This window comes from Amaranthus tricolor, chromosome 11 (assembly GCF_026212465.1).
Source record: "Amaranthus tricolor cultivar Red isolate AtriRed21 chromosome 11, ASM2621246v1, whole genome shotgun sequence".
In the NCBI taxonomy this organism is placed as follows: Eukaryota; Viridiplantae; Streptophyta; class Magnoliopsida; order Caryophyllales; family Amaranthaceae; genus Amaranthus; species Amaranthus tricolor.
This window is the reverse complement of record NC_080057.1, coordinates 22,721,997-22,863,902: the sequence shown is the minus strand read 5'-3', so window position 1 is coordinate 22,863,902 and position 141,906 is coordinate 22,721,997. Positions and strand designations below refer to the sequence as shown.

General features: G+C 32.8%; 20 protein-coding genes across 22 annotated transcripts in view; 11 read left to right on the top strand and 9 right to left on the bottom strand.

The window, feature by feature from the left end:
• The window catches only part of LOC130827434 (GDSL esterase/lipase At4g28780-like), a 5,678-nt gene extending 1,750 nt beyond the window's left edge, over positions 1-3,928 (bottom strand). Inside the window, exons 1-3 of the mRNA XM_057693154.1 lie at positions 3,352-3,928; positions 2,839-2,966; positions 814-1,059 (exon numbers count right to left, since the gene is read on the bottom strand). Coding sequence (XP_057549137.1) covers positions 814-1,059; positions 2,839-2,966; positions 3,352-3,583 — 606 coding nt within the window. The 5' untranslated portion in view covers positions 3,584-3,928. The remainder of the gene's footprint in view (positions 1-813; positions 1,060-2,838; positions 2,967-3,351) is intronic.
• A 1,187-nt stretch (positions 3,929-5,115) lies between these two features.
• On the top strand, positions 5,116-12,289 carry LOC130827431 (tetraspanin-18-like). Its single transcript, XM_057693152.1, has 6 exons — positions 5,116-5,627; positions 7,242-7,341; positions 7,607-7,687; positions 7,788-7,892; positions 9,056-9,262; positions 10,848-12,289. Exons 1-6 carry the CDS (start codon positions 5,314-5,316, stop codon positions 10,917-10,919), a joined length of 879 nt encoding a protein of 292 aa, XP_057549135.1. The 5' UTR covers positions 5,116-5,313; the 3' UTR covers positions 10,920-12,289.
• A 152-nt stretch (positions 12,290-12,441) lies between these two features.
• On the bottom strand, positions 12,442-19,120 carry LOC130827429 (uncharacterized). Its single transcript, XM_057693150.1, has 6 exons — positions 18,807-19,120; positions 17,307-17,456; positions 16,210-16,286; positions 14,234-16,087; positions 13,860-13,986; positions 12,442-13,510 (listed from the first exon to the last, which is right to left on the bottom strand). The coding sequence occupies exons 2-6, from the start codon at positions 17,446-17,448 to the stop codon at positions 12,774-12,776; spliced, it is 2,937 nt and encodes a 978-aa protein (XP_057549133.1). The 5' UTR covers positions 17,449-17,456; positions 18,807-19,120; the 3' UTR covers positions 12,442-12,773.
• Positions 19,121-22,707: 3,587 nt separating this feature from the next.
• Positions 22,708-24,683, top strand: LOC130827433 (photosystem I reaction center subunit IV, chloroplastic-like). Its single transcript, XM_057693153.1, has 3 exons — positions 22,708-22,929; positions 23,978-24,043; positions 24,435-24,683. The coding sequence occupies exons 1-3, from the start codon at positions 22,708-22,710 to the stop codon at positions 24,537-24,539; spliced, it is 393 nt and encodes a 130-aa protein (XP_057549136.1). The 3' UTR covers positions 24,540-24,683.
• Positions 24,684-25,429: 746 nt separating this feature from the next.
• On the bottom strand, positions 25,430-37,335 carry LOC130827430 (histone-lysine N-methyltransferase ATXR2). Its single transcript, XM_057693151.1, has 16 exons — positions 37,199-37,335; positions 37,026-37,101; positions 34,068-34,153; positions 33,652-33,977; positions 32,461-32,573; positions 32,352-32,383; positions 30,429-30,571; positions 29,661-29,748; positions 28,636-28,684; positions 28,502-28,556; positions 28,282-28,351; positions 28,130-28,199; positions 27,328-27,404; positions 26,238-26,294; positions 25,980-26,100; positions 25,430-25,843 (listed from the first exon to the last, which is right to left on the bottom strand). Exons 1-15 carry the CDS (start codon positions 37,280-37,282, stop codon positions 25,987-25,989), a joined length of 1,440 nt encoding a protein of 479 aa, XP_057549134.1. The 5' UTR covers positions 37,283-37,335; the 3' UTR covers positions 25,430-25,843; positions 25,980-25,986.
• A 1,134-nt stretch (positions 37,336-38,469) lies between these two features.
• On the top strand, positions 38,470-39,362 carry LOC130826670 (uncharacterized). Its single transcript, XM_057692239.1, has 2 exons — positions 38,470-38,547; positions 38,712-39,362. The coding sequence occupies exons 1-2, from the start codon at positions 38,470-38,472 to the stop codon at positions 39,360-39,362; spliced, it is 729 nt and encodes a 242-aa protein (XP_057548222.1).
• Positions 39,363-42,715: 3,353 nt separating this feature from the next.
• LOC130827428 (ferredoxin-thioredoxin reductase, variable chain, chloroplastic-like) lies at positions 42,716-43,719 on the top strand. Its single transcript, XM_057693149.1, has one exon. The coding sequence runs from the start codon at positions 42,976-42,978 to the stop codon at positions 43,456-43,458; it is 483 nt and encodes a 160-aa protein (XP_057549132.1). The 5' UTR covers positions 42,716-42,975; the 3' UTR covers positions 43,459-43,719.
• Positions 43,720-46,869: 3,150 nt separating this feature from the next.
• LOC130827426 (uncharacterized) lies at positions 46,870-49,079 on the bottom strand. The gene has a single exon (XM_057693147.1). The coding sequence runs from the start codon at positions 48,872-48,874 to the stop codon at positions 47,054-47,056; it is 1,821 nt and encodes a 606-aa protein (XP_057549130.1). The 5' UTR covers positions 48,875-49,079; the 3' UTR covers positions 46,870-47,053.
• Positions 49,080-50,867: 1,788 nt separating this feature from the next.
• On the bottom strand, positions 50,868-55,893 carry LOC130827427 (oleoyl-acyl carrier protein thioesterase 1, chloroplastic-like). The gene is made up of 7 exons (XM_057693148.1): positions 55,350-55,893; positions 53,713-53,846; positions 53,521-53,634; positions 52,995-53,090; positions 52,074-52,161; positions 51,900-51,968; positions 50,868-51,365 (listed from the first exon to the last, which is right to left on the bottom strand). Exons 1-7 carry the CDS (start codon positions 55,692-55,694, stop codon positions 51,084-51,086), a joined length of 1,128 nt encoding a protein of 375 aa, XP_057549131.1. The 5' UTR covers positions 55,695-55,893; the 3' UTR covers positions 50,868-51,083.
• Positions 55,894-56,985: 1,092 nt separating this feature from the next.
• On the top strand, positions 56,986-59,922 carry LOC130827425 (uncharacterized). The gene is made up of 2 exons (XM_057693146.1): positions 56,986-59,054; positions 59,133-59,922. Exon 1 carries the CDS (start codon positions 58,040-58,042, stop codon positions 58,964-58,966), a length of 927 nt encoding a protein of 308 aa, XP_057549129.1. The 5' UTR covers positions 56,986-58,039; the 3' UTR covers positions 58,967-59,054; positions 59,133-59,922.
• Positions 59,923-66,285: 6,363 nt separating this feature from the next.
• Positions 66,286-71,078, bottom strand: LOC130827424 (uncharacterized). The gene is made up of 2 exons (XM_057693144.1): positions 70,465-71,078; positions 66,286-67,917 (listed from the first exon to the last, which is right to left on the bottom strand). The coding sequence occupies exons 1-2, from the start codon at positions 70,755-70,757 to the stop codon at positions 66,465-66,467; spliced, it is 1,746 nt and encodes a 581-aa protein (XP_057549127.1). The 5' UTR covers positions 70,758-71,078; the 3' UTR covers positions 66,286-66,464.
• A 3,368-nt stretch (positions 71,079-74,446) lies between these two features.
• Positions 74,447-77,989, top strand: LOC130827423 (DNA-directed RNA polymerases I, II, and III subunit RPABC5). 2 transcript variants are annotated; one of them, XM_057693142.1, is made up of 5 exons: positions 74,447-74,600; positions 75,066-75,193; positions 75,332-75,390; positions 76,136-76,230; positions 77,707-77,989. In XM_057693142.1, the coding sequence occupies exons 2-5, from the start codon at positions 75,158-75,160 to the stop codon at positions 77,730-77,732; spliced, it is 216 nt and encodes a 71-aa protein (XP_057549125.1). In that variant the 5' UTR covers positions 74,447-74,600; positions 75,066-75,157; the 3' UTR covers positions 77,733-77,989. The 2 variants fall into 2 exon arrangements, with proteins under 2 accessions (XP_057549125.1, XP_057549126.1); XM_057693143.1 differs by lacking the exon at positions 74,447-74,600 and adding an exon at positions 74,617-74,717.
• A 3,110-nt stretch (positions 77,990-81,099) lies between these two features.
• LOC130827422 (wound-induced basic protein) lies at positions 81,100-83,925 on the top strand. The gene is made up of 2 exons (XM_057693141.1): positions 81,100-81,295; positions 83,583-83,925. Exons 1-2 carry the CDS (start codon positions 81,225-81,227, stop codon positions 83,653-83,655), a joined length of 144 nt encoding a protein of 47 aa, XP_057549124.1. The 5' UTR covers positions 81,100-81,224; the 3' UTR covers positions 83,656-83,925.
• A 1,836-nt stretch (positions 83,926-85,761) lies between these two features.
• On the top strand, positions 85,762-90,745 carry LOC130827421 (cytochrome P450 704C1-like). Its single transcript, XM_057693140.1, has 6 exons — positions 85,762-86,147; positions 87,459-87,674; positions 87,752-88,042; positions 88,450-88,770; positions 89,342-89,545; positions 90,291-90,745. The coding sequence occupies exons 1-6, from the start codon at positions 85,842-85,844 to the stop codon at positions 90,471-90,473; spliced, it is 1,521 nt and encodes a 506-aa protein (XP_057549123.1). The 5' UTR covers positions 85,762-85,841; the 3' UTR covers positions 90,474-90,745.
• Positions 90,746-93,513: 2,768 nt separating this feature from the next.
• Positions 93,514-97,959, top strand: LOC130827420 (cytochrome P450 76AD1-like). The gene is made up of 2 exons (XM_057693139.1): positions 93,514-94,395; positions 96,039-97,959. The coding sequence occupies exons 1-2, from the start codon at positions 93,532-93,534 to the stop codon at positions 96,645-96,647; spliced, it is 1,473 nt and encodes a 490-aa protein (XP_057549122.1). The 5' UTR covers positions 93,514-93,531; the 3' UTR covers positions 96,648-97,959.
• Positions 97,960-102,807: 4,848 nt separating this feature from the next.
• LOC130827419 (cytochrome P450 76AD1-like) lies at positions 102,808-109,116 on the top strand. The gene is made up of 2 exons (XM_057693138.1): positions 102,808-105,191; positions 108,051-109,116. The coding sequence occupies exons 1-2, from the start codon at positions 104,319-104,321 to the stop codon at positions 108,645-108,647; spliced, it is 1,470 nt and encodes a 489-aa protein (XP_057549121.1). The 5' UTR covers positions 102,808-104,318; the 3' UTR covers positions 108,648-109,116.
• A 3,952-nt stretch (positions 109,117-113,068) lies between these two features.
• On the bottom strand, positions 113,069-114,872 carry LOC130827417 (cytochrome P450 76AD1-like). Its single transcript, XM_057693135.1, has 2 exons — positions 113,891-114,872; positions 113,069-113,813 (listed from the first exon to the last, which is right to left on the bottom strand). The coding sequence occupies exons 1-2, from the start codon at positions 114,758-114,760 to the stop codon at positions 113,208-113,210; spliced, it is 1,476 nt and encodes a 491-aa protein (XP_057549118.1). The 5' UTR covers positions 114,761-114,872; the 3' UTR covers positions 113,069-113,207.
• A 4,772-nt stretch (positions 114,873-119,644) lies between these two features.
• On the bottom strand, positions 119,645-126,101 carry LOC130827418 (uncharacterized). The gene is made up of 6 exons (XM_057693136.1): positions 125,724-126,101; positions 123,325-123,524; positions 122,588-122,728; positions 121,804-121,884; positions 120,803-120,930; positions 119,645-119,890 (listed from the first exon to the last, which is right to left on the bottom strand). Exons 1-6 carry the CDS (start codon positions 125,953-125,955, stop codon positions 119,842-119,844), a joined length of 831 nt encoding a protein of 276 aa, XP_057549119.1. The 5' UTR covers positions 125,956-126,101; the 3' UTR covers positions 119,645-119,841.
• A 5,415-nt stretch (positions 126,102-131,516) lies between these two features.
• LOC130827414 (uncharacterized) lies at positions 131,517-135,781 on the bottom strand. Of its 2 annotated transcripts, XM_057693133.1 has the most exons (6): positions 135,535-135,781; positions 133,931-134,130; positions 133,554-133,694; positions 132,734-132,814; positions 131,993-132,120; positions 131,517-131,801 (listed from the first exon to the last, which is right to left on the bottom strand). In XM_057693133.1, exons 1-6 carry the CDS (start codon positions 135,764-135,766, stop codon positions 131,756-131,758), a joined length of 828 nt encoding a protein of 275 aa, XP_057549116.1. In that variant the 5' UTR covers positions 135,767-135,781; the 3' UTR covers positions 131,517-131,755. The 2 variants fall into 2 exon arrangements, with proteins under 2 accessions (XP_057549116.1, XP_057549115.1); XM_057693132.1 differs by having other exon boundaries at positions 131,517-132,120.
• A 254-nt stretch (positions 135,782-136,035) lies between these two features.
• LOC130827416 (uncharacterized) lies at positions 136,036-137,084 on the top strand. The gene has a single exon (XM_057693134.1). The coding sequence runs from the start codon at positions 136,036-136,038 to the stop codon at positions 136,909-136,911; it is 876 nt and encodes a 291-aa protein (XP_057549117.1). The 3' UTR covers positions 136,912-137,084.
• Positions 137,085-141,906: the final 4,822 nt, after the last annotated feature.

The following is a 141,906-nucleotide window of genomic DNA, read 5'->3' as shown; positions in this document are numbered from 1 at the left end:
ATAACCACAGGAGTTTATTAGGCCTCATGATATATTGATTCATAGAGCAACTCTTGTATGTAACCGTCTCACAATGAGACATATTTAATTTATATAAGGAGCACAAATTCAAAAAAATGAATGTTTTAATATTTAAAATGTGACATTTAACATAAAAATAAGGCGTTGGATACTAAATAATTAGAAGTAGGTATTTTTAATGTTTTTGCCGTTTGAAATTTTTTTTATTTTAGTACCAAAAATTATAATTTTGTGACATTACCACATTTACACTTCAATTAATATGTAGATTACCATTATATTTAATGCCCATTTTAATTTTACTTTTATTTAATGTAACTACATTTTCATATACTTAATGTAAGTAAACAACATTATTACATTTACACTTTATCTATAAATATTTTACATTATTTTATTCATCTTTAGTGGTATTTAATATCTTCATCATCATTGTACTTAGTGTATCCCGCTCAAAGAAATTATGCTTAGGCTTTGGAGAGGCATGAAAGACGACAACTCATACTCATAAGGAGGATGTGGCCAAAGAGTTCCTCAGCTCGAGATAAACACCGAGATAACGAATATCTAATATATGATTTTATTATTTGTCTTAGCATCATGTATCACGAGGGTCATATACTCGTATTTCAACTCAGAGAAATTTTTTGCTAGTATATCGACAAGTTGCCCCCCCTAACTCAAAATTCTGATTTCACCCCAAAATATCATATTGTGAAATTTTTGATTTGTGAAATTTTTAATTGAGTTGATATTATTACGATATATATAATTAAGTTTGATAAAACTTACATAAAGAACTTTTTGGTATTCGCGGATGACAAAGTTAACGTAGTCGGAAAGATTGGGATATTGAAGACGTCTAGCCGTAACTGGTAGGAGGAAATAGTTGTTAACAAAGTCATTGCCACCAAGTGTAATTAACACCAATGCTCCCTTTACTCTCTTTATTGCTTGTTCTTCTCCAATTAATTCTGCTAATCTTTGTTGATACTGCTCAAAATACTGGAACTGCTCAGCTATTCTTATTATGTTCATCTATAAAAAAAAATAACAAACAATTAATTATTTAATAATATATGTCAAGGATAATATCAATTAACTGCACGTCTTGTATGAAACCGCCTCATTATGAAAGTATGAGAGGGAGCCATTTATACAATCAGTTTATTTCTGGTGATCACTTAAAGATTGTAAGTGACCACTTTAAGATTATGATTTTGGTATTTTTACGTTATATTCTCCCTTATTCTCTTTACATGTTTTATTTCTTTATTTGGCAAATTCTCTTTATTTGTTCCATTTTTATTTAATGTAAAGGTTTTTTTTTTACCATTTTGTAATACCCCTATTAACTTTACAAATATTGTGGTCCCATCCCATATGAGTTCTATTTTACTCTTATAAAAATTAAGGGCGGAGCAAAGATTTAGAGGTCCTATTTATTTTCACGATAAATGGAGCCTTCATTATATCAAAAGATAACATTTTTTCCACTTAAAGAAAGATAATCCAAAATAAAATATATTGTATAACATTATATTCTAAAATTACTTCATGTATAAAAAATTTACAAACAAATCACTTAAAGGTATTGCTCAAAACCTGACCTGGGTTTAGAACCGGCCTTGATAAAAATACCTTTTAACTTTACAATTTTTTTATAAAACACTTCAACTATCACATGTTGTGGTCGCCTTTCTTTTCTTAATATGCATGCCCAACTCTAATGGGATATTTAAAGGGAATAAGAGGGAGTATATCTTAGTTTCTTATTAAGTTACAGAATTGACATCCAACTATTTACACAATTGTCATTAAATTATTATTTTTTTCCTTACTCACTTTTCCGATATCGTCTCATATTGTTTCTTTTCCTTTTCTTTTAACTTGGTGTTAGATTATAATGAGATATTTGATTATAGAAGATAATATATATATATATATAAATATATATATATATATATATATATATATATTTATATATATTAAATGTTAATATATTGAATATTTTATAATGAGCTTGGTAGTTATATTAGTACTCCATCTTTTTGTTGGGTACATTAATTGCCATAACTAACCTATTAAATGGTTTAGGCAATGAATAAGAAGAAAAGAAAGTACAGTAATGCATGAAAGTTACATATAACGATCTTATACGTACCCCTCACATGCATTTCATTTCTACACCCCTTCAAAAGTTTGTGATCTTTTAATTAAAGCAAGGCATGTAATTAGTGGAACACTTTAAAGAAATATACTAGTACTATATTGTTGGGCTACTATATCATCAAATGGAGCAAATTTTTTCAGGGTCTTTGGCAAAACAGCTAATAGTTAATAGTCAGTAGCAAATTGATCAGTCAATAATTGTTATCAACTAATTTGATTAGCAAATATTAACACGTTATGAATAATTTGATCAAAAATAATTGACTTGTAACAACAAGTTGTTTCAATTAGTTAATATATAAACACTATTATTAGATGATTTGACCTATAACCATCTATCTATGCAAATAATGTATTTTTATTAGCAAGCAGCACCGCAAAGGTGAAAACCACTTATCAGACATTAGGTGAATAGAATATTGTATTTCGATTAACAATTTGATATTAAGTTCACGTTTAGGCCACCATATTTTTAGAATTAAGCCTTCAGAAAGTCGTGTACATTCAACCAGTAATTGAAACTCTATTAAAGTGAGAAATTATGTGGGAGCCACTTATACATGAAAGTAACTAAATAAAATCAAATTGTAGATATAAAAAATAATAACAATTATGATAAAGGAAAATACACAAAATAGTACTTACAAACTGAACGCCGGTGTCGTTAAGAACACCAATACCGGCTGAAGCAAAATTAGCACCAACAAGAAGTCTTTCTCCTTGGAGCTCTGGGCTTAAGCTGGGCAATAAAGGCTCTATTCCAAGTTGCTCACCTAATGTATATACATATATATTTTGATTGAGTTAAGTTTTTGTTCAATGAGAAAGAATACTATTATAAGTTGGTTCGTTACATTTATTTTTTTGGCCCCAGAGCGAAATATAATAAGGATTAAAGACTCCTAAAAATTTAACGCATATTGAATAATATAATACTCTTTGTTTTCTATTGTTGATATTTGAACTATCTTATTTAAAAAAACAATAAAAACTCATATTACTTAGTAAAAATATGTAAACCATATTTAAATTTAACAGAAGATAATATCGAGCTTATACATGAAAATGAAATTTTATGTTGGACCCTAAAAAATATGGATCGAGCGTGCTTTGCTAAGTACTTTGTAAATACTAATATGTGATTTGAAAGTGACTTACAAATTATATCGGGGATGTTGAGGCCATTGGAGAAACGACCAGTTGGGCCATTAGGTGAGTCAATCCCATACGGAGGCCTATCAGCCCTCGCGCTAGTGGATAAGTAGTTGTTGTTCCCATTATCGACTAGCGAGTCTCCAAACACAAAGAAGGCTCTTTGAGCAACAACCCTAGGAGAAATCAAGCCTAATAACAATGTTGCAATGTACAAAATAATATTCAAGGAAGTCATCTTAGGGAATAATGTAGCACAATGCTACTATAATCTATGGAGATAATGCAAAAATGTAGTATCTCTCTTTAGTTTTTCTTTCCTCTCCCACTTGAAATACTTTGATGTTACATATGAATAGGGATGAATTGTACTTTGAGCAAGGTGAGATTTATAGATGGCAAAATGACATAAAGAAAATTGTAAATTACCAAAGGATGGAGGCCTAATAAATGGCCTTCTTGACTTCCACCAATATGCATGTTGTTGTGGAGTAATACTCCAACAACGAAGTAACCAAAGGGGGGAAGGGAAAGAGTTTATATTAATGGTAAAGGAGGCCAACTAGGTTGCTATAAAATTGTGGACACTTTTTTGTAACAAGTATAAAAGTGATCCTATCCTATTAACTTGAACCAACACTTTTGTTGTTACTCATTATTCCAACATATAATTCTATTTATTTTTGGCACAAAAAATAAGAATTATATATAATGGGTTAAAATAGTTGAGAGAATATAGTTTTATATTATAAAAATAATAAGTTATATTTAAAAATGACAATGAACAACTGCATTAAGTTTGACAGAGGAGTAATCTTTTATGGCTTTCATTTAAGCGATTAGTCTATGCATTACTTCCTTAATCACCTATGAAAGTACACATATTGCTATTTAGGTTTGTCCTATTCCGCCAGTTTCATTAAATTTGCTCCATAGAAATCTAGTATGAAAATTAAGAAAAATAGGTAAATACATACTTTCTCCATTCTATTTTTAGTCACTATATAAATGTTTTGCACAAAAACTTAAAAATTTGTATCTTTATATCAAAAAGGCCATTATAACCTCTAAAGAGATATGTAGATGTAAAAGTTAATGAGGTGTTGGGTAAGAAGAAATTAAGAATAGGATAGACATTTATATAGTTATTTTTTTCCAAAATTAGTAATGTTGTAAGTATTCGATAAAAAAGTGAGAGAAATGTGTATGAATGAAATAGAAATATCAGTTAAATGTGTAGATGAAAATAAAAAATGATTATGAGTCATAGCAAAAAAAAAAATAAGGCAAATTTGATAGGACATACTAAGATGAAAAATGAGACAATTTTGTGGGACAGAGGTCAAAGGGAGTATTATTTGTTTGACAATGATTTACTCTTTTTATTTGAATTTCGTCTATAAACTTATTTAATCCCTTCATCTCAACTACAATCATTTCTTCGACTCATCGTATTTTTTATTAATTATTTGGATATTTTATATGCACTTATCATCATTGATGAATTTTTGCATAAAGTTTCATCCTTTCTTCATCAACTTTCCGATTTAATAGTTTTACCAATTTTGCTTTAGATAAATTTTACTTAATACACTCACATTCACATATCAGCACATAAGGCCATAAGGGCACGTCGGTTCGCCCATGTCACTCCCTCCCTCGTCCTCCCCTATAATATTTTTTAAAAAATAAAATAAAAAAAAGGCTTTTTAATGTATACAAAACCGAATATTTGAAAAACAGTTGCTAAATATTCATCTCAAGGGATAACTAACAAAAACGACAAAAAACAGAGAAAGGTAGAAAGGAATGATTCCACTACATACTCTACTTTTTCTCACTTTTTGTCGCGCCCTTTTTTCTCTTCTCTTTCACTAATCTTCCCGATCTCTAAAAGTTTAATCTCTAGGGTTAGGGTTACTAAATCAATTTCAATCAATAGTCTATAGAAATTCTACTTTTATAACAATGAGACCAAATTGTTGCCACAATTTCTTGGCATTTAATCTCAAGTTTCTTAATTTTTTGCAATTTTTTCTCGGAATTTCAACTATAATATACTCCGCTTTCCTGCTAAATCAGTGGCAAAATCAATCCCCAGTTGCTCCTTCACCTCCACCTTCAGCTCCTTCTCCAAATTATCTTCCGTCTCTTTACTCTGTTGGAGAATCGCTTGAATTTGATGATGCTATTGAGTCGCTTGATGTACCTGTAAAATTGGTTTCGGGCTCCGAAATTGATTCCTTCTCTCATTTGCATTACATTCATCTGCCTAATCCGTGGTAATGTCTAATTCTCCATTCAATACCTCGGCATTTTGGGTTTTGATTTCTTTCATTTTGACTAATTTACATAGCTTTTATTCAATATTTTTGTTTTTGCTAGTTATCATTTTAATTAAAAGTTGATTTTCATCATTTGCAGCCATTCTAATGATTTTTTAAAATTTTTGTATGAAATTGAATATCTATTTAGTTAATTTTTTGGAGCTTTTTCGTTTTTCCTTCTAATTGTATGTGTAACATACATTATAAGTAGAAGTATGGAATGCCTAAATTTTCTTTTTGGTTTTTGAGTTACTTGTCAGCTATTTGTGCAACAATAACAATTTTCCATTTAAACCGGTGTCATTAAGTGACTTTCACCTAGGCGATAAAAAGATGGTTTCTTATTGGCCTTGGTAGCGAACATCACATGCAATTTCACATAAAGAATGTTTTATATGTAGTAGGAATTAAACTATCTAAGATAATGTCTAATCTCCAACACCCAAAACAAAAACATACGAAGAGGGAAGGAGTTAAAAGAGCCATTTATGGAAGGTTAAATAGTTAGAACTTTGACAAATAAGAGTTGTTAGTCCAGGAGATCCTTAGATGTATGTTGCATTAGTTGTTATGTTGCTCCGAAGCTCTATAATCTACCTAGATTTATTCTTCGATTTCCATTGATTAATTGAATATTACCGTTGGTGGGCAGATACTAGAAATCAATCATAGATATATCATATATCAACTCATTTATGATTTTATTTGAAGACTTTTGAGAACATAGATCAGTGAATTGTATTGTTGCTTTTGCACGGATTATTGGAAATAGGCTGTCCACTAATATTGTGTATGTCTATCAGCCTACCTAGTTTGGTCGATATGATATACTGAGAAATATCAACTTCATTTTGAATGCGTCTAGCTTGTAGACTTAAGGCTAATTTAGGATGGATGGCTGATAAGAAATTATGCGAATGCAAAATGGCATTTATTGAACATTTCTGGACTGGATTCGGAAAACAAGACCATTTGCATTAATAATATCATTCAGCAATATAGTCAAAGCATCTTATGTTGGCCATAGGAATTCTCTTTTTTCCCCCAAATGAATATCGAAAAATGAGAAAAATCCTGCCAATAAAAATCTTCATCCGAGAAAGGGTTCCACCACAAAGGTGTAAGGTAGTAGGCAAACCTTATCCGTTGCTTTCAGGATTCGAGCCCACTATAATGACTAATTACTAAGAAACAAAAATTGATGATGGAAGATTATAATTGATGAATTTAAAATTGCCAAATTTCAACCAACAAAAGAAACAACATAAATCCATATCGAAAACAAGGCCACTTGAATGGAGGTGGTATGGTTTAGAAATGCAGGATAAAGTTTGCCTACATTACACCTCCGTGGTGGAATCCTCGCTGTGCGGGGACACTTTTTGAACCAGTCCGCCTTTTCAGTCATTATAATGTTTTATGTCTTCTTTAGAGGGAACGCTGCAAATTTTTTCCGTCATGCATGGGGTCAACAACTTGACGCTCGTGTTAGCTGAATTTGATTCTCTGTTGTCTTAGGTAAGTGCACTTATATTAAATCCATTTGAATTTTTTCCCTTTTTGTGTCAGGTTCATATACTCGTTAATGGTTGTTGGTGTTTTGCTCTGTTGTATGTCTTGCATTGGTCACATTGCAGCTGAGGCATTAAATGGTTGCTGTCTCTGCTTTGTATCCTTGGATGAGTTTAACAACCTTATTTCTACTTTTACGAAATAGGTGATTGCATTCTAGCAGGTATTGTTTCAGAGTTTTGAAATTTCATTTCTGTTCAATGCTTTGATTTACAGTTGTCCATGCTTTTAGCTATTGCCTCAAACTCAAAGGCACAAAAGTTAATTAGATGATTCAGATGAATTGTTCTAGATGAATACTTTATATTTTAGTAGTTGATTAGCAATTATATGAATTTTTCTATAACTTGTAAAACCGTCAGTACATTCTCCTTTCAATTGTGCTCATGTTACTCGAAGTCGCTTCAGTGGGATTTATAGAAATCGATCAACATTGGGACAAGGTTAGTAAACGTAGACTGCATATATACTTTTATATAAAGCTTTATCTGTTGATTTTTGTAGCTCTACTTTTGTTTACGTGGTTTTTTTTATATTGTCCAGGATCTTCCTTATGATCCTACTGGGGAGCTTGAGAAGTTGAAATTGTTTGTTGAAGAGAATGCTGATATATGCATGTGGCTAGGCATTGCTTTACTTACAGTCCAGGTATATCATCCTCTATTGACAATCATATCTTAGATACATTACACTTCTACTAATATCAGAGTTCTACTAATACTAGAATCCTTTATGCACACAATTTGAAATGGATAAGGTAAAAGGGACATTTAATTGTTGTGGATTGCTTACCCATAAAAGTGGCACCCCTTATAATGGTTAGGGTGCTAAAAAGTTAACAACCAATAAAAAATAGTCACATAGATTGTATTAGAATTAGTGTTAGTAAAGATGGTGAACCACATTGTTGCAAGATAGTGACACAAATATGGTAATGACTAATGAAAAAGTTAGTGGACAATGATGTACCAAAAGGAAGGAAGGAAAGAAAAATATATAGAGCAAATGGTCTTATACACCATTGCTAATGCTCTTAGACTTGCTCAAAGGTGCAATCATCATAGATGTTGTCAATCTTCTTTATTTATCCTGCTGCATCATGCATTTTTAATGTTCTATAATCTGCGTATCTTCTCATTTGGGTCCTGTACATTTTAATATATTTTCTGGTGATTTTGATGATTTTCGTACATGCACTAATCTTTCTGTTGATTTTTGTCATAATAATTTTGATAATTTGTATATTGATAATCATGACTGATAGTAATTGATGGTGCAAGTTGTCAGCTGTCTGTAATGTAAGCGAATTCCTGTTCCGACTTTTGAGTCACTTCTTTCAATAATAAACTTGTGCTGCCAAGCAATATAACACATTAAGTCATTACTAATACTCGCAGTCACGTTCCATGTGAAATTTCATGATTGACTTTTGCAAAGATTTAAAGAGCTAAAAAATCTCAAAAGAAAAACTAAATGTTGTAGACAAAGTGTTCCGAGTTATGAGTCTTACGGATGATTATATGAAGTGATTAAGGAGAATTTAATTCAAAAACCATTAAATTTTACTTGAAAAGGCTTGATCAAGATTTTTTTGTTCTGGTTGGAGCATTAGCAAACAGTTAGTCAAATAACAACTTTTTATATGCAATGATGGCTGGTTATATGAGAATCATGGTGCCTTCTAGTTCTAGGACTTAAGTGCATGTGTATTTTTATCATTCTAGTTTTTGCGTCTACTTCTATTTTTTTATTTCTAGCTGTTATTATTATTTATTTCTTTAACTGTTGGTCAACTTACTGTGCTTGCTTAGGCATTGTTGCTCATGCTATCTTTGGTTTTACGAGCTATGGTTTCCACACAAAGAGAAGACTCTGATGTTGAGAATGGTGATGCTGATGCCAGAGATAGAGCAACGGAGCCACTGCTTAACTCTCAATCAAATCAAACATTAATGACAATGAAGGGAGAAGGAAGGGGGACTTTCTCGGACATTCTGACAGCACGGATAAGACAGAAGGTATTTTCTCTGAAGGAAGCTTCTAATTCACTGCATTAATTTTTCCCTCTCTTGTAAGTCTTTGTTAGTTTGCATGGCTATTCTATGCGCATAACCTACAAGATTTTACGATAACTGGTATCAGGCTATCAGAGTTTTACCTTTTAATTTTTTTTTGCTGATTCTCTAGCAAAATCATTCAGAGAGGAGAGCACTAACAAGATGAGTACTCAATTAGTGGTTTCTTGGTTCTTGATCAGTTATATCTCATATGCTTGATATGAATAATGAGTTACCTGAAAATCATATTGAAACAATGTGCTTTTACAGAGCTATGGGGTTCATATCTGGCTCATGGTAACAATGTGTTTTTCTCCTTAATTGCACTTATTTTACCCCATCGTCTTGAAATAGAAAACAACTGTGTATATATCATTAAATTGTGACTTGGATCAATATCAATCCTAAGGATCATTAATCACTAGAATGCCTTGGTGATTCTTGCCAACTCCTAGCCCCCATCCCACCCTACACATCTCTTTTTCAGTCCCTCAGCATGAAGCTGTAGTGTCTCATTACCTTAATGCCATTAAGTGGCTCCCACTTAGGCTCTCACATAGGCCGGATTTGGTGCTAGGGGTCGGATGTGTGCAATCCTGTTCTTGTAATTGCTTGTTTTCAATTGACCTGACCCTTGATAGCAAACATCATTTGCAACTTCATATAAATAAGAAGTGAACATGATTTGACGAACCATTTTACTATATAGTGCATAATATGAAAAAACCAAAGAACTATAAATCTTAGGCGCCGTCGAGAACAGAGAAAAAGACTAAAACACTTAAATTACAAAAGTGGAGCACATACAACAAATTCGTGAGTGAAACCCTGCATGGAACACTGTAAATTGCTGCTGAGCAAGAAGTTGCTGCTGCTGAAAAAGCTGCATTATTTTTCTCTGTTGTTGTAGCTGATGTTGCTATGGGAGTGTCTGCTTTAGGGGAGAAGGTGCGTTCATGTTAGTTCCAGATCTAATAGAGTTTGCATATTACATCGGTATTGCTATATCATCATTTTTAACACCTTTACAATGCAGCTAGTAATAGTCGGAAAATTTAACAGGATTTACAACTTTTCGGATACATTACGATGCACCTTTGTTTTTGCACTATGCTTCCGTCTTTACTTTCCTCTCTTCATTGTTCCCCTTTTCATTATGGAACGTTCAATACAGAAAACTGTAATATTATTATAAACCCAGGGGGATATATAGTCTGCAAATGCTTTCCGCTCTGAATTTTCTGAATCTCCTAAACCATGCTATGATTCTGACTTTAAATTTTTTACAATTGAATCCTTTCCTTGCTCCTCTATAACTAGAATCTACTGTGGTTAGTGTTGCAATTGATTATATACAGAATCATATTTCCTGTTATTGCTTGTTTATTCGTTCCTATGCCGTTGTATCTGAATCTGGGGGCATACCCTAAACTTCAAAAGTGTTCTTCAACGTTCCTGTGCACTTCCCCGTAGCTGCATGCTGTCACCAAAGGGTGTATCTGGCTGTCGGGAGTATACTCTAATTATATTTTATTTTGTGCTGCAGTATGGACTGAACAATGACTCATCCAAGAATAATTCTAATACACCATCAAGTACGAGTACAAGTTCTCAATAAGGAAAGTATCGTCCCAAAGAAAACAGAGAATTTGCAAATATCATTTTTGGATCGTATTGAATTTATCAATGTACGTATTCACCCTATTCTTCATTCGTTTTGGTACGTTGAAATAATCTTCTGTTTGATCTGATCACGTTGTGTTCTACCCTCCAGTTTTTAAGTTAATCGATCTAATCTATTAGCGATGTCATCATTGTTTAGATTCTGCAAAAACATCAAAGCAGAAAAGGATGATCATAAATCCATCAAGCTTTTTATTTTTTGCCTTGTTTAGGCCTTATGTTTGAGCTTTTATTAACATTTTTCTTGCTATATGAACTGCAAAGCATTGTTCTTTAACTACTGTCTAGAAATGTCATTGGATGTACTGCACTGCATGATAAGCAGAACTCCTCCTTCACGTGAGTTTGCTACAATTTATGATTTTTCTCATCTCGGTTAGTTTGCTACAATTCTTTTTATAGAAATTGCCCTGTAACAATATAAGAAATCACAAGGACTTACTTGTGAGAGACAGTTTTTCGGTGAGACGGCCTCAAAACAAGGAATTCTATACTAATAATTGTATCAGTTGGGATATTTAGCCCATGTAGTGAGACCGTACATAAGAATTTGTGTTACTTAATAGTAAGAATTATGACATGAGAAATAAAAAGCAGGTTATCATATATCTCTTTCAAACACCTGGATTTAGCTCATTATCTGAAATTTGAACTTCACAAGAATGTTGCTCCCTGGCCCACATTAATTACTCTTTTGTAATCCTTGGAACTTCAATTTGTACCTGCATTTTTTGTCTACTACATTGGTTAGAATAGGGAGTTGTAGGTGAACCATCCCTCTCATGAAATTATGGAACTCAATCTTTTGAATTTTATATTTCGTTAAAGGTATGTTCTTTGGATGTGAGTGGCAAAAATGAAGAGTGACAAGTGAGATAACATGTGATTGAGGTGTGCCCGTTAGGTTTAAAGTAAGTTTTATTATAGTCCTAAAATCACGCTAATATGTGGATTTGGGCTTTTGGGAATGATCATTGTAAGAAAATAGAGTTGTTAAATATGGATGCTTAAATGGATGAGAGGACAAATTTTAAAGTAGAAAATTCAAAACGAAAACATGGATTGTACATGCTCGGGTTTTACTTAAGATCAATTGTAGTTCATTTAAGAGTTTCAAATGTCAACTCAAACTTAGATTTTAAGACAATTCAATTCGAGGGAACTTCATATATAATTTTTTTTGTGTTATTATAATTCAAGTCCATATCAATTTTAACTATCCAAACATCAATAATACTTGGCATCTAATATTTCACCAATGTGGATCACAATTCTATTTGGTTAAACATCATGTTGGTTTCAAATAACTCATCGTCCATTTTGAGGTGCAAATTATGAAATCAGTTTATTTCCATAAATGAATATACCGTGGAGACTAGCTAATGCAAAAGTCTTATATAGATTTGGCCTACTTTTTTAATATGTACAATAAAAAATAACAAAATATTTTCCAATGATTGTACTTATTAAGTGGAAAAACTTACAATTTTTGTTCCATTTATACACCCTAAAATAGTGTAAATCAAGTCTATACACTCTCTGTAGTTTAGACATGACCTTAAAATGAGGGAAGAATACAACATATTTGCAAAACAGATCAGTAAAATGAGGGAAGAATTAGTAAATGTAGGGTGGAGTTAGTTAACATTCATACACAAAAATAATACACTTAAATCATAAAAATGATTAATTAAGGAGTAATAATGATCAAAATAATAAAAAAATTAAGGGAAAAAAGTAGGCATATTTTTCAATTATACACTCAACTCAATAATCACATCTCTAGTCTCTACCAGGTACATTCAATCAGAGACTCCTCAACAAGTTCTTCCAGAAGCTTCTCTTCAATTTCCTTGGCTAAACTATCAACATGTAAATTTATTTTTTCTTTCCATACTTTGCCTATAACTTCCATCCTCACCAGCCTTTCCACCAAGCTATTGTGGGTGTCCCCACAATCAACTGAAAAGTAGTTGACTTTACTAGGCAACAATTCCTTCATCCAGGCCCACACTTTATCGGCCAATGCCATACCGGACCCGCTTTTCGAGTATCGATTTGTATGGCCTGTCCCCGTACCGACTCCAACCCAACTGCCGGCGGTGGCTCCGAAGCCTGTTATGTCGACCAGTGCCGCGTTTACACAGTCAAAAACTAGTTTTCGGATCGATCTTAGTTGCCTCCTTTTGGCTTCATGCAATGGTTCTTTGGTGCTTAGGTCTGTGAATTTATCCCTTAAGACAGGATCTAATGGGCTATCTGGGGCGTGCCATTTGGAAAGATTTGGACCAAGTTGTCCCTCTTCATCGAGGCCTGCCATCGTTAGTAGGGATTGAACTAAGTATTGATATTCAACCTCATCGTCCTCCTTACCAGGGGACACAAATGGGGAATTCATAGGATAGTTGGTGGCGGTTTCTGCAAAGGATTCATCCCATGATGTGGATAAGGTCCTTGCAATTGACCCAATGGGCGGTGACTTATCGATCAGGTTAGACTTGCCAAGACACGGAGGCATATGATCTCCTGTTTTATGACAGAATGACGTTAGGCCGTTAATGGAGGAGTAAAGACGGACAGCTTAAGATTTAAAAACAATGTTTCATCACGCCGTATACATTGAACGGCTCTCACCCAAACGGAATTTAGGGGGTCGGATGTATGCAGCCATGCCCTTGTAATAACAGAGAGGCCGTTTCTAATTGATCCTTGATACCAAAAATCGTCTACAACTTCATACGCGCACATTATTTAACGTGTCGTTAATTATAGTCTATTGTAATCCGAAAACAAGATCTATGAATCTTTGGGCCCATCATGAGGGAACGACTTAATATTAGGCATGACGTTAAAATAAACAAAAAATAGTAATTACCATGTGCATCCGGCTCAATTCTACGTGAGCACCCGAGCAAGGCACCATCCTCTTCAAATGGAGGTACCAGAACTGATATCGGGCTGGGCTGTTCCTGATTCTCCCCTTGCAATACAGATGCTCCTTGCTGGGATATAGAAAATTGCCAGATCAGGAAATGCAATTCAAGAATAGTAAACCTTTTATCACACATCTAGATCACCAAACATGACAAAAAACGCTTTTCTTGTTCTAAGAACGGAAAGAACAAATCCAACAGTATGCAGTGTAATAGGTGATCAAAGAATTTTAACAGGACATAAAAATCTAGCGGCAAAAGCATGATGCAACAGCAGAAAGATAGGAGCATAAAACAAGTCATGAATCAAAACTACCTGCTGATAGCATAAGCCTTTCCCGAGTCTCGAATCACTCAGATCTGTCATAATAGGTCCTGTATGAGACCATGATGGAGGGGAAAGAACCAACTCTGGATGGTCATTGCTGGTCCTTGCAGGAGGTGCCAACAATCCTGGTGTTTCAGCTGTTGCCAATTGAGATTCTTCATCAGAAAGCACGGTACTAGACTGCTCGTTCCTAGATTTTTTATTCCTTGAGAAAAACAAACTTGTGACCTTCCCGGTAAAAGATGTCTTCGACTCTTTTGGCTTAACTATATCCTTCGGAACCTCCTTGCAAAGTGCTCGACTCGTGACTTCAACATTTAGCCTATCCCCATAAGCTGTAGATGAAACAGGAACAGATTTTGATCTCAATAGATTCCTGGGTGAATCAAATCCACTTTCTCTGGCACCCATATGGCTGCTTAGGACAGAAGTTGAACCCCTTGGAACTTGATCTTTGTAGTCATCCTCTTCTTCACATATTTCAGATTTCTTTACCTCAGAAAGTGCAAGCATTTCGCCTAGAGTACTTGAACTTCTTCGAACAGGCCATTGGTCAAGATTATTATTCCCATTTGATACCATCATGGCCCATCTCTCAGAAAGTCTCTTCTTAGCTTCTCTACAGACCGATGACTCGGGGGAATAGGATGCACGACTAAAAGATGAAGAAAATGGGCTACCAAATCTATTAACATAGTCCCAAGAATGCCTTGATGTTGGGGACATTACTTCAGAATCAGTAAGATTTTCTGCGGGAAATTCATTATCAGATTTTTCAGAAGAGCTTTCATCTCCAGTATAGCCATTAGAGAATACTGAAGAAAGTAAGGTTTCATCTCGTCGATGACCTGCCAGATTTTCACGCATCTGCTGTGTGATTTCCTTTGCTACTTCCCTTGCTTCTCGGGCCTCTTCATCTTCTGGTTCCTCAAAAAAATTCTCACTTGGTAGAACCCGTGGTGAGGATGGGGTTGAAGAGATAACTGCCTTGGGTTCATTAGCCTTAGCAGGGCTAGGTTTCAAAACAACTATCCGAGTAGGCCGAATAAAACTATCATTAACTTTCCAAGATGATATAGTAGGTGGAAATCCAGGATGCTGGCTATCCCATATGTTAACTTGATTTCGGGAAACTTGCTTCTTTACTTGCTTTTCATTCCGCTTAATGGGTGATGCAGAAAATTTATCATCACTTACCATTTTAGAAGGTTTAAGGACAGTAATCCGCTTGGTCTGTGGAGACGGAGAAGCTGACTGCCCGACAGAAAGATGTTGAGAAAACAAAGAATTGGGCGCTTGCAGAACTTTGAGAAATAAGTCACCATTGGAGCTCAACACGTCTAAAGCCTCCTGGAACTCCTGAGTTTGCCGTGACTTCTCATTAGCGGCAAGGCGTTTTGCTTCCAAAAACTTCTGACGAATAAGTGCCAGCCTTTTCTCATTTACATTTTCGGTGAACCTTCCCTGTTGAGGCGATTTATCTCTTCTACAGTTTGTTCTTTGAGACTGCCATACCTCATATATGTCCTTATAGTCATCCTGATCTCGGTGAGAATGAACATCACAATCAATTTGCTTGCTGAAAAAACCATGTTCATCCTGCCAATATCCTGTAGGTATCTCCGAATGACTATTTCGGGGATACAATCTTGATTGAATCCTCTGGGCAGGAAGATCAGACTGCGGCTGAGGAATTACGTCAAGTCCCATCAACTTTGCCACCACATTTGGTGACCTTTGTTTCGATTCCAAGTCCTGTGACATTTCTTGAGCTATCAACATTTTTACAGGAGTTGCATTAGGCTTTCTGTTCGATGAAGACTGTCTTAAATCAGACATCATCTGTAACCAAAGAAACAATATAACTTCGTTCAAGTTATTGAGCCGGCTAGACAAAGTAATTATGCGTGAATTAGTGGTATAATAGGAAACTATCAAATGTCAGAAAGATACACTATAATTACCATATTATCTTCCATCTCATCAATAGCAACACTTGACATCCTAGAGACATCTGACCGACTTCTCGACAAAGGAGAACCTGGACATTGATTAGCCTTTTGTCAGTTGAAGTGGGCGATTCTCTACTCGATAACAGAAATTCACAAGCACTTAAACAAGCACAACGATACTAGTTTAAATGCAGCTTCGCAAAAGCACTTACTGAGTACAATATATCCAAATTAAAAGAAGACAACAAAACCAGGTCAGGAAAACACGACAAAGGTATTCAAACAAGATGACAATTGATAAGATCAATCTCAACACAAACATTTGAGAAACAAAAATAGTAAAAGAAAAGTTTTCTTATCTAATTTTTAATTGCGTAAACTAAGGCAAATACATAGTAGAAGAATCATTGGTTGGCCTACTAGTTCAAGGCTTTCCCTTTTCACCCTTATGACTGGGGTTCAATTCTCACCACCTACAAGAAGGCTGACTTTCCCCCTTGTGTGGAGAATGGAATCTCCGGCCTTACCTCAAAAAAAAAAAAAGGCAAACACTTAGTAGACTCATGATAACCCAATAGACCTTAGCATGCTACAAACAGCCTCCAATCAATGCAAGAACCCCATTATGGAAATTCTGAAGAAACATTCCGTAAACCCTAACGGCCCGTTTGGTTAGTGGTATTAAATGGTGATAATAAGAATGATTTATAGTGTAAAATTTCATCAAAAGTTCCATCTCATTACCATGGTGATGAAACTTTAATCACAAAAAAAAAATTTGCTTATAAATTTCCATTACCACCTAATACCACCTCTTCTAATGGTAATGCATTGAAATGAGTTTTATGAAGAAAATGCGATGACTGAGGTTGGACAAGCATGACCATCAAAATAGCCAAGAGATTTTTCAATTGAAATTACACTAGTTTTCATTTCCATTACCACCGTTTATTACCACCTACCAAACGGGCCATAAATGTAATTAAGACTAAATATACCAAGACTTCTTCGACCGTTGCACGTGCATACTAATGTCAACAAGTCTCAATTTATGTATAAGTGGATTCTCCTAGAAACAATAAATGGCAATAACAATATAAGAAAATTACCATCATTATAAGGCTTGTCTGTGAGAAGCCGATTTCCAGATATGTTGGATGTTAAATCAAAGAGATTGACCATTCTTCCCAAACATCCTGGCACAGGCTTCCCAGAACCAGGAGCATTACTATTCAATTGAGTTCCATTCATTTCAGAGCCTGCCAAAGGTTTCACGTGTTAATGCCGCTACATTGAAGTAGTATTCCCAAAGCACAAATGAAATCAAATTACAGGAAACAGCAACGACATAGACATCAAAATTCAAAACCATTATCATAGCAATTTACAAAAACATTATTCCTCAAAACTAAAAGGAACAGAAACCAAAATCAGACTCCGGAACTAAATATCATACAAACTCCAATAGATACTTCTTAGTATAAGAGCTGAAAACATCTTCTATTTACAGCACAATATAGAAGTACAGGTCTCATTTATCAACTCACATTCTCAGAAAATTAATAGTATGACTACTCCAAAAAGGAGGGATGGGTGGCTAATAGAGGTGTAAATTTGGGTGTATGGGGGTTTCAGGTATGATGTCAAATCGGGTCAATGTCAGGTTCTTATGTGTACGTAAACATGTTGACAATCTGATTTGATTTTTACATTCAGGTGACTTGGGGTCGAGTATATTCATACTCAATTTCGGTTGATTGGATCAAACTTGGACGGCTCTAGCGGCTAGTGTAGGCCATGTCCCCTCTTCGACCTGAAATTTCCTTCTTGAATATGAATTTTTAGCCCTTTCAACAAAAATGATCCTTTTAATCAGCCCTCGCATCTAAGACACATCTATGATTTAAGTTTTTGGCCCCTCTCAGGCTATCACACGAGCATCGCCAATGATAATTCACATCAAAAATAAGCCTAAAACTCAACAAATCCACTCAATCAATAAAGCAATCCCCATCATAGAAAAGAGATTAATTAAAAAATTAAAATAAATAAATAATCACCATGATTGTTCAACTCACATCCCAAGCCAACAATCATAATAAGCAAAACAGAAAGGAATTATCATACCAATAATTATCAAATCATTTACTTAAATACAGCTATTTAGTACTTTTTATATCGATCAACATGTAAAAATTAAATTATAAAAAAATGACCAAAGAATAAGGGTACAATAGGGACCATATCAGTGATATTAACAGCAAATTAGCACATACCCAGATGAAATTTCACATCAAGCTTCATAGAACTCCCAGTAAAATGGGTAAATCTCAACAAAATCAACCCCAAAATAAACCCATTTACTAATCACCTCCACACCCAATCCACATTAGAAAATTAGCTAGATTTTAGGCATATTTAATGTATAATAGTAACAATAAGATCAAAACAACAAATTGCATGATTGTTATGGTACAATTGTAAAACAAAAGGTAAAAAAAAAAAAGGAAAAGCTAAAAGCTGAATTTATAGAAAAAGCAAGATAAAGAGTATACTCTACATATTACTTCTAATAAACAAAAAAGGGAAGAATCTGCAACTGCAAGTACCTTAAAAAAGAGAAGAGTGAGATCGGAAGAGTAGTGCCCAAAAAGGTGTATCAAAAAAGAAACTCAAAAAACCCACATAAAAATGGAGGTTTAGAGAGAGAAAATGGAATGGACATTATGAAAGAGAGTAGGCTAGGAGAGAGAAAGAAGGAAAATGAAGCTATGGAAATGGAGAAAGGAAATGGTGGTGATAAGAAAAATACTCAGAAACTGAAAATGAAAATTATGAATTTATTTTATGTTTTTGGTTAATTGTTAATTTATGGGAGGTGGGGGGTATTTTGGTTTTCTTGCTCTTCTTTCTTTCACTTTGTCACTCCGCCTACACCTATATTAAAACGGTCAATCGAACGAATTTAAGTCAACTCATTTTCAAATTCGGTTGGTTACTAGTGATGGATTTGAGTCGATGTAATGGATTAAAGACTTTTATATAATGGTGTTTGGTAAATGGCTGATAGTTGATAGCTGATTATAGTGGTTGATTTGATCAGTTTATTTTAAACCCACTGTTATAAGCAGCTTATTCAAAAATAGCTTATTCGTATCAATAAGTTGTTTCAATCAGTTCATTCACTAGCATTAGCTAGTTTGACCACCTATCCTTTATTTATATCAAAATAAGCTAAAATTGCTCAATAAACTAATTTGTCAAACACCCCCTAATATTTTACATATTATTAGATTTTTTAAGAAAATATATATGAAATTTTATTTTTGAATTTAATAAATATTTTTATATTTAAAAGGATCAATGTGTCGATTAAGGACTACATTACAGAGCTGTTGAATTAAAATTTTAAAAAAATTGACTAATGGGTTAAAACTAAAAACAAAGATATAGACTGAAAATACTAACGTGGAACTGAAAACACTATGGTCAGGTTTGACCAATTTTTTGAGTCGGATTGTTTTCGTGTCACGAATCAAGATTCATGGATTATGACCCATTAATTTTCAATTGGGTTTCGAGTTAATTTTAGGTCAGATTAAAATTTGACAAGTCTCTCTCCTATTCTAATCAAATGTATCGTTTCCCCTTTGGGCTCATGAAAATCAAATATCGGAGTATTTCTTAATTAAAAGGTCGTAGGAGCGACCAACTCATATTTAGACAAATAGCCCAATCGACTCATTTATAGTTTTTTTCCAATATGCAATTAGTAATTAATTAATTAAGATCATAATTGAAATATTTAAGGTTAAATTAATTTCTTTTATAAGTATTGAATTTTTATTTTAAATTTTTTAGGTTTTGGGCAATTTTTATTTTTTAATTTTTGGCTTTTGCGCCTGCCTAATCATACCGTCTCATATTAAGGCGGTCTTACTCAAGTTTTTGCATTTCTTAATTTGGTAATTTTTTTTTCCTTGTTTATGTCCTTATAGAGTCCAACTTTTTACTTGATTGTCATTAATTTATTTATTTTTCCTTACTTATTCCTCTATGTGGTGTCTCCTCTTATTCTTAAAAGTAATTCCAAATCAAATGAAATAAATGATTAAAATTTGAGCGAGTATATTTAAAATTTTGTGGGAGAAATAAAAGAGAAGTGCAAATTTTCTGTGTTAGAAAATAATGAAATGAATAAATTGAGGGGGTGATGATTGATGATATTTGTCTTACTCACTTGGTCACTTTGAGACACACCTCGTTCGATCTTAACAACTATGTCATGTTCAAATTTCTAGTGAAGCATGTCCTGTTCGATTTGCATATCATTGTGGAGTAGGATAGCTTATGTGAATCTAGAGATAATCATTTGGGTTTTTGGTTGATTTTGGATTAGGTGTTTTAGTTCGTTTTAAAATCGGATTTTGTGCCTATATTGCTTTTAATATAATTGTTAATAATTTTTAAAGTCGGGTTAAATCAATTTTGGTTATAAGGTCTGGTAAATTTCGAATTATCGAGTCTATTTAGAACACCTCTATGTCCATCTAAAGTCATGTACATTTAAAATTTAACAAAAACAAAAACAAAAAAAAATAAAAAGAAAAGAAAAAAAAGAAGAATTAAACTTTCACATATTGTTGTATGAGATGTTGAGAGACATGTCTTGTACGTGCATGAGTACAATAGTTAATCTAATATATATCATGAGAATATAGGTCCTTATTTGAGATCATCACTGAAAAACGGTCTCTCACAAGAGTAACTCTTTTTACTTTTACTTCTTTAATTACATGAACATAAAAAGCTTTAACGGAAGAAAAACACTAAAAAAAGTTAAGAAAAGAAAATGATCTTTTGCCCTTGTTTATTGTGGTTGCAAATAAAATGTGATTTGGTGGGTTTGTTGTGTGTTTTATATAGAGGTATTGTTACTTGGTATTGATTTTAGTTTCATGCTTCACTAGTTTGATGAAACACTATATAAGTGATCTTTATTTTTCCACCCTAGCAAAAGTCACAAATAACTTTAAAAATAGTATATAGTTCGATGATTATTGTTTGCTTGTGAACTTTATAGAGCTTATTCAATATCGAATTCGAGTCGTCTACTTGAGTCAAGTCTTGAGCATTCATTTGTTCTCATTACATGGGAGCTATGCTTATTCATTGACCAAAGTTAGGGTTATATCAAATGATCTGTTTACACTATTCTAATGACTAAATTTTTTTGGGGAACTTTGATTGATTAATTGATCACCACAATAAACTAATATTTCGAAGTTCAATCTATTGAACTATCGCAAAGTAAGGAGTGAGGATTAAGGAGCAACACGTTAAGATGCAAGAGGGATATTGATTTACATCAAGCAAGCAAAGGTTAGATAAGATCCTTTGTCGACACGGTGCGCAACGATGTAGGATTAACGTCCAATGGATAGGGCTATGAGCTCGACAGGAGAATGTGGTGGTTCAAGCCTCAAGGTACAATGTTGTCGATTAACAAGGTGGATTAGGTTATTGTATCATCTTCGTCTCGACCTAAGAAAAGTAGTGACATGAATTATGATTAGGTGTAAATATTTTAGAATACGTATTTGTTTTATAGTCGATGAAAATACTATTATGCATATAAATATTATTTTATATATATTGTATTATTTGAGAAATTTTGTATATGTGTGTGAATTTGTATATTCGAACATCTTCACTTGTTAAGTATTAAGGAATTGTAATTGAAAATTGTGCGCAAATTAGTAGTAAAACAATTTCTTTTAAAAACAATTAAGATATATAGAATTGTTGACATTGTCAACGATGCCTTTTAAATTTTAAAAAAGTATGATAATTTGAAAATTCCTTTAAAAACAGTTGTTAAGGAGATTTTTGGTAAAAAATATATTTGTTGTTCGTTGGGTATTTATAAGAGAAAATGTCAAAAAACTTAAAATACAATGAAAAATACTTTGTTTAACTGTTTGACCGACTAAAAAGCTAAAATCATTTATCAAACACGACCTAAGAAATAGGTGCATCATCATCATCACCATAATATCCAATTCATCCCGCTCATAAGAAAACATGTATATGGAGTTCATTCAGGTCATCAGGTCAATTTCAAATCAAGTGTTTCGGGTCGGTTCAAAATCGGATTTTATATCCACATTGATTTTATGTCCATATTGATTTTTACATTATTTTAAATTCATTTTGAAGTCGGATTCATTTTGAACACCTCTAGTCATCCTAAAAGCAACGAAAAAGATAATAGCAATAAGATAAACCACAAAAAGAAGATATAGGAAGCGCAGTTGGCAAACTTCTAGTGGTGCCAATCATATTTCCTTCCTCATCTTTGGAACCAAATCCAGAACACAAAATCAGGAACAATTCTTATACTTTTTTGGACCTTATTTCAATATTTCTTCATTCGCACATACAAATTAATAATTAAAAGGAATAATTACTTGTAAGAGTAAGAGAAAATAAATAAAGAAAAACAAATTAATGGCAAGTTTGGCAACACCAGTAGCTACCAGGATTGGGTTTGCACCAGTCATTCCCAACAAAAACTGGTCTTCTGCACCCAGAAGCAATAGATTGGTTGTTGTCCGAGCATCCGATGAGAATGCTACCACACCGCCACCTGCACCGGCTGCTGAAACCCCTGCTGCAGCTGCTGCTGCGCCTGCTAAGCCCCCTCCAATTGGACCCAAGAGAGGTTCTAAGGTTAGATTATGTATTTATTATGAATCTATATTTAGGGGATGTTCTCTACATTTTAGTTTATCTGTTACACTTTGACGAAACTTTTTGGTCAAAATGTGAAGAAAAGGGTTTACATAACAAGTTTTTTGAACACTATCTTTAATGAAATATACTATTATAGTTGTATATCTAATACTTGCTTATATGATTGCTAATATCCCTTATTAAGTTACTTTTACTATCTTGTTAGTAACTAATGAATTGGAATTTTGTTGTAGTTTGTTTAGTGTTGTTAATAGAGAATTCTAGGTTAAGAATCAATCTTGAATTGACCAAGGTCAATAGTAAAAGCTTTTGATTGGGGTTAAAACACAAAAATAGAAATTAGGGTTATGTCCTTCGTATGCCTAGTTGTGTTTATTAATTGATGAAAAAAAGATACTTTTAAAGAACGCAATTGAGGTCTACAATGGAGGTTCTTCGAGAGTTTGGAGATCATCTTTAAGAGTTTAGGGCTAGGGATTACAATTGAAGATAAAATGCTTAGAATAGAAATAGTGAGGGTCTTAGAGTAATGGGGAGTATTTATAGATTATACCCCCAATTACACGTACATAAGACTTAGATTTAAAATAGAGCAACACGCAAAAACAACCCAACAACCTAAACTCAAGTCGGCTTTCAGGTGGCCAATCCTAAAACCGACCTGATTTAACGAAACTGCTTCAAATTATAATTCCTAGAACACTAAAGTCGAATTGACTTTAGCTCCCTTTGAAGTTAAGCAAACTTGGCTTTTGCCTTTTGTTTTAGACATCACCTTCATGTCTCTTCTCCATAGTTGTTCCATTTTAACTTCCCAAACCAAATCTCATACATAGTTAATGATTATCAGATGCTAAAACTCCATGCCCGCACATAAATCGGCCGCCAACTCAAAGCCTATATAACATTTAGACATGATTGAGCCTTTCTTTTGATTATATGAGGATAATTTTCAACTATATGGTCTTATATTCCATGCACCCACATTATTCAACCACCAACTCAATGTTTTGGTGCCCTGCAGGTAAGGATCCTGAGGAAGGAATCATATTGGTACAAGGGTGTTGGCTCGGTTGTTGCCGTTGATCAGGTCTGGTCTTTAATCTCTACCCTTTGCGTGTGTTTGGTAAATAACTTTTTTTTTAGTAGTTAACTTCTTAATTGGTAAAACTGCCAAAAAAGTTATTAGTAAACAGCGTTTAAACCATCAGAAAAACTAGCTTTTAAGCTAGAACTAAAAGGATACTATGTGTAGTGTTTCCATTGCTTTTGGATTAGTGACCCTAACCCATCTTAACAGCCAATACGTAATTTTGAATGAACATCTCCATAACAACTGGCTTAAACAATTAACAAATCAGCAAGTAAATCCATCAATATTTCAATCTGGTCAAACCAATCAACACAGCTCCGATTTTTGTTTACTTTTTTAGCATCGTTTGGGGAACTAATGTATTTGTACTAAACTTATGAATGTGCAGGACCCAAAAACAAGATACCCAGTAGTCGTAAGATTCAACAAGGTGAATTACGCCAACGTATCGACTAACAACTACGCATTGGATGAGATTCAAGAAGTTGAATGAGCAAACTCAATAGGTCTATGTGCCTTTGCTATAAGTTTGTTGTGATAGATTAATTAGGAGTTTTCTTCTATATATGTCGTCTTTTCGATGTACATCAACTTCTTTTCACTATCAAGTTTCTTCCATGAATACTTCTCATCACCATCCTAAATACTTCTTTTGGGATATGTCCCTATTCCAAGGACCAATTGGCTTGTAATGTAAAGCCAAATTTAATTCTCTCAATCATGCATATTGCATATTTGCTAGAGACCCGATCAAATTTATAAACACCGAGTCTTGTGAAAATCTCTGAAATGTTTTGAATTCTCGTTTGAATCGAGTAACTAAGTCTGGTGTGCAAAACAATAAGACGTGGATAATCGTGTCATTTGAAAAAGCCCCTTCGACAGTTAAGTTGATGTCAAGAGAAAAAGAAAGTGAAGTGAATACTCTAAGAGAGTACTAGCTATGACCATAGATGAGTCGATCGTCAACTACTTACCCTCTGACAAATTTATCGTGTGTTCAACATCGTCTGTCACCCTTACCAACATGTCCAGTCCCTTACGCATTCCACTCTCGTCAAGACTTTGATCATTACTCCAGCTTCAACCACAATGCCCTCACCATCGCTCCCATGGCACCGATATTCTATTGCTTGGTAAGTCGTCTCACTCGTCTGGTCAGCCTCCCAACCACCACCACAATGCATCGGTTATGCATCATAGTGCTTAACTGTAAAAAATGTGTGTTTGTTATGTCTTGTTTTTTGCTTATCAGGGATAGTTTTGCAATTCAAACTTCATATGATTCGTTTCGATAGAAACTACAAAAATTAAGGACAAACAAATTTCTTTCAACAATGAGAATGATATCGTTCAAGAAAGATATATGAACGTTTTCCTCTACAGCAAAAATTGTGTTAAGACAAGTATCCATAGTTATCCCAAAGAGATCAAAAATTTTAGTTTGTGTTACATTTCGGTTAATTCAATAATTTGTTTTTAGGCCCTAAATTTCGAAAATATATAAAACAAACAGGACCTCAAAAATAATGAGTATTTTAGCTCCACCGCTATGAGAAAGGGTCGATAAATAGATATAAATGAACTTAACAAAATAATCTCAATTTAAATGATAGTCTAATACCTTATACTTCTATCAAGAGTAACTTCCAAACCTTGGATTGGGTATAGTCGATCTCAAACCGATTTAATTTATCGAATCTGCTACCCTCTAATCTTGTCTTTCTAAATGATTTATACCGTTTATCTTTGATTGGTATGAGCAAAAGCCAACATCGCTATCTGATCTCCACAATGCTGCAAACGAAAAGAATAAATGTTAGGTTCGTAAATCGTTTATATACGATGTGTATTTTTAGAAGCATAACAAAACTAGAAGAGTACAAGTACTAAGAATAATAGTTAGTTCTGGTTTAAAAATAAAATTGCTGACCCGAGTTTTAGTTGTTCGCCTCTTCTATGCACTTAGCACATTTGCATCTAAAGCCATAATCAGCAAGTAGTTTCTGCCTCTCCTCATACGGCAAATCCTCATCAATATATGAAATGGTTACCTGAAACGGGGAAAAAGAAGAAAAGGAAGCATCATTTCCGACTTCAATACAGTCATGAGCACATCAACATATCGAGAATTATATTCTCCGGCCAGTTTCAAAGCATGGATGATTGGATTCTAAGAGCTAGAACATACCTCGTCTCCTACTTGAATGGGACATAGCGCAACTACTGTCGCCCGACCGTCCTTATCCTAATTTACCACAAGAACTATAAATCAGTTACAAACAAACATAGCATGGTCATTCACAAGCATTCCAATTTAGAAAAGCTTAAGAGACGATATTGCAGACATGCATTCATGTTTTGTATAGCCAAGATAACACTATAATTTGCAACTTTTCAACTTCAAAAAGAGTCGAGGGAATTGGGAATGAGTTTTGGTTAATGATATTATTGGGTGGTAATATGAGTTTTGGTCTTAGTTTTGATGATATTTGCTCCGACATTCCCATGGTCATGAAGCTCATATCCTCAAACATGTTTTTTCTTTACAATTTTTCATTACCACTTAATACTACTTTTCCAAGTGGTGATGATCCGGGAAAAAAATTTGTGAAGAACAAAATGTTTAGACTAGGACAAACCTTGTCAAGTAATTTTCCTAGCTAAATTACATTTTATTTTCATTGCTACTCCCACCATTTAACAACGAAATGAGCCATAATAGTTACGGTATGCTCAATGCGTGACGCGAACTAAGTTCCTATGTATTTATATTTACTCCACCAAAAACCAAACAGAAATGATATTTTTCCTCACAGGCTGGAAGTAAACAAATAGATCAGGATAATATCATGATTAATGTTACATGATTCGCTGATCTCCTCACGAATTGTTAATCGAAAAAAGCAAATTGTGGTCGGTTTTGGGTTATTCTTGGGCAAATTTGAGCGAATTGCGGATTTAAATAGCGAATCAACTAGCGAATTATGTTACACTGATCATGATCCAATACACAAGCACATACACTAAGCAAAAACTACAACGAAATGAACAAAGGACCAAAGAGCAAAGAAGCATGATAATAAAGCTCGTACTAAAGCACGTTATAAGTCAACAAGTCCAGATAACAGAAATATGACTGCATAGATAATCTCTGCGAGCTATAAAATTCATATTTCATGAACATGTGGCGACCGGAAAAGAAATTTGAGCAAGCTATTTCTGAAGGAACAGGACAGAAACTCAAACTAACAGCAGCAAGGAAAAATTTGTATACATACCTCCTCTCTCTTGAATGCTTTTGCATTTGGACAACAAGAATGGTTCATACAACTTTGAATAGGGTAAAATGCAGTTCCTACATAGAAGAATTACGATATTTAGTAATTTAGTCCACCTTCAAACACAAAAATTGTTAAAAAGAAAGACAGAAAAGGAGGTTTATCAAAATCTCTATTACTATCGGTCTATCCCCTTGAATTTGCATCAATTGCAAATGGGGCGTTTTTTTAGGAATGGTGGAAATTTGATAATAAATAAAGCGAGAGATTGAATTATGTGGTGGGTCGACATTAAAATAAAAATGAGACTAAATGACTGCGACATTTCAAAATAGAAAATGAGACAAATTGAGAGAGACGGAGGAAGTATGCACTTCATATGATGCTATAGATCAACACTAAGTTGGTTAGAAACACAATCATTCTTGTTAACTTAAGACTTTTTGACAAAAATTATTAACAGATCAATTGTAAATCTGGGCCAGAGAACAATAAAAATTTCCCATCAATCCTTGGTACTTTATGTTGGAAATCCTTCACATGTGAGGAAGATCCCACATCGCTAAAATATTGGATTGTAGACTTGCATATAATGCTTGATGAGCAATCCTCCTAATACCATATGGTTTTGGGAAAAAGAGAGACTCATCAAGTGTTGTATGCAAGTCAACGCTCATTACTCGTGGGTTTGTGAGCTCGAGCCTACGGGTGCCCTGTGGGTGTGTCCACAAGTGGGCCCATGGGGTCATCATGTGACGAATTGTTATCACCAAGAGCATCCAATATTGAGAACATAACCTACCTTGACAACAAATTGAATAGCCATCACCAAGAGCATCCAATATTGGTCGAGTTAAAGCTTCCGCTTCTTTCTGTACAAAAGATCAGGACGACATGGAGTAATTGTGACGTGTAAAAGCAAGTTAGCTTCTAAATCCATAAGAGGCATCTAACCTTTTGAGATTCAGGAAGATCATCTACGTAAATAAAATAATCTTCGATTGGAGAGGCCACGACTAAGTCACTGTGAAGTGAAGTACAAAATTTAATTGTTATCCAAATATATGGGGCCAACATTATCATTCCAAAAGGTAATGTACAGTAACACTACATCGGAAAGAAGGTGGGCCATATAAACAGTTGAACATACAGAACACCTTAAAAGGGTACTTACAGATTATTCAACTCAAACATGCCAATGATATGTCCATATATATCCAGGGAGAACACTTCAATTTGTCAAAGATAAAAACAATAATACGATTTTACGACGAACAATGTATTAAGTGAAAAATAGAGCAAGGATACAAGGTGCACACTCTTCATCATATATGGCTACTTTCAAGAGCTGCAAAGACTGGAGAGCACAGAAAATAGGATTTGTCAACAATAACTCTAAAGAAAAAAGTATGACCACAACAACAAAATGCATTATGTGTGATAACTTGCATGAATCATAAATCAACAAAGAAAGATTATGGGGATTCAGGTTAAATTTCGGTATTCAGATATGTTGTCCGGACATGGAACATTAGCGGCCGTACCCGTTCAACATGACACATACACAGACACAAGATACGTGTCGAACCCGGTCTCGTGCAGTTGGACAAGGCTAACAAGTTATCTTTATCTTTGACCTAATAACATCTTTAGCAATATTCTCGGAGGTCTTATATTGTAGGATGTTTGAACGTAGAATAGGTCTAATATAGTCAAGAATTTTACTCATTATATAACATGGCAAATCCCCACAATAGAAAATGTGCTTTGGGTAAAACTTAAAAAACATTATGGTTCTAAAAGGACGTCTACAGTACTAGTTCTTGTGACACTAACCAGTTTAGAAATTTTGACTTCTAGTAGTAAATGTTATGTTACTTGGACTCGGGTACTATGTTGGATACTGGTAAGAGTCAAAGTGTCGGATACGTCTAAATATTCAATTTTACGCCTAAAATGAAGTGTCTAAGTGCCACACCAATGTCCGAGAATCAAGGATCAGATACGGATACGTGAAACAAAATGAAGAGTCTGAGCAACATATAGTAAATGTTAGCAACTCCAATTAAGAAGAGAGAAATTGGATCTAAAATCTTGTTAAAATAGTATACTTGAAAATGCCAACAATGTTAAAGTCTTAATCTAAACATAGAGGTTGGCTACATGAACCAAAATAAATTAATATGGAAAGCGTTGTTAATAAAGATAAAAGTATTCAGCAATACCAATAAGATTTGTCAAAAATTACAGAAACTAGCAGTGACTAAAGTTGCACAAAAGCTTCTATAACCTAAATAGAAGACTTGGCTGAGAAAATATAAATGAAAAGTCACCTCAAATGCCAGTTGTTTAATCTCCAATCTAAATGCAACTTCATCAATTTCGTCAACATCTTCAGGTAATGCAATGCAATCCCACCACCTAAATATACGGACAGAAAATAGTTAGACTTTAAATCATTCCAAGACAAACATTACATAACTGCCTTGAGTATTCTTATGTTAAATCTTTCAAATATTCTACAGTGAAATTTTAGCTACAAATGACCTTTAAAGATATTTGTAACCCTTTTTGTGAAAACACGCAAGGAAAAAGGAGAAACGTAAAAGGGCACGTACATATTTATAGATACTTCCAACTGACTTTGTGAAGTACTAATGTAGCAATAGATATATAGGATATAACAACATAAATGGGACAAAAGGAAAACATGAAGATAAGAGCTTTAGTTCTCACAGGAAAACGTTGACAAAAAATCATATTATTGAGCAAGATAATCAAATGTTGGATTTGGCGCACTTTAATTAAAGTAGGAAACATATGAAGACCAAAACCACGAATTACTAAGTTTGATGGACCACAGCTCACCCAATCACAGGCAACAATTTTTAGACCTGATAGATACCATATCTTAACAAGTAACTTAATCATAAGAAATCTACAAACAACTATTATTCTAAATCATAGGATCTTAAACGTTGTCGTTGCTTTTGTTAATTTGAATTGAAGGTGATAGAAAATTGGCCCATTTCTGGAAGCGTTCAATTATTCTGCATAAATAAAGTTCTCATATCTATAAAAAATGCAACTATTTTAAGTACCTTTTCTTGTATCCCATAGACACTGGTTTCCATGATTCCAGAAGCAATGATAAATCAACGGTAGCATTATTGGATTCTAAGCCTACTTCTTTAAGATGAGCTTCCTTCAAATTCTTATATCTCAGGACAGTCATAGCAATGACCTATATTCATTATCAAAAACCAGAAAGACATAAGTATCAAATCAACACTGCTTGCAATAAAAAGCTTCCAAAGTAATGACAAATCAAATGAAGAGTCCTAAGTTAATATCTGGGCTATCATGAACTCCCACAAGCAAATATTATATTTTGTTGAACTATATCGGCTATTTAAAACCATTTATCCTGGAACTATGAAGGGGTTAACTTTTGAGTTAGAGCTTTTATTAAATTATGCACTTGAAAATATTAGGTCTTTGCAAATTGTGAACAACTCATTCTCAACATGAGCACTGTCAAAATGTGGCTAGCATTGTTAGATGACCACTGAAATATAAAACAACACCCATGGGATCATCAATCCGAAGTTAGGCCTATAAAACTAGCCACAATTAAAACCTCATATAGATGATGAATATGAACCAGCCCAGTGGCAGTGGATCTAGGACTCAAACTCATTGGTAGCACCGACATATAAAGAAAATATTAAGGAAACGTTGCAAAAAAATTCCAAACTCAAAAAATTTCATTACTCCAAACTGAAATGTATATGTTACTGCTATTTAGTTATAAATTAAATGACATAAAAAAATGAGTACACTGTGCTATCGAGTTAGAAATTGAACACATGGTACTCAACCATGGGCGAAGCTACACCGAGGGTCGTTGTCCGACCCCCTAGTCTAAACCATTGTCCTGTAACATTTTTAACTTGACCCCTTACTAATTATAATATATTGTAAGAGTTGATTAAATATCACAATATTAAGTAAATTTATATGTTTAAAGTTATAGAAATAAATAAGGTTAAGGTTTCTACTTCAATTCAAACTAAGTAGGGTCACAAAGGATAAAATAACTTTCGTCAAAGACAAAAGTCAGAAAAGATTCTCGACCCCTCACTACGAAACTAAAGACTTATAGATGTGGAAATTGGATCTCATGATTCTCATATGAATAGTCAGAAGCTCTCATAGTATAAAAATATAGTTTAACATCTAAATCACTCAATGATCATATTTCCATAAGTATTTCATACTTACAACACACGTACACATAAAATTACAGGAAGAATGCAATCAATAAGAGAAAATGCTATAAATCGTTGTGTAAATGATGAATGATGGTGCAATGACCTGATATTTGCATTTACGAAAGGGTAAAATAGTAATTGTCATACTAGAGAAGACTTGGGGAATAAGTTAGAATTAAGAAGTAGCTTATTATATAATAAGGGGAATTAGAGAGTTATGATATCATGAAAACTTTATACATTTAGTGGGTGAGTTTTATACTCAATTGGAGACCTCAAGCTTCTCAAAGTGCTTGATCTATCTTTTGTTATTTTGTAAACTTCCTTTTATCATCCAATTAATAGTATAATTTCTCTCTTGTCATTTTATCATTTCAATTTCTATTTTACTGTTTTAGTCCAAGTAATCAGTTCATAGCATATGGCTAGCTTGACTGCAAGCTTGTCAAAACTACAGGTTCAGTTATTCAATAAATGATCCAAGCTTAACAAAGATTTGCATGCTAAATGAGTTTGAGCACAAACAATGAAAACAACAATATATGCATACTTAAAATAGTCAGAGAGAAAACAGCTCTTACATTTATTTTATTTTTTGAAAATAAACAGCTCTTAATACAAAGAATTGAGGAGCGAGTAAGATGATAAATTTCCTTAGGAATAGCAATGATGAGATGAATGTTAACACCAAATCCAATTAAAAAAAATGTACAGGTACAAGGAAAAAAAAAATTAAAAAAAGACTATTACCTTAGCAGCAAGAATAAAGATGTCATTTGTGTCTGCAGTGCAAAATGAACGCGGAAATAAGTTGCAAGACAAAATTTGCATCCCAACATCAATCTATTACAAGTCTTACCATTTGCATGCTCTACAAACTTGGACAGTGCCTTCCTACGTGATAATTTTGACTTCTCCCCCATACATAGTAAAGAATGACTGGTTTCCCAGTCAATTTTGGCACAATGTTGGCTGTAGATTGAAAATAATAGTTATCACAATGTATGGACAAAAGCTAAGAGAAGTAAAATCAACAGATCTGTTGGATTTAATCAGAATAGTATATACAAGTATATTGATTATCGAACTATTGAATTCTCCCACAGTGTTATTAAATCATTGGTGACATGGTACAATGTCAAAATAAATGTGACTATATCCTTAAAAAACTTGACAATCAAACTTTGTTTAAGCAAATGTCATTCGCATTTAATCCATCACATTTTCTAGCAAGTGCCCCCGTCTGTAAACCAGATTGACCGGAAAACATCTAACAAAATATATAACACCCATAAAAGGATGACATAATGATATTTTTGTACAAAGAGCTTGTTTTTTGATAGCAAATTGCAAACGCCAAGCAATGATAACAGAGATGTGACACAAACAAGCACAAGAGGAAACATGTTTTTGTACTTTATTAATAGCGTCAACATACTACAGCTTAACTACGACCAATATTTGATACATCCCTAATTCTAAAACAGACCAGCCGTTTATAGGACTCTTCTCAATCCAAAGCAACTTCCTCTGGAAGCTTGAAGTCCACCAATTACCTTTTACCTGTTCACTTCAACAATAATAATGCTAAAGCCTCATTTCTAAGACACATGAACCCTAAACAATCAAGTATTCTTCACCCCCTTCTGAACATATCCATCAACACAAACTACAAACCTCACATACATATATATATATATATAGGTTATTTATATTTATCCTTACTTAGGCAATATCTTAAACATAGCGGACTATAGTCCAATTAATCTTACACCCCCAACAATAATATGCTAATTATAGTCAGTTTTCAAGGAGCTTCTAAAGCACTTAAACTACTTAAGAGTGGCAAGCTACATACACTTTTGTCACCTTGCCATCCCAACCTCAACTAAGGAGATAACCTACAAGAAATTGATGTTTGAATCTACCCAATGCAACATTTTACAATTGTCAAACGGGCTGGATTTATATATGATAATTATGAATAAACTTCATCAAAAAAAATAAAAGCTATAAACAACTTTCAGTTTTCAATGAATCACAATGTTACCTGCAGTAATACTCTTCTCCACACCAGCCACAACATGGAGTTGGCACAGGTAAAGGAAATTTTTCAGAGTAAGGTAATGAGAATTGACCATCCACTAGTGACTCGATAAATTCTTGAGAAAGTGGAATTTTGTTCTGAGAACCAGAGGTAGAACATTCTCCATGATTATTTTCTACTACGCAAGAATCATCTTCCCCATTAGATGAGTCACTATGACAATGATTGCCGGAGGGAACACCAAGTCTATCGAAATAGAGTTTTCTACCGATTTGAAGTTCAATAGATCCTATAAAACGAAAACACGAGGCACATACATAACAGTCCATCTGCAAAAGAGAAAATAATGTGTTTATTATATCTTGATCATGAAATTAAGAAGTCACGTGATGAAATTTTATTAGTCATGTAAATCCAACCTTGTTTTCAGTGTGTTGAGAACCCACAAGCATTTGGTCTTTCAACACAAGTTCTCCAGCTTTAAACTCAGCATCAGCATATACTCCTGTAGTAAAGTATAAAGAAAAAAATCATCAACGAGAAACCTATAACTTGATACAATTAGAATGGATACTTACCACAAGCATAAGTTAACTATAGATTTTCATTTCACTCTATTAATCTATTAAAGAAATAAACACACAAAGATCATATAATGAACCATAACTGTGTGCTTGATTTTCCAACAAGCCACATGTTCAAGAGGAAACAATGAACCATATGCTTAATCTTCCTTTATGTAATCCTGAAATATAAGGTTATGAGGACTAAAATCTAATCGAAATAAATGGATGTTTAGAGATCACAATGACAATGATAGCTAGCATTACAATTCATTATTTATTAGCTAGCATTGCATTTAATCAAGACAAATAAATGAATTTATATATTTCTTATTGAAGTTTGCTATAGAAGCAAGTCAAAATGTTGCAAAAACCTGCATTTTATGAACATACCATTACCCCATGCTAAGTGGCTCCCAAGTCCCTCCTAGGAGGGTTTGGCGTACATGATATTCTGGATTTTCTCCGAATTTCTCTTCTTTCCTAATTGATCTTTGATTGCAAATATTATCGACAACTTCACGTAAACAAGACGTACAAGTGATTTGATAACACATTTCACTATAGTCCATCATAATCCATCTTAGTCACGATGCCATGATAAAAATGCATTTTAAAGGTTAATAAGATTACAATTGCATTCATATTAGACCGCAACAGCCCCAAATGTCCACAAACATAAGCCTATCACGACAATAACTACATTTGTATTACCTAACTAAAAGAGTTCAGCACATAAATAAGGTCATACAAATTTTATCCACGAGTTATCTGGTGTTAGTCAAAGAGAGGAAAGCTCAAAGAAAATGGGTTTGTTGATTATTTTGAAACCCATGAAGTCTTGAAATGAACATTTAATAAAATATAACTTCAGCCTTTTTTCATAAAAGTTGTACTACTACTCCCTCTGTCCCATTAGAAATTGCTACTGGTACAAATTTAAAGGTTTTTAAGGAGTGGGAAAAAAGGTGTACTTGACGGGAACCGAGAAAATTATGTGGATTGGATGGAAATAAGTTAAACGTGAGGGGAATTTGAGAAAAGAATGTGAATCAAGGCCAAAAATAGAATTGTGGCAATTTCTATGAGGGAAATTTTAAAGAAAATTGTAGCAATTCTAATGGGACTGATTGAGTATGTATGGATGAAAAGATAGGTTTGTTCGACTAATGATCTTTCAAACCCCATCATGATGAATTTGAGTCATTAACAGGTTGACTACACAATCAACAGGCAAGGCAAGCCCAGTTCAAAGAAGAAAACGTATGAGATCTTGTCTATGGGCTAAAACTTTGTCTAACTTAATTAGTTAGAAAGATATATTTTCTTTTTATTCAGACTTAGTTACTAGTTAGTGAGTTATTATTTAAATGTGATTTCAATTCAATTAGAATTTCAAATTCAGTTAGAAAATTGATCTTGATATGCTATGAATAATCAGCCCAATGGAATAAGAATGGATAGTGGATTTTGACTGAACTTTGAGCTTTTTTAGTTCTTTGCATGTTACTCTTTTAGGATTGGGAGTAAGAAACTCATCCATGCTTATCAAGCCTTCAGCAAGTCTGATTCGCGTTGTTGGAAAAATCAGTCCTAGTATCATGGTTAAGATTGAGTTTGTTGTAGAATCCATTCCCCTTAAAAAAAATTTAAATGTCATCTTTTCCATAACTCCCTTTCATACGCTAACATTCTTAAACCAAAGTCCTGATCTCTCTAAACTTTTATCTCTCTACATTTTTGTGTCACACTATCCTTAACCCCACAACCCCAAATTCTTCTAAAACTCTTGTCATACATCTCCCAACCTTAAAACCCTTCAAAGGTTCAATCTTTGAACAATCCCACATCAAACACAACCAAAAACAAAACTAAGCCAAGAAAGTCGGACATCAAACCTATTTGTCTAAAAGGTCCTACCTTTCTTCTCTTATCTTTTCCAATCCCTTCATAAACCTTCTAAATGTTTGCCCCTTACCCTAAAATCACAAAAAGATCCCTCATTTCCCTAAAAAAATCCTTAAAATCTAATTCCTCCAACCTCTCTTCCTAAACATCCAAAAATAAGTCCAACTCAAATTCAATTTCACCAAGAGTTTTATATAGAAACCCGTTTATACATGTGGTTCTATACCAACTTCAGCCTTTGCTTCTTATTACATTGTGTTGTTTCCTTTTGCACTACCATGTCGACCTTTAATTCTCCAAGAATGCCCTTTGTTGCACGAGCAATACAATTCTTCATCTTCGTCCTCCATGAACGCCCTTAGTTGCACAAGCAATACAATTCTTCATCTTTGTCCAAGTTAGATTTCATCCTCCTTGATTTCACCCTTTGATTTTCAATTGTCCTTGATGATCATTCTTAAGCGAATCCGATTACGTATAAAACATCAAAGACTATGACTTTGTACTAGGTGACTATACTACAACAAATAGAAATACAAGTAGGTGTTCAACATCTCCCTAACCCAATTGAGAAAAATCAACTCAAGACCCCAAACTTGAACTTGGTACACATACGCTCGCAAAGTGAGGTGAATAAGTCCCCATATTAGGTTTAATTCCTCATTTTAAGTTGCACTATAAAGCAATCAAATCAAAAGATAATGAGGGCAAATTATCTTTGCAAATCACCTTAACTTTGAACTCAACACACTTCATATCAACAATTAGACGAATACCATCAAGGCATTTTCAAGTACCATGTACAGCAAAAATACAGAACCCATAGTCAATTGCTAATAAACCCATTGATAATCAGAAACCAAACAAGCAAAGAAAAGAAGAGGAATGAAGAGAGGAGAAAAGTACCCTTTCCAATATGACCGTCAACTTTAACTCTAATTCCATGGCAATTCCTTGTGGCAAGCAAATTATCAAAATATTCCTGCAATACAGCAAGTAGTATAAAAAGGTAGAAACCAACAAAGAAGAAAAAGTAGCAGCAACGAAGGAGAAAGATGTAAGTATGAGTAAAAAGGAACCTGGGCAATTTGAGAAGGAGGAGATTGGAGAAGAGCTGAAATTTGCGGCGCGAACTGTTCATCAATGGGACAAATGATTTCCATGGTGAACTGTGAAAACCTTAACGGCAGATAGCTATAGACATATACGGAGAACCTTAAAAATGATTATATATATATATATATACACGCCTTCGCGGCTCGTGCAGGGCCGGACTCTAAGATCTGGGAGGTCCGGACCAAACCATTAAATATAGGCTTCAACTTATTAAATATACAAAATTTATTATATGTTCCTACCTGTTAAATGTTAATATTTAGTTTTTCTAATTTTTAGGATGGGTCAACTCAAAAAAAAAATTGGGATGACTCGGGACATAAGCCCCTCTTACCACCTAATAGGGTCGACCCTACCTCACCCCTAAATCCTCGCTCAATTTGCCCTAAGGGCTATGTGCTTCTGACGATGCATAGTAAAAAAGACTGAGAGAAAAGGACAAAGCAAAAAAACCTACAAAGATTTTTGGTAAAAACAAATTCTTTATTAAAACCGTCTTATCGTGAGATTGCTTAATATGGGTTGGCCCAATTTTAAATTCCTTAAATTTTAATGAAAAAAACTGTTTTTATTTAGATAACTGCTATATAAGTTTAATTTTGGGCTGCTTGTGTAGGCCTGCCTCATGGTGAGACGGTCTCATACAAAACTTGCTGTTTGGTAAAATAGTTTACTGAGCAATTATAACTTCTTTTGGTACAAATAAATGGTTAGATGGTCAAACTATTTGATGCTTGTACTTGGTAAATTAACTGTTTGGACGGCTTGTTATTTATTAGTTTGAACAACTTGTTTTTAACAGCTAGTTAGAGGTGTTTTGTTAGCTTGTTTGACTAGTTTGAAGTGTTAGACATTTGTATTGGCTTTTAAGCTAATTGAATCGATCAGTTGTTTATGAACATATTTGGTAAAATTAAATATTAATTGTTGGTTATTTATTTCAAAAAAACGTGGCCCACATGTTATAAATCATTTAAGAAAGTTGATGAAAAATAGTTTTATCATTATGGGTTAAAAGCTTGTTTTTAGCTTGTCGAAGGGGATATATAAAACATGTTTTTTTGAGTTTTTGAAACCAACAAATCAAAAGACAAAAACAACCAAAAAAAAATGGAAAAATCATTTACCAAACGCACCACATTTTCGGTCTTCCTCACCCTCTTTTTAAGCCGCTAAAGTATGGCTTGTTGTGCCCCTTATAATTCACTAATATCACATCGTTGCACATCTCAAAATGATTAGCTTCACATTTTCCTCAATATTCGTGACTCTAAACTTTTTTATGTCTTTATTATCAAGTCTATCTGTTAAAGTATGTCCGATCATTCATCTAAGCATCCACATTTACACGACTCTCATCTTTTTACAATGATTCTTTTAAAAGTTGCACATTGTGATCCACATGGTAGTGTCAATTCTATTTGTTTATTTTGTGTTGATTTCTGTTAGTGATCGGATTGTAACGTTTTACCTTAGTCCGTAGTAGTTGAATATAGAATTAGGAAGCAATTATGGTCACCTGAGGTCAGGTCTAAGGAGAGGGGGTCAGGGGGACAACGTAAGCAGGATCTAGAACTAAGAGTGAGGACTTCGAACATAGGTATCCTAGAAGCCAAGTTGTTAGAGTTGGCAAATGAGCTTTCCAAATACAGGATTCATGTAGCATGTGTTCAAGAGACTAGGTGGAAAGGGCAAAAAGCAAAAGGTATAAAGGGATATAAGTTGTGGTATGCAGGTTTGGACGGCATACGTAACGAGGTTGGCATCCTAGTGTCTAATGATATCCTAAAGCAATTGGTTGAAGTAAAGAGGTGTAATGACAGGATTATGCTAGTTAGGATAGTAGTGGGGGAAGAGATCATATCCATTGTCAGTGCGTACGGGCCCCAAGTTGGGCTCGATGAGCAGGTGAAGTGCGAGTTCTGGGATAACCTAGGAGACCTCATGAGAACTATCCCGGAAGATGAGAAAGTTTTCTTAGGAGGAGACTTTAACAGACATATAGGCAGAGATGCAGGCAACTATAACTCGGTACATGGAGGGTTTGGTTTGGGGGCAAGGAATAAGAGTGAGGAGAATTTGCTAGAGTTTGCGCTAGCAAATGATTATAGCAAACTCGATCTTTAGAAAGAAAGATGAGCATTTGATCACATATAAGAGTGGCGGAAATGCAACCCAAGTTGACCATTTCTTAGTGCGCAAGGGAGATCGGGCCTAATGCTCGGATTGTAAGGAGGCGTTGGGTACAAAGATGCCCACCCAACACAGGCTTTTAGTAATGGTTTTCAGGATGAGGAAGAAAATCCTAAAGAAGAAGGTTGACTCTAGGGGAAAGATCATGTAGGGGAGACTCAAAGGGGATATGGTCACAACCCTGTTAAGCAAGATAAGTTTATTGGGCTTTCCAAGTCAGTCAGAGGATGCGAAATGAAATGTAGGTGAACATGGCAAAAACCATTAGAAAGTGGCAAAAGAGACCTTGAGGATGTCGTCGGGTAAACCAAAAGTATTCAAAGAGTCGTGGTGGTGGAACGATGAGGTGGAAAAGAAGATAAAGGAAAAAACAAGAGATTTAAGGAACATATCGCATGCGCGGAAGAGGAGGATAGGATAGAAAAGAGAGTGAGCTAAAAAGAAGCAAAGCGGGTGGCAAAGAAAGCGGTAGCGGAGGCAAAAAAACCGTGGTTATGAGGACTTGTATCGGAAGCTTGATACCAAAGAGGGTTAGAAGCAGATTTTTAAGCTGACAAGTACTAGGTCCTGGAAACGGCAAGACTTAGAGGCATTGAAATACATCAAGGAGGAGGGAGGACGAGTTCTCCTGAGACAAGAGGACATCAAAACCAGTTGGCTCCAGTATTTCTCTCAGCAACTCAATGAGTCTAGGGGGGCAAAGGAGGCGGATAATCAAATTTCTGACGTCCAAAGACCACTGGAATATGGGTCAACAGGTGATATTACCACAGAAGAAGTAGGAGAAGCTCTTAAAAAGACGGGGAGAACAAAGACAGTCGGGCCAGATAACATCCCAATTGAGGTGTGAAGGAGTTTAGGAGAAGAGGGCATTTGTTGGTTGACTAACCTCTTTAATATAATTTTGAGAACACATAAAATACCAAAAGAATGGAGGAGTAGCACACTAATACCTCTTTTTAAAAACAAAGGCGATGCGCAGGTATGCGGGAACTATAGAGGTATCAAACTTCTAAGCCACACGATGAAATTGTGGGAAAGAGTGATAGAGAGGAGAATTAGACAGGAAACGGTGATTAGAGAGAACCAATTCGGTTTTATGCCAGGAAGGTCAACCATTGAGGCAATTCATGTTTTGAGGAGACTGATGGAGAAATATAGGGAGCGAAAGAAGGATCTGCATATGGTGTTCATTGACTTGCAGAAAGCGTATGATAGCATACAACGATGTGTCATCTGGGATAGCCTCTAGGCTAGAGGTACCTCTTCAGTGTACATTAAGGCTATACGGGATATGTATGACAGAGTTTCGACTAACATTCAGACACCGATGGTGATAATAGAGCTTTTTCCGGTTAAAGTTGGACTACATCAGGGATCAACTCTAAGCCCTTTCATTTTTACTGTCATTATGGAAGAGATTTCTAAATCTATTTGGGAGACGATACCGTGGTGCATGCTATTCGCTGACAACATAGTGCTGGTAGCAGAAACTAGAGAGTAGGTTAGAAATAAATTAGATGAGTGGAGGGAAGCTTTAGAAGGTAAAGGGTTGCGCATTAGTCGTACAAAGACCAAGTATTTGTGTTGTGACTTTAGTGGGACATCACCGGTAGAACCAGAGGTGTCCATTGATGAAGCAGTTGTTAAAAGTACGACAAAGTACGAGTATTTGGGATCGATCATTCAAAGGGATGGAGAGATTGACGGAGATGTAAATCATCGTATACATGCAGGTTGGCTCAAGTGGCGAGCAGCAACTTCAGTGCTATGTGATAGGAAATTCCCAAGCAAGTTAAAAGGAAAATTTTACCGGTTGGCAATCAGATCTGCTCTGCTATATGGGACTAAATGTTAGCCTGCAAAGAAGATTTTTGAACATGAGATGGAAGTTACAAAAATGTGTATGCTGAGGTGGATGTGTGAGCATACATTGATGGATCGAATTAGGAACCAAGAGTTTAGGGACAAACTAGGGGTAGCCTCTATTTCTGGAAAAATGCACGAAAATAGATTGAGGTGGTTTGGACATATGCAGAGAAAGACTTTCGACGCCCCTATGATGAGGGTAGAAAGCATTATAGTAGAGGGTAAGAGGAGTCGAGGAAGACCCAGGAGAACTTGGGATGAGCAAATAAGAGTTGACTTGCACGAGTTAAACCTCTCAGAGGGCATGACTAGGGATAGGGGTAGTTGAAGGCGCCATATCCATGTTTTAGACTACTGATGTCCTCTTAGATTACCTTTTGGTGTTTTTGCCCTCTTGCTTATCTCGTTTCTTTTATTATTAGTTTTTGTTTTCTTTTATTTTGTAGTTGGTTCTACTTATTTATTTTATTTATAGACATTTAATTTATCTTTCCTGTGTAGGTACGTCTCTTTATCGTTCTCGAGCCGTGGGACTCCTTTGGCTGCACTCTCCTTTATGGGTATAAGTTGTCGCCGTCCTTCCCTCCCTAAACCCTATCCATAGTTTTTCTATGAGCGGGATACACTGAATAAAATGATGATGATGACTCACAAACCGAGTTTTTCTTGATTCTTTGCGTATATTCTCTATATTCTTATGTACAAGTGATTGTTTTATCTCCTTGAATATTTCGTATTCTTCATTATAAAAATTTGTCAAAATGCCCATTTATAGATCCTTCATGTCCCTAAACAAAAATTTTATTATTTTTATTCTTAATACACTTAATATACCTATGTCCTTTAATATACCTATGTCCTTAACATGTTTGTCTCCTCCTCATCCTCCTATTTATAGATACTTTTTTTTTCTATGGTGTTAAGTTTAACAAATATCACTTCGAAAGCACTTATACTTGGATAGAATTTTCTCATTCCTCTAGTTTTCCTTTTACGAGCTACCATTCTTCTTTTTACTCTATAGGTTTTGCTATAAATTTTTTTAGTCTGTCATATATATTTTATTACATTTTAATATTTGGTCATGATATATACTTTTTATTTAATTTTTTATCTCTCTACACAGTCAATCATCACAACCACATGTTTCTCTTATTTCCTTGAAAATCATACATTTTAATACCTTATCTCTCTTTTTTTTGATTGTACAAGATTTGTACTTGTAGTAAAAGTCGTTTAAACCAGGGGGTAACCTTCAATTAATCAAATATTACTATCTAAAACAAAATATTACAAAACTTATCAACTTATTCCTCTATTTCATTCAATTTGCTCAATTTTTCATTTTAACTATCTTAATAAATTTATCATATCTTTATTTTTTTGATATGACTTAACAAATTTTATTTTTATTTTCTCTCTTTTCTCTAAATATTTTATTACTTTAACTCATTATATGTAACGTACTGAGTTTTCACGTCAAAAAGCAAATAAAAATATCCGGTTAAGTATAGAATAGAATAGTTTAAGGTGGATAAGCCATGCTACAAAACAAACCATCAAAAATCAAATAAAGATTTTTAAGGAAAGCAGTAAGCCAGCAACCCTTAATTTGATAATCTCATTTTTTTTCTCGTCCAATCCAAGCGAATCTTAAGCCGATCTCTCATCTCAGCAGATGACCACAACAATGGCGGCAGTGATATCAACAGCTTCAACACCAGCATCTGTTTCATCGGTACGACCCCTTTTTCTAATCCCCAACAACTTGCTCATTCCATCTTCCTCTCTTTCTTGTACGATTTCACGAACCAGAATCAATTCAAGACTTGTAATTACTTCCCAAGTAGCCTTGAAATCCGATTCTTCGATCGATTCCGAGGAAGAAGATGCAGAATTGAAGAGTAATCTTGAAAAGGTGGGTCGCAAAATTCGAGTGAAATCACCTTTGAAAGTCTACCATATCCCTAAATTGCCTGAATTTGAATTGAATTCCGATATGGTTGGGGTGATCAAGCAGTATGTTGGGTTCTGGAAAGGAAAACACATCTCCCCTAATCTCCCTTTTAAAGTTGAATTCGTTGTTGAGATTGAAGGCCGTGGCCCTGTCAAATTCGTCGCTCATCTTAAGGAAGACGAATTCGAATTCGTAGATCAGTAGTTGCAGAACACTTACTTGCGTAGCTATAGAACACGTGTTGTTTCTCTTACTACTACTTCACTACTGTTTAATGTATATGCAATGCAATCCCCTCGATGCCCATACTGTTTCTCCTGTGATTCGCTTCATTGATTGAAGTTGATTTTGTATTCATCACTTTCTCTTTCAGTCTTACTGTGCTATTTCTTCTTGCCTATCTATATGTATCTGATAAATACTATGTGGTTATATTGTTTAGATGAAGGAAGTTAACTTGGAATATTTGTTGAGCTTTTGTTATATTTAAAATGAGTATATGCAAGAAAATTTAACACCTTTTTTATTAATAATATTAAAGACTGGCAATGAGAATGAGTTTTTAGAGCTAATTTTGGGGAAATGTGCTATGTCATTGTGTTGGTAATGAAGCTCTTATGCTCAAACACTTCTTTTCTTTACATTTTTCATTACCTCTTCCACCTTCCCAAGTGGCAATGTATGAGAATAAATTTTGTGATTTGTGAAGAAATCAACTCGACCAAAATCAACTCGACCAAAAGCTTTAGCTGATGGTTGAGGCCCTAGAAATGTTATATACTCTAACACGCCTTTCAAACAAGAGCCCTTTATGCTAGAAGTGTGATGCAACACAGACCCTTCTCATATCGGGCACTAAATATTCCACTTTAAATCAGGGGTGTTTGAGATTTGAACTGGTGACCCCTGTCACACAGGGGTGTTTGAGATTTGAACTGGTGACCCCTTGTCACACTGGCTGTGATACCATGTCAAGGAACCGACTCATCCAAAAATTTAAGCCGATGGTTGAGGCCCCATGATATGTTATATAACATAAAGAGAGGTAAGCATGACTATAAATTTGTCAAGTACCTTCCCTAGCTAAAATTCAGTATATTCTCATTCCCATTCCCATTCACATTAATACCAACAATCATACAAATTGTAAGTGAATTCGTTACTAGTGATTGAATTTTCGTATAGTTGATGTTCTCCTGAATTGATATTTGTTTATGCGTTTTATCATTTGGATCATGATTGTTTTTTCTTGGTTTTTGCCTTGCAATGTGTGGGAATAATGACTTGATGAGTACTGCTTGAGTGCTTCTTGTGTGTGCGTATATGTTTGAAGGAAACTGATATAGCTAAGGTTACTATTCGTCGACATTGTTAGTGAGTGATTGAGTGAGAAGTTTGAAAGCTTTCATATGTGTTGGGTCATGGGTGCTCGTTAGTGCTTCTATCCTGCTATTGTCCAATTTCAGGAATTAAACTCCCGGTGATCTTTGATCCATTCTGGTTTTCAGTGCTGTTCCTTTGCGAAGTTGATATCCGCGCCAGTTCCTGGGATGTTCATTTGCACACTAGTTAGTACCAAAACATTAAGGCCTTTAATATATCGAAGTTTTCAGCTAATCTTTACAGATTTTACAGGAAAATTTGGTACTTTGCTTTCAGATTTAAAGAGTGAGTTGATTATGCTGCATTTGTGACGACTTGAGGTACATACTAGAACCTACTGGTTATTCTATGAGTTATCATGTTGTTAGCATTGGTATAGGAGTCGTAGTATAGCAAGTAAAGCTTTTTCGACCAGGTTTTTACTTCTTCTGTGCTAGTTTTTGCTTACCTATAATTAATATTGGTTTTAAACTTGAATATTTAGGAGATACAGTTTGATTAGAAAAGTAGTTTGTTTGTTTTTATAGAAGTTGCAAGTTCAATGCAAGTAGATTACTTCTTCTGCATAAGCCTTAGTCTAATAGATGTAGAGTAGTATAAATAGGCATTTGTGTAATTGAGAAATCATATTGAGGAAAGTTTGACTTAATTATTGTGTTTTGTGAGAAGCAATACATAATCAAAAGCTCAAGAGATTCTTTTTTCAAAACCTGAGCCAATGAGAAGAGATTCCTAATTCAATCAAAATCTTTAAGATTTAAGTATAGACATAACTAGGGTTTCCGGGTACACGAAATGGCGAGTACCTACTAATGAACACCCCTAGACATAACGATGAAAGATCAACAATTTAGTTAGTATAGATGAACTAGAGGTGTTAAGGAGTCTTTTAACGGAGGTTAGTCGCATTGGTCAAAAATTCATATCTTTACTGGTCATTTTCTTTTTATTTCGAAATCTAGTTGACAAATTTGCGGGTTAGCGTAAGCTAACCGGTACACTTGTTAAATTATGTCCACTTATTTATGTCAAAATGTTGATGGTGTTTGCTATAGAGGGTCAATTAGAGATAGCCTTTGTTTATACAATGGGTAATGTTGTGTACATTCAACCTCTATAATCCGGCCTAGTGGGACCGTCACGTGATGACATTGGAATAATAGAATGTTGTATTCTTGTTTCTCATTAAGATAGGTGCATTTGCAGTTGAACATTTTTGGCCTTTAGTATGTTTAATTTTCTCTTTTTGGATATGAAGGAGATTATCAGACCCAAATATCTGATGTTTTAGAGCATTATCAGTATAAGTAGTGTGGGTGACATTTTCTGCCCCATCCTAAGCACCAAGCTGGGGCACCTGGCCTTAGGTTCACTAAAATGTTACTTTGTGGATTCACTCATTTTAATGATTCATCTGAATGAATGTTTTTGAAGCACACAAAGTAAGTGATTTCGCTTCACCTTTCCAACCCCGAAAATGAGGCAGCTTTTGACTGTCCTTGTGTTTGGTTTGGGTTTATTGTTGTTAATATGAGCCTAAGATGGAGCCTTCATAGGGAGATGCATGTTATGGTTGAGCTTGAACTCATTACTTCCCAACGTGAGTCCATCATCGTCGGTTTTTGGAAGTGAACAGTGTAACCAATATTGTCCCCGTTCTTAGGCACTGAATCGAGGGAGTTTCAATCGATGTCCTTGTTGAGTGTTGACCGTGCTGTTCGAGGCTAAGTGAGCCTGCAATGGACCTTCAACCGTGCCTGTACAACCGATTTCTATTCCAGATCATTCGCAACCGATGGATCTTCAACATGAATAGAGAGAATTAAACCTTTCAATAGGTGATGAGAAAGGATGCAAGGAAAAACCCCGACCACTAGTCTAACTCATTGCTTATGGAGTTACGGCCCGTTTGGTAGGTGGTAATTGACTACCTTGATAGCTATGCTTGTCCAACTTCAATCATTTCATTTTCTTCATAAAATTTATTCTAATGCATTGCCGTTGAGAGATATGGTATTAGGTGGTAATGAAAATTTATAAACAAAAAAATATTTTTGTGATCAAAGTTTCATCCCTATGGGAATGACATAGAACTTTTGATGAAATTTTACACTATAAATCATTTTCATTACCGCCATTTAATATCACTAATCAAATAGACCATAAAATGGATGTTGATATTTGGATTGAATACTTACCTATAATTTAGGAATTTTTAGTCCCTTCAAAATAGAAAAATGGAAGTGGATAATTGTATACAACATTTTCCATTAAGGTGATAAAATGTGATAGTCATAAAATACAAGTTAATCCAAAAATTATTAAGAAAATACAACTGTATTAGGCATACTAAGGAAATACAGTAAATGAGGAAGGAAGATTCTAGAATAAAACTCATCTATCATCTATTAGTATTCTACAGTTCTTCAGTTAACCTAACCATAAATGAATTAACATCAACTCTATCCAAAATTATCCAAGATGATTCAAACAGCTCGTGGAACGACTCAACGCCAATATCCTGAGCCGCATTCTTGAAAGCCATGCCAAACGCGTTGCCTTGTACTGCCCCGAGTCTAGGCTTCCCTGTCACGCCAACTATCAAAACTTTATCCTGTTCCTGCGCTAAGCACGCACATAGTAGAGGCTTCATTCTCGCGCCTTTCTCTCTCAACGCATCCATCACGAAATAACAAAACTTCGTCAATGCTTGAGGGTATCCTAAAAGCTTCGTGTCCGCTGAATCTTCGAGCTTAACCCACCTAAACTTCCTGCCACTTCGTATTGAACCCCTTTTGGTTATAGCTGTGCTTCCTTGTCTAAGAATAGCTCGCTGTACTTTTATTGCATTCTGCATTCCGAGCCTTAACTGCTCCAAATTGTTCAACGATAAAGCATCGTACGCTACACCGAACTGCTTGGAAGCACAAGTGCCATCGAACTTAATGAAGGATTCCAATAGTGCGGTAACCCCATATACCACATCAGCTGCCGAAACCCTTGAACTATACCCATGAAGCCGTAAAAAGCTTCTGTAATAGAAATCAGTAAGCCCGTATTCTGGCAGAAACCGATCAAATTCATCCTTCATTTTCCTCTTAACTTCGATATTCATGTACTGAAACTTCTGCCGACAATCAATAAGCGCAAATCCCATCCTAGCCAGAAGAAGTTGAATCTTCTTCATACCATTGTCACTCCAAGTCTTCAATTTGGTCGCTACATACGAAGAACACAACATCGAATCAAACAAATTCCATTCCCTTAACAACATCAATCTTGGCTCATCCTCGTAAGAAATTCTAGATGAGTCGGGTGCTCGAATTCTAGTTCCGTCTTTCAAAGTCACAGAAGTAATAGCATCCAAATTCCCCAAACTGGTGATATGCTGTTCTAACTCCATAACCCCAGCTTGATACCTCTCAGTAGTCAATCTCTCGTGAACAAATTGATCAGTAATCGAGACACAAGCCAACCATAGCTGCTCATTCGTGTTTTTCCTCAGTGAATGGGATAAATCATACATCAAACACCCAGATGGCTTACCATGAAAATTACCCATTTGATAATACTGTTTCTTCAATTTCCTATACAATTTATCAGGATTAGAACCTTCTTCACCCAAAACCCGTCTTTTCTTCTTCTCGTCTCTTCCTTCTTCATCGCTATCGGTTTCATCCCCACTCTCATCTTCCTCCTCACTATCCTCACCCCCTTCATCATCACTATTCAAATCACTCACATTAGCTAACTGCCAAATATCAAAATCATAACTCAAATCAGCCTGTTCTTCATCGTCTTTAGTATAAAGCACAACAACCTGATCATTTGCATCACTTAAATTATGCAAATGAATAGGACGATGACTATCAACAACAAAAACCCGCATAGAATCCGACAAATTCAACATCCTCCTCAAATCTCTATGACAACCCCAATTTATAAGCAACAAAGTAAGAGGAATATCAGGGGATAAACTTAAAGTTGGCTCCAAATACTTATGAATTTCATTGAAAGATGAAACTGGGTAACAAGCATATTGAATTGAATCTGATTCTAAAATGTGGAATATTATTTTAAGTGCACAAAGTGAATCTACATCAGAAGTCGAAGGGAAGATTAACAAAGGAGAGGGTAAAACACAAGAATCGAAGCTTTCTGCAGAGTAATTTGAGACCCGTGAAACAGACTCACGTAATTTCGTGTAAAATGTTTCCACTTTTTGTTCTCTAACCATTGTGAAGATTCTAATCCAAGATGAAATAAGCAAAAATGGGAAGAATTTAGAGAAGGGTTTTTTTGAATTAGTACCTGGAAATGGAGAAAGTAGAATTGAACTATTGAAGATTAATGAGGATTCTTGTTCTTCTCCAGAATTGCAGATGAGAGAGAAAGTTGGGGTAGAAAGAGATAGGCGAATAAACGAGGGGAGATTTAATTGAATTTTGATTGATGTTCGAAATTTGAAAAGAAAAGGGGGCGTGAAATGATTTTGAAATTTTAGGGAAGCGCCAAGAATTAAATTTGGCGGGATATAATGGGTCATAATTGCTCACGTGGCTAAGAGCTGCCATTTTTAGAAATTTAACTTTTGTTACATTAAAATTGCTACATTTGACATTTAAAGCATGGTTGCATTGGTGGAAATATTTATGAGAAAATAAAAGTCAAATTAAAAAAATAAGGTTATTAAATTAGAAAATCAAAAGAAAATTATTATTGTGAAAGGTAATAAATAGTTATATGATAATAATGGAGAAAAAGAGATAAAAGAATTAATAAATATTTATCCTAATGAAATGGAGAGGATATTCATTCTTATTTAGATATCTGAGGTAATAAATAGTTGTATGATAATGGAGAAGAAAACATAAAAGAATTAATACCATTTTGGGCAAAATTGGAGGGTTTTAATGGATGAAAAAGACATAAATTCATTCTTATTTAGATATCAAAGTAAGTGAAATGTTGTTTAAAAAAAGGTTTCATTACGTCTTGAATACAGTTATTGTTACTTTAATTAAGATTTATATCTTATACTATGGAGATTATGAACCATAACTTAATAATTGAACCGACCTAAAAAATCGAATATGTGGGTTAAATCGACTGTAATCCAAACCTCAATGTTATCTATTCTTGATTGGTTCAACTTATTTTTTCAAAATTAATAATTTTTTTTTTCCAGTTTTAGGTCATTATCCTAAATTAAAACACTTATTGCTAGTCAATTTTTGTGTTTTTGAATCAAAATTTTCTCATGGAAGCTTTACAGGCCATATATTGGACAATTTTTATAAATATAATTAATTTTATATATGAAATTTTTTATAGGGTATTTTTAATGAATTTTTTTTATTAAAAGAAAAGGTTAAATTTCTTGACTTGATGGTCGATCCAAACCCGCTCAAACCAGAAAGATGTGATTTAAAAACTATCCAAACAAAATGATTTGACATAATACATACTGACCATTTTAACAAGTCTATTTAGGACTGATTTTTTCTTATGCATGTGTGTTTTCCTAAATTTTATAAGCACCTCTTGTTTTCTTACCCCAAAAATTTCCGAAATGCTCTTACTTGGTTGATTTCATTGGTATAATTTGTCCAGCAAATCTTGTATGAGATCTTTTAATGATCACTTTAAAATTATAATTGGTTTTTAAAATTATAAATGATTATTTTGAGAATGTAAATATTTCTTTCCTTTATATTATACTGTACGCCTTATCGTCTGAGTTGTTTCCTTTCTTGCCTTTTGGCAGACATACAAGGGTGATCTTGAGCTGAAATTTTGTTGGTCAGCTTTAGACAATGATAAGGTTGAGTACATCCAACCTTCATTACCGTGCTTAGACGAGAGGTGTTTGATGGCTTTGCTATATTGAAATGTGTACAAACTCTTCCATTGCTTTAAGTTTGCTTGTACAACCCTATTTGTAGCGTGGCTAGTCATTGGTTATTGATGAAGGCAGTTATGCTAAATGCTAATGTCTCCTTAACTATGGTGAGTGGTGATTAAACTCGAACTCTCTACCTTGCCTCATCGCGTCTCCCTCGATTCAAAGCCAAAACCGAAAACACTAACAGTTCTCGATGAAACTTGAAGTCAAAATGTAAAACCCCGTTTATTACACATGGTCTTACATCAGTTCATTACGACCTTGTTACCCATACTCTTCATTTTGCTTCACGTATCTGTGTAAGATCCTTTGACACGTATCAATATCCAGCATCACCGGTCGAGTCCAAATAACATTGATTACAACAGTAGATTTGCACTGAGTGCTACATACAAATTCAATATAGACCAAAAGGGCCGATGTTCTTCATCTAATCTACCATTTGTGCAACGAACAAAAAATATTGGATGTGAATCAACCTCAATCACTAGTGTATATAAGCATACGAATAACATCAGAGAAACAAGGGAAGACTTCGTCGTTAGTGTCTCTGAGGCTTCTTTCTCCACTCGGTGCGTCCGCGGTTTATTTCCGATCCATCAGTGGATAATCTCAATAGATGCAAATATTGAACACTATCGTCTTCGTCTCCAGCTGATGCTGGTGCCCCATTTGTTCCATGCAGCTGTGAGATGGGTGCAGCATCATTGACAGATTCCGGACTTGTGAGGGAATCTACAATATCATCGTGCTGGCACTCTCGCCTGTAGTCTAAGGTAATGCTTCGCAACTCATGGGTGTCGATGAGTTCTTGCGATACACTCTGCCAAAAATAGATGGTGGAAAGTGCAATTCATGAGACCAAAATCAAACTAAAAAATCTTTACAGGACAGTTTACACAAAAATCAAGTGACATTTACTACTTAAGGCAATTAGGTCTAATTCTAAATATAAGATGATTAAGAGGGATCATATTCCATCTCAAGATCACCAAAAATCTCATGGTGGGTGTTTTCATAAGAGCACTTTTGAGTTCTCCAAAGTATGTTACTCGGACTGTTTATTTTGCTTCACGTACCCGTGTCCGATCCTTGGTGCTCGGATATTGGTATGACACTTAGACAATTCATTTTAGGCTTAAATTTGGATATTTAGACTTATTTGACACTTGGACAGGTACCAGTACCCGATATCAGCACCCGAGTCCAAGTAACATAGCTCTAAACTAAACAGGGGTGAAGGGTGTTTTTCAAAGAATAATCTTGATATTGAGTTGTTCCGCTATAATTTTGTCAAACAGAAAGTAGCATATGATCAGCAATGAGTGAAAGGACTATAAAACGATCTATAACTTACCTCGAGAAGCCATCCGATGTATGTGACGTTATTTACATGGTGATTCATGTCCAAATCACCTCTTCTAGGCTGTCGAACACGGACAAGTATTAAGGTCCAAGTTAAGAGTAAACAAAGAAGGCCTAATAATGGATTCTTAAATCACAAGGTAATAACGTCAGTAGGCGAGCTTACCGTTAGCCCTAGTTTTGAATATTGAGCGGGATCAACCAGCTTCGATATTTTCTTCAGACTCTTATTGTTTTCCTCAGGAAATGCTAATCTAGAAATGTCATCAGATAGAGTAGGCAAAGAAACATATCAGGTCAAAGCAAACACCTCCTAAATATACCTCATGCAGAACCTCGAAAAGAAGAAATCAAGAGAAAATCATAAAAAAACCAACGAAACTCGAGCATTCATTTAATCCTAATGCAACGCTACCGACTACGCCTTACCTCACTTAGATTGAGTGATCTGCTGTACTAAGATGAACTCACTACTGGGTGGAAAGCCATACAGTACACACTGGCCCGATTTTACCCAACCCGCCCCATTTATATTTTTGTCTTACAGTTCTTTAGTCATGTTAGCTACCAAGAGATCTCGAATAAACAATAAAACACTAAAAACAGACATTTATCTTCAAAGTCCCAAAAGGGAAACGCGCAAACAGAAGGCATTACAATAAGATGCATCAATTTATCTATATCTTATTTGTATTTTGTTGCAGGGTGCCAAACACCAAAATTCCATGACCCCAACACCATTAAGTGGCTCCCGCATAGGGTAGGGTTTGGGGGGATTGGGTGTATGCAGAGGATGTTTCCAATTGACCCTAGGTAGCAAACACGATGTAGAACTTCACATAGATAAGAAGTGCACATGATTTAATAAGTCATTTTACTATAGTCTATTATAACCCAGTACCAAAGAACTATATAACTTTGGCCCCATCGAAATAAGGGATAATTACAGGGTGCCAAACAAGGATAACAAATTCTATACTGGGTATTTAACTCTCCCAAAGAGAAGCAAGCAAACATTACAAATAAGATACACCACTTTGTTTTGTAATCTTGAATGAAAAATGGATATTTCTGTTCAAAGGCTTACCGGAGTTTTTTCGGACAATAAATCAAATATTCATCAGCTATTTGAGGAGTAACTCTCTCCAACTTTCTGGTATCCATGTTCATCATCACCCATTTACTGCAATGAGAAAAAAGCTGATTATCAGTCATCTCAATTCACTTCAATCATTTAGCGGTCATGGTAACAGTCAGGAAACGGCTTTCACCATCATCTCAGCTAATATTCAGTCCCGGTAAGCTTAAGAACTTTTACAATATGGTCACGATATGGTGATGCAAGGGATATTTTGCACTATCGTAGACACCAACCTAACATAATTTGCTTTTTGAATTCGCGATTCATTGAAAATAACCTTAAAAAAGCCCAAAAGTGATCATGATTCGCTTTTTTGATTCGTGATTCACAAGGAGATTAGTGAATCATGTGACAGTGGTAGACACTGTTTTCCAAGCAATATCCAACCGTAGTATCCAGTAAAACTATTTTATTTTCCGCAAGAACAAAAATCATATAGACTAGAAGGAATAGGTCTGATGACTCAAATTACCTTGTAGCTCTTCCAATAACTTCACCATTTGCATAGTCTTTAATAATGAAATCACGTCGTGTCCCAATCTTTCCTTCTGCCTGGCACCATGTCTCGATCTCAACCACATCACTCCTGTACCAAACATTGAATACAACAATAACAAGCATATCCTCTAAAAGAACTTCACGATGAGAGAGTTAGTAAACATACCAAGCTGGGTATCGGTAAATCTCAATGTGCATGCGTGCAGTAACCCATATCAGATGAAGCTTTCTCATGGTTGGGGTTGTAGCAAATCCATCAGTTGAGAATCCAACACTCTGAGCATGGTTGCAACCTACTTCCTGGGATACAAAAATCACAACATCACTGTAAGGGTAAAGGCACATTGCTCTGAAACATATCAAAATAATATTTAAATGATCAATATGCAATCAAATGAATGCCATTGAGTTTGATACAAACATCATGCATCTATTTATATTTGAAGCAACTCAAATTGACATGGAAACAATCAATAAAGCTCATCAACACGTTGAAGTTACACAAAGGAATCAAAGGTCGCAGCCCTTTGAAGCTGCGAAACGTGTACGTCGTTTCGAACTATTCGCACCGAAAAGGTACGAAAAAAGCGGTTTAAAATACTAAATTATCGTTTCTTGTTTCTCGAATGCACCGAAAAAGTCAAGTAATAAAGATTAAAGACAAAAGAATAGTCATCCAGAATCAAGCTCCCACAAAATTATCAAAATTACCAATTGTGATTTGTAATGAGTTAGAAATTTAAGAAAAAATATTCACAGAAAAATGATCCTTATGTGAATTACTACCATGATTCTGTAAACCTTTGCCACCATTTCAGCCACTATACCAACTGCCTAATGTGGCAGAAGATCACTCCCAAGAGACAGTTTAAAGGCACTTCTTTCATACTACATCACTATCAGCTACACAAGCAACATATTGAAATTTTTTTAAGCAAACTTCATTATATACACATGAGTAATTGCTATAATTTTAGCACATACGTCATATGACATATAATACAAAAGACAAGGGTGTTTGGATGTTAGGCTTTTACGTTGGCTTTTTGGTTGGCTGTTGGCTTGTTGGTTGGTTAAACAGCCAAAAATAGTTTGGTAAATGGCTTTAAAGCCGAATTTAAAAGGTACTCCAGTTAGTTTTTTTGTTAACTCACTTTTTCTCTAATAAGCAATAATCAATACCTAAATTTACCAAACATCTCTATAAACGGCTGACTTTTTCAGCTAACTTAAAAACCACCAAAAACAGCCAATATTTCCGACTAGTCAAACAAGCCAACAACCAATGGGTCAACAGCCAATTGGCCCCATATAATCTCATTGCAAGAATAATATGCCCAGCTCAAATCCTTAAGGTCACAACAAAAGGCACAAAAAACTTCCTTACACTAGAGAAGCTTCCACAAATAATACATAGTATTACTATCAAATAAACATCTACATATCAGAATTTCCCCAAAAATCAGAAACTTTCAACAGAACAAAAAACCCTCACATCCAAATTACTCATACTCATCAATCCAAGTTCACCAATAACAATTCATAAGAGAACTTTTACAAACCAATTCTCCAAATTGACCGGAAAACAGTCATGACAAACCCATTTGTTGCAATTTCATCAAATCATCACTCAAAAATCAAAATTACATTCAAATTTTAAAACCTAAATTTCTTTTTCATAAATCACCAAATAATACACGAAAAACTAAACTTTATAAAACCCATTATTCCAAAATTACTAATTAACATACAAAATTCAACACATTAACAAAAATAATTCTATAAACAGAGACTAAAGAAAACCTGTAAGAGATTAGCAATGGTTTCAACAGTAGCAGTTTTGTTAATCCCAACTTCATAACTCCTCACAATAAAGCTCTCCTTATAAGACAACCCATCTTCAGTCAAGCTACCCAACCGGAGCCGGTCCGCCAACCCAATTGAACCCGACCCAATATCAGTAACTCCATTATCAGTAGTAGTAGAAACTGATAGAGATCGATCAGGGCGTTTCGATGAAGAGGAGAAACCAATCGAAACGTTTTGAGGACGATTAGAAATTGGGAAAGTTTTAGATGAAGCCCAGAAAGTGCATTGAGTAAAAGATTGAACATTATCGGTTAGTACAGTGCATGATGATTTCAACATCTTACTTTTCGCCGGATTTATGTTTCTTCCCTTTTTCTTATCGATTTGAAAAATGGCGTGATTCGGGAAATTATTTGGCGCCTGATTGAAGGAAGAAATTGGTTTTTGTGGGTTTTAACGGATTTGAGTGAAATTATTGTTCGATAAGACCGATGAGAATTTGGATATCAAGTGAATGACAATGCATTGGGCAGGCAGGCAGGCAGGCACTTTGGGTGTTGCTATTTTTCGCCACCCCTTTTTATTTTTTCGCCATCCCCTAAAATTACTTAATTGCCCATGAATTTAAAAGTATTACAAAAATGCCATTGGAGTTAAAACATAATTAATAAATGTAAATCACGCTTAATAACACTATTAAAAATTTAATGCGGATGATTTGTCTATATATATCGAATTCTGAGATGCGTTTGAAGTACGAATTCAAACACGGTACTATCTCTCTAAAAACTGGTACTATCTCTCTAAAAAGTGTTAAAGAAGTTGTAAGGCGTAGTTGGTTGAATATGGCTAACGAAAGCGACTATGAGTCGGATGCGGTACGTAAAATTGCCGTTCGAAAAAAAAAAAAAAAAACAAGTCGCACAAATCTAGGCGACTGAACCATGGTTCAGTCGCACAAATCTGGGCGACTAACCCATGGTCCAGTCGCACAAATCTGGGCGACTGAACCATGGTCCAGTCGCCCAGTTTTGTGCGACTGGACCATGGTTCAGTCGCCCAGATTTGTGAGACTGGTTTTTTTTTTTTTTTTTTTAATTTTTTTTATTTACGTATTAATGTTTTTTTAAATTATTATTATAATTATTGTTAGTATTATTATTGTTGTTGTCATTATTATGATTTTTATTGTTGATATTTTTATTTTTTAAATTTTTTAATATTTTAATTTACGTAATTTATTTATTTATTTAATTATTTATTTATTTATTATTGTTATAATTATTATTATTATTGTTGTATTTGTTGTCATTATTATTACTATTATTATTATTGTTATTATTTGTCTTGTCATTATTTATTTATTTTAAATGTTTTTAAAATTTTTTATTAACGTAATGTTTTTATTATTATTAAAATTATTATTGTTATTGTCATTATTAATTTGATTTATCGTTATCTATTTATTTATTATTATTATTATTATTATTATTATTATTATTATTATTATTATTATTATTATTATTATTATTATTGTTGTTGTTGTTGTTATTATTAATCCAAATATTATTATTGTAGTCATTAATGTACTTAATTTATATCAAATGTGCAGGAGTTTGAAAATTTTGGAGACAACGTAGACTACTCCGGTCGCTTTGTTATGGATAGGGAATTTATCTCCATAGATGAGTTACATAGTTGGGCCGATGCGATAGCAATAACAATCGGTTTTCAATTTACACGTGCTTCTTATAAAAAGAAAGAAGGACGTTCCAGAGTTAGTTGTTATTTAAGATGTCACCGCTATGGTAAACTTAGGGGTGATGTAGATAATGCTGCCCGACCTGGTTCTAAAAGTAGGAGTTGCGGGTGTAAATTTATGATTGTAGGAAGTAGTCGTAAACCAGGAGAAAGACCTTGGACGGTAAGGGTGTGTCCTGGTGAAAAGGGAAAACATAACCACCCGTTCTTGGTGTACAGAGATGGTCATGTAAGGGCGAGGATTAATGTAGATATTCGGGAGCACATAGGACAGCTTAGTGCAACCGGAATGCAACCGGCCTTTATTATGAATTCTATTAGAGATAATTTTCCTGGTTTTTATGCTAGTATGAATCAGATATATAATATTAGGCAATCAATAAGGAGAGATGAAATGGAGGGCAGGACTCCCCTTCAACACTGTCTTCATATGGCCACAGAACATAATTATGTGGTCTGGACAGAGTTGGATAATGACAGGCACTTGAGCAGACTTTTAATTGCAAATCCTACTTCAATCCAAATGATACGTACGTGGCCGTATGTTGTGCTGATAGATACAACGTACAAAACGAACAAACCGAAGTGGCCACTATGTGAAGTGATCGGAATGACGCCAACAAATCACAACTTCTTGGTTGCGTTTTGTTTGATGCGAGATGAGGCGGCTGTGTCGTACTCGTGGGTGCTGCAGGGATTGAGAGATATTTTCGGCACTGCTCAGACTCCTAGCGTCATTGTAACCGATCGTGACGAAAGTTTATCTGCAGCTATTCGTGACGTCTTCCCAGGTAAAAACGCTTTGTGAGTTCATTATTGTGGTTATATCTATTGATAATGTCTTAATTACGTTCACTGTTTTGTTTAATGTAAATGTACGTCATTTGTTATGCACCTGGCATATTGGCAACGATGTTGAGAACATGGTGGACAAGTTGTGCGGCGGCAAGAAAAATCAACAAGGGCAGTTATTCAGGAAAAGTAGATGGAACCCCTTGGTTGAAAGTGCTACAATCCGGGAATATGAAAAGAGATGGGAAGGGATCGTCAGTACGTGGTCGGTTAGGAACCGAAGGGTCGTTCGATATTTGACTGGAACATGGATTCCACTTAGAGAGAAATTTGTGCGTGCGTGGACGAATGATTGTTTACACTTGGGTAACCATACTACCAGCAGAGTGGAAAGCCAACACTCGTCTTTTAAGTATTACCTTGGTAGCGGTAATAGCTCATTCGATACCCTTTTCAAAAGGGCGCACGCACAGATTACAAATCAACAAGCTAAAATCCGACAATCGCTACAGGAATCCATGACTTCTGTACCAAGAACGCTACGACAATATTTCTTTAGACCTCTATATCGCCACGTGTCTCTCTATGCCTTGGAGCAGATCCAGAATGAGTTTAACCGCATCTTAGAACTGGGTGATTTTGTATTGAACAAATGCGGTTGTGTACTTCAAAAAACCCATGGATTGCCGTGTGCATGTTATTTACAAATGACCATTGGATCACATGGTGCTTTGTACTTGGATGACATTCATGAATTCTGGAGTACTTTGAGGTACACAGAGGTAGGAGACGAACCCCATGAAGAAGTACGAAACGCGAACGCCAATGACAAAGAGTACTTTGAATCTCTGGTCGATGAAGTCCTTAAATCTGATCCCGCTTTTGTTCGCCGAATGGCTGAGGTACTTGAATATGAATTACACCCAGATGGTGCGGATATACCTGAGCCTTACGCTAGTCCACCGAGAAAGGGAAGACCAAGCACTAGTAAAAACATGAGAAGGAGAAAAAGTTCATTTGAATATAGCCGATCATCTTCTCGTGGTCGAGGGTCTTGATCTTCTTCCCGCGGGAGATCAAGTGGCAGATCTAGTGGCCGAGAGACGCAATCTTCAGTAGGAATTAAGTTCAGTTTCAACTTATCCGGTAATTGACTTAATTTTTAGTTTTTTTCATTAATTATTTGTTATTTACGCATATTAACTTAATTTACATTTATTGTAGATGATCCAGGAGGTCGTGATTTCTCACAGTTTCCATGGCCTGATTACATCCCATTCATGCTTCCTCCTTATTTGTTCGACTGGATTGATGTGTTAGGTGATGGTAACTGTGGATTTAGAGCAATTGCCGTCACAGAGCTGGGAGGCGAGGAAGCATGGCCTTTTTTAAGACGTGCTATGAGTATGGAAATGCAAATGAACAGAGCGCAATACCTAACTTTGTATCTATCTCAGGAGTCACTAGACGAGTCAATATTCAGAGTAGGTTCACACACCGATGGACCTGCTCCTTTCATGCACTGGTTCGATGCACCGATGGCTTTCTACTCTGCAGCAACGTTTCTTAACATTGCCATTGCTTTTTATGGTTCTGCTGACGGTGATTCGCAACACAGCTGTTTGATTCTTCCGTTAAGAAAAGCACAGGCCGCGAGAAGTGTAAATAAACTAATACATATACTTTGGGTTAATCGAAATCATTTTGTTCAACTTTTTATGAACGACGATTCATCCCCTCTGCCGCCGATCCACCCACGTTGGAAACAAGCAGCTGACAATTTTGCGAAAGATCTTGACACAAATTTCACTACAAGGATTATGCTGTGGAATAATCTACGCGGGGCACACCCACCAACAAATAACACCGCTGACGATGCTGTAAATTTAGATACTCCATAGAATTTATACACGACATTCATTAAAAGTTGTATATAATCCATAATTATACTACAGTGTGTGGTGTTAACAATTTATTTATTTCTTTGATTAATAGGAGGAATTTATAATGCTGGTAGACAAATATACATGTATATGTGTGATGTGGGTTAGTGTGTATATTTATGTAAATTAAATGCAATCATTGACGAAAATAAATGCAATAAATAATGTAAAATAGTTTCAGTACAGACTATTCAGGGCCTTGCCCTTGATCAGTTTGCCATTCATTATATAAATCTCTACAATCATTAAGGTATATTTCTAACGCATGTCGTTGACGGGAGTTCAAATCCGCAATCCGCGTAGGTAGTCTTGCCACTGGAGAGAATCGACTGGCCCATTCTTTCGCGAACTGAAAACAACAAAGGACAATGTGCGTTGTTAATTGATTAAAAAAAAAAACTTGAAAAAAAATTGATAATAAAACTCACGTAATCAGATCTGCTCTGACCAGGACCAGGACCGGAAGCCAGCAATTCGTCTCGGGATATGTACTGGTGCGAGCACACTCTAAAAAATTCAACGTAATTAGGTTCAGTCTCTGAAGGAACAGTAGCCCGTCGAAGTCCCTGCTCTACAAGGCGGGCACTGTAGGGGAACCTACTCCACGCCTCCACAAATGCTGCAGCAGAAGAAGGAAAGGTCACGGAGTAGGTTCCGTGTGCCGGTCGAAGAGCCTTGGCTGGTCTAATAGGAGCTGGAGGAATAGACTGCACGAACCCAATCTATCGCAATGCCCGCTCCGGCAAATACACCTCCACAACATCAAAGCAGGTGATACCCCCGATGACTGTGGTGCGTGGGTGCTCATTCAGCAACGCAGCAGCAGAAAAATTGTACGGAGTCCATTCAACCTGCATACAGGCCAAGTTAAAAAAAAATTTCCTACAAATAAAAAACAACATGCATGACAAAATGTAATGTAAAATACCTGAGTCTCTGTCATTGAGTCCAGAACCTTGCGGAACTCCATCAACCTGTCCAGCTCACGACCTACTTTCTTCGGCGTCCACATCTCCGCCCTAGTCATGTTTGGCACATCATTTCGGCGAGGATGAGGGCGGAAAGCGGGGAAGTACTCATAGATCCATGTCTGGAGCAATGTGAGGCATCCAACAATGGTCTTGCAACCAGCCCTAGATGCCATTCCGAGCTGCCTGTACAAGAACGCCAAGGTCACCGCACCCCAGGCCACGTCCTGTTCATCGTCGTTGACGACAACTATCGGGTGAGGTCGCATGCCAGTCCTGGTCTTATCCCCCAACAAGGTAGAGCCGATGACAGCCATGTAGTACGCTGTGGTCTGGGTATCCAAGGCCTGCGACCTATGACAAAGCCGCATCAGTTCAGCAACGCTTATGCATCCGCTGGTGAATGAACCTTTACGTCGAAGCTCAGACAGAGGCTCGCCGACCAGATTGGTGATACCAACCTCCCACTCCGCCTCCGAAGGCTCAGTCGGCAGAGAACCATCAATAGAAATGCCCAATATGCGTTGCACATCCTGCAACATAATCGTCATCTCTCCCCAGGGCATGTGAAAGGTGTTCGTATCCGGCTGCCACCTCTCGACGAACGCCGATATCAAAGCAGAGTCGATGTGCTGGTGCATAATGACCGGTAGTCGACCGAGGGAAGTGGAAGGTAGAAAATCGACTAGCTCATCGGACATATCCCTCAGTTCGATGATGGACTTCACCGGTCTCTTCCTAATACGGCACTCCAGAATCGGAGGCGTACGCTCGGAGCCTTCATAAATAAGTTTAGCTATGTGCCCGCCATAGCTAGGGATCAGTTGCGTATCTGTCGGCCCCCCGGGCTGGGGTGATGTCACTAACCAGTCCGTGTTAGTGGACTGTGAGGGCCTGCCCCGTGGCGGCTCATTATCGACAAAACTTCCTCCTGCACGCTCAGATGCGGCGGAAGAACTCGGGCCGCCACGGGCAAATCTGCCGTCGGGGCCACGAACTATAGTCCAGTCCAATGGGGCAGGCTCAGGAGCTTGGAACTGAACATCATCAGCATCATTATCATCATCACTATAAACCCCCCAACTACTCTGGAGGCTATCAGCCTGGTCATCAAAATGAGTACGCACTTGGTTCAGCGTACTCGACCTTTGGGCCACACTGTGTCTGGCCGCCTCTTCCTGCCTAGCCCTCCTAGCAGAACCCGTGACCCCCTCTCATGCGGGTCCCCTCTGAGTAAGGTAGACCTAGAACTATTACCTCTCAATAATTGCCTAAAAAAACCCTTTCCTTTTCCTTGATTACCAGCCATTTTCTACAATTTTTTACGGTTTCATTCAATATTATAAATAATAATATTTCTAAAAACATAATAATCATAAATAAAATATGGAAAAAAATAACATAAAAAACAAAATAATTAATTAATAATACAAACATAAACAATTATATAACAACAAAAAATTAAATTATTATTAACTATCACAATAACAGTAATAACATAAAAAAAATTATATTTATAATAATAATCACCTTTTTTTAAAAAAAAAACAAAAAAATTATTAATAATAATCACCTTTTTTTTTCCAAAATTAAGTACAATATTAACATTTTATTAAAAAAAAAATATAAAATTATTAATAATAATCATGTTTTTTTTTATATTTCAAAATTTAAAATTATTATTCCTAAATAAACGGAAAAAAAAACAAATTTAAAATAAATAAATAAATAAATTATTTACAATATTAACATTTTATTAAAAAAAATATATAAATTTATTAATAAAAATCAGGTTTTTTTTTAAATTTCAAACTTTAAATATATTTTTCCTAAATATAAGGAAAAAATAAAAAAAATAATATATATATATATATATATATATATATATATATATATATATATATATATATATATATATATATATATATATATATATATATATATATATATATATATATATATAATAATCAGTTTTTTTTAAAAATTTCAATTTTTAAATTTATTACTCCAAAATATACAAAAAATTAAATAAAAAAAAAAAAAAGAAAATGAGTCGCCCAGATCCGGGCGGCTGGACCCCGGTTCAGCCGCCCGGATCTGGGTGACTCATTTTCTTTTTTTTTTTTTTTTTTTTCCGTGAAATATAAATAACATATATATACACTTACTAAAAAAATAAATAAATAAACATTACAACATACAAATTTAAACTAATAATTTATAAAACAAAACATAAACATATATTTAATAATAAATAAAAATAACAATAACAATAATAATAATAAAATTAATAATAACAACATTAACATATATTTAATAATACAAAATTAACAATCACAATAATAATAATAAAATTAATAATAATAACATTAACATATATTTAATATTAACAAAAATAACAATACAATAATAATAATAATTAAATTAATAATAATAAAATTAACAAAATACATACGGAAAAAATTTTAAAAAAAAAAAAAAAAAAAAAAAAAAAAATTGGAGTCGCCCAGATCTGGGCGACTCCTATTTATTTTTTTTTTTTTAAAAAAATTAATTACAAATAACTTACCTCGATTGATAAATTCCGGATTGAACTTAATTTTTGCTCCCAAATTTTGCTTTTGTATGTTGGTTTTTTGTTGTGGTGAGAGTTTTTTTAGTGTGAGTGTGGTTTATATAGAAAATTTTAGCTTTAATGGCATAATTGTAATTTTTTCAAATACCAAGGGCAATATGGTAATTTACTAGGGGATGGCGAAAAAATGAAAAGGGTAGCGAATTATAAGAATTGGGTCTTTATTTTCCAAAATTACGCCACCTAATTTTTTTGGCATCCAGGTGGGAAAGCTAATTCGTAGTGTGAATTTAATCTGAATCTAATTTGAAATAAGAGTGTTTAGATATTTGATTTGATTAGTTAAATGAATTGATTTGACTTGAGTTGTTTATAACATGATTAAATTAGAGTTAATATTTTAATTTAGAAAATAAATACGTGTAACCTATTTAATTATACGAGCTAATTTCAAGTCAAATAAATAAATAAATAAATAAATATATATATATATATATATATATATATATATATATATATATATATATATATATATATATATAACTTTAATATAATTTTTTTAAGATTATTTAAATGAGTTAACTAGATCAAAATTAGGTTGATATGATTTGTAACATATCAGGTCATAGATGTGATTTTTGACCCAATTTACTAAAGATGTTAGATTTGAATTAAGGGGTTTCTGACCATTTATATATTCAAGCACAAATACAAACAAAATTTAATTTGTTTGACAGACCTATTCATGGGTAGGCGGTGGAATTAAACCCCACGAGAATGAAGGACGAAATAATCATTGCATTACGATAAGAGATCGCTGACCTAAAAGCAAATTACGACCCGACAATTGTGGGTATTGTCACTAGCCTGTTTGCCCCTAGGTTTAACACAACATTATCAATATCATCACTTGTATGCGAAATTTAGAGATTAACACATGAAGCCTAAGAAAATTAGAGAAAACAAAGAAAAGAATTTTTAGAGAAATATTGATAGATATGTTTGTTCTAGAGATCTAGAGGAATCTATTTAAAAGAATATAAACTTTTAGGCAGTTTAACTTGTAATTCAAGTCATAAAAACGTGAATTATTCCAGAACAATAATTGCTCTTACTTTTTTTACTAAATCTAGGGTAACAATCGCAAACTATGTCCAGGTTAACGATATTAAAGGCGATCACAAAATTATAGAAAAGATAAAAATAATAGTTACACTTAATTTGAATCCGTTGCAAAAAAAAAAAAAAAGAAAAAAAAAAAAGAAAAGAAGTTCAACTCTATTCACTAAGCTCAAGCTTAGGCCCGGCCTAAAAAGACAATGCAGTCGCGCACATGGTATAAGTCCATACTCAAACCTTTCCATAAAACTTCTCTTAAACCAACTCAACCAATATATAGAAAGATGAAGTATATATGAATATGACAATTCACCTTTGTCATGAACAATATGACAAAAAAAATATATTTATTTCGATCTACATTCATCCTCAAAATTAAGATTTAATTTTTTATTTGCAGTTTGATCAGCTTTGACAATTTCAAACTAGACCAATCTTCAAACCGTTGTTTTCAATTATTTGGTTTAAAGTGTAAAACCATATTTATTAAACATAATTAATAATAATATAAAAATTTATAAGTCTCACATTCACAATACACTAATGAAAAAGAAAAAATGAGTTGTTGCTACATGTAACCTTTTTTTTAGATTAAAGACACTTTTTTTAAAAAAAATTAAAAGGTGAAAAAAAAACTCTAAATAAATTTGAAATGTAAGAAAAACATCCATAACGTGCTAAATAAATTTAATGCAACCAAGTTTGAAAACTAATGGCTATAAAATTACAATTAAAGTTATATTTCAAGCTTCCAAATGGTTTCAAAGTAATTAAAACATGCAAAGGAACAAGAGGTCGGAGTGGACCTCATACTCTTAACTTGTCTTTGCTTTTAGGTGTGATCTATTTATCAATTTAGTTGTACATCCAATCTAATTGGGACGTACTCTCGGGACTAATTACTCTTTTCGTCGCTCTCATTTAGCATTATTTTTCATTTTGAGTTGCTCTTTCATTTTGTATTATTTTTATTTCTGAAAATAAATTCACTACTTTATTAAAATTTCATCTATACATTCCAACTCTCTTTTTAATTTCATCTACACAATTTCATATTTCTTTCATTCATTACCAAATATACACATTTTCTTAAAAACAACTCACTTCCTCTTTAATACTAAATCAAAGGGAAGAAAGAGTATTACTACATTAATATACTTGTTTTTATAATTATATTCTAATTATATTTAGTAATTACCACATATGTCAAAGGTCATAATTTTTCATGAGCTTTCTCCTTTTTTCCAAGGCCGAGCCTAAGCCCTAAACTCGACCAATTTTCAACTCAACCCAACACAACCCGTATTCGATCATTTGTATAGGTCTATTACCATATGAGAAGCTCCTAGTCAATGTAGGTGATAAAACAGCACATCACATGGAAGCTTGTATATTTGAGAGCTTCATTTTGCATCAAATTGCTCTTAGAAGTTAGAACCTTTAACAAAACCCCACATACATGGAAGGTACAAAATAGAGCTACTCGAGAGACCGTCTCTCAAGTGAAACGACAATAAAACAAGGAGCCAATATTTTAATAATTGTATAAGTTAAGTTATATTTTTAATAATTGTATAAGTTAAGCTATTCAGCCCATGTATGGAAAGCGTTTCACGTTCTCACCGTGAGACCGTCTTACACAAGAATTTGTTTTCGTCAAGCATTTGAAAGTCAACGATCACATGTTTGTTTTTGTATATATTACATTGTCAAGACTCAAGAATGAGAAACCAGTGTCTAGGAGAGCATCATCATTATCATCATACCCGATATATCTAGCTCATAGAGACTATGAGCAGGGTCTGAAATTTCTCATATTTTTCTTATTACTCAAGAGTGGATGTCTATAAGGTTGACAACAAAATAGTAAAGTATAATAGAATGTAAACAACAAAATAGTTTTATAACATATATACCTTTTATGTTCTACATTTCACAATCAGTAGGTACCTCAAAAATTCCACCTCGGCGAAGAATGCACTGCACTAGGCCGAGGCCTGCTTGGCGGCTGTGGCTGCGGCTGCTGCTGCTGTTGTTGCTGCTCCATGTTCCGTTTCTTCATAATGGAAGAGACTGTCGGACTGAAATAATCCATTGTCTTATGAGACGGAGTTCCTTGCGAGTAAGTCTTTCTCGGTTGCATAAAACTTCTCTGTTTTTCCAATGAGGTTCTTCGGGCAGCAGGATTTCGGTGAACAGGACCCCACCGATTGTAACTCACACAACTTTGGCTCCTCCCAACAGGTTGAAACCTTCCTTCCCTAGGGCTCGTATAGTTTCTACTTTCAGCGGTTTCTGCTGAATACAACGTCTCTCCTTCACTACTCTCCGCGTCTCTCATACCCGATACATCAATGGGTGAAGAGCTCGATTGCCCTTCGCTTGGTGCATTCCCGACAGAACCAGTTGAGCTAGTTTCCTCCATTGCAGCACCTGTATCCTTCATCAGCTTTTCCTCTTTTACTATCCGCGTCTGCACAGGCTCTTTTTCTGTCACTTTGTGCAAACCCGGTAATGGAACTTCATTCACACAATTCTCACCCGTACCAGGAAGCAATTCCATTGATCTATGGGCATGAGGAGCTTTCACTATCCTTGGCGGGAAATTGATATCTAAAAGTGGGACTTGTGTCGTTTCTGTTTTCTTCACTGGGTTTGCGGTCACTTTCGGTGATTCATATATTTCCGGGGTTGGAATTCCCTGAAGATGAGTCGTGCTAGCATGTGGTTGCATGATCGGTTTTTCGTCCTCGCTAGTTTGAGCAGCTGCAGAACACCCTTGTCCAGACTGGTCTTTGGGTTTTGATACAGTATTCGAAGACGATGCAGTGCCCTCGATTTCCTCAGTAGCCTTGAAAACTTGTCTCATCGTAAAGGACGCACACGAATGCTCACTTCTATGGCCAGCCGAGACCAACCGCATTAATGGTAACTTCGGTTTGCTAAGATCGTCTAGGCTGCCTTCCCAGTGCTGATTTAACCAGTCCAATATGATGGGCATAGGGATACCAAATTGCATCGGAAGATCCTTTTTCCAAGAAGCCGATGAAGACGAAGACGTTGATGAAGATTTAGTGTTTGGCGAAGTTGCTAGCTTCATTGGATCGCAGATCATAAATGCGAGGTTTCCTTGTGAATCAAAACCGGCAGAACCAGGGCTCCAAGTAAAACCTTCAGTTGACAGTTTTATAAGATTATCCGTAGCTATCACGACTTTACCTTCGCCGATTGTCAGTTCTCTTTTTTCGGCATGTCCCAGAAGATATACAATGTTGCCCAATTCAAGGCTTGGTTTAGAACAAAGCTTGAAGCATTGAGTTTGCTGACCATGTGCAACTGTATCTCCTTCAATGGTATCTAAGCCGACGATAGTTAGATCAAGGACAGAGCTAGTGATGAAAAACCTGCCAGTAGTAATGGAGTAAGAAAATTACACAACAATCAAAATAGACTAGAAGACAATTTCTGCAAGCCATTTTAAAAATAATGAACCGAGCAGATGAATAAAGGAAGAAAAATGGCGGGGAACACAGTTTCGATGATATGGACAATTCTGCAAGATTTTGAAAAGTCAGGAACACCTTGAACATAGAGCCACTACCTTGTAATAGTTCCACCGTTTTTATAAAATGAATAATTCTGCCTTTTCATTAATCAAGAACAGAGTCGTATGATTCACTAATCTGGTCGTGAATAGGGAATCGCGAATCAGAAATAAGCGAATCATTGTCAATTTTGGTCTATTTTTGGTCTATTTTGGGCGAATTGTGAATCGAGAAAGACAAAATAAATTGCTGATTTGCTGATTATGTTACACTGATAAAGTATAAACCCTAATTTGAGAGGCGTGTTCCCATCGTGATCCATAACGTCAATGGGCAAATGGTTGTTTTCTAGAGCTACCAAGTGCCTCAATCCCATACCATCACCAGCATCCCAGAACTCTCTCACCTTCGCCTATTTCATTCACCATGCGAAACTCCCTTAACCTTCCTATCACTGCCCAAACGCCATGACTATCGCCATGGTAATCGTCTACAGCTCTCCCTGAAAAAACCATTTTATCTAGAATTGTATCACCCCAAGTCCCCTACTCAATTCCCGCAATACCAAAATACTTGACACTAAATAGTCATTGATCAACTGTCAAATTCGTTGAAAAACCCATGAAAATTGTGTCAAGTTTTCTCTGTCATTCTTTTTCTCACACAACCATTTTGTTTCATTGAGGGAAAAGATGTGAGAGGATGAGAAAAGCTCATTTTCCTTTTAAATCTTTTAGAGAGAATTGGTAATTAACATAATGAAGGGGCGTAATCCCTTCAAATCCATTCCTTTCACATCCCTCCCATCCAAAACTGGTATCCAAACAAAAGAAATTATATCTCTCCAGATCCCTACCTTTCCTTCTGTCAATTCCTTCAATCCAAACAAGTTATTAATGAAAATATTAGCATTTCATGCTAGCCACGTATGAATAGTGAAATGGGATATATATATATATATATATATATATATATATATATATATATATGTCGTTGCTTTCTAATTAAGCAACTAGTCTTTCCCGAAATTTCCCATACTAGCACACATTCACGCCAAAAAAAGTTTGCAAAATGTTATTGTTCTTCATTTCCCTCCTTTGTCTCTCCTTTGTCATGTGTGATCATTTTCTTATTGTACTACATATAATTACCGGCACTCCTTAAGGCGCACCAACGAACATTCTATTAATTTACTAAAACTAGAGGCAATGACTTCATAAGCAAATTCCAGCAATAAACAAGTCACCTTCTATGAAAGGAACTTGTTTTACTTGCCTAAGAATGACAATTATGCTTCAAAATTCAGGAGTGTATTAATTACATAAACTGAATAATAGCATTAATTGCATTTATTTATTAGTTAATTGCATGAACTTCAAATCCTTAATTAATAAGCCCAAAATTTCGATAGCAATTTTAAAAACAAGAGATCATAATGTGAACTACATAATCAATCATAGCACAAGATTCAACAATTATAGATCATTGATATACAATTAAGAACTACATAATTAATCTTCCAAAAAAACCAAATTCTCCAGAAAAGTCTAGAAGAACAAATATTATATCAAAAAAAAGATGTAAATCAAAAATTAACACACACCAAGGATGAAAAGGAAGAGAGGTTGGGGTCTACAAACTGGCTGACTACAAGAAACTATCTGCATTACTTTACATTTATTACCAGCTTTTTCACAACAAATCATATCATATCTAGTAAAAAAAAGTTACCAACAAATCATATATCCATAATTATGATGATAATTACCCACAAATCTAACAAATTTACCAATTGGGTAATTATAGGTGCCCGACCGCACATGCCCCTAAAATTAAGAGACATTAGATGATATTAGTTAACATTATATTTTTGCATCTCATTCTGCAACCTCCTTTATTTCCCTTGATAAGGATATAGTCTCCCGTCATATTACCCTCTCCGAACCTGATTATAACTTCTATGAGCAAGATATACCAAGTATAATTTAGTCTCCCGTCATACTACCCTCTCCGGACCTGATTATAGCTTCTATAAGCAGAATATACCGACTATGACAATGAGTTAACATTAATTTTGATTTGTCTTCATTACTTGTATTTTGACCTACAATTTTGTGCCTCAAAATTTTTTGTGGGTTTTTACTCCGCCCCTGATTATCAACAAATCATAGCTCCTCAAATCACATTTCACTGAGCTGAATAATGAACAAAATCACTCTTAACCTCATCAAATCAAATCAAATCAAACAAGTCAATGAGAAAATTTACCAAATTTGAAGTTAGTAACAAGTAACAATCAAATTTAAATCTTTACACATTTCCTGAATTGCATTCAAACAAGAAACCCAGAAAGTCAACATCAATTACCCACAACAAAGAAGCAGATAAAAAGTCAGAAACGTTTACCTGTGAGGAACAAGAGTAGCAGGAACGCCATTTTGAAGCCGGATCTCAGCAGACTCAGCAGCATTAACAGAAGGAAGATTGACATGTGTTGTCAAAAGAAGGTTCTTATGAATCAAAAACCCAGTTCCAGAAGCTTCTACATTACCACCGACAGATCTACCAGAAGCAGAATAAGCAGAGGGAATAGAGAGTTTAGCAATTGCTGAGCTTTTACTAGAAAAAATGGCAGCCTTAAGTCTCTCAGACTTCCCTCCACCATTGCAAAAACACCAAGATTCACTTAACACCCTCATTTTAATTTTTCTACTTAATCGAAACTATTAACATAAACAAAATGGGATTTTTGAGATAAAATGTGGGTTGGATTTCAAATTAAGGGTTAGATCCAAAAGGTTTAGGGCATTCTTAGAAATGGCTTGTTCTTGTTCATCAGTTTTTCCTTCTTTTTCCTTTTTTGGTTTATTATGGAAGTTTTGAAGAGTCCTGACAGGTAGGATTTCAAATGGAAAGAGAAAAGAAAATAGTGTTTTTGTGTAGGAATTATTCAGAGTAAAGTTCAGAGTGGAATGTTAGTATGTTACTCATGAGTCATGATAATTGAGGACGAGTCCCCTTTTCTTTTTTCAATTATCAAAGTGTAAGTCGAGGAAATAAAAGGATTAGTCGAAAATTAAATATAGGGTTTGTTTGGTAAAAGAAAATTAAGGTTTGAGATTGAGATTTTTTTTGGTCAAATTATAAAAAGTTCTTTGTTTGTTTAGGAGGATTGGGAATTGATAAAGGATGAGATTTGTAGATCGAATTGAAATTTAAAAAGTGAAAGTTTCACAAAAGAAGTCTTAGAAGGAAGATTGTATTTGGAATTGACTTAAAAAATTTATAAAAAAACATTTTTGCTATAAATAAAAGTAAAGAAATGTATGAGTTTTAAGAATAATTTTGTAAATATAATTAATTTTTATCTATTTTTATCATTTGCCAAACAAGGACAAGAGATATTGATTTTCAAAGTCTCAATTCAAGTCTCATTTTAGATCTCAACTATAGTTTCATAATTCTCACTCCCAGATGCCAAACACCCCCGTAGTACCCTATAAGAAAAAGATATAGGATTATTGTTTTTCTATTTGTTTTACTATAATCTTTCCATTTGAATTTGCTTATTTGATTATTTGTGTGAAATTATTTTTAGTAAAATAGAGTAAACTGAACAAATAGCATGAGTATTTTCTTAGATTTGGATTCATTCACAATTCAAAAAGTGGTGAAATTCAAAATCAAAAATATAATAAAATAAAAATAAAATTTAAATAATGTGAAATGGTAATTTTGGATACATGTGATTGCCTCATCATCCATGTGTTTTTCATCATTGTTTGTAAACCTATTTCTTCATACCAATTGATAGAATAAAAAAAAGTAATGCATAATTTTTTTGCCTTAAATAAGGAAATATAGGTTGTAAGTCGTTAAAACAAATCAAATAAAAGTATGTATCTAACTTGTTCAATCTAGTAAGAATAATTCTTTTTTTTTTCTTAACTCATTATTGGTAAGATAAACTTTACAAATTAATACTACCTTAAGATTTTAATAATGGTTACAGTAGCAATTACTGTTCAACAACTGATTTTGTTTAGAATATGTTTTTTAATGTATAATGTAAAACATAGTTAAGTGAAATTTTGCTTGATTCGCCTTAATACATATTTTCATAATATTAACTATTTAGAAGTTGAATTTTTTATCATATGAAATTAAAGCTATTAAAGATTAAAATTATACATTGAATAACATAAAAAATATAATGTAGCAACTATTAAAAATCAGAGGAAATATAATAGAAAATACCAATAGATTGTTCCACATAATTAATTTAACTTTTTAAAAGTATAATTTTTTTATCATATGAAATTAAAGTTATTAAGAATTAAAATTGTACATTAATAACATAAAAAATAAAAATATAGCAACTATTAAAATTCATTGAAAGTATGATAGAAAATACTAATAAATTGTTCCACATAATATATTTAACTAGACATAAATTCCTAAAAATCCCTATAATGTACTCCTATGATAAAAAAAATACCAATAATTATTGGTTTATTTATGACTAAGTTATGCGCATCATCTTTGCTCCCACTTTGAGATTTGGATCTTGAACTTGGGTTTCACTAATACTTTTGTGACAAATTAGTTTAGGAATTTTTTATAGATAAGCTAAAATATCTCACTTGTACTTTAATATTTGAAAATTCTATCAAAATACTCCCAATTTTTTATTGTATTACATTGCATATATTCTGAATTTGCTAAGGGCGAACTGAATTAGTATGGTGGGCATTTGATAAAATAAATTATTAAATAATTTGGCTTGTTTAGGTATAAATAGATGTTGAATTGTCAAATTCTTTAATGCTAATATTTGATGAGTTGACTGGTTGAAACAATTAATGGTGAATTAATTTTACTGCAAGCTTTATCTACAAGTGTGTTTAAAATTGACTAGTCAAATCAGTTGATAAAATCAATGGATCAAATTAAATGTTTTATAGCTACTATGTATCAGTTGTTTGCTAAACATAAACTTATGTCCTTATTTTCTACTTATATTTTATTTTCAAAATGAAATTTTAAAATAAAAACTTATTTTTTTCTTGTTTCTGCCTTTTTCTTCTTACTATATTAAATTTTAAATATAAAATATTGATAATAGTATCATCTTTTTTTTTGAATTGTGATAATAGTATCAATTTGATGCGTTTACAATGTCAAATTGTCAACATTGTTAGAATAAAGTTGTACTCTATATAAATCATCCTAAAACTTAAATCATAAGCGTGATATTTTGAAACGGTGGAAGTACGATAAATTAAAAATGACAAATGTAAATTTTGATTTTCACGCAATTTTCCCCTTAATTGCTTCAAGATAATCATTTCTTTACAAAAAAAAAAAAAAAAAAAAAACTCAAATATCATAATATTAATATTTCTTGAATTGATCATGTTAAACCAAATTTTGATGTCATAAAAACGATTTAATTTTCCATGATCACAGCAATTTAAATAAATAAATGATTTTTTTTAGGAAAAATTACCTAGAATAATCTAACCTTTTCATATCTTCCCTGCAATAATTTCATCTATTGATTAATCATAAATAATCCCAATTTTAGAGGTATTGTCCTAGAGTAAACTTGGATAACCCGATGACCTGCTATAGTAGGTAATTCATCAAAATAAGTAAACTGAAAATTAATGTAAAATTAGATAAAAAGTTAAAAAATTTACATAAAAATTTTGAATAATTAAAAAAATCAGAATGTTTTTTCAACATTTTTTAAACATTTTTTCGACATTTTAATTTTATTTATCTTTTTTTTTAAAAAAATATAACTTGCTATAACAAATCATCAGGTTATCGGGTGTACTCTAGGAAAATACCCTATAAAGTTGGGATTATTCATGCGTTAATCAATAGATGAGATTATTGTAGGAAAATCATAAAAAGATTTGATTATTCTAGGTAATTTTTCCCTTTTTTCATACGTTTTTAAGGTAGCTGAATAAACAAATTGTTTAAAGAAATTTTTGGTAAAATTATGTATTTTTATTAACTATATATTAGAGAAAGAGTTGATCAATAAAAAAGTCAACTGAATTAACTTATTTATTTTAGCTCATCAGGCACCAACACAAGTTTTCGGCATTTACCAACAGAAAGTCAAAATTCAAATCTCAACCCGAATTTCGGCATGTACCAACATAAAGTCAAAATTCAAATCTCAGCCCAAAACCATTTACCTACAATAGTCATTTGGTATATGTTTGAAAATATAGATTTGACTCAAATTTAGTGTTTAACAAATAAAAATAATTCAAATTCACCATTATTATAAAAGTAGTTAAAAATGAAAATTTAAGAATAACTTTCCAAATGCAACCTTAAACGTTTTACGCGTTTTATTTGATAAACGACTAAAACAACTAATTGGCTAAAACAAATAACTGAGTTTTCGACCAATACTTTGGGCGGGTCAAACACCGGGCTAAAATAACCCTAAATTTCGTAGGGTTTTAGTCCTAACTTAACATCCCTGCTGCTCCCGGCGATTCCATACTTTCCAACAGGTATTCTTTCTATCTACCCTCTATCCTTCTTTTCTCTCATCGTTATTACTTCTTTTTTTGTTGAAGTTGAAATTAGGGCTTATTGATTCGCGTTTTATGTGTTGTGCTTTGCATATGGTAATGGTGCTTAATCATTTTTGCTCATAACAGTAGTTTAGGAAATTGGAAGTTCGTAAGAGAGAAATTAGGGTTAATGATTGTTGTAGGGGATGTTAAGGAATACAAATTGATCATAAATGATTTCGTTTTTATATTTCAACCCTAGGATTACAAAAGAAGGTTTTCAGTTGTGGAAGATGATGTTTGAGCAATATCATAGTTATGTTCGCGCTGTTTGCGAGAGATAATTGCTAATTTTTTTTCTTTATCATACTAATCAGTGTTAATTTTGGTTGTTTAACGTCGTCTTATAATCTGCAATATCGGACCAAAACTTAATGTTATTGATTGTTTTGTATCCTTCAGCCCTTTTAAGACTTGGACTGCGGCGCCATTGACAAGGTGAAAAGTGAAGCCAGTACTCCTACGGCTGAGAGAAACAAAAGGTGTTGTAAATCATGATTATTCCAGTTCGTTGCTTCACCTGTGGCAAGGTATTGTATTTCAAGGGTTTTATTCGCTGACCAATTATTGCGTTGGCATTTTGCAGTAAAAAAAACCATCATTCATTATCTTCCAAAAAAAACATTTTTCATTAACCTTAAACTAATCTCAGTGATTATTGTTTGCAGGTCATCGGAAACAAATGGGACACCTATCTTGACCTTCTTCAAGCTGACTACACTGAAGGGTACTTCCCTTTTTGTATTTTTGTTCTCTATCTTATTGCTTTTTATCGTTGCATTGTTTGAGTTTTCTGGTGATAGTTTTTATTGATTATGTTGGTTTTCACTGGATTTGACGAACTAGTAATAGGTTTATGCCCTTGATTAGAGCTTAGAGCGTGACGATTAATATATTAGAGTATGTCCGAGTGAATAATTGAACAACCTAGTCTAAGACTTTCCTTGAAAATTCCCCTTTATTTGCAAATGTGTCCACTTAGATCTTTCTTTTTTTGCTAGTGCTTTTTGTTTTAGGCTAGCAACATTACATTTTGGGTATGCTGATAGGTATCAAGATATTGGAGTGGGGCCCAGGTAATTTGGTTGTTAAATGTCGTCTTATAATCTGCAAAACTGGATCAAAACCTAATGTGGTTGTGCTTATAGTTTTTTTCTGGGTGCTTGTTGAAATATCTTTTCCCTTCTGTTTTCAATATTATTTTTTCTAATTATACTTCCCTTTCCTTTTGTTATCATGTGTGCGTGTTTGTATGATATCTTGAAGAAAGTGAGTAGGCTTTAGACGTGATTGTTGATGTCCTAAGTTGTTTTCTGGTTTTAGTGAGTGAATGTTGATCTTCTTTGTAGCCCTTTTTGGTAAAGAACTTATGGTGCCAGAGAAGCTTAATCTCACAGCTCCACTTTGGTACCGCATAATAGTATTTGTATACCCGAAGACTGAAGTGGCTGACATATAATATTTTTGCTTAGGGATGCTCTTGATGCTTTAGGTCTAGTGCGCTATTGCTGCAGGCGGATGCTGATGACTCATGTTGACTTGATTGAGAAGCTCTTGAATTATAACAGTATATTCCTTCTCCTTTTGCACTTTGGGCTTTGTTTTATCCGAAGCGAACATTTTAGAATGTCCACATCGTGTTATGTTTTTCTTTCTACATGTTAACATTTTGAGTAAACCATACCACTCAAATTTGTGCCTCAATGCTTCTTGAAACTGAATTGCATGTTGTATGTTTGATCCTAACTTTGATCACAAAATTAGGTGGCTAAGCTTTATCAATCAGGAATGGTGGATCATAGAGGGTTTATCATCTTAGTGCATTAGAGCATTAGGAGTGTTGTGGTTACCCATTTGATCACTAACTTTCTCCCTTTATCTCTTCTTTTGGCACATTATTTTCCACAATTTTTTCATTTACCTATCTCATATTTGTGCTACCGTCCTGCAACAATATGCTTCCACATATATTTACCAAAAAATGTTAATGCATCTATAGTCACATTCAAATTTGTACACACTACTGTCACTACCGATTGAATGGAGTGCCACTTTTATGGGTAACCAATCCACAATGATGTGGTCTTGCTTTTACCTTATCAATATCTCCGTCTCACTAAAAAAAAAGTCATTGCAGCACCTGCAGTGAATTACCTTTTTAGTAAAACAAAGAAATGGGTAAGGTAAAAGGAGCACCACACTATTGTGATTTAATTACCCATAAAAGTGGCACCCTGTTTATTCGGTAGGGTGCACGCATTTGACAATTAGTAAAAATGCATCACCTGGGATGCATTAACATTAGTACTGGTAGAAATGGAGAAGCACATTGATGGATAGTTAGTTACATGGGTAAATTAAAAAGTTACTGTAAATTGATATGACAAAAGAAGAGGAGAGGAAGTTATTGGACAAATGGGCAAGTACACTATTGCTAATGCTCTTATACATTGAAGCGCGAAACAGGATTGCAGCTCCGGTCTCCGGTTGGAAACGTCTGTACCGGATCCGTATGGAAACGTGACTTAAATTGTCGATGAGGGCGATCTGGTTTCCAGCGACCTTTTAGAAGTTAGCATCAATGTTCCATGTCTGATTTTTTAGGGTTGCCAACTTGCCGCTCCTTTTCTCTTATATATTTGCTCAAAATGCCTACTTATTTTGCCCACTCTTTCTCAAAATGTTTGCTAAATGTTGGGAAGAAAGTTCACTTTATGCTTCTGCTGTTGCTAATGACATTTATGCATCTAAAGTCTGTTTTCAGATTGTGTTGTTTCTGCTGTTGCACTTAGTCTTCATTGTGTGATATTTTCCCCCACCTACTGGCTTCTGATCACAACTGTTTCTACATTTTCCTGATCTTTCTTGGGGGGTAGGGAGCCCTTTTGTTTTCACTTTTCTTTATGTAGTGTACCGGGAATGGGAAATCCAACTTCATCCTTCTTGAGTATGGTGGCATTAGAGTGTCATTTATTCCCTTCACCCACCTTCACTTGAGATGGGTTTCATAGACATGCTATCTGACCTGAATTATTTCTTGCAGCTCTTGACAAGTCCGATACCAGTTGATGAAGCTTGTTTGTGCAGGCGCTTGTCGTAGAAATGGAAAGGGTTCTCTTAAGTTGAAATGTAAATTTAAGATTAAAATTATGTATGGTTGACAACTATGAATATTTCAGGGATATGAAACATGGTGTCTTCTGTTGAAATCATCAACTGTTCGCACATCTTTTTAATCTTGAAATCAAGTATGAATGTTTGTTATGCCATGTAAATATTTTGTGGTCTATTTTCGGTTGTTACTCCTATTAATTTTATTCTCCCTACATCATTTAAATCTCCTCTTGTTAAATACATTGAAGTAGTATTACTTTGTGTTAATGGATTCAACCAAGTTTTAGTTCACTTTTGAATTTAAATTTAGGCTAATGTATGTTCATTTTATGCTCGACATGACAAAAAACACATTCGAGTCGGTTTGCTTAAAGATTTCCTCCGTTATTTTGAATTCACTTGTGTAATATATATTCTTTTTGTTTCTTTTAATTTGCAGTATTTTTCAATTTAATTTGTTTTGTTTATTTTGAACTTTTTCTTTATTGGTAATGGTTATATTTTTTCTTTTAATTTCATCTATAAATTTATATTTGCTTTTCATAATAACAACTCATTTTTATCATCTATTTTAATTTAATTTAATTTAATTTTTTCACAAAATTTCATCTGTTTTACACCTTGTGTAAAAAATAGAGGGACAAACGGATTATATATTTGTGTTGTGCTTGTAATTAGTGACTTAATTTGTATTAAAAATAGAGATTTAGCTTGTAAAAAAATGACTCCTTTATATCGAATACAGATTTTGATCGTGCACTTTTACTCGAAGTAATACATCCACTTATTCATGAACTAGTTTTGGTATAGGTTAATGTGATATGACTATCACATAGAGACGTTTAAAACAGATTTAATGATTTGAAATTTTTTCGACCTTGTAACTGAATTTGATTTGACCCGATATTAAAAATAATTTACAATTATGTCGAAAATAATATGAACACCGAATCCGATTTCAAACGATACAAAACACTTAATCAGTAATCAACCCAATAACTCAATTGAACACCTCTATAACGTCGTATTTCTATACGTAGTCACATGATAGACGTCAGATCATTCATGAAATGGACTCTACCTTCACCAGAACACTCATGAGTCATGACCATCACTTATCTTTATTAATGACGACCAAAAAAATCCTAAATGATAGAATAATCCTAAATCCCAATCCTAATTTTAATTATAAAATATAAAATGTTTTAAAAAATAAAAAAGTTCTATTAGCTAAAAGATAAACTATTGACAAATTTGTGATTTCCACTATCACGTTAGGAAAAATTATTTTTTTTTATGAGTATTAGTCTATTATTACTTGAGACAAATTGCATAAGATAAAGGGAATTAATTTAGTTTACTATATTAAGTGAAAATTTGAAAAAAAAAAGATTATTTAACAATTTTATTCAAAAAAAAGCTTCATTTAAACTTTATTCTCAAAATAAGCGTCCTTACCTCCAAACCTAGGCTTGGTGTATACTCGCACTTACTAACAGCGAATTAAAAGAAATGGTCAAAAATTTAGTCAAGAGATATGTCGCTGTTAATAACAGCGACCTAATGTTTGACTGGTCAAACATAATGTCGTTGTTACTAACAAGTAACAACGATTTCATGCGTTCTAAATTTCAGCTGATGCTCCTTCTTCCTCATTTCACTTTACTTCGTTGAGAGCCCTAATAACCCACGAAAATCTCCCTCTTCTTTCCACCATTAAAATCAACTTCAATCCTTCAATTAATCTCATCATGCTGACGTTCATCTTGAGGAGGTAGACTTAACGTGTCCCGACTATGGTGCCGGGTCCTCACAGGGAGCTGGATCATCCCAGTATCAATCACCTCTTCTACCCGAGCGTCAAGCGACCGCCTCTTACTATCGTTGGAGGCGTCATAAACCGTCACAGTTAGAGAGGGTATAGGAGGAGGATTAACATTAGTATGATGTTTTTATATATTAAACATAAGTAACGTTTTGTATATATTGAATATTTGTAACATGTGGACTGTTGTGTATATTTTGTAATATATATGTAAATGTGTATATATGTTTATCGTATTATCACATGTTTATTATGAATAAAATGATGTTAATTACTTAGAGTTTTCGGTGATAAATCATTCTACCTAGAATTAGGTATGAATTAAATCAAAATCAAACAGACACTCATATTTAAATAGAGAAAATGCTCTCGAAAATTCAACACAATTTCATTCTTGTTCAACGAACCCATATCAAATTACCTTCAAAATCGATTAACTAGAACAAGAATGATGGAGTTTGGATACAATGAAGTAGGAAAATGATGGAGTTATTTATAGAACATAATAACAACGGCTATTTTCAATTTCATAGCGGCTAGTTTAAATCATACAAAAAAGTCAATAAAAGTCAAACCAGGTCAAGCCTAAAGTCGTTGTTACTAACAGCGACTTGACCATTGACTAGTCACAACATTATTTCTCTGTTAGTAACAACGCCATATAGCTTGATTAAAATTTTGACCATTTCTTTATACTCACTTTTAGTAACAGCGATTACGTACGGAGCTTAGCTTTGGGGCCAAAAACGCTTATTTTGGGAATAAAGTTTGGCCAAAGCTTATTCTTTTGATTAAAGTTATTAAAAAATCTTATTTTTTAAAAATTTTCATATTAAGTCAAATCGTTAAGAGTCCACTATCTATTTTATACAAGTCGGGTCACAAATTTTTAATGAAGTATCTCCCCCTTCATACGTCTAATTGTATTTTATAATGACCTATTTTCTTGGTAGTAAAAGTTGATAATGAAAATGTGTTATAGCTTAAAATTTCATGAAATGTATCATGTTATTTCCGTTTAATAAATTTTTGCTCTTTTTTCACAAATATACATTACTGTGTCTTCGAGTGCTAATGCATTAGAATAAATTTTCGAAGAAAATGAAATATCTAAAATAACAAAATTGTTCACCAAAATCACGTTAAATTATCATTAAGATTACCACTATAAATTCATAACTATTCCCACTATTTATGACCTACTCAACTATTAGGCCCAGTGCTCGATAGTAGTATCAAGTAGAAATGTTTAAAACAGACCTAATGACCCAATATTCATCCGATATTATAATCGAATCCGATATCATATGACTTAAAAATAAATTTACAATTATATAAAATCAATGTGGATACACAAATTATTTTCAACCGATTTAAAACATCTGATTTAACATCAACTCGATAACACGAATTATCGGCTATAGTGTCTAACTATGCCATTCAAAATATTTTGGTTGTGGTTGAAATAACCGACCGACCTACTAATAGAAAATTAGAAAGCTGTTTGTTTGGATGTGACTATATATAATCTGTTCGTCTGAAATATTAGGGGTAGGGATTTCGCAAATTAGGGTTTTTGAACAAGAGTGTTGAACTTCTACCAGGATTAGCTGCAAAAGACAATGATTTACGACGTGAATTCAACTCTCTTCCGTTCCTTTCTCAGCCAGAAGGGTGGAGCTTCTGAGAAGAGGTACCTTATCTTCTTTTTCTCCCTTTCTTTTTTGTTTTATATTTAAAATTTGTGTGATGATATGTTTGTTTTTCAATTTTTTCTGTGTTAGATCTGATTTAAAGAATTTTCGCATACCTGTAGCATCATTTTATTTTATGCAAATGATGTTTGATTTCATGAAAAATGTGTATATTGCTATAATGAAAATTTGAATTCAAATGGTTGAAGAAAGGTGTGTTTGATGCAATTGGAATGATGAAATGAGTTGCTAGTTTCCTCTAGTAAAAGAATTTGAGTTTTGTAATTGACTTGAAGGTGAAACAATACGTTAGTTGTAAATTTGAGGCGATGTTTTCATTTGATGGCTCTCTTAATAGCTAGTTTGTAATGTGGATTTAAAGATATAAGTTGTGATTTGCTTACAGACAGGTGGCCTGTTTCTTGTAATTCTTTGATAAATCAGTGGTTTGTTTCATTTTGTGCTTTGTAAAGCTGTTGGATAAATTTTGTGGATCTTGACCTGAGCTTGTTTGTTAAATGAAAGTTTATTTGCTGTGGAGTGTCTACTACGAGTAAGAAAGATTGGGAAGATTGTTAGGTCTTAGAATAGAAAGCACTGTTTACTTTATGGCACAAGAACAGTGTAGGATTTGGATATGGTATCCAACTGAGATGCAGTTGCACTTATTCGATCTGAAGGTCTGTCCGGTTTTGTAGTGTCACATCCATGTCGGGAACAAACTCGGGTGAGGTTTGCATAGGACCAGATTTTGGATTAAAGCGAGTTATAATGATAGTGTATCTTTCATTCGGTTTTTCAATTTTTGAATTGGTGTGAAATTGTACATGTATACAACTTGTGTTTTAATAAAGATAATCATACACATTTAACTTGTATTGTATTGAAGTACGGCTTGTGTATAAAAATTTAGATCTTAGTATGAAAGTCAGAAGTTTCACTTGTTTCAGACTTAAAATATGTTGACATTCTTTTGCTGATAACTCTTCACTTGTTTCTAATATCAAAGGTATGGCTTTTGTATAGAGATTAAAAAAAAATGAAAGTTAGAGATTTAGAGCTTGTTATCGAGGATTGTATGGCAAGATTTATGTGGAAATATATTTCATATTGTTTAATTTTCTGTAACTACTTATAAAGATGGTTTAATGTTGTATTGTAAGCACAAAAAAGGTCTGCAACTGGTTCTTTGCAGTCAACTTTATATGTTTGACTGGAACTTTTTGATCTTACTGATGTGCAAAACCTTCTTTTAAATGCTAATTATGATATATTATCATTTTAATGTTTTTTGGGTATTTCCTTTTGTTAATCATAGCTCTAGCTGAGCGATAAATAAATATCTCATAATGTTTTAATAGAAAATTTATGTGTTGGTGGTGATTTTGGATGTTTCACATATGTACTTATTATCCCATATACCACTTTACGACTATAGGTAGCAGAATCATGTATATCTAAAAAATCATGTATAACTGGGTGACATACACGGATACACCTCTTATTATTACTTTCTTGTTTGTGGGGTGTGCAAGAGTATCAGAGAGTGAATGACAAGGGTTCTGCTTCTATATGGTTATATTATCACATTGTAATCTAAGATCATATCAAGGTATCCAGGAATTCGTGGAAAATTTCCCTTTTGGATTGAATTATTGTTGTCCATTAAATAGAAAGCTCAACACCTGCCTTGTGTCTCACCCTTCATCAAACTTATGAAGTGTTGCTAATAATCTGATTTACTTTTTAGGATTTCATATTCGGATTCCAAGCTGATGTATATCCAAGCTAGATGTTGAAATCCAATGTGCTGAAATCCATTGTTTAGTTTCTTTGCTTAATACTAGGATTGGAATATTATGTTGTAACTTCACATAAATAAGTATATATGCTTAATGAACCATTTTACGTTAGTTTGTTATAATCCAAACCAAGGAACTATAAATCTTTGGCCCCATCGAAATAAGGGAGTAAGGGACATATTCATTAGTCATGCATGATATTTTGACATGGTCTTGAAATGTTTTATATTTTCTAAACTTGTAGTAATATTTTGTATAAAAGCTTTGCCAAATTTACCTTTTTGCGTGAACAAGAGAGACTGTATATATGGAATGAGATATATCACTTCTATCTTAATGCAATGCTTTTAGCTCATAGACATGCCGAGTTTTATCTGATTTTTCTTTTTACATTTTTCCCATATCCAAATGACTCATCTTTCTTATACTCGGTAACTATTTTTTGCTAAAATCTCATACTGGAAAGTTATCCTTGGACGTGCAGGAAAACTGAGGAACAAAAGCCAAAGGAACAGAAACCAAAAGCTAGTGACAACAAGCCTGTCATGAACGACTAATTTTGGGATTTACCAGATATGCATTTGATGAACGAGTAACAAGCTGGCATCTGTTCTTATGTACAAGTTATTAGAAGTTAAAAAATGGGATGAAAAGTGACTAATAAGCTTGCTCCTTGTATCTCATAATGTTTGTTTTTTGAATTGGCTTGAAGTCTTTTGAACATGATATCTCGAAATGCTTCTCTGTTAAGTTTCTGATTGATAGCTGCTCTCTTTTTGGGGTATGTTATTCTCGATTGGTGTGTGGCAATCACCGGTTATTAGTCACTGCATATTTTGGTTATGATATTGATATCTGTGTTTTGTTTTGGCCATGTTTGGTTGGTACTTTGGTAGCCATAAGCGTTCGGTCTGGGCCTTCCTGTCACATTCTTTTCAAGAGTACTGAGACTTGAGACTCGGACAGTATAGGACCTTGTTGAATGAAGTCTTGGCTTATTGGCTTCTATGCAGTGAGAGACTAAGAATATTATTTTAGTACTCCTAAAGGAGATTTTGAACTTCAAGACTTGGTTATAATCCCCCTAGAAGAGTAATCCACGCCTGTTTTTCCATAAATGCGCACTTAATACGAAGAAAAAAAATGATTATGTTTTTTTGTAGATTATGAAATCAGAAATTGTGCAAAGAGTTTGTAAGGCTTTTTGAAATGTTCATGTGAGAGAAAAACAAGAATACATAACTTCTTAAGGAAAGGAAAGGTACAGATATTAACGTTTTCCTACATGCAATTTTCATTATATTCCATCATGCTTTAATAAAGAAATATAATTATCTTATTATGTAACAGATTGAATAACAATTAAAATTTTCTAACAGACGCGACTGTGTTGAAGTGCTTAGACAGTGCTCGAACAAGCAAATACCAAAATACTTTTAACTAGCATTATGCCTCGAAATTGACCAAGTGCTCGACGGAGGCACACAAGTGCTCAAACGAGCTCACTCTAAATACCCAACAAATATTCATGAATAGTTTATTTTTTTATTTTTAATTTTTATTTCACCAAAGTTACTACTTAACATAAATACCTACAACAAATAAGTTAAAGATTTACAAAACGTAACAAAAATACTTATGGCACAACAAAACACATACATCAAATAATCTAAACATTTACAGGTGTTACAACACATAATCTAAACCCTTACGGTAAATAACCCAAAGTACACCTATAGCACATAACACCTACTTGATAATTTCAGGATGTCAAAACACCTACTTGATATACTGTGAACCCTTATTTGACATATTCTAAGTGTCTACTTGAGGTATCCTAAAGCCCTACCGAGTTAGTTGTGCAGTTACACTACTTTTTTTGTTTCACAAATTCTTGTGAGAGATAGTGTCTTTGAAAGACCATCTTTAATTGGGCAGACCCATCATATATTTTTTTAAATATTATAAGTAGGCATTAAGAAAGATGTAAGTAGTCATTTAGAATAATGTGAGTAGGCATTAATGATACGGTAATTAAGCATTTAGAATAATGTAAGTAAGCTTTAAGAATACGATAAGTAGGGATTAATCTTTAATGAGCTGGACTTAAGATATGTCTCTAAAAAAAATGGTCTCTCAAGAGACTAGCTGTTTCTGTTTTTGTATTTTTCAAAAATTTATGAGCCGATCCATTTAAGATCGTCTCTTTAAAAGACTGTTTTTCACATCAATTTGTGTTAAATAAGTAGTTACAACTAATAATCGATGGACAACGAAGTATTGCAAACCTCTAGAAATTAACGCTAATACACCATTTGTCCTTTTGAAAATGATAGTATAGCCTAGTAATAGAAAATTTAAAAGCACAAGATAATACTCTCTCTAATTTAGAGAAATTGCATTATTTAATTTTATATTACTCATTAATTTATTTTATTTTTAATCTAGATGCAAAAACAATAAGTAAAATCTCCGTATCAACGTAATATGTTAATATTAATTTTTTTAATTTTTTAATTATAAATAATTAAAGAAATGTAGAATTAAACTTATGCATTAAAATAAAAGAATAATAATCAAATGAAACGTGGCTCGTAAAAGTCAACAACTTACAAAAATATATAAAAGGAAAATAAAAAACCCAATTTTGTATAGAAGAAATGCTACAGCCTACGACAATCAAAAGCAAAAAAAATACAGCATACCTCAAAAAGAAAAATAAAGGAAGAAGAAATCCAATTGAATGGAAACCCAGAATTCAAAATTGATGTACATGGCTTTAACAGTCATAATAATAATAATAATAATCCCTGCAATTTTAGGGTATCTGGGTATTATGAAATGGTTGAGAAGAAAAAAATACCCACCAGTTGCAGGCACCATGTTTAATCAGCTTCTAAACTTCAAAAAGCTTCATCATTATATGACACATCTTGCTGCTAAATACAAAACTTACAGATTATTAACCCCTTTTCGAAATGAAATTTACACTTCTGATCCTTCTAATATTGAGTATTTCCTCAAGACCAATTTTTCTAATTATGGCAAGGTATGTCAACTCTCACCTTCATCTCAATTTCATCTCCATCTTTTGTTTGTTCTGTTCACTTTTTTTTCAGATTCAAATTCCAATACTTCATCTGGATTCTAATGTTCATCAATTGATTTTATTTGGTATATATTTCTCTGTAAAACATAGTCAAGTGGGATTTTATTTTTTAGTGTATATTTTCATAATTTTAACTTTTTAAAATCTTTTATCGTATGAAATTAAAGATATTTAACGTGAATTTGGTTAGAGTCAATGTGATAAGAAGTCGTAGGTTCGAATCTCAATTACCTTTCTATTAAAGTGGAATATTTAACGCGAGTTATGAGGAAAGCTCGTAATGTATCCATACTTCTAACGGGCCGTTTATTAACCCAAAATATGTTATATTATCTAACAATTAAGAAATAATCAAGTTTAAAATTTGTTTTAAGATTTGTGTAAAATATAGTCAATAAATAAAAAGAAACGTAGAGTAGAAGAATTGGTGGGTGTGTTATTGAGAAATACGTAATATTCGAAATAAATACACTACCTCTTCTTCCATGTGAACTTAATACAGCACAGCTAGCCTACAATTTTTTATTTTTAGTTGGATGATACTTCCTGCGCCCACATTAATTACTTGTTTTTTTTTAACATTTATCAATTATTTTTATTTTGTGTTTTTATAATGTATATTTTATAAGTTAATTCTAAAACAATGAGATTATGTTGGATTTATATTAATATAGAAGCATAAAGTTTATTGACATCAATCTTTTATACTTTTTAATTAAAAGGTGAAAAGGAGATAAATATTTCAACCTTTTTGCTGGTACGCTAAAATAATTTCATCTTTAGATTATTTTTATTAATTTAATATTTGTCCTTAGTTTGCTGTGAATAATCGAACCTTTGTCTAAGCTGGTTGGCATCCAACGTCAACTTTTTTGGTTCCAACTAGAGGTGTTCAATGGGCCGGATCAAAATTTAAATGGGCCGGGTCGAGGCAGGTCATGTCAAATTTTAAATGGGTTGGGGCGGGTCAAAGCCCATTTAAATACGACCCACTTTGACCCATTTTTTAAAAGTTTATATAATAGTTTTTTGTATTCTACTTTGTGGTTCGTTGGGTCGACCCACATATGTATGCAATAACATCATATAAAAATATTAAAAAAAGGGTAAATTTTTTTCGCATTTCCTATAATTATCCGACCCGACCCGCTAATGATCTATTAAAATGTAACCCGACCCTTGACCTGTTGGGTTGACCTATTCCGTTAAACACCTATAGTTCCAACTAATCCTATACTTGCAAAATTGCAGGGGGACTATAACTATGCCAATCTAAGTGATCTATTGGGTGACGGGATCTTTGCTGTAGATGGTGAAAAATGGCGCCACCAAAGGAAAGTTTCGAGCTACGAGTTCTCCACAAGGGTATTGAGGGATTATAGCACCATGATCTTCCGCGACAATGCAGTTAAACTCGCAAATGTAATCGCTAATGCTGCAAATTCCGACCAAATCATGGACATCCAAGTAAGATATTTGATCAATCAGTTACTCTTACAACATGGGCTAGATTTGAATGATTGATCAAATTTGGGTGTGTGCAGGATTTGTTCATGAAATCAACACTAGACTCTATCTTCAAAGTTGCATTTGGAGTTGAATTAGATAGTATGTGTGGATCAAATGAAGAAGGGAAACAGTTTAGCGAGGCGTTCGATGATTCTAGTGCGTTATCCTTGTACCGATATGTAGACATCTTGTGGCCGATCAAAAAATTTCTCAATATTGGTTCCGAGGCAAAGCTTAAGAGGAACATCAAAATTGTCGATGATTTTGTTTACAAGTTGATCAAGAACAAAGTCGAAGCAATGAAAAGTCCACAAAAGGATTCTTTAGTAAGTGAATCATATCATAAAGGCCGTGTTTGATAAATAACTGTTTAGTTGACTTTAAGTTCAAAACTGTCGAGAAATCAACTCAACCAAAAGTTTAAGCTAATTGTTAAAGCACCAAGATATAATATATACTCTAACACGCCCCTTCACACGAGAGCCCTTTGAGCTAGAAATGTGGATGCAATATCCTAGTACTTGGCGCTAAATATTCCACTTTAAATGAGGAGTGGTTGAGATTCAAACCCGTGACCTCTTGTCACGTTGGCTCTGATATCATGTCGAAGAACCAACTCAACCAAAAGTTTAAGCTGATGGTTGAAGCCCCAAGATTTACTATATAGTCTAACAAAAACCAACCAACGGTTTCAGCCATAAATGATTTATCGAGTTTTCTATATGGATTGCAGTTAAAGAAAGACGACATCTTGTCGAGATTCTTGGATGTGGGTAATGATGATTTGAAGTATTTGAGAGACATAATCTTGAATTTTGTGATTGCTGGGAAAGACACCACAGCAGGTACACTTTCATGGTTTACATATATGATTTGTAAACACCAAAAAGTGCAGGATAAGGTTGCTGAAGAAGTAAGGAAAGTTACAAACATGAAAGGTGTAAGAAATTATTCAGAGTTTGCAGCATGTCTGACTGAAGAAGCACTTGAAAGAATGCAGTATTTACATGCTGCATTGACTGAGACTCTCAGACTCTATCCTGCTGTTCCAGTGGTAAGTGCTAACTTTAGTAAATAGGGATTAGCATTTTCGGGTCTGGGTCGGGTCTGGGATAGGGTCCTGACCCAGATCCTAAGTCCAAAAAATAAGACCCGGTCCTACTTAGGATTTTGACTTGAACCTTAAAAAATTTATATTTGTAAGTGAGGTTTTAGGGTCTAAAAAATACACCCTAATATGGACACATGTTAGACTCTAATCTAAACCCATATTAGAGACTCTTTGTTCTCATTTCCTTGTAATCCTTGCTTGCCAAGCGTAGTGCGAAGTTGTGGTAGCGGTCGTGGTAACGACACGGTGATGCATCTGTCATACCGCCAAATAATCTTAAGCCGGCCTAAAATGAATTTTCTTTTAACACCTTGACAACAACATTCTATCACTACAATGTCATCAAATGACTCTCACCTATACGAGATTTGAGGTCGATGTGTGCAACCCGACCCTTGTTAGTGATGAAACCCCAATAATCTTTTCTCTGCACCTGCTCATAATGCACAAAACTGCTATATTTTTAGACTATTTCAAACCAATTCCAGTCATATAAGGTTTGGTAATGGTACAGGACTCGAAGATATGTTTTGCTGATGACACATTTCCTGATGGATACTGTGTGAATAAAGGAGACATGGTAGCTTACCAACCCTATGCAATGGGAAGAATGAAGTTTATTTGGGGCGACGATGCGAAGGAGTTTCGACCAGAAAGATGGCTTAATCAAGACGGCCTCTTCCAAGCAGAGAGTCCCTTCAAGTTTACAGCCTTTCAGGTTTGCCTTTTACATTATGCGTAAACCAACTTAATCAAAAGATTAAATTTATGGTTCAAGGCTTCAGGCTCAAGATATGTTATATATAGTATCACGTGCCTTTACTTTTTCATGTCTAATGCTAAATATTTCACTTAAAATGAGGGTGAATGAGAGTTGAAGCCGTGGCCTTCCATTACATTGGCTTTTGATACTATGTTAAAAGAACCAATTCAATCAAATCTTAAACATATGATTAGAACTCCAAAATTTTTTATACACACTATCATGCCCCTTCACATGAGACCATTGGGGCTTAAAAGTGTAGACGCAATACATACCCTTATATTGGACGGTAAAAATTTTACTTGAACTAAGGAGTGGCTGTAGTGAACCCATATCTTCCTTCACGTTGGCTTCTGATACAATATCAATAGAACCAATTACCAACTTAAACTTATTGTTAAAATCTCAAGATATGTTATATACTGAATACTCTATCACGTCTCTCGTGTGAGGGCGTTTTTGCCAAACAGTGTAAATACTATATATTCTCCTCATATTCTACTTGAAAAATGGGTGAATGAGATTTGAACTCTCGACCTTCTTCACGTTGGCTTCTAATACTATATTAAAAGAACCAACTTAATCAAAGATTAAGCTTAAAGTTCACGCCAAGATATGTTATATACTCGATCAATCGGTAAAGTAATTTAAGTGCCTTAGCGTGTTGGGAATCTTATGTTGTTGTTGTTGTTGTTAATAGGCAGGTCCACGAATTTGTCTAGGAAAGGAGTTTGCTTACAGGCAGATGAAGATCTTTTCAGCTGTTTTGTTGAGCAGTTTCATCTTCAAACTTAGTGATGAGGAAAGCATAGTAAATTATAGGACTATGATTAATCTTCACATTGATGGTGGTTTACACATTTGTGCTCTCCATCGAGATTAAGCACCCAACAAAATGAGGTATATTAGTGTATGATACAAAATAACTACAATAACTTTTTATTATTTTGTATTGTATATTAGGGTATAATCCTATTTATATGTACAAATTCTCAAACGAGATGCTTTCATGTTTAGACTATTTCTATTAGGTTGGATTAATGTACAATTATATCATAAATACTAATAAAAGAACTGGAAAATAACACATGACAACTTCTTATAATTTTGTAAAATATAGAAGTATTAATTTAATTGGACTATAATTGATTGTGTGCATGATAATTTATTTTCCTAAATCAATTTAAAGTTAAATTAGGTAAGTATTTAAGATACACTTTTACATTAATTTTTTATATTTAAATAAGAATCTTAAAGAGAATAATTGTTTAAAAATATATATTTTTTATGTATGTAAGAAATTATTTTTTGAAAAATATATTGATTTAAATTACCATCATAATCATGAATATTAATAAAAAGAGCCGAAAAAACAAATGACAACTTCTTAGAGTTTTGCCAAATTTACTTATTTCGTAAGCCTAAACTTGATTGCGTGGAAATTTATTTTCCCAAAAAACTAAGTAACATAAGTATTTAAAAGATTTCATTAGAGTAATTCTTTATACCAAAATAAGAATCTTTATGATATTAATTGTTTCAAATAAACTTTTTATACGTAAGTAAGAAATTATTTTTTAAAATTATATTCATTTAAATTATTAAACGATATTTTAATTAGATTAAAATTACAATCAAATAAATTAATTAGTTTGATTCAACTCAAAATAACTTCAATTCATTCATAAATAGTTAGTTTATTTTATTCAATTAAATTGTAGAAGACCACCAAAAAAATCTTTTACTAAAATTTAAGAGCTAAATTAGATTTAATATTTTAGTAAGTAAACTATATTGTTGTCTGAAGTATTTATTTTATTAAAAAATGTAGTATTTACATACTTTTCTTAAACAAAAGAGTATTTTTTTTCCTTGAAATATTCTTTGAAAATTATTTGTATATGTCATTATATTAATAAACTTCGTGCATTGCACGGGTTTCTAAATTAGTTACAGTTATAAAGTGATTACTTATAATCTTAGTGTAATCGTTTGCAATCTTAACGCGATTAATTATAATCTCTAAATGATCACTTATAATCATTAATGATCAATTAGAAAATAATCTGATTGTTTGAGTCCTATGATCAATTAGAAAATAATCTGATTGTTTGAGTCCTATGATCAATTAGAAAATAATCTAATTGTTTGAGTCCGTCTTACAGTGAAACGGTTACAAAACTTACAAATATATCAATTGCACGATTAGACTTTAAGAAAGGGCAATCTTTCATCAAAAGACCTCTTGCATGGTGCGCCACTTTTTTTGGGTATAGGTAGGATGTGTGAATCGGAAACGACAATGAGAATTGAATTCAGTATAGAGTAGACTGAGAAAAAAGAAAAGATAATAAAAATCAAACTCAATATAAAAGTTAAGTAAAAGTGGTCAATTATGTTGAAAATACTTAACATATGAGAAAGATCTCACATTGCTAAAATATTGGGTTGTGGACTTGGATATAATGCTCGATGAGTAATCTTTTTAATATCATATGTTTTTGGGAAATACTTAATCTCATTAAGTGTTGTATGCAAGTCAACAACTCATTACCCGTAGGTTTGTGGGCCCGAGACCAAATGTGCCCTATGGGTATGGCCACATAAGTGACATGAAGTGATCATGTAAAGAATTGTCATGGCCCAATACACCAATTTAAAGCAAGTGAGTATTGAAGATTTGTTTTTTTATGTGCGTATTTACCTTTGTTGGAGTAGTTTTGTATGATTATTCATTCTGGCTCTTTGAAATTACTTTTAATAGTGACATGTTGTTAGAAATATCACTAGCAATAACAATCTCAAACATATAAACAAAGATATTTATAATTTTTATATTGATTTTCCCATATTATTATATGCTCTGATCCTCTTGGACCATAGCAAATGAATATTCCACATCATCAACATAATTGTGCAGACTTTTTTAAGTCGTAAGTCGTAAGAAATATTTAATATATATTATTTATTTATCTTGTTAGTCTAATGAGACTAAAATATCTTTGAAAACATTTTGGAATAATAACCAAATGTCCAATTTCCAATAATTATATTTGTCAATATCTTGGGCATATATACGCCATTAGTTTATGAACTTGTATTGACACCGATTATCCAGAAGATAGATTATCTATATATTAATAATATTTTATCTTATTAAATTTGCACTAAATTTTTATTTTGCATTGTCCAAACTTATTTTGCACTTTTTTTATATGGTACTTATTATTTGTCTTTTGTTACCCCTTGTCCGCTGATTTTGTCCCCCTTATGTTATCTTGATTTGTCCGACTGAATTAGTTCTTTTTGAACATGACTTTATCTACTATATCGCACTAAAACTTATAATTTATTCTAATTTTTCATAAATCACATGACTTCATTTTCAATACTTACAATATCTTCGTACTTTTTAGCGTCACTACAACAAATTTAATTTTTTACGACATTATATTTAGTGGCATTAAAAAAATGTTACTAATTTATATTTTAATGTAATAATTGTTCGTTTTTATTTTAAGTTCCACTATAAAGTGATATAGTGACATTTTATTTGGCGTTTATTGACATATGTAATTATTACTATAGTCTATAGTAGTATTTATGAAAAATGCCACCAGATCCTATGTTGCAAAAAACTTTAGTATGATTTTTTATTATATTGCTAAAGAATCTAATAAATGACACTAAATTCACTATATATGCTATTAAAAAATTGTAACACATAAATTAAATGTTGCTAAATATATCCCACTAAAATCGAATTATGTTGTAGTGTGTATACAATTATTAATGTTGTTGGTGTTCAATAAATACGCCATCTACTCGTAGTCCATTCATTGTTTTAAAAAGATGAATACTAGAAGTATTTTTTTTATAGTATCCTTAAACCGTTTGTATACTTTGTTTTTTAAAGTGTGGTCTTCAATTCTTCATCATCAATGGAGTATTACACCATAACTTTACTAATCCTCCTCCTCACCATCGTCTTCTTCTCAAAAATACTACCCACCAAACACAAATTTCCACCGGGTCCGAAACCATGGCCTATCATAGGCAACATACACCAGCTCGGCAACAAGCCTCACTGCTCTGTTGCCGAGCTTTCAAAAATTTACGGCCCAATAATATCTCTAAAACTAGGAAGCATATTAACAATAGTTATTTCATCCCCCAAAGTAGCTCAAGAAATGTTCTTAAAACACGATTTAACTTGTTCTGGCAGAAATATTTTAGATTCTATAACTTCAGTTCACCATCACGAGTACTCGATTGTTTTTCTCCCTGTATGTCCTAGATGGAGAAAATTTAAAAAAATTGCAACAATTCAATTATTTACGAATCAACGAGTAGATGCTAGTCATGTCATACGACAAAATAAGGTGAACGAGTTAATTAAACACGTACGAAAGTGTAGTGAGACGGGTGCACCGGTCGATATTGGTAAGGCCGTGTTTACGACCACGTTAAATTTATTGTCTAATACGTTTTTCTCGATGGATTTGGCTAGCTATGCTAGTTCGAGTACCCAAGAATTTAAGGATCTTGTTTGGCATTTGCTAGAGGAAGGAGCAAGGCCTAATGTTTCGGATTTTTTTCCATTAATTAAGAAATTGGACTTACAAGGGGTGAAAAAAAGGGCTACTAATTATGTTCATAAAATGTTAAGGATTTTTGAGGAGATTATTGATGGAAGATTGAAAGATTCTAAAAATGGAAACTATGGTGATGATGTGCTAAGTACTTTGCTCAAACTTGTTGACGAGAAAGAATTGAGCCTCGATGAAGTCAAACATTTTCTCTTTGTAAGTAAACTTCTCTCTCTCTCTCTTTTTTTTTTATGTTTTTTTATATTTTAAATCTAGTTAAAAGGTAAATTTTAAGAATGAAAGAAATAATTATGTTGCTATTTATTGATGATTAAGTATTTACTTTCTCTGCTTTTTTTTTTTACTAGACAATATATAAAAAGTTTTTAGATTGATTTTTGCAATGTAGCAAAATTAAAGGCACAAAAGTATACATATAAATTGTGAGAATCAAGGGTTAAATCTAATGGTTGATTCAGTATTTTCCCTTTTAGCCTTGTGACAAGGAGTATTAATATTTACCGCCTATAAAAATGATTATTTTTCTCTCTTTATTATATGTAGGGATTTTCTAGTCTATTTGTGAATAAAAAAGTATCTATGAATTACATAATACTCCCTCCGATTCATTTGAGTTGTCCCATTTAGTTTTTTGACACTATTCATCGATCATTTTTAATTTGTATTTTATTCTTAATCTAGACATCAAAATATAGTCATGTGGGATCTTGTTTGATCAGTCTCAATGTAAATTTTATTAATATCAAATTTTTAAAATTTTTAATTATGCAAAATTAGAGATATTTAGAATTGAATTAGTGCATTAGATAGTGTGTCAAAACTAAATGGGAGAACACAATGAATTGGAGGGAGTATAAATTAATTTTTTATACAATTTTACTCTCTTATTTCTATGTAATAATTCATCATGAATTATCCTATTAAAAAAATCCATTATAGCTAAACTCTAATTTACTAATATTTATGTAGAATGAAACATTGTAAGATTAATTCTAAGTCAATTTTCTAGGAAAAATCACACTAAATTATTTATCATTATTGATAGGTACGTATAGCTTCATAAGTTTTTTTAATTGAGGATGGGCTCAATTTATTCATGAATAAATAATGTTGATAAAAGTTACATCAACAATCTACGAAGGACCACTACCAACCACAATTCATCACACGCGAGAAAAGTTCACATTTATAAACGGACAAATGGATTTACCCGAATATTAGTACCCGCCCGATTATTTTAGTGGGCGGCTTTTACCTGTCCAAATATTATTTTTTTTAGAAAATATTATCCAACTCCACCCACTACTTCTAAAACACATACTCTCTTTTCATTTTAGACCATTTTTCAATTTAATTTGTTATAGTGATTTTCCCTCTTTAATAATGGTCAATAGTCTCAATCTTCTTAATTTAATCCCATTCACAAATTTATACTATATCTCTATTGTAATCACTCAATTTTAATATCCATTTGTTTTTTTTATCTCATTTTCAACTTAATTTTTCGATCTATTAAATTTTATTCATTTTATATTAGATGTAAAATGAGAGAGATATGATCAATCAGTATTCATTTCTTTCTTTCGAACATTTCCATGCCTAGGTTACTATCTTTTCTCCACTTTCTACTTCACTAGCTCTTTTAGGTATTAGGGCAAGTGTACCAAACGAAAAGCATACTAGCTAATTACCCAAATAAAAATGTTTGGTTGAAAAATGAGAATGTCCATAAACATACCGAAATAAACGGAAAATGTTACAAATTATAATTTTAAATGGACAAAAAGAGTTATTAAAATATAAAAATGTATGACTTGTCGTTTATGCGTGTACATTAGGATTTGTTTGTAGCAGGGACGGACACAAGTGCAAGTACCTTAGAATGGGCGATGACAGAGTTATTACGTAATCCGGAACACATTGCAAAAGCTCAACTCGAACTAGACCAGGTTTTTGGCAAAAATGGTTTTATTAGAGAGTCAGAATTTTCAAAATTGCCTTATATTCATGCAATTGTGAAGGAAACCTATAGATTGCATCCAGCAACCCCATTTTTGGTACCACGTAAGACCGAAAAAGATGTGGATCTATGTGGTTATTTTGTTCCAAAAGATAAACAAATATGGGTGAATATATGGGCTATTGGTCGGAATCCAAGTATATGGCCTAATCCACTCTCATTTTCACCTGAAAGATTTCTTGAACGTGAAATTAATGTGAACGGTCGAGACTTTGAACTTATACCTTTTGGAGCCGGTCGAAGAATATGTCCTGGTATGCCATTAGCTTATAGGATGGTACACCTAATGTTAGCTTCGTTACTTCATTCATTCAATTGGAAGTTTGGTGATGGCATAAGTTTAGAAGATAAAGACATGCTCGAAGAAAAGTTTGGTATAACACTACAAAAGGCTCAATCACTTCAATCAATTCCCTTTCCTAGATGAAGAAATTAATTGCATCTATTATGGTCATTATTTGTGAACAAGTATTTCATTTTAAATTATGAATTTCAATTATGAAATAATAAGTGAAGAATTTGAGAATGATAAAGTTTGAGTAGTCATTCTTAAATTCTCAACTTTAACTACTTTTAAAACAATAAAAAAATTTGATTCAAATCTAAATTTGAAAACTTTTGATTTGCGAAATAATAAATTTGAACCAATTTTAAAATTTCAAATGAAATCATGATTCCCAAACATGACATTAGCGAAAAGTTAAGCAAAAAAAACTACTTTGTCGACAAACGCTTTTGTAATAGTAGTGTTTGTTTTTTTCTAGGAAATAATTTGATATGTACTCCCTCCGTTCCTATTTGTTCTTCCTATTTGAGTATTTCACAAAGATTAAGAAAAAGAGAATCTTTGGTGGTAGTGGGTATTATTTTAATTATATAATAGTGGGAAGTAATGATTGTATTGGAAGTATGAGGTTGTAGTGGGTATTATTTTAATTAAATAATAGTGTGAAGTAATGATTGTATTGGAAGTATGAGAGAGAAAATAATTATAAATAAAAGAAAATGGGTACATTAAAAGAAAAGGAGGATTTTAAGGGGTAAAAGTGAGATAAAAACTTTCTAAAAATAGAAAGTATTCTAAAGTGGAAGAACTTTTGAAACTACCCGTTATAGTAATGTGGAAGATCAAAAAGGAACGGAGGAAGTATAACGTATTATGGATACTTTTCTTGTAATGTCTTAAATTTAAACAATCTACCAAGTGTTATGATCATAATGTCTCGTTCGGTACACGACGTTTTTTAATATTGGCATTGATATTAAAATATAATGTAGTTTTACAAGGAAAATCATATCTGAAGGTTCATGAGGCTGAGGGTAGGTTAGAAGGACAACCACCCAAGGTTAGCAGAAATTAGGTGTATAAAAATGCCCAAATAAAATAATAACTTACAATATAAAAAAATTAAAAAATAATAACTTACAATATAAAAAACTTAAAACACAATGTAGAAAACGTTGTTTTCAATAGTAAACATGGTGGCAAATGATATGCTTTTGTGGATTTGTATTGCTTTTGTGGATTTGTATTCAATAGTAAATATTTATCTTATTGATATTAACAAATTTTCAAATCATAATCAATTTTATTTAAAGGTGTTACATTGAGTTCTTTGCCCTTATAAGAGGTTACTAGTACATCTTATTGGTATTTAAAACTATAATAAGTTATGCTATTAAATTTAAATTTTAACTTGTGTCTTTAGAATAATATGTAAATCAAAATAATTGATGAATAGTGCAAAGTTTCTATGCGAACCGTAGTTTGCACCTGAACGCGACCCTATATATATATAGGGTCGCGTTCAGGTGCAAACCACGGTTCTATGCGAACCGTGAGAACCAAAAAATGTGTTACCTTTTTACAGAAAACGTGCTATTTTTGCATAAAAACTGTGTTACTTTTATTTTTAAAAAAATCTGGTAATCTTTACCAAAAAACAGGAACTGTCAGAAAAAAAATACAAATCCAAAGTAACACGTTTTTCTGAAAAAAGTAACACCTTTTTATATAAAAAGTAACACCTTTTTATGGTTCTCACGGTTCTCATATAAGGATGATTTTCACTTGAACTTCTCCCTATATATATATATATATATATATATATATATATATATATATATATATATATGGGTTTTAAATTGCATTATAAGTGACACTTGGCATAATGTGCTAGTAAAATGCTTTGCAAAGTGACACTTGTCACAAAATGCTGATGAATTACTCCATCCGTTCCTTAGAGAAGTTTTTATCTGTCAATTTGGGGAGTTTCACAAATTTTAGACAAAAATAACCTTATTTATACCAACTTTAATATTTTTATAATGTTTATGGACCCCACATATCTTCTACTAACTTTAATTTAACATTTTAATATTTCTTATGGTTCCATATGTTTTCCACTAATTTTATAAAACTATTTTTTATTTTTCTTATTTTTCGTAAATATTTCTTTTAAAAACTTCATCAGAGAAGTATGATGAATGATGATAAGAAATTTATTTGTTAAAAGAGGAATATTATTAAAATTTGAAGACGAAGGGTCTAAATAATGGAGAGAGTACTACAACTAGACCTGGGAAAATTTGATCCGACCCGAAAATGAACCCGGGACCCGACCCGACCGACCCGAAAGCGACTTAATCCGAAACATGACCGACCCGATAATTACCCGACCGAAAATGACCCGACCGGAAACCGACCCGTTTTGACCGATTTAATATCAATTTTTAGAGTAATTTCAATGTTAGAATTCATTTCAAATAAAATTTTAGTTTTCAAAGTATCTCAACATATTGAGTATATCACTTGAACCCTAAAACTCATCAATAGATCTCAAAAAACACGTATTTAACGTCTTTTTAGCCATCATAATTATTTTTCTTTAAAAACAGGACGTTATAATCATCTTAATTGAATACATGTATCTTGTTAAATCAGTCAAATGAGTTTTTAATTCTTCTACATTTCAGTAAGCAAATCAATATAATTTATACGAACGTTTCGCACGTTTGAATGAGCTTTTCAAAAAACGAATGTCGCTACCCTAAATTATAAAACGCGTATGTTATAAGACGAAATAAGTACTTAGTTAGTTGTATATCTTTCCAACATGAAAATTGTGAAGATAATTTTAACGTCATTTTTATCTAACGTTACAATTATAATAAACAAAATAACTTTTATAAAGCGCGTATCTTACAAGTCTTTCAAAATAAGTATTAATTCCCCTATTTTTCTTGCACTTAAATGAACCTAACATACCAACTATTTTTTGAAAATCGTACATGTAATTTCTCTAATGATTTTTTTAGACATTTTAATGATTTTTTTTCATGTTGAATTAGTCGATTGGATATTCTAATGTTTTATGGTAACCCGTTGGGTCAATCCGAACCTACCCGAAACCCAGAGTGATCCGACCTGAAACTGACCTGATCCGATACTAACCCGACCCGAAAATGACCCGACCGAAATTGATCCGACCCAAAACCCGACCGACCGACCGTAAAAAATAACTACAACCATATAAGCCATGTGAATAAAAAAACAAAAAAGTACAAAAGGTTAAAACAATGTGCGGTCGAAACAAAACTACAAAAGGATTCAAAACAAACATACATAATAATAGCAAAACCCTGCTACTGCCAACAAAAGTGATATTGACATTGTTTGATTTCTGTTATTTTCCAATTGGAGGGTGAGCATGGTGAGATGTTATTATTTTTTTCAAACAAATGTTACATGATAACCATGAAATTTTGGATTTTCGGTAACTAATATTTTAGAAAATCCATACGGTAATTCTGAGATTTACCAAATTGTTTCATTGTGACTTATTTGCACATTAAACATTAACAAACGTTAATTTCAAAGTTTTAAAGCCTCACTATTTCAAATACCATCGTTTCAACCTTTTCCCTAAAAACATAAACCCTAACTCTATCATCTTTTATCCAAATCATATTTTTCCCCCAAATTCAAAGATGGTAGAGTTAGGATTTATGTTTTGGGGGAAAAGGCTGATACTGATGGCATTTGAAATGGTGAGTCGCATAAATAGGCGTACCGCAGCTTTAAAGCAACGAAATTAGCGTTTGCTAACGTTTTATGTGCAAAATGGTCACAATCGAATAATTTGGTAAACCTCAAGATTACCGCGTAGATTTTTTAATAGTTTTGGCTACCATGCAGAAACCTAAAACTTCAAGGTTACCACGTGAAATTTTCCTTCTTTTTTAAAAAATAATATCTGATTCATAAATAAAGAGTCATACGACATCTAAATCAAAGATAAATATTAAAAAGTACATAACAACTTTAACCAAATATAATTCACAATTAACAAAACTACGGTTGTTGCGTATGAGATCTCACAATTCTAAATATCTTCTTTCACATTGCTGTTTGATACAGCTTTCTATGAGGGGGTCTTTTAACTTGTTATAGTCTTGAGATAGAATTGAATTTGATATTATTGATGGTAATTGCAATATTGGTATTTGTTGCATTATCGCATTAATCTTTACTAACAAATCAACAAGACTAGAATTCAAAACCCCAAACTCTCACAAGGAAAGAGATCAAAACCTAATATATGGATCGAATCAACCCAAGAATGAGTAAAACAATTATTTTGTACGGAGGGGACAAATATTTATTCTAATCATATGAAAAAAGCTTAAACGGAAAAATTAGAGGCTTACCATCAGCCAAAAGATTGATCATAGTCCCAAACCAACTATAATAATTAGGGTTTTTATATAGAGAAGAGAGAAAAGAGAGGAAGATGGTTAGAGTTCCTAATATATGCATGGTAGGATGTTTAATAAAAATAAAATCAAATAATTAGAATGCCAAAAATCATTAAGATTGGTCAACGGTGATTAGTGAGTCATTTTTGCTCGAATTATGTGACTTGAACAGAATTCGCGAGTTACACTAACTCGGTGTTTCAATTTGGAAAAAGAACTTAAATATTGTAGTTTGTAAAATTCCCTAATTTAAAGGATGTAGTAAAGTTGATGCAAAAGAATTTAGAGTAGTTGATGAGAATTCCAAAAAATAAAAATGATTCAAAATTAAAAATACAATTTAAATTAAAAATAAAGTTCAATAAAAAGAACGAAAAAGTTGTACATACACAATAAAAAAAAAAAAAAAAGGTTAAGGCTATGTAAATATTGATCCCTTTGACACCGTAAAAATCCATTTCTTTTTAGAATTTTGATCCCTTCACCAATGAATTTTGTTTTAAAAATAAAGAAAGATTATTGCAAATAGAAAGCATTTGTGGATATCGTTGTAAATTGCGATTGCAAAAATAATCACACCTCATTTTATCGTAGTGATCATTTTAGTTTTCTAAAACATATATACAAATTAAACCTTAAAGTAAATTTTTTATAATCTAATACATATAATATAAAGATTTTAACAGCTAATATGTTAGTTTGAATAACTTATAATCGTTAGTTATTCCATGATTTTAATCGTTACGTTTATCGGAACCATAAGTTCAAACTCAATTATGAATCAGTCGTGTTGTGAGTTGTAGGCTTTTGGATAGTTACACTTTCTTTGATCGCACTCTCCTTTATGACTATGAGTTGCCATCTTTCTTTTCTCTCCATATCCTAACCATAGTTCCTATAAAAGGGATATACTTTATATGATGATAATGCTGCTTCTAAATCCTTGTAGTCAAACAAAGCGTAAATTATATTGTTCGTATAAGTTTATACTAGTCTGTTTGTCCCTTTGAAGAATTTGCTACAACATTTCAAAAAAAAAAAAACTCTCACAATGGCGAATATAAAACAAAATTATATGATGTTGATAATATTTGAAAACTGTATGTAATGAGGTTTGAACCTAGATCAATACATTCATATAAATTTTTATCAACATAATCAACACATATATTAGTATCTATACAGATATATAATTTTATTCTTAACTTAAATGATGTCAGTTGACATCATTGTTAACCCATATATGTGCCCTTGTCAACAAGACTCTCCCATCTTCGATATAATGTCATTTGAACTCTTATTTCATATTTTAATTGATTTCTAACACTTATATATATATATATATATATATATATATATATATATATATATATATATATATATATATATATAATATATATATATATATATATATATATATATATATATATATATATTAAAAACGAATTATAAAATCTCACTTAATTATATTTTAACTTATATTTTAAGAATTGAGAGTGAAAAATGAGCATTCGAATTATATTTCATTATATAGATTCTTTCATATAAAATCAAAGGTAATTTTTCTTTGTGTATTTAGTTATTGCTTTAATTTTTTTTATCTTGTAACTTTCTGTGGCTTTTTATTTAAAAAGAAATTATACAACTCTATTTTCATATGTTTTATCTAACTTATCCCAATCATTACAAAAATACATTTTCCCAATATATCTATAATTTATATTTATTTCCAACTAATTCACTATCTTGAATTTGTGTATAGTGTGTCGTTATATGGAAGAGCTAAAGAACATGTATGTAATATTAAATATATATTTGAGAAAACAATTTAAAATAAAAAATAATAAAATCCCTCCTATGTCTTATAGAAATGCTACATTTACTTGTTGATGTAGAGCTTTTTGAATTAGATGTAATTTTATGGGACAATTAGAAATTTTTTCTTATAGATTAGGCTGATGAAAACAAATGTTTAGGTGAGAGTCAAACTCATAATCATTCTTTAAAAATAATATATGCTTTCAAATTGAGACAAATAGATAATTTTTTAATGAGTTAATTTCATCTAATTATTTTCTCTACTTTTTTTGGAGAATTATCAATATTCCTCTAGTAGAACATACATATCGATGTGAAATTGCTATTTATTAATTATACTCCCTCCTATTCATCTTAAGAGTTCCATTTGACTTTTCACGGAGAAAATTAAAAGTGAGACCCTAAGGGTAGGAAAGAGAGTGGTATTATGGGTTTTTAATGTTTTAGGAAGAAAAATTAGTATGGATAATGGAGGGTATAATTGAAAATAAGATAAAGTTACTAAAGGCATAAAAGTCAAAAATCCATACCAAAAATAAAAATGGGATAATTAAGGTGACTTGAAGGCACAAAAACTGAATATAGGAGGTAACAATATTTTTCAGCCATTATTAATTGCAATCTTAAAAAGATGAAGGAGTACGCACTAGAGTCTTTGTGCAAAACGACAATTGGATCTTTACGAAAGTTTATTTGAACATGTTGATGAATGACTTAAGTGATGTCTCTATCAAAATTTTTGGGGAGTTATTGTGTGCAGTTTTATATAATTGTATGGTGTAGATTTGAAATGAAATGGAAGCACAATGAATATACATAGGGGGCTTTAATTAATGACTGGACATGATCATGTAACTGAATTTAATTTGGCCCACGTTAGTAGCTTAAAATAAATTTATCTATTATTATGTTATATATATATATATATATATATATTTTAATACACTCTTTCACACGAAATACTTTTAGGCTGGAAGTGTGGATGCAACACAGGCGGCCCTTCTTATACATGACACTAAATATTACTCTTTAAATGAAACCCCATAATATGTTATATACTCAAACATTTATTTTTATCAATTATATCGAATAAGTGGGTTTATTTAAAATAATAGGTAGTTGAGTTCATTTTCAGCGAATCTATCAAAGTTTAATTTATTTTTGACAATTTACCCTTTAAAAATGAATTTATAATTTTGTACAAACAACAAAGACGCAAGACTCAACGTTCAACCAATCTGAAACACTTAACCTGAAAAGACACGACGATCCGAATGAAAACATCAATTTATAAACAGTGACACTTAATATTTTAAGTATAGAGTTCTTTATAATTTAGTATTATAATTAGACAGCTGAAATAAAATAGAAAAACTAGATTGCTCATAACATTTTTTACTTAAAGTATAGTACAATTGATGATATATTAGACGTTTAAAAGATTTACAGACAATACCCAAGTATAAAAATCAGTACTACAAGTAGTAGTTCAAAGCACATTGTTCAAATAAACTTAGAATCAATGGAGTGTTTTAATACCATAACCCTGTTCCTATTCTTTGTGTTTAGCATCATCTTTTTCACCAAATTTACTAAAAAGTCTAAAAATACTATTCCCCGTCCTCCGGGACCAAAACCATGGCCGATTATAGGCAATATTCACCTTCTAGGAACTAAGCCACATCGTTCAATAACCAAGTTATCCAAAATTTACGGCCCGATAATGTCTTTAAAACTTGGAAGAATTACTACAATAGTGATTTCTTCTCCGGAAATAGCCAAAGAAATGTTTCTTAAACATGACTTGGAATTTTCTGGAAGAAGACTCTTAGATGCTACACGAGCAACGAACCATAACAGTTTTTCATTAGTTTTTCTCCCGGTATGCCCTAAATGGCGAAAACTAAAGAAGATTGCAACGATCCAATTGTTAACCACGCAAGGACTTGATGCTGGCCAACATATACGAGCTAAAAAGGTAAGTGATCTAAAGGAATATGTGACACATTGTTACCAAAATGGTGTACGTGTTGATATAGGTAAAGTTGCATTTACTACCTCGCTAAATTTGTTATCAAATACTTTGTTCTCCATGGATATGGCTACCCATGATTCATTGAACTCACAACAGTTTAAGGATCTAATTTGGCATATAATGGAAGAGACTGGAAAGCCTAATGTATCCGATTTTTTTCCAATACTAAGGTGTTTTGATTTACAAGGAGTGTATAAAAGGACTAGTGTTTATTTCAACAAAATGTTGGATATGTTTGGAGAAATTATTGATGAAAGATTGAAAACTCCAAAAGATCCTAAGGATGATGTGCTAAATACTCTACTCAAACTTGTTGAGGATAATGAGTTGAGCCTTGAAGAAGTAAAACATTTGCTTCTGGTTAGTATGCCTTTTCTTTGACTATTCCTAATTAATAGAATAATTATCAATAATACCCCTGAGTTTTGACACTTTATTAATGATGCTTTTAAGTTTTTTTTTATTATCATTGATACCCTCGTATTATTGAGCATCTTATAACCGTAAGCTTTTTAAACTTTTTCCGTCCAAAATCATCTGAAATCGTTAACTTTCTTATATATTTTAAATTGAAAAATAAAAGGAAAAAGTTAAAGGTTTTTGACAATTTTGGATGGCAAAAGTTTTTAAAAGGTTATGGTTGTAAGATGCACAATAATACGAGGAAATCATTGATAATAAAAACTTAGGGATGCTATTAATAAAGTATCAAAACTCAGGGATACCATTAATAATTTCCCTAATTAATACTCCCTCATATTAATATTTATTATTATTGTCTCATTTAACTTTTAGCTAATATTCATTGATCATATATATATATATATATATATATATATATATATATATATATATATATATATATATATATATATATTATTCTTACTGTATAAGTTAACACATAGTCAAGTGATATCTTATTTGATTCGTTTCGAAGTAAACTTATTAAAATTATATTTGATAATTTTTAATTAAACATGATTTAGGATATTTACAATTAAACATGTACAAATGTACGTGTAATAATCAAATAATTAAATAATACTATGAATATTTTTCTTTCACATCTTTTTAGTTGCATACTTACATCTTTTTGACTTTGACATTATGGTTTACTAAGTTTGATGATAGTTTTAATTAGTGGGGTAATTAAGTATTTAAGGGAGAAATAAATATTTAACCGTGAAAAATGACGGTAAGAAGAGGCGAATATGTTTAATAGAGGAGATTAAAAAAAATATGATACTTAATATTTGTTTTTTCACGCAGTTAATTTCACTAATTTAATCTTTAATATCTCAAATTATGTATAATAAAAGTTATAAAAATTGGATATGAGTTATAATTTTTTCATTGAGACAAATCAAACATGATCTTTTTTAACTATATTTTAACTTATAGATTATTAATTAATCACAAATTAAGTATAATGAATGAATAGTGTAATATCTACAATGTTGCAAGTAATTTAAAACGGATGAACTACAATGGTATGAGAAGCATGAAGAAAAGGAAAAATTATCATCTTGTTTTACGGAAGAAGTATTGAAATATTTTTCCTCCATCTTACTAGGGTAAATATTTACCACACAATAAAGGCATGAGTACTTCATTTCTATCTCCATTAATTGCTTTACACATATTTCTTACCATTGACAACAATTAGTTTTCTTAATTTTAATCTCTTATAGCCTTTTTCTCATAGTTTGGCTTTTATTTCTCGCCTAGATATTTACATTCAATACAAACATAAACTTAGTATTAAAAAAAAGGTACTATGTAAAGAAATGAATTAAAATGTGTGGATCATATTAAAGAATAATTGAAATGTGTGAATGAGATCAAAAGAAAAGAATAAAGATTAAGAAAATATAAGCTAAGTTTTTGGAGATGAACTTTTTTTAATTCATATTATCATACATTAGAAAAATAAACATGTAAACACTAAAAGTTGAAAATATAAATGTCAACAACGTAGAGGAAGAATCGTATCATACCATACTATAAAAGAACTAGAAAATTCCACACGGAGATTTTATAGAATTTTGTCAAATATAGTATTTTTATAGGTTAAAAAATGTGATTGTAATATTCAAAAGATTTTATTACATTAATTATGATTTGAGTATTAAACGTGATTTTTAAAAAAATTTATTAGATCAAATTATACAGTTATACAATCGCACATCATATCATATCACACAATACTATAAAAGAACTGGAAAAATTCCACATGATGATTTTATAGAGTTTTGACAATTATAGCAATTTTTAAAGGTTAGAAAAATGTGATTGTGTGATATTCAAAAGATTTATCACATTAATTATGATTTAAGTATTATCATACAATACTATCATACAAATGCAATATATATAAGAACCGAAAAATTTCACATGACGATTTTATAGAGTTTTGCTAAATGTAACATTTTTGTAGCTTAAAAAATCGTGGTTGTGTGATATTTAAAATATTTTATTACATTAATTATGATATAAGTATTAACGGTAATTTTCAAAAAAAGTTATTAGATCAAATCATACAATCATACATCATATCATACAATACCATAAAAGAACTGGAAAAATTCCAATGACGATTTTATGTAGTTTGCCAAATATAGCATTTTTATAGGTTAAAAAAATGTGATTGTGTGATATTCAAAAGATTTTATCATATTAATTATGATTTAAGTATTAAAGGTATGTTTTTTAAAAAATTTATTTGACCAAATCATACAATCATACAATCATACAAAATAAAAAAAAAAAAACTGAAAAAAAATTTCAAATGGCGATTTTATAGAGTTTTGCCAAATAGAGTTTTTTTTACTGGTTAAATGTGATTGTTTGATATTCAAAAGTTTTTATTACCATAACAATGATTTTTAGCATTAAAGGTAAGTTTTTAAAGGAAATTTGCAAATGATGATCTTATAGAGCTTTGCTAAATGAAAGTATTTTTACTGGTTAAAATATGATTGTGGAACATTTAAATCATGTTCTTATAACATGCAATTGCATCTTTCTTTAAAATTTCTATTTATAGGTATTTTCATACCAACAAATTTTTTGAGTTTTAAGCTTACATTTTAATTGTTCTATCATATTAATTGATATGACAGTTTTACTAAGAGTCAAATATATTGTCAGTATATATAATAAATAAGTATTTCCATATAATAATATAATGTCTTTGTAACATGTCGTATTGAATGTCAGGACTTGTTCGTGGCAGGAACAGACACATCTTCAATTGTATTTGAGTGGGCAATGACAGAGTTATTACGTAATCCTGAGAAAATGAAAATGGCTCAAATTGAAATAGACCAAGTTTTTGGAAAAGATAAAATTATACAAGAATCAGAATTTTCAAAGTTACCTTTCATTCAAGCAATAGTAAAAGAAACAATGAGATTGCATGCTCCTGGGCCATTTTTATTACCGCATATGACTGACAACGATGTAGAGCTATGTGGCTATTTTGTGCCAAAACATGCACAAGTATTGATTAATGTTTGGTCAATTGGTCGTGATCCAATGGTATGGTCGAACCCATTGATGTTTATGCCTGAAAGATTTATTGAAAAAGAAGTAGATCTCAAGGGTCGTGATTTTAAATTCTTACCATTTGGAGAAGGAAGAAGAATATGTCCAGGCATGACATTGGCCTATAGAATGCTAAATTTAATGTTGGCTACTCTTCTTCAATCATTCAATTGGAAGTATCATGACAACGAAGAAGTAGATGTGGAAGATAAGTTTGGTATGTCCTTGCATAAGGCTATACCCCTCTTAGCAAATCCGATTCCTAGGTGATCATAGATAATTAAAAACATATGCAAGATGTTTGATCGTATAAGGCTTTTTAAATCAAAAGGCCTTAAATATTAGTTTAATTACGACTTTATGTTGGTGTTACTTCGATTTATTGTTTGCGTTTAGGCTCTAAAGTTGTGAAAAGATGTAAGATAAATGAAGTCTAAAATTATTGCGTATTTTTATTCCGTTCCTATAAATGCTCGATCACATCATCTTGAATAAGTTCTTAACTTTTTTTTCTAATATAACAATATGATTTATCGTACTAATGTCATGATATTTTTAATTTAAATTTATAAAGTTTGAATGATTAAATATAGGTATATTAGGGAAGTGGTTCTAATGTTTGTCCACCGTAACCTATTAGCACATTAAAAGTTAGGAAACGTTAATTTCAAAATTTTCATTTTTTAATCTTCTCACCCTGCTTTTTCTTCTTTCCACCCATTTCACTCCCTTTTTCATCTTTCTCCTGGTCATCCCGTTATCATCGTTTTATCTTCTACCCAAATATCTCCCTCACTATCTGTACTTTCTTCGTTGCTTTGGACCTCTTTATTTGGATTTCATGAATGTTGCTTCAATTTTTCCTTCCTTTTACCAAAATCTTATCTTTGTTTGAAATGCATATAATCTGTGTTTTTCACAAGCAATTGCCGATTAGTAAGTTCAACCCAATAAAATTATCATTTTCTTCATAATTATACTTTTGATGGCTCCTTTTTAACAACCTCACTAATTAAAAGGAATTGTGTTGGGTTTGTGTGATAATATCTCGTCAATATCAATGACAATGCACCTTTTCAATCGATCATGTATTCATGTGAGTCTCTTGATTGTTATTAGGGATTTAGACGGCTTGTTTTAAAGTTTGCAATTATTTGACTTATAGTAATGTTTGTAAACACAAAATCAATATATGGTTTCTAATATCACTTATTTATGTTGTTGTAAATAATATTTGTTACCAAGGATCAAAAACTACCTCTTTGTATTGATAGGCTTGTCGTAATCACTTAATATCATTGGGGTAATGGAAAAATGTTAAAAAAAAATTAGGAATCTTCGTCAACATAGTATTTCATTTATTGCATTGAGAATTTCTTAGTGGGCTGCTTTGAATGCTTATGTGAAATGTGATATGTGAGACTTGATGAAGCAATTTATGTTATTTGTAATTACTAATTAGGTAGCTAAAATTAAGGTTTAAGACATAAAAAGGTAGCTAAAATCAGGTAGTGCTGGGTATAAAGATGTCCACCCAATACATGCTTTTAGTATTGGTTTTCAGGATGAGGAAGAAAATCGTAGAGAAGAAGGCTAGTCCAGGGGACAGATCATGTGGGGGAGACTCAAAGGGGATTTGGCACAACCTTGGCAACCAAGATAAGTTTATTGGGCTTCCCAAGATAATGCAAATGAAATGTGGACGAACATAGCAAAAACCATTAGAAAAGTGACAAAAAAGACCTTGGGGGTGGCGTCGGGTAAACCAAAAGTGCTCAAAGAGTCGTGGTGGTGGAATGAGGAGGTGGAAAAGAAGATAGGATAAAGCAAGAGATTTAAAGAACTTATGGCATGCACGGAAGAGGAGGATAGAATAGAAAAGAGAGCGAGCTATAAAGAAGCAAAGCGGACGGCAAAGTAAGCGGTAACGGAGGAAAAAAAACCGTGGTTATGAAGATTTTTATCGAAAGCTTGATACTAAAGAGGGGAAAAAGCAGATTTTTAAGTTGGCAAGGACTAGGTCCAAGAAGCGGCAAGACTTAGAGGCAGTAAAATACATCAAGGATGAGGGAGGGTGAGTCCTCTTGAGACAAGAGGACATCAAAGCCAGATGGTTCTAGTATTTGTCGCAGCTACTCAATGAGACAAGGGGGCCAAAAGAGGAGGATAAGCTTTTCTCTGACGTCCAAAGACCACTGGAAGATGGGCCAGCGAGTGCTATTACCACAGGGGAAGTTGGAGAAGCTTTCAAAAAGATGGGGAGCACGAAGGCAGTCAGGCTAGATAACATCCCGATTGAGGTGTGGAGGGGCTTAGGAGATGGGGGCATTCGTTAATTGACGAACCTCTTTAATACGATTTTGAGGACACATAGGATGCCAGAAGAATTGAGGAACATCACACTAATACCTCTGTTTAAAAACAAAGGCGATGCGCAAGTATGTGGGAACTATAGAGATATCAAACTTTTAAGCCACATAATGAAATTGTGGGAAAGAGTGATAGAGAGGAGAATTAGACATGAAACGGTGATTAGGGAGAACCAATTCGGTTTTATACCAGGAAGGTCAACAATATAGGCAATTCATGTTTTGAGGAGACTGATGGAGAAGTATAGGGAGCGAAAGAAGGATTTACATATGGTGTTCATTGACTTGGAGAAAGCGTATGATAGCATACCACGAGGCGTCATTTGGGATAGCCTCAAGGCTAGAGGTATTTCTTCAGTGTATATTGAAGCAATACGAGATATGTATGATAGAGTGTTGACCAACATCCAAACACCGGTGGGGATAAGAGAGCCTTTCCCGGTTAAAGTTGGGCTACATCAGGGATCAGCTCTAAACTCGTTCATTTTTACTATCATTATGGAAGGGATTTCACAATCTATTTGGGAGAAGGTACCGTGGTGCATGCTTTTCGCAGACGATATAGTGCTAGTAGCAGAAACTAGTGAGGAGGTTAGTAATAAATTAGATGAGTGGAGGGAAGCTTTAAAAGGTAAAGGGTTGCGCATTAGTCGTACAAAGACTAAGTATCTGCGATGTGACTTTAGTGGGACAACACCGGTAGGGGAACCAGAGGTCTCCATTGGAGAGACAGTTGTTAAATGTACGACCAAGTACAAGTATTTGGGATCTATCATTCAAAGGGATGGAGAGATTGACGGAGATGTAAACCATCGCATACAAGCGAGATGGATCAAGTGGCGTGTAGCCACCGCGGTACTATGTGATAGGAAATTTCCAAGCAGGTTAAAAGGAAAATTCTACCGAGCGGCTATCAAACCTACTCTGCTATATGGGACCTAATGCTGGCCTGTTAAGAAGTCTTTTGAACATAAGATGAAAGTTACAAAAATGCGTATGCTGAGGTGGATGTGCGGGCACACATTGATGGATAGAATTAGGAACCAAGAGTTTAGAGACAAACTAGGAATAGCCTCTATTTCGGGAAAAATGCGCGAAAATGGATTGAGATGGTTTGGACATGTGCAGAGAAAGACTCTCGCCGCCCTTGTGAGGAGAGTAGAAAGTATTATAGTAGAGGGTAAGAGGAGTCGAGGAAGACCCAGGAGAACTTGAGACGAACAGATAAAAATCGACTTGCGGGAGCTAAACCTCTCCAAGGGTCTGGGATAGGGATAGTTGGAGGAGTCATATCCATGTTTTAGATTACTGATGCCCTCGTAGGTTCCTGTCATCCTGCTCCTCCCATTTCTTTATTAGTTTTCTTGTCCCCTTTTATTCTGTAGGTGGGTCTACTTATTTTCTTTTATAGGTCTTTTCTCTCATATAGCTACGTCTTTGCATCTTTCTCGAGCCAGGGGACTCCTTTGGCCGCTCTCTCGTCCAAGGGTATGAGTTGCCATCGTCCTTCTCTCCCCAGACCCTGTCCATAGTCTTTTATGAGCGGGATATACTGGGTTGGATGATGATGATGACGACATAAAACGTAGTTCCCTTGAAAAAAATAATAGGAAAATATTTAAATAACTTTAAACATGTAATATAAGGCAATCAAATTATATGTCCATGATTTTTGTGTATTCATTTTATTTTATTACATCATATGGTTTAAACAAAATTAGTTGCACAATTAAATATGTAAAAATTTATAGAGTATATAGCACACACTTTGTAAATATCTAAGTCGGCGTGAGTATGAAAGTTTTACTCACAATAGATGGTCTGTAAAACAATTTAAGTTAGGTATAGGTATGGGGAAGGGCTTACCACATCCACCCGCCCATATTACCATTCTTAGGTGTGAATTCTTTATTTTTGTACTCAAACCTCCTCAATCCTTATGTTAAAACAATGCAAAAAAATAAAAAAAAAAAAGAAAAAACAACCCTATTATGTATTCCTAATTATGAAACTTAATTTTATTTTTATTTTCATTATGTGCCTTCCAATACTCCAACATATCCTCTAATCTGCGACTCCTCCACTGGTTGCAACTTTATCTCCAAATTGATATGTTTTTGTAGTGTTATTATGTTTTTTAACCGCTACGTCATTTGAGTAAATCTGTTATGTGACCGTTTTATTATAAGACAACTCAATATAAGAATTCCAAATTCAAATAATGTGTGTTTTTATATATAAAGTGAATGTTTTAATTAATTTAATTGGACTATTTAGTTTTATATTAAAACTGTTTAACAATAATCTCATCTTAAATTAGAATTTGTGGGCGAAATAATTCTCTTGTATTGAGCATTTGAGAGTAATATGAGTGCAAGAATACATTCAATGGTTGACAATTTTACACATGATATCCGATTTGGCATGGGCAGTATTTTTATGTTTTGAAATTGCAGTCGTTTTATTTAGAAATTGGAATGGCACGAAGAGGTAGAGCCTTTTGTATTGTAATTCCAAACTTATCACTCATATCCAAATCTTCTGGTCGAATTCCATCACCAACCTTCCAATTGAAACCATGGAGTAAATTTCCCAACATAAGGTTCAACATTCGAATCGCCAATGTATCTCCAGGACATATTCTTCTTCCTGCTCCAAAAGGTATAAGTCCAAAATCTTGTCCTTTCATATCAATTTCGCGCTCTAAAAATCTCTCAGGTGAAAATAAATCTGGATCTGTCCAATGATTTGGATCTCGTGAAATTGCCCAAAGGTTAACAAATATTTGTGCATCTTTAGGCACAACATAACCATACAATTCAACTTCATTATTTGCTTTACGCGGTAACAGAAACACCGTTGGTGGGTGCATTCTAAGTGTTTCCTTTACCGTAGCTTGTAAGTAAGGAAGTTTTGAGATGTCGGATTCTCCAACAACCTTGTTTTTGCCTATGACTTCGTCCAATTCAGCTTGTACATTCGCCATTTTTTCTGGATTATGTAGGAGTTCTGTCAATGCCCATTCTAAAGTGCTCGATGTAGTATCTGTTCCAGCCGTAAAAAAATCCTAAACAATAAAAGAAACCGAATTATAATTAGTGAACGATAAAACCTAAAAAAATACAGATGAAGATAGATAAGTACCATGAGAAGATGCTTGATATCAGCAAGAGTCAACCCTGATTCCTTTTCTTTCATCAATCGAAGAAGGGTATCTAACACATCGCCATAATTTTCACAAACATCACAATCATTCAACCTTTTTTGAATAATATCCTCAAAAATCTCATTTAATTTATTTCCATAACCCATTAACTTACGGTTAACACTAAACTTACTAAAAAACCTTAACATAGGAAAACAATCAACCCAGTTAGGCTTTCCAATTTCCTCCATTATCTTCCAAACAAGTTCCTTAAACTCTCCCGAATCCCTAGAACTATAACCAGCCAAATCAAATGAAAAGAAAGTGTTAGACAATAAATTAAGTGAAGTTGTAAAAGCTGCAACTCCAATATCAAGAGCTTCTCCCTTTTTACAACATTCATTAACGTATTCCATTAGTTTTGACACTTTTTCTTGTCGAAGAGCTTGACTTGCATCGAGCCTTTGCGACGAGAACAAATAGATGGCTGATATTTTCCTCAATGAACGCCATTTTGCGCAAACAGGCAGCCATACTACAGAGAACTGGTCGTGCCCATTTGCACGAAGTGCAGCGCAGACTTGTCTGCTGGACACTGTAAGGTCATGTTTTTGGAACATTTCTTTGGCTACAGCCGAAGAAGATACAACAATGGTTGTTATACTTCCAAATTTAAGGTGGATTAAAGGACCATAAGTTTTAACTAAACTAGCTAAGTAACGATGTGGCTTATCTCCTAAGTGACCCAAATTTCCTAGGATTGGTACAGGTTTTGGTCCTGGGGGAAGCCTTGAGAGTTTAGAGGATGATTTCAGTTTCCAAACCCAGATAAAGGGGATCAGAATTAGAATGATATTGTAGTAATTCATGTTTGGTTTTTGATGTTTTGTTTATATGATTAGGTTATATGCCGGGGTTATATAAGCATAAAGTTCAACAGATAGTCAAGTGCAGGCTGCAGCAGCCGGGTGACTTGTAAGTGAAAGGAAATTGCTATTTGCTTACTACAAATTAATTTAAATGTCTACTAATTTAGTCTATCTAGAAAAAAAAAAAAAAAAAAAAAAAAAAAAAAAAAAAAAAAAGAGAAAATTACAAGTAGTAGTGCACTAGTGCATGTCTTCACCAAAGTGCTTAGTGCTTACCAAACCCCTGTCCCACCATTTAGTGGAAATTAAAAGCCAAAATCATATGATGTGCTTTGGATTAAAGCATACCTTTGAAAACTTATTTAACTATTTTAGCTTTCATTATAATTGTTTTACCAACCCCTTTAAGCATTGGCAATTGCCTGTTCAGAGATTGACAGTCCAACAAAGAATTGAAAATTTCTCAAAATTAACTAAATTAACAAACACTGAATTATTACATTGTAGACATTTCTTTAACAAGAATAAAAATTCATTAAGGAGCATTGAAAATTCTTAAAACTCAAATTACAACTTGTCATACAAATCAAAATAATAGATGGCAATAAACAACATAATGGCTTTAATTTCTTCACCTTTAAAAGTAGTGTCATTTCTGACCGGCGAAAACTAAAAATTGGGTCCTTATATAATTAAAGTTTCAGTTCTCTTTTTTCCATCACATCAACAACAAATAATGTACGAATTTAAGATCATATAATGATAAGATACAAAAATATACTTAATAAATCGACTTTTAATAATAAGGATTAACTCAATTTAAATCCCTTCATAAGCTGAATACTGGACGATTGCACCTCAAAACTACCCACAAACAACATTTTTTAAAAGACAAAGGTAAGTACTCAATCTCCCCTCTCCTCCAACCACCAAACCACAAACAAATAAAAAACAATGCCAAATAAAAAGAAAAAGATACTACCCACATTATATTGTCCATTGAATGACATATTTTGGTGGCTTACCTCTTTAAGTACCGAAGATAAACAGCCGGGGGTTTCTAATTTCCTACTTAGCACTTTTCTCATCTAAAAAGAAATCAGTTGATCCATGCCCAATGTTCAGATGACTTCTACAAGGGATTATTCACATACAAAACTTCTACATTTGACTTGGGTGAAAGTTTAATTTTTGATTTGGATTCGATACAAATTCAAATTAAACCGAATAAAATTTGATTTGATATTTTCAGTCTAAATTCAAATTATAATATTTATAATCCAAATTGCACCGATTTGTATATTTTGCATCGATAATCAAATTCGCATATGTTGTTTCAAACTTATTCTTTCTAAAGCTCCTAACTAGATATTAATAATTTTAGGGTTTTTAATTTGCACAAGTAAAAACTTTTAACAAAAATCTAAAATAAGGGCAAAAATTCAAACAAATCAAATGGAAGATATAACATGCTTTTAACATTTTGGTTTTTTCGGTTTTGTTGGACCCTAAACCGAGTCCAAACCGAACACTGAATTATAATTAAAAATTCAGTCCAAATCAAACCAAAATTAAAATATAATCAAACCAAATTACTTATTCGATTTGGTTTGGTTCGGAGTTCGGTTTTTCACCAAATTACTTACACCCCTACATTTGACATCAGCAGTTACAGTTACAAACGCAATGATGGATCACAATTTCATTTTAAATTTGAACAATTGTAATTCATTCGTTAACTTATATATTACTTTAGCTTTGTCTAGGAATTATTGTGTTTCTAAATGTCATTTTGTAAAAATAAAAAAAATATTTTTAGTTATTTGTTTTACAAATAAACTTCTGCCGAAATTTCATCTATTTATTAGTATTCTAGGGAACTCTGAACCCTGAATCCGCCACTAATTGAAATTTGGTAGAATCAGTTGGCATCATTTGCAATTTGATTAGAACAAATACTACTCCATTAAATAAAAAAATTTCAGAAGAAAAAGAAACACACAAAATACTTTTCGAACTAATTTAATCTACTAGCTAGTAATAAGATTCCTAGTACGTCAGTAATGTAGTATCAGTTGAATTTACTGATTCAATCTAATTTATTATTGCTAACTTTAATTATAAATGAATAAGATGTTTTTCATGAATATAAAGAAGTTAAAATATATTAATGTGAGATATTTTGAGTCTTTTCGATGTGTAAAATTAAAATCAAATAATTTTTGTAATTTTTATAAAATTTATTTGTAGTGTTTTAAGTTTGAATAATACTTGAAAAATGTAAAATTAAAAAAATTAAATATAACTTACATTGAGAATTAGAGGTATTAATATTAATATTTTATTGTACATAAACAAACAAAAACAATTCATTGTAGTTTGTCTTGGTTTGTAATCAGAAGGCTTTTTCTTTTTACTTCATGTTTGATTAACTACACTTAAACTACCTCTATTAAGCTGTTAACAAAAGACTTATCCGTAAAAATTTGTACTCCCTTCGTTCTTTTTTGATCTTCCATATTACTATAACGGGTAGTTTAAAAAGTTCTTCCACTTTAGAATACTTTCTATTTTTAGAATGTTTTTATCCCACTTTTACCCCTTAAAACTCTCTTTTCTTTTAATGTACCCTTTTTCTTTTATTTATAATTATTTTGTCTCTCATACTTTCAATACAATCATTACTTAACACTACTATTTAATTAAAATAATACCCACTACAACCTCATACTTCCAATACAATCATTATTTTACACCACTATTTAATTAAAATAATACCCACTACAACCCAAAGATTATATCTTTCTTAATATGTGTGAAAAACCCAAAGTGGAAGATTAAAAAAAACGAAGGGAGTACTATTTAAAAGTTACCTTATTTAAAAAATGGTAGGTCAATTGAAGGAAATAGTTATGTGCAATGAACTCATAACCTTATCTGAAAAATAGTATATTTGCTCCCACTGAAATATGACCCGATTTTTTAAATGATTTTCAATTGGATTCAATTTTTTAAACCTTATTTAAAAGTATGTTGCATTTATCTTGTTGTATTGGAGTACACTTTATTACACTATAATTAAGAAATCTATTAAAAATGTATTTATAGTGGAAGATTCCTAAACATAGTACAAATAATGAGATTAAAACTAACCTAAGGCATGATTTTTCCATAAACATTTGTAACCATTATTGTTAATTAGGACAAAATTTACAATCATATTCATACAGGTTAATGATGCATGCATCTTTGAGTAAAAAACAATTAATCAAAAGCGAAAGTAAAAAACTCTAGTACTCTATTCTTTTTTCTTTTACAAGTGGATTAGCAACATCATTTAGATAATTCCAAAAAATAATATTATTATTTAATTAAATTTATTGGATAATGTGCATTAGGTGGAGCAAGTATCACAGTGTTGTTCCTGACAATTTTTAGGCTCAAGGCGAAAAATTAAAAAAGGATCCTTGTATAAGTAAAATTTCTGTTTTTCATCTCCAACTATGCATTATATAATTTCTCTTTTTTCTAGCACATCAATATAAAATAAATGTACGAATTTAAGATCATATAATGATAAGATACAAAAATATACTTAAAAAATTAATTTCTAATAATAAGGATTATCTTAATTTAGACCCCTTTATGAGCTAAACCCTAGGCGATTGCACCTCAAAACTACCCAATATACTTTAATCATGTACTTCCTCCGTTTCATTATACTTGCTACATTTGATTTTTTACGTAATTTAATGTGTTATTTTGTTCAGTTATATGTAAACTATACCCATCTAAAAATTATAAAAATTTAATATTATGAAAGTATGCAATTAGACGATTCAAACAAGATACCACTTGACTATTATTTTTGCTTACATATTAGCCGTAATATATAAAATAAGCTTAAACGATGAATAGTTGCCATAATCAAGATTTAGCGAGTATTTCAGAATGGAAGAAATATATATAAATTGTTAAATTATTTGTATTATTTGAATGTCATGTTACATATTTAGCCATTTTGGTTTTTCAAATTCAAATAAACACCCAAAATATTTGAACTTTTGAAGTTGTTTGTTTTAGTTAATAGTCAATTTAAAACTTGATGGTCTTAGTCAAATTATTTTCAAATTTTGTCATTAGTACAAAGTCCAAACTATTATTTTTGAATTTCTTTTGCATTTTTCTCCTTTTCAAAATAGAACTAGAATTGGAATAAGTGAGCTACATACACTTATTTAATTGTACGATTCATAAAATTAGATATTATAAATCACTTTAGTAATCAAATTATTATGAGACGATTTATCTGATTATTTTTTTTTTTGCCTTAACTTATAAGTCGTTAAACAACATTTTTTTTCAAAAACTTATTAGTAAAAACAAACTAATGTATAACGCGAAGTCATCGAAAGACGCGCGTTATATATAGGTTAAATAGCTCATCTAATACATATTATATGAAAATATAAAATTTTTGTTTGAGGTCATCTCACCGAGAGACGGTCTCTCACAAAAATAGCTCCTACTTAAATATATTTCTTTGTTAAATGTAAAAAATTTTGACAAACAAATGCATTTTAGTAGTCAATTTTTGACAAACAAACAAAACTTAATCACTATTTTCAATAGACACAACATGTATTATAGTTTATAATTTTTGGAAGTGCAAAAGAAGATAAATGACAAAAATAAAAGATTCAAGGAATTCATGGCTTGCACGGAGGAGGATAAGACACATAAAAAGGAGAGGTATAAAGAAGTAAAACGGGCGGCAAAGAAAGCAGTAGTGGAGGCAAAATATCGCGCCTTTAAAGCCTTTTATCAAAAGTTTGATACCAAAGAAGGGGAGAAATTTATTTTTATATTGGCCAAATCAAGATCTAGGCAGAAGAAGGACTTAGGGACACTAAAATTTATTAAGGAAGAAGGTGGACGAGTAATAAAGTTGTACGTACATAATAAAAAAAACAATAAAAAGATTAAAGGCTATGCTGAGGTAACAGTAATTTACATGAACAAGATGGTAAGTTTCAAATTGTTTATTGCTGTAGCTGCCCCAACTAAACAAAGTCCCAACTTCAGACCACATTTGGGGGTAGCCTCATCATATTTTGTCCTGCAATTACACTGTAAAAATTCATTTGTTAATAAATTTTTGATCCCTTCACCAATAAATTTTGTTTAAAAAAAAAAAAGATAGATTATTGCACAATTAGAGTTGCTAGTTGTTCCTTCCAAACATAGAAAGAAATTGTAGATGTCGTCGCGAATCTCGACTACAGTAACGGTCACGATATCGTGAAAGTGACACCTCATGTGTTATAACTGGAAAAGAAATCATTTTGTCGTAGTGATTTTGATTTTCTAGAACATATATTAAATAAAGATTTTAATGATTGATATGTTAGTAAGAACAACTTATAATGGTTATTACTTCATGATTTTAATTGTTCCGTTTATCAGAATAATAAGCTCAAAATCAATTATAAAGTAGTCGTTATGTCATGGAACAAACTCATGTTTATATTAGGCTTCTAAAATCTTGTAGTTAAACAAAACGCAAGTTGTTCTTATAGAAGTCTATCTGTCCCTTTGAAGAATTTGCTACAATATACCCAGAAAGCTCTCACTTCGTTAACCCTATGCAGTTGAACATATACTACGTAATTTAATATTAAAACCCCTAATTTTAAAGGCTATGTACGGTCGAACATGTTGAACATGCTCAGAATCTCCAATGCCTATAGTTTAGATTCATAAACAAGTGATTCATACCACTTGGCCGGTTTGACAAATAATAACTAATTGGAATGCTTAAACTTTGATTAGAAACACTTTTGCAGGGAATAACTTTGTCATTTATTCTAGTTTTACATAATATTCTTTATACATTTTGTGGTAAATAATTTCATTTATATTATAACTCTAGTTCATCTCTAAAAACTCGACAAATAAAAGCACGTCCTAGATTCGTATAAATTTGTAGCATTAAAATGAGTCATATAATGCACGGAGTTTATTAGTAAGTGATCAATATACCTCTTAACATAGTAGTAACAGAAGTCCGCGAGGATGAAAGTTTGAACAAGTTCTGCAAGAAGAGCTACAGCTATATAAAGATGACCCTGTCCTATTTGGGTCAGCAGCGATCCACCACTGTCGATAAGCTGTACATAATCACACAACATACGACTGTAAGTCGAGTATTATGCAAAATCTCACTCGAACACTAACTTATAACCTTGAATAATTAAGAGTCTCCCATCTATGTCATAATGTCACTCGAACTGACAATTTGCCCTGTGACTAGTTGAGTTCCTTATTCGGAGTGTGCTTAGACTATGGGCTCAATAAACTAGTATTAAAGCCCATGGGCTATGGCTCACCTGGTAGAAGAGCAGGTAAGCAATGGTGCACCTCTTATGTGGCGGGGCACTAGTAACTACAGTGGAATGTCGCTTGACCAAAAAACATACATAGGTTGGCGTGGTGGTGCAAGTCATTCGAGATATTGCATGTTGGTTCTTTATGTGGGTTGTGAAGATCCTTTGGGCTAATTAGTTGTGCTTGTCTTCGTGGGATCTTCGAAAGAGGTCATGCTTGGATTGATAGTAGAGCTCGCACATTTGAAGGGTGTATACATATGTGAAAAGGGTACTACGAGTATGATTTGTTTGCTATCTTCCTCCTTTTATGAATTTCGATTTGTGAGGGGATACTGGATTGATGACTACGACTATGACTATACACATGTGAAAGGCAGGGGGAGATTTGTTGTGATTCTCTTGTGTGTGGCAAAAATGTCAAACATTTGAAGAAGACTAAAGTCAAAAGGTGCATGACTGGAGCGTCAGACGTGAACTAAACTGTGTCATGAGCTTATGAACTCTAATGAAAGGAGAAGAAAATAATTGGAACTGATAGAATATATAATATATCTTGAGACTACAGAGCAATATTGCTTATTGATGGTTGAAGCATCAATATATGTACATACTATATCACTAACAAAAACATAGTAGTGTAATTTAAATACTAACCAAATTCATCCAATTTGCAAATGAGAAAAATCTTGCAACACCCAAAGCAAATACATAGTGTGCGGTGAAAGGTTCAACAATCTGCAACACAAACGAAAGACGAAACAAGACACTCTTGTTAGATCATTTTTTAAACAAAAATAATCCGAAGAGTTCAAAACGCAATTTGATGATGAAACACAAAATATTATCTTATCTTCGACATTAACCGATTATGTAAAATTGGACTCAGAAACAAGGGCCAGTACTATATAAGGCCTCAATTAGACCTAAACTCTTAATATTTCTTCATCTTATAATCCATGATCCTTATATTACACTTCAACATGAAACAAAAGTTCTCACGGTTTCGGTCAAAGTGTGACAAAAAAAATGAAACAAAGGAACATGTAAATTGTCGCAATAGTATCTACTAGCATTCAGCTCGAGCCCAACTTTCCAATCTAGTATACTAAATAAAACCTGAGTCTATTGGAAAATAACCCACATATGATCCCATATCGAAGAATTGGAGCGAGATTAGTTAACATATATACTTGATGAGCTACTCCTAATATCAATTGGTCTTCAGATGGAACCTCATCAGTTACGTGTGCAATCAGCTCTCCTTTTATACGGGTCTTATAGCGTACAAACCCATAAACGAATTTATCACTCAGTATCATAAGCACCATAACTGAGACTAGACAAACGGGCAAAAAAACATAATCTAAAGCTTTCCTACACCATCCATGGTATGTTTGCAAAGAAAACTAGTAAGAGTACTACAGATTTAAAGTACTACCTTAGCATTCTGTATTAGATGGAGCTGGGGAAGAACCGAAACGGCTTCAATTGTGATGTAAAACACAAAACAAAACCCCAAGATAATGCCAGCATTGAATCCAGGATGACCGATTATTGAAACGATGGCGCAAGGAACCAACTGTCAACCGCACACACTTAATGTTAGTATTAGCTATTGTATGCATGGTATGTTGATTGTTGGCTGTTGCATACTTGCATAAGAGTATAAGACTTAGAGGGGCTCAATGGGGCGGGTCGATCCAACTGGTCAAGGGTCGGGTCACATTTTAACGGGTTATTAGCGGGTCAGGTCAATAATGGGGGGTCATTAACGAGCTTTGGTATAAAGCATTGGGCAGAGTCGGGTCGGATAATTACAGGAATTGGTTGCAAAAAAAATTTACTACTTTTTAAAATTTTTTTAAATGATATTATTATATACATGAGTGAGTGAACCCAACGGGCCATAAAGTAGATAACTTTTACATAAGACTAGTAAAAGAATCAGTTTTGTATCTCAAACATACACAAGCCTAAACACCGCCCTAGGTGGAAGCCAATTAATGACATCAGGTAATGAAATGATGAAACACATTTAACAATTGTTATGTGGATGTGCCTACAGAACTGAGAAGTTTGTAAAGATAAGATACTTAGTGATACCCCAGATTGAGTTTTAAAAAGAATTGATAGATGGCTCATATCAACAAGTTACATGAAATTTAATTTCCTTACCACATAGTACAAAGGCAAGTTGTCATGCTCCTTCATGTAGGTGTTCTTTAGCTTAAAACGTATCATATAGATGACCCAAAGAGTAGCTCCAAGAGTTAGAGAATCGAGTAAGACATGCATATCGCGTAAGAATCCAAAAGAAACTAACATTCTAATCAATATAAATATTGCTGTAAGCTCTTGAGTTTTCAATGATAGACCTGTTAACACCCACAAAGATATGTAAATATACATTACAATTTACAAGATCCTGAAGTAGTTTAAGTGTAATATCATATCATACTATACTATCAGGGACGATTCTAGGCCCACTTAAGATGCTCGACTGCCTAGGGTTCTCAGAAAATAAGGGCCTTATATATTAACAAACTCCTTATAATTCATCACACAAGTGTAGCTTAATAGGTGATGTGTCTTTTTGCGATATTGTTAGTTAAAGTTTCAAAACCTAATGTTAAATTTTTTTGAAAATTTTGGTCCATATTTTGGCATTAATGATTGAAGAAAAGCTTCAATTTATTAGACATCAATAAGTAAAAAGGGTCTTTATACTCTTTGTTCCCCTGCATACTATATCATTATATCCAGTAAATCTCGTTGAATAGCAAGGTGTAACCTTTATTTAATGGATTAAATTTGTGTGTTAGATTAACTAAAGGGATTTCATACATCTTTTCTTGTTGATGGAGCCACATTTTGATAAAAAAAAATTGTGTATTAAATTAATGATCCTATGATTTTTTACATCTTTTCTAGTTTATTATTTATTAGTAAATGTGATTAAAATTTGATACTTCTTGTGTTCTAAAATACTTGCATCAAACTCATTTTTTGCAATTTAATGATTTGTCGGATTGTTTATATCTAAAGTTGTGCATAACTAAAAATTATAAAAATTTGGTATTATGAAAATATACGACGAGACGAATAAAACAAGATCCCACATGATTATGTTTTTTCTCGTGTAATAGCCGAATATGTAAATTACCATAAAATAAAAAATAGTGCAAATGTTGATTTTGGTACAAGTAATATGGAACGGAGAAAGTATTATAATAAGATCTGCAAGTACCAAATTAGCCCAAAGATTTGAAGTTTAAAACTAAGGTGAATATTAGTAGGATTTTAAACCTAATGGTCGGCCCAAACGTACCAGAAAAAGGTGGGTCAAACTCAACCATTTTGAATCTTTTTTCATTTTTGTCAATTTTTTCTGTTTCACTATATTATTTTTCGTGTCGAAACTTACCATATTTATTGTATTTTTTCATAATTTGATACATTTTTTATTTTGAATTCTTAAAAAAGGTATATTAGTTTTTTTATAAGACCTTTTTTCCTATTACAAAAATAAATACTATTCTTTTTAGGAAAGCACAAGCAATAAGATTTTTTTTTAAAAAAAAAAAAATTGACTTATTGGTCAATCCAAACCGATCCAAAATAGAATAATCCAACCTGAAACTAACATTAGCTAAAATTAACACGACCAAACAATAATCCAACCGAAAATAATTTGGCCCAAAACATACCTAATTAATCATTTAATTGTACGTTTTGGTGCAACTGACGTATAAGATGGTCTCGAACAATTTCAGACTAACAAGGAAGCAACGTGATACACGAGCTTAAGCAATTATTGGTTGTAGGGACTACGGACCTAATGATCGTGACTTCGTGTCAACAACACCCTTATCTTATTAAAGTCAGCTAATTTTTTATGAATTATAAATTCATATTAATATTATCTATATTTTTTCGGATTGCAATATCAGTAATCGACTTTATTTTATTTTGTCCTATTTGAAAATACCCGAAGACCCGTTACATTAGCGAACTAAATTGTGATTAAAAATTCACGCACCCCATAAATAATTTGTATTTAAAATATCTCTCTTACTTTGCATTTTTTTATTATTAATAATTATTTTATTTCTTTGGGATTAAAGGGGCTTTTTTTGATTAAGGGGCGGATTTTGAGTTATGTTTTTCAAATCGATTTGTCTAATATTTTTATTTTTTATATAATTTAAATTTATTTTAAAAATTAACTTAAATTAAATTTAGTTATAAAAGAGCTTTGATTGGGATGGAGGGTGTACTAGGGGTAGCAACAATAAGTACTTAAAAAAAAGATGAGAAAAAAAAATTTCCCAATAGTAACACATAAATTGTTTGGCAAAAGAGATAATCACTCATAATTCCACCATTTTAACTTAAATCATCTAATGCTTATTACTATTATTAATTAATTAGTTTAGCCCAAGCCGATATAAATTATATTTAAAATTAACTAATCAAATCAATTAATAATTTTTTTTTGTCCAAAATCTTGTATTGAAATACTTATAAAAAATACAGTATACAAAAAAAAAAAAAAAAGAAGTAAAGAAAAATACCAGAACAAGTTTTGGTAATGGTGAGCTTATAAATTAAGAGGAGAAGAGCAGAAGAATGAGCAATCTGAGTAGCCATAAAAAGGTATGTCTGATTTTTCCAGAAAAGCCTGAGGAGAAAAAGTAAGAAGATACCAGAAATGAGACCCATGGATATTAATTCTCTGACGGATCTGCTTCTTACCCATCTTGATATTCTTTTCACTGCTTCTCCACTTTCCTTCTTCTCTCCCATTTTCTATTTCTATTTCTTTCTTATTTGAAGATCAAATTAATGGCAATGTATGTCTTCTATGACTTAATAAGTTAATAGTACTTATACTCTCGAAAATCAATGTAAGGTTCACAAATTGCCCATTTTGTGGGCCCTTTAAACAATTACTTCCTCCTTCCTGTAAGAGAAGGTTTTAATGGACATCAATGCAAATTAGTTTATGGAATAATTTTAACTTATTTTGATGTAGATAGAGGGTTGGATGGTCAAATCAGCCAATGTTAGTGTTTGGTGAAATAACTGGTTGAAAGAGCTTGTCGATATGCATAAGCTGTTTTTGAACAACCTACTCGTTGCAGCAAACAGCTTGTTCAAGAATGACTATTCAAACCAATTAATAAAATTAGTTGGTTAAATCAGATATCAGCCGTTTACCAAACACCCTATTAATATATAACAGTGATTTATGAACTTAACAAATCACTATTATATAGTAGAATTTGATAAGAATAGGATAGACTTTTGTGATTTTAATTTACCTTTTTTAATTTTATTTATTTTATTATTTTTTTTTTTGTGTTTTCGTAGTTATTTAGAAATAATGATTATTGATTAGGAATTATTATTTATGTAAGAGATTGTAATGCTTTTATTTCTTTTATCTTAGAAAATTAATATTAGTTTTTGTTTTGTTTAAAACGATATTTATTAAGAAATTTAAAATTAATTATATTTAGTGTTTGATAAATTTATAAAAATAATTAAGTATTGAGAATCTAAGAATGATTTCATAAACATTGTTATTTTAAATTTTGAATTTATATTTTATAATTGATATTTATATATTTGATGTGAATTTTTTTACTATCAAATACAATTTTATAGATCATCTTTTTCATACCTAGTGTATTACGTTCATAGGAACTATCATTAAAGATTTAAGGTATAGGAAGAGATGCAAAATGACAACACATATTCATAAAAGAGGATGCACTCGAGGAAGACCCCAAATAGAGAGAATCATGCAAGAAGCTAAACCCTAAGCCTCCATCTAACAATACAAGCTGAATCATTTCTATAAATTAAAATAAATAAGAATAAATATACATAAAAAACTAACTAGACAAATAAATACATGAGTAAATGAGTCAAATAAATAGGAAAAAAAAAACAAGAACAGAAACAAGTAATTGAGAGAAATATCAATAGTCTAATACATCATACATCAATTAAGAGGTAAATACAACCTTATGGATGATACTTTATAATCTCAATTCTCCTTTATATCATTTATATAATTTATTTTATTTCTTTTATTTTGCTGCAATTTTATTTTTTGTTATGTTTGAAAATAATAATTTCATTGTGAAATTTATATAATTAATTCAAATTTAGAGTTTGATAAATAAATAAAAATTAAAATTGAAGTTTAAAAAAGATTTCACAAAATTTATTATTTTCAAATTACTTTATTAAAAAATCATACTTGAAATCCAAAAATTTGAGATGAATTACTTGTTGGCATGTTGTCATATACAACATTGTGCATGATATTTATCATATCTCACATTTTTTTAATATTGTCCACACAATTCAAATGGTTCGTGAAAATTGCGTTTAAAAAATTTATAACAGATCACATTCATTTAGTCGCAGGTGCACACAATTTAAATGGTGAACAGACTTCTGAAAATTCAAGTCCGCAAGACAAAATTTTATAAGCATGGACAATCCACAAAATGCCCAAACCGTCCATCAACACCTTTTATTTTACTATATAATTATGTCAATATCTTAATTAGATACATAATAACAAGTACTTATTTATATTTAGTTTTTGTTTGATGGGTTGGGCGAATAAAAAAAATATATAATTGATATTCCTATGTTTTTATGATTTAGCATCAAAGTTGAAGTGGGCTATTTTTTAGAAAATGTTGATATTTAATAATAAATAAAAATATATTAAATTGCGGGAATAAAATTAAAATAGACTTAAAATATACGGATGAAATTAAAAGAATATAATTATCCATATTTAAAACGACGGTTTAAAATAAAAAATAATACAAAATTTTTAACTTGGCCTCTTATTTTAAAATTCTTGGTCAAAATATGAAAACTTTACTCATTGCTATTAGGGAAATTTGCAAATAAACACCTTTTAAAACCACTTTTTTGTAAAGAAACACCTTTTATAATTTTTTTTGTAAAAAAACACCTTTTAAGAGACTTTTTTAAAAAAAAAAAACACCTTAAATCAGTTTCCGGTGACTTTTGTCGACTATGCCAGTCAACGCCGGAAAGTTGACCAAAGTCACCGGAAACTGATTTAAGGTGTTTTTTTTAAAAAAAAGTCTCTTAAAAGGTGTTTTTTTACAAAAAAAATTATAAAAGGTGTTTCTTTACAAAAAAAGGGTTTTAAAAGGTGTTTCTTTGCAAATTTCCCTAATTATTATTATTATTAATTTTTTTTAAAATTTTTAAAAAAATTTTTTTTTATATAATAATAAAAATAAATTTTTTTTAAAAAAATAATATTAATAATAAAAATAAAAATAAAAATAAAAACAAAAATTTTAAAAAAAGTTAAAAAAAATTTAAAAAAATTAATAATAATAATAATAATAATAAATATTATTATTCTTATTTTTTTTAAAAAAAATAATTTTTTAATTTAATTTTTATTTTTAATTTTATTATTATTATTATTTTTTTAATTATTATTATTGTTATTTTATATTTTTTTATACTTTTTATTTTTTTTATTATTATTAAATTTTTAAAATTTTTTTAACTTTTTTTTAAATTTTTTTTTAATTTTTATTTTTATTTTTATTATTAATATTATTTTTTTAAAAAAAATTTATTTTTATTATTATATAAAAAAAATAAAAAAAATTTTAAAAAAATTAATAATAATAATAATAAGGGAAATTTGCAAAAAAACACCTTTTAAAACCCTTTTTTGTAAAGAAACACCTTTTATAATTTTTTTTTGTAAAAAAACACCTTTTAATAGACTTTTTTTTAAAAAAAAACACCTTAAATCAGTTTCCGGTGACTTTTGTCAACTTTCCGGCGTTGACAGTCAACGCCGGAAAGTTGACAAAAGTCACCGAAAACTGATTTAAGGTGTCTTTTTTAAAAAAAAGTCTCTTAAAAGGTGTTTTTTTACAAAAAAAAATTATAAAAGGTGTTTCTTTGCAAAAAAGGGTTTTAAAAGATGTTTTTTTTGCAAATTTCCCTTGCTATTATGTCCATATTTTATTATAATTCTTATTAAACTAATAATTTAACTGACTTTTTGTCTTAAGATATAATATTACACATTAAAACAAAAATTAACTTAAAATTGTAGCTTATTTTTATATAATTAGTTTGAGAAAAAATATCTGCCAATTGGCCCCTCCAAATTAAAAATATTGGTTCTATATCAAATTAAATGAGAGGATTTTTGATAAATTAAAAAAATGTTAAAATTTCCCAAATTAAAATTGTTTTCGACGTAGCATGTCCAATCACTACCAAGATGAGTCACATACTCAGAGACTCACAGTAGAAACATCTGTCACATTCTATTTGACGTAGCACATCCAATGAATATCCAACACGTGTCAGCTCTCAGTCACTTAATATTATTGAGACCTCCATGTCCCGCTAAATTTATACTAGTATCATTTTCTCTTTTAGGGATCGTCTTTTATGTATTTTTTTTTTGTTTAAAAATAAATATATTACTATTTTAATAATATTTATAGATTTTATCTACATAATTTAATTACTCTCTTTATTTATTATTAAATATTAATAATTTTTTAAAACACTCATAATTCTAGAAGAAAATAAAACACTCTTGACTTTAGACGATAGCACTATGTTTGGATAAGGTTTTAGGAAGGAAAGGAATGAAAGAAAAAGAAAAGAAAAAAGGTAAGAGATTAGTAAGGAGAATTTCCTTTATTTGGATAAGGAGGGAATTGAAGAAAAAGAAAAAAAAAATAAAATTTATAAAATTTTATAGCTTAATAGAAGTATTAATGAATTCACAAAAAAGTTTGAATATGAACAATATTCTACTTAACAAGCTATTTTTCTTTCAAATTTTTTCTCCTTTATAAATAAAATTAGGGATATTAGTCCTTCAATTTTCTTTCCTTCCAAATCCCTCTTTCCATGGAATTATTATTCGAACAAAGGAAATCATTTCCCTTCAAATTCCTCATTTTCCTTTTCCACCAAATCCCTCCATCCAAACATAGTGTAAGAGTCTATTTGCCCACGTGAACAGTAAATTCTTTTAAATCCGTATTAATATATGGTATTTTCAATAATATGACTTTTTATATTTTTATATGAAAATTTAAACTTAATTTATTTTAGATAAGTTTATTTTTATATTTACTTTATTATAATTTAATATTTTATTTTTATATGTAAAAACTTAATAATATACATTGAAAAAAGCATATATTTATTAAAAATTACACATATCAAATTGCTTACAATTACATTGACATTAGAAAAACTTATGTATAGAATACAAAGTAGAATAGATGGATAGATAGTTAGCTATAGATTTTGCCATAATTAGAAAAAAAAAGAAAAAAAAAGAAGGTTGAATAAAGGGAATGGATGGTTAATTGGTTAGACTTTAATTAATTGGGTGAGGCTAAATTTTTGCAGGGAACTGTTTAAATAAATTTGAGTATATCATATTTTGATGTGAATTATATTGGACCTACTTCACAATCATCATACTAGATTTATAAGAGTTCCAATTCTAACAAACTTTGATCGTAATTATTTTATAAAAAATACTCCCTCCTATTCACTTTAGGTGTCCTATTTATTTTGAGACACTATTTATTTATCACTTTTAAATTGCATTTTATTATTAATCTATAAGTTAAAACATAGTCATGTGGAATCTTATTTGATTCGTTTTGATGTAAAAATTATTAATATCAACTTTTTATAATTTTTAATTACACATAACTCGATATATTAAGGATTGAATAAGTACATTGGATAGAGTGCATAAAGTAAATGGGACACCTAAGCTGAATAGGAGGGAGTATTATTTTAAAGATTCGTTTCAAAATTGAAGTTTTCTTAAATTAAACCTTCCCTTTCCACATTGGAAAGCTCCCCTTCCCCAACATCACCAAAGCCGCCCTTTTCTCGCGCCACCCCTTCCCCTCCCCCTTTCCCTGCGCAAAGAAAGAAGGTGGGGGCAGAACAATGAGAAGGTATGGTGGTTGTGGTGGCGGTGGTGGTTGCGGAGGAAACAGAGGTGGTAATGTCTTTATTTATTTATCTATTTTTTAAAAAAGTTTTTTATTAAAATTATAAACAAATAAAAACTTGACCATGGAGGTTGTTTTTGGATGAAGCAACATCTTTAACATATTAGAGGTCATTTAGACTTTTAGAAGAAAATGATAATGTTCCGACCTTTAAAAACTAATCACTTGAAAATCGAACCTTTAAAATGAAATTTTACTTATTTAAGTTCCCAGGAAAGTTTTAGTTGCAAAACTTAATTTTGTTTGGACCGATTTTGGTTCTGATTCGGGTTGAAAGGGAAGCTGCAACGGATCATTTCTTGGCTTATTGAAAGGGAAGCTGCAATGGATCATACACATGCACATGTAGTGTAGTTTACACAAAGTGGAGATACACTTCCTTTACATATAAAAACAGAGAAAGAGTGGATACAGATTCGAGTCTCAGAGCATATTAGTCTTGCCGTCCTTCTGGTAAACTCGAGCCTCTTTGTGAAGAGAATTTATTCTTGCAGCTCCTGAGGATTCCGATCTCAGACCATCTGAGGTAGTCTCATCATGCGTTGTCCCTCTACTACACTGTAAATTCAACTTCATTTTAGATTTCAAATTTCTTAACCAAATCAACAAAAAGGAACTGTAAAATAAACCTCAGTGTTCGGCTAGCGTGCAAAGTACTAACTAATGTCATCGAAACAAATGCATTATTAGTGTACTCAAAACAGCTAAATTCATTGTTAATGGCTAATGTGTATACAGTAGTTGCGTACCTCTTGATGTAGTAATAACAGAAATCTGCCAAGATGAATGTTTGAACCAGCTCAGCTAGGAGAGCTATGAGAATATATAGGGATCCTCGCCCAATTGATGTTAGAATTACTCCTTTGGAGTCGATAAGCTGCAAGTTGGTGCAAAAGATATTGCAAGTTAAGTAAAGAATCTTAGAAAAATTTTCAGCATAACTTGTAGGATAAAACTAGAGATGTCCAAAATTGACCCGATTAACCGAAATCGAGTATGACTTGACTCAACTTAAAAATAATATAAAAATTTACTTTGATTGTTTGGATAATTTATACACACAAGAATCGAAATTAACTCGACCCGCCCAAACACCCTAATGTATGCGTCCAAATCATAGAACATTGTATTATGTTTAGATTCATTGCAACACATAATGTATCCATCAATCACTCTTATGTATAGCGGCGAGTAAAAGAAAGAGCAGCCCTTCCAACTTCTAAGTAAATGACTTGGGTTTAACCGATTCCAGTGGGCAACCTAGGTAACGGATCTCCAAGTTTGCATCTATGCCCCCCTTAAAAGAAACAAATGAGAACGATCATCCTGATGCACTTACACTTCTCTGAGATTTTAATGAAATTGTGACATACTATCAACTATCAAGCATGCTGTGCAATAATAGCATGATGTAGATGCAAATAATAATTTCATTAAAAGAAAGGAAAGGTTAACAATATTTGAGACAATGAAAAAGGCTAAGCTCTGACCATGATAATCCAATTTGCACATGTGAAGAATCTTGCAACACCCAGGGCGAAGACATAGTGAGCAGTAAATGGTTCAACAATCTGCGACACGATCAAAAGGGAGAAAATATTAATATCTTTTTCAGACCCAAAAAGAAGCAAGCCAAAGAAGGTACAAAATAAGCAAAGAAAGCAAAAAGATATAACAAGTCCTAGTGTTGGTATATTGGAATTTTTACACCAAAACCGAAGTCGAGTATCCGCTTAGGGTACTCAAATTGTTCCAGCAACCAGCTTCACAGACACTTATGTGTACTCAAATATCCATTTTCTAAGATCTTGAAATGCATTGGGCTTCTGATTAGCTGATGATTATGGAAAATTATTAGGTGTAAAATTGGTGTATTCCCTCGATAATGTGAAAGTAATTTAGAAGTACCCTCGTGTAATAGTTGACATTATCACTCGAAGCATGTTCACCTGATAGCGAAAAAGGTCCCTGGATGCTACTGTCTGGCTAGCCTTCCTAAGTCCTTACTAAATAAATTAGTCAGTTTTTGGCGCAGAGTATCGATGGTTTTTCAAGCGCTACAAGCTGAAGGTTATTTACGAAACTGAGGGTTACTTTCTTTTAGTATTGGGCTGGAAAGAAAATAAACGACAAAGCTACAAACTTTACTGAAGATTCATAGACAAAAATAGTTGCCGTTTCATGCTTATCTGAAATGAGCTTCTTCATGTTCTAACAAAATGGACAACAACAGTATACCCCAAAGATTGGGGTCGGCTACATAAACCAATATATCAGTTACGTAAAGTATAGTGCTCATATTAACAGTACCTTAGCATTTTGTATCACACGGAGTTGAGGGAGCACTGACACAGCTTCAATTATCTTCGAATAGATATAGAAGAATCTGAGGCCAAAACTAGTCCCAAATCCCGGATGGCCTATAAGTGCAACAATGGCAGATGGCACAAGCTGTAAATAGCAAGAGTAAACAATCATTAACACTTAGTCATTCATTTGTTTGGGAAAATATTGTTTCGTATTGGATTTAAGTGCATTTTGTTCATGACAGTACACATATTTCATGGCATAGCTGTTGTGCACATGTACAGTGCAAGTAAAATCATCAAATATAAAAGTTGTAATAAAAGAAGTGGAAGATGACTAAACAAGGATTGAAATATGAACAAGGATAAAAAATTGCTTACCACATAATACAAGGGCATATTATCAAGATCTTTCGTATAGGTGTTCTTTAACTTGAACCGTATCATATAGATTACCCAGAGAGTAGATACCAGGGTTATGGAATCAAGGACAACATAAATATCACCTATGAACATAAAATGGCACAAGATTCTCATGATTAAGTACACTGCCGTAAGCTCCTGAGTCTTCAATGATAAACCTGTGAAGATGATAAAAGGTACACACTCAAATCACATGAAGAAAGGACATATATTGTATGATTAAAATTAGTATAGTACACGTGCAAAGGGAGTTAAATTTTGGAAAAGCATTACAAAGACGAAATAGATCATCTTGTAGCATGTCTTTGCTTGATAGTTGATATTTGATAGTAAAGCACACTCATAATTAGACTAATTTCTTATTTGAGATTTGTGCACAGGTAGACTTTGAATAAGAAAAATTATCTTCAATGTTATACATATTTTTGAATCATGTCACACTGAAAATTAGTTGTCTGTCATTGGTTGTTTATAAATAAAAAGTGGGTCATAAAACCTAAAGGCATTGTAATAGCATTTTGTTTTGGCTTAATAATCAAATTTTCAGCATTTTAAAAGTCAATTTCCAAACACTAATTGTAATTGTTCAATCAATCACCAAAAGCTAAACAAAAAGTCAATTGTGAAATACAATATACATCTAAGGAAGCTGGGTAACACTTACATCATAGAACACTAATGGCCTAATGGGAATGAGTATACTATGTAAAACGTCAACTCTTTTCAGCCACAACTTCAATGGTTAATCAAATTGTAGTAATTAAACTACAGGGTTCGCTCTTCATCATTCTCCACTTCAGATTTGTTTAGTAAAATATTTCCAAATTTGCAATATATTTTCCCTACTGTACCTAATTCCCACCAACTCTCAATGTTTATCTCACCAAATCTAATCATGCTCTAGCACAGATACCTTCTCCAATTATAAAATTATAATAATTTTATTCCTAATTATTGCAGAAAAATTATTAAATTAATTAAATCTTAAAATTAAACTCAAATTTCAAGCAATAAACAAGTCAACAAAGAACAGCTATAAACATTCATCCTCAAGCTTTAATTCCAGAATAAATCATGATCTTTTCTTAGTAACCAATTAAATCCTCAACCCTTCACTTGTAAACTTCTAATTGAAATTAAAATTGAAAATTTTCCATCAAATACTAAATTTTTATTATTTCCAATTTTTTTATGAATTCACTTTAGCTCACTAATTGAAAGTGGTACTTATTATTTTGATGCTCAAAAGTGTTACATAATATTTAAACTGATTTGATTAAATTTAAGTATAACAAAGTATCAAAATAGCCGAGGATTTAACTGGCCACAAATCAACCTATTAATTTAGGGTTTTCTTAGAACCAGTTCGATTCTCTCTCGCTACACGAACGGATTAATCATTTTTCCTTAGCCATCATCTAAGCCTCTAAGGCTACCCACACCTTGATCATAGCTTCTGACGGAGACTTTCAAAAAAAAAAAAAAAGAAAGCAAAAAACTAAAGATTATAAAGATGAGTACTCTGAAATCAGCAGTAAAAAAAAAAAGAAGAAAAAAAATACCAGAACAGTTTTTGGTGATGGTAAGTTTGTAGATTAAGACTAAGATTCCAATAGAATGAGAAAGTTGAGCAGCAACATAGAAATAAGTGTAATTTCTGACGAAGATCTTCAAGAAAATAAGGAGAATAATGGCAGTAATGGAAGCCATGGTAACTTGCTGCCTTACTGATCGGCTTCGAATCCATCTTGATAGCTGCTTCACCGGCGTCGGAGATGCTCTTTTGTCGCCCATTGTTGATCGTTTTTGCGTTTACTTAGGAGTTTGGAGTACCAAACAGAGAATATTATTGATCGTGCTTCGAGTTTTAGCGGGGTTTTTATGGAAAGTGCATTGGTTTGACTATTTGGGACTGTTAGCTGTTTTATACTATTATTTGCTCGCTGCGTCTTGGGTAAAAAGTAGAATTTAGGGAGGGTAAAAAAGTGAAGTAATAGAGAGATTGCAATTCAAAGGAGCACTTCAAATCGAGTATCCCTCAACACACCATACTTATCAGAAAAATGCAAATGCTTCCCACAAACTTTCCTCTTTCCACTCCAAACCCAAAACCATCCCACTATCTCTCCTCCATTAATGCAATCTCCACTCTCTCTCTCCTCCCCAAACTCTCTTCCCTCTCTTTAATCCACAACCACCTTCCTCCGTTCAGCATCATCCGTATGGGTGGCGGTCCTAGAACCTTCCCGGGAGGCGTTTCAAAATGGCAATGGAAAAGAATGCAAGCCAGGAAAGCCAAACAACTCCTTAAAGCTCGTTTAGCTCGTGAACGTCAAATCTACGAAATGCGTAAACGAGCTGAACTTAAAGCTGCTGTTTCAAATCTTGAACGTCCATGGGAAGTTGTTCAAAAGGATGCTCTTAAAACTTCTTCTTCACTTTTCTCTGTTTCTGCTGACGAACAACTTAAGGTTTTAGCTGACCGATTTCAGAAACCTGGTGGTTTTGATTTGTGGTCTGAGAATGATGGGCCTCAGATTTTTCATACTCCTGACGGTAATTTGCCTTCTTCTAGGTTTTTCCCTAAAGGGGTTGTTCATAGTATTAAGCCTTATGGTCAGATTGATGAAGGTAAAGGTGAAAAATCGAGTATTAATCGAAGCCTTAAGGATGGAAATGGGAAGAAATTGGATAATGGCGGTGGTAAAAAAGATGAGAATTTGTTGGGTTTGAAGGAAGGAAGAAGAAAGATGAACTCTTCTTCTAAGAGCAAGGGTCGTTCTTATGATAGAAGAAGGAACTCAGAACAAGTATGGGAATTTAGAAGTAGTTCTAATGGTGGAGATGATGTGTATGATATGAGTTTGCAAGGTGATGGTAGTTATGAGTTTAGTGCTGTTCAGAATGATGATGATAATGGTGGAAAATTAGGGTTTTGATGTATTCTTGTTTAAGGAATGCAATTGCATACAATTATATATTGATTATACAAAGAAAGTGTAAGCTGAAACCTTTGTTTTATCATGATTTTAAATATGGCTATTTGTTATATATTGCTTTTCTGATGAGTTTGTTTTAGACTGATTTCTTATTACATTGATTATGCTGATAAAATTTATGCCTCCGGCTAAGATTGTTAGTAAGAATATTTAGCTGCTCTAACTATGCTATTCTCTATGTCTAAAAGTAGTTGCAATTTATGATTTTTATACTTTTTGCACTCTATGATTGAGGAAATAAATTAGCTTGATTGGATAGTATATAAACTCATTAGAAACATGGTGTACATAAATGATCTTTTATCAGTGATATTGAAGTTGAATGACTTTAATTTGGCACAATCTTGTAGAGTATAAGAAATAGAACCTGACTTATTGAATTTGTAATTTTACAAATTAAAGCTAGCTCTCTAGCTATATAGCAATACAAACATCAAACCCGAATATATGTTCTTTTCTTGAACTTCAGTGATGGGGATAAGGCCTGAAAGAGGTGAATCTTGTGGTCTAAAATCTTAGTCAATCACGGTTATAGACAAAAATAAAATTAATATAATAATCAAATAAAAAAACTAAAACAAAGTTACACAAATGATAGACCTATGGCATAGTGTCACATACCAGTAATTTATAATTAATATATATCACGGTTATTTACCTAGTGAAGCTCATTTTGTAGTATGCGATGAGATGACCGAGATCCATTATCGTCTGAATTGATTCATTTTGGTGCAAGAGTGAGAACTCGGAAAGCCTCTCGAGAACATATTGTGGCTTTGTGCAATATGGATGATTACTGGGATTCGTTGAATGCCAATGCCTTTATCCTTAGAAGGCTTATGGGATGGGATTAGACTTGAACATATATTCTCTATTTAGTTGCCCAGAGAACTTTGTCAAATGCTCATGAACTCTTTACTATATTTGAAGGCATTCAATTTATGTTTCTTTGGACGTACAGAACACCAGATGTGAAACACATGAATGCTTAAAAGAGCTACTGACAATATTTGGGGTTAGCTTCTCTATATGTTAATGGATTTATTGACATTCTCAGTTCTTTTATCTCTTTGTTAGTGGCTGTGCTGTTAAGGCAGATTAGAATGAATATATAGACTTATTTCATTGTCAAATTAAGACCTGATAGTTTGGTCACATATGGAGCAGATGTGCTGGTAGGAACCCTTGAGACAAGATCAGCTAGCACAGGTCATCTGAGAGCAGCGGTTAAGTTATAGTCAAGACTTGATTGTTGGGTCAACACCCATTCATGGGGACTTAGAATTGAGGTCAATTCTTTTCTAGGAGGGACTGAACCTAGTATACTTGGCTCTGGTCATACTTCAATCAAAAGAAGTGTTATGACTGGATATTTGGGTGACAGTCTAGTGATCTGTGCACTCAGCTAATCAGTCAAGCAGCTGCACATTTGTGTATAAGATCTGTTCATCAGCTAGTTCAATTCATAATCTTGTTGAGATCGCATGACTAAGATGGGGTACTGCTGGTGCAATGTAACAGCAATAGTTTGGTAGGGTCTGTGCAGGACCTGTTGGTCTGTACAGATCAGAATTTACAATGTGCTATAAGGATTTATTGTGAACAATCTGTTGATTCAATGCACCTCTGTGAGTTGAGAGCTACTGGTTCGCTCTGATGGAAGTAGCATCATGTCAATCTTTGGTACAAGTAGTACAAGAGGAATCAGTAGTGTAGATGATAACATGTAAATGCGTTGCGTTGTGTCTTTTAGTTTTTTAAATAACTCTAGGTTGTTAGGAGTCTGTTGTAAGCTGGTTACATGGGCTATAGTAATGTAAAGCCACATTGGTGTTGTCATGGGCTTCCAAGCACGACTCATATGCTCTCTTTTATAAGGAGGTCAAAGGATCATTTGTAATTCAGCTTTTGATGATTAATAAATACATTCTAAGAGATTAAAATTCTAGAAAGAGGTGTTATCTTTCAAGGGGATTGATAAGTTGCTATATCCTAACTTGTGTTCTTTCTTTGTGAGTGAAGCAAAGGGGGTAATAGCAAGATACTGTGAAGATTAAGATGCGTAAAGTCCTAATTAAGTGCGTGCAGATAAGAGCTTCTTGGTGAGTGAACTCAACTGAGTTTTTATCCAAGATTGGTAGAGCGGTTTATATCCTTTCATTTTCATGCAATATCCATTAGAGGGTCCACTAAATTCATGCATCCAATCATCTTGATTGGATTCTTAGATTCATTGGCCTAATCCTTGGGTCCTATTCGGTGCAAATTGGCCAATGCTTTCGTCAACTTTGTGCTGCTCAATGGTAGGTATTAACTAAATTTATTTGTTATTTGGTGTGATTATGTTGCATTGCTCTATGATATGATGGATTATTTGGGTTTTGATCATAAATTTATTCTTCTTATAATTGATAATGTTACTTGTTTCCTCCCCATTGTTATTGTAACCTAAAGATTTATTTTGATGTTAGGATAGGCTTTGGCATCTCGGTTTAAACTTGAATGTGTGTTTTTAGAAGACTATGAAATAAGTTGATGACTTGTATTTAAGCTGCTCCAGGTGGTAAGATTTGGTGCTGAAATGGGTTTTAGCTGTGGAGATAGCACAATCCCTGATGATATAGATTGAATTATTGTCCAGGGAGAAGAGGCATCTACTAAGTTTGATGCAAAATGAATAATTTCAAGGGATGCTATTTGTTTTAAGATGGATAGAAGTATGTTCTACATAAATTTCTTACATACAGCATTCTGTGTATCTTTTGTAATATATATCTGAGTGGGTTGAACTTTTTTTTTGTCCTTGATCTCTGTGGTGGCTGAATTCATTGAGTAAAAATGCGGTAACAGTCACGATTGCGGTAACGGAACGGTGATGCGTTTATCGTAACACCTAAATATCGATCAAAGCCAAAAGATATCCCTTGATACAGCCAAAACGCAGTTATTTTTACACCTTAACAATGCGAGAAATTTTAGTTCTTTTTTTAAAAAAATCTTGACAACGCGGCTGATGCGATGCGATACGACCTTGCTGATCTTATATGATTTTGTTGATGAAAAGATAGGAAGAGAAGATGCCTAATTGATGACTTTTTTCATGTTCCCTTTGGTGCTGTGCTGGTATAGTCCTTTGTTATCTTGTTGAAGGATGAAAACAAGGTGGATTTCAAAAGACATGAGAGTGACAACTGCAGTGAGCCACCAAAACAGAGAGAAAGCACAAGTCAGCATGACATCTTGCCAATTGCCACTACAAAGCAATGCAATTGTGTTTATATTATTACTTTATTTGGTAATTTCTAGTGTTTGCTACATCATTTACTGGTCTGCTACTTCGATGTATTTGGCACAATTTCATACATATTACATATGGGTTTTACACAAATCTTTTGTGCAAAGTTTCATCAATAAATCTATCCACTCTTATGAATTTAACTCTTGTTTTTATAGAAATACAATAATTTAATTTAGTACTCCTAAGAAGCTTGTTGTAATGGTCAAAGTTTCACTATCACATTTCATGGAATTTGAGGAAAGGCCTTTATTGTAAGTTATTGTAGGAAAAATTTTAAGCAAACAGATATTAATATGACTTGGTTTAGAGAAAATGTGGATAGAATCGATAGGAGATCTGGAGGTGACTATAGGGGGAGAAGTTGTTGCATGTACATCCAAGTTCAAATATTCGGGATCGGTGATTCAGAGTAATGGGGAGATTGATGGAGACGTTATCAATCGTATAAAAGCGGGTTGGCTTAAGTGGCGAGCAGCAACCAGGGTGCTTTGCGATAATAAGTTTCCGAGAAGATTAATAGGTAAATTTTACTACGTCGCAATTAGATCGACGTTGTTGTATGGGACAGAATGTTGGCCCGTAAGAAGGTTTTCAAACAGATGATGGAAGTAACAGAAAAGAAAATGTTGAGGTGGATGTGTGGTAATACTATGATGGATAGGATAAGAAACCAGGAGTTCGGGGAGAAGTTAGGGGTTGCACCTCTCTCCGCAAAGATGCGGGAGAACAGGCTGAGATGGTTTGGGCATGTGCAAAGAAAGACCCATGATGCCCAAGTAAAAAGGATCGAATGCATCATAGTGGAGGGCAAGAGAAGTCGAGGAAAACCTAGGAGAACATGGGAGGAATAGATTAAAAGTGACCTGCATGAACTTCACCTCTCCAAGGACCTGACCAGGGATAGGGAATGTTGGCGGCGCCTCATTCACGTCTTAGATTACTAAACCCTTCCCTTTTACCCATCGTTTGTTATCGTTCATTGCCTTTATTTATCGCTTTTTACCTCCTTCACTTGTATCCTTTTTAAGTTATTTGTACATATTCTATTTATTATGTTTGTACGTTGCAAGTTTCTCTCTCTTTAAAGACCTTTGTCGAGCTGAAGGACTCTTTGACCGTACTCTCCTCTATGGGTATGAGCTGCCGTCTTTCTTCCCTCCCCAGACCCTGACCATAGTTTTCTATGAGCGGGATACATTGGGTATGATGATGACCCTTTTGTAAACCAAGTATACAAAATGCCAGTTCATTGTAGTATGTTTATGAATGTATGTTAAGGTAACACTATGTCTATATCATGTATGTGGGTGATGCTAAAATTCTGGATAATAAGAAACTTTGTTGCTCTTTTTCATTAGATTGAATTTTTGATTCATGAATTTCCATTACATGGTCAAATCTAAATACCTAGCTTAATATAAATAAGAAAAATCCAAATAATACCCAAGATGCAACAAGTACAAAACTTAATGCTTTTTGTGTATTTACATGTTTAATAACTTTCAATTTCAACATAACTTCATATTCCTTCAATTTTGCATTCTTGGCCTTCAAGTTCATTAGTTTATCATTCAACATAATTTTCTCTTTTTCCAAACAAGCTGATGTTCCACTTAAATACTTTACATCTTTCTCCT

Excerpts from the sequence above, each read along its gene's own strand:
- LOC130827431 (XM_057693152.1), top strand. The coding sequence starts at position 5,314 with ATGAGACCAAATTGTTGCCACAATTTCTTGGCATTTAATCTCAAGTTT. Across the intron at positions 7,688-7,787 it reads TCGATCAACATTGGGACAAG|GATCTTCCTTATGATCCTAC; the intron begins GTTAGTAAACGT and ends TATATTGTCCAG. Across the intron at positions 7,893-9,055 it reads TTGCTTTACTTACAGTCCAG|GCATTGTTGCTCATGCTATC; the intron begins GTATATCATCCT and ends GTGCTTGCTTAG.
- LOC130827429 (XM_057693150.1), bottom strand. The coding sequence starts at position 17,448 with ATGAATGGAACTCAATTGAATAGTAATGCTCCTGGTTCTGGGAAGCCT. Across the intron at positions 16,287-17,306 it reads AGACAAGCCTTATAATGATG|GTTCTCCTTTGTCGAGAAGT; the intron begins GTAATTTTCTTA and ends ATCAATGTCCAG. Across the intron at positions 13,511-13,859 it reads AATTGAGCCGGATGCACATG|GAGATCATATGCCTCCGTGT; the intron begins GTAATTACTATT and ends GTCATAAAACAG.
- LOC130827433 (XM_057693153.1), top strand. The coding sequence starts at position 22,708 with ATGGCAAGTTTGGCAACACCAGTAGCTACCAGGATTGGGTTTGCACCA. Across the intron at positions 22,930-23,977 it reads GACCCAAGAGAGGTTCTAAG|GTAAGGATCCTGAGGAAGGA; the intron begins GTTAGATTATGT and ends GGTGCCCTGCAG. Across the intron at positions 24,044-24,434 it reads CGGTTGTTGCCGTTGATCAG|GACCCAAAAACAAGATACCC; the intron begins GTCTGGTCTTTA and ends ATGAATGTGCAG.
- LOC130827430 (XM_057693151.1), bottom strand. The coding sequence starts at position 37,282 with ATGGAAATCATTTGTCCCATTGATGAACAGTTCGCGCCGCAAATTTCA. Across the intron at positions 33,978-34,067 it reads CTCAACACACTGAAAACAAG|ATGGACTGTTATGTATGTGC; the intron begins GTTGGATTTACA and ends TCTCTTTTGCAG. Across the intron at positions 32,384-32,460 it reads GTTTGTAGAGCATGCAAATG|ACACAAATGACATCTTTATT; the intron begins GTAAGACTTGTA and ends TTTGCACTGCAG.
- LOC130826670 (XM_057692239.1), top strand. The coding sequence starts at position 38,470 with ATGATTAGCTTCACATTTTCCTCAATATTCGTGACTCTAAACTTTTTT. Across the intron at positions 38,548-38,711 it reads TATCAAGTCTATCTGTTAAA|TCCGTAGTAGTTGAATATAG; the intron begins GTATGTCCGATC and ends GTTTTACCTTAG.
- LOC130827428 (XM_057693149.1), top strand. The coding sequence starts at position 42,976 with ATGACCACAACAATGGCGGCAGTGATATCAACAGCTTCAACACCAGCA.
- LOC130827426 (XM_057693147.1), bottom strand. The coding sequence starts at position 48,874 with ATGGTTAGAGAACAAAAAGTGGAAACATTTTACACGAAATTACGTGAG.
- LOC130827427 (XM_057693148.1), bottom strand. The coding sequence starts at position 55,694 with ATGTTGAAATCATCATGCACTGTACTAACCGATAATGTTCAATCTTTT. Across the intron at positions 53,091-53,520 it reads GTTATTGGAAGAGCTACAAG|TAAATGGGTGATGATGAACA; the intron begins GTAATTTGAGTC and ends TTCTCATTGCAG. Across the intron at positions 51,969-52,073 it reads ATTCAAAACTAGGGCTAACG|CCTAGAAGAGGTGATTTGGA; the intron begins GTAAGCTCGCCT and ends CGTGTTCGACAG.
- LOC130827425 (XM_057693146.1), top strand. The coding sequence starts at position 58,040 with ATGGTGGACAAGTTGTGCGGCGGCAAGAAAAATCAACAAGGGCAGTTA.
- LOC130827424 (XM_057693144.1), bottom strand. The coding sequence starts at position 70,757 with ATGAGGGTGTTAAGTGAATCTTGGTGTTTTTGCAATGGTGGAGGGAAG. Across the intron at positions 67,918-70,464 it reads GCTACTCTTGTTCCTCACAG|GTTTTTCATCACTAGCTCTG; the intron begins GTAAACGTTTCT and ends TACTACTGGCAG.
- LOC130827423 (XM_057693142.1), top strand. The coding sequence starts at position 75,158 with ATGATTATTCCAGTTCGTTGCTTCACCTGTGGCAAG. Across the intron at positions 75,194-75,331 it reads GTTGCTTCACCTGTGGCAAG|GTCATCGGAAACAAATGGGA; the intron begins GTATTGTATTTC and ends TATTGTTTGCAG. Across the intron at positions 75,391-76,135 it reads CAAGCTGACTACACTGAAGG|GGATGCTCTTGATGCTTTAG; the intron begins GTACTTCCCTTT and ends ATTTTTGCTTAG.
- LOC130827422 (XM_057693141.1), top strand. The coding sequence starts at position 81,225 with ATGATTTACGACGTGAATTCAACTCTCTTCCGTTCCTTTCTCAGCCAG. Across the intron at positions 81,296-83,582 it reads GGTGGAGCTTCTGAGAAGAG|GAAAACTGAGGAACAAAAGC; the intron begins GTACCTTATCTT and ends TTGGACGTGCAG.
- LOC130827421 (XM_057693140.1), top strand. The coding sequence starts at position 85,842 with ATGGAAACCCAGAATTCAAAATTGATGTACATGGCTTTAACAGTCATA. Across the intron at positions 87,675-87,751 it reads ACCAAATCATGGACATCCAA|GATTTGTTCATGAAATCAAC; the intron begins GTAAGATATTTG and ends GGGTGTGTGCAG. Across the intron at positions 89,546-90,290 it reads TCAAGTTTACAGCCTTTCAG|GCAGGTCCACGAATTTGTCT; the intron begins GTTTGCCTTTTA and ends TGTTGTTAATAG.
- LOC130827420 (XM_057693139.1), top strand. The coding sequence starts at position 93,532 with ATGGAGTATTACACCATAACTTTACTAATCCTCCTCCTCACCATCGTC. Across the intron at positions 94,396-96,038 it reads AAGTCAAACATTTTCTCTTT|GATTTGTTTGTAGCAGGGAC; the intron begins GTAAGTAAACTT and ends CGTGTACATTAG.
- LOC130827419 (XM_057693138.1), top strand. The coding sequence starts at position 104,319 with ATGGAGTGTTTTAATACCATAACCCTGTTCCTATTCTTTGTGTTTAGC. Across the intron at positions 105,192-108,050 it reads AAGTAAAACATTTGCTTCTG|GACTTGTTCGTGGCAGGAAC; the intron begins GTTAGTATGCCT and ends ATTGAATGTCAG.
- LOC130827417 (XM_057693135.1), bottom strand. The coding sequence starts at position 114,760 with ATGAATTACTACAATATCATTCTAATTCTGATCCCCTTTATCTGGGTT. Across the intron at positions 113,814-113,890 it reads ATATCAAGCATCTTCTCATG|GATTTTTTTACGGCTGGAAC; the intron begins GTACTTATCTAT and ends TTTATTGTTTAG.
- LOC130827418 (XM_057693136.1), bottom strand. The coding sequence starts at position 125,955 with ATGGGAGAGAAGAAGGAAAGTGGAGAAGCAGTGAAAAGAATATCAAGA. Across the intron at positions 123,525-125,723 it reads CATTACCAAAACTTGTTCTG|GTCTATCATTGAAAACTCAA; the intron begins GTATTTTTCTTT and ends GGGTGTTAACAG. Across the intron at positions 120,931-121,803 it reads TTGCAAATTGGATGAATTTG|CTTATCGACAGTGGTGGATC; the intron begins GTTAGTATTTAA and ends GATTATGTACAG.
- LOC130827414 (XM_057693132.1), bottom strand. The coding sequence starts at position 135,766 with ATGGGCGACAAAAGAGCATCTCCGACGCCGGTGAAGCAGCTATCAAGA. Across the intron at positions 133,695-133,930 it reads ATATGCCCTTGTATTATGTG|CTTGTGCCATCTGCCATTGT; the intron begins GTAAGCAATTTT and ends TGCTATTTACAG. Across the intron at positions 132,815-133,553 it reads GTGTGATACAAAATGCTAAG|ATTGTTGAACCATTTACTGC; the intron begins GTACTGTTAATA and ends ATCGTGTCGCAG.
- LOC130827416 (XM_057693134.1), top strand. The coding sequence starts at position 136,036 with ATGCAAATGCTTCCCACAAACTTTCCTCTTTCCACTCCAAACCCAAAA.